This window comes from Pongo pygmaeus, chromosome 18 (genome assembly GCF_028885625.2).
Source record: "Pongo pygmaeus isolate AG05252 chromosome 18, NHGRI_mPonPyg2-v2.0_pri, whole genome shotgun sequence".
NCBI lineage: Eukaryota > Metazoa > Chordata > Mammalia > Primates > Hominidae > Pongo > Pongo pygmaeus.
The window spans coordinates 81960395-82090547 of NC_072391.2; the positions used below are offsets into that span (position 1 = coordinate 81960395).

General features: G+C 45.2%; 1 protein-coding gene and 3 long non-coding RNA genes across 6 annotated transcripts; 3 read left to right on the top strand and 1 right to left on the bottom strand.

Moving 5' to 3' along the window:
* The first annotated feature begins 10998 nt into the window (after positions 1-10998).
* On the top strand, positions 10999-89521 carry USP10 (ubiquitin specific peptidase 10). Of its 3 annotated transcripts, XM_063654154.1 has the most exons (15): positions 11062-11190; positions 15657-15777; positions 43701-43769; positions 50185-50245; positions 54428-55468; positions 68508-68599; positions 69155-69264; positions 69683-69738; positions 69964-70067; positions 72846-72945; positions 73892-74069; positions 77771-77936; positions 82087-82231; positions 84719-84784; positions 88494-89521. In XM_063654154.1, the coding sequence occupies exons 2-15, from the start codon at positions 15745-15747 to the stop codon at positions 88679-88681; spliced, it is 2409 nt and encodes an 802-aa protein (XP_063510224.1). In that variant the 5' UTR covers positions 11062-11190; positions 15657-15744; the 3' UTR covers positions 88682-89521. The 3 variants fall into 3 exon arrangements, with proteins under 3 accessions (XP_054308655.2, XP_063510225.1, XP_063510224.1); XM_054452680.2 differs by lacking the exon at positions 15657-15777 and having other exon boundaries at positions 10999-11190; XM_063654155.1 differs by lacking the exons at positions 15657-15777; positions 82087-82231 and having other exon boundaries at positions 11048-11190.
* On the bottom strand, positions 18432-40901 carry LOC134738521 (uncharacterized). Its single transcript, XR_010124257.1, has 3 exons — positions 40825-40901; positions 40571-40692; positions 18432-19911 (listed from the first exon to the last, which is right to left on the bottom strand). It is a non-coding gene; the product is annotated as an uncharacterized LOC134738521 (long non-coding RNA).
* LOC129015066 (uncharacterized) lies at positions 23073-33145 on the top strand. The gene is made up of 4 exons (XR_010124256.1): positions 23073-24038; positions 27063-27164; positions 27407-27734; positions 30659-33145. It is a non-coding gene; the product is annotated as an uncharacterized LOC129015066 (long non-coding RNA).
* A 2879-nt stretch (positions 89522-92400) lies between the features above and the next one.
* Positions 92401-98244, top strand: LOC129015067 (uncharacterized). The gene is made up of 4 exons (XR_008494501.2): positions 92401-92509; positions 95696-95831; positions 95928-96003; positions 97878-98244. It is a non-coding gene; the product is annotated as an uncharacterized LOC129015067 (long non-coding RNA).
* Positions 98245-130153: the final 31909 nt, after the last annotated feature.

Genomic DNA, 130153 nt, shown 5'->3' on the forward strand with positions numbered 1-130153 from the left:
CTGCTCCTGTCCCTCCTCGTTCCTTAGTTTATAGGCAGGGATCCATGTTCCCTCCATGTGCCGTCCCTCCTAGGGCAGGTTGCTGAGCTGAGTTTGATGTTGGTGTTTAATGATCAACAGGTTTCAGATAACACGTCTGCACAGAGGGAGCCATAATTCAAGGCTCAGATGGACCACCTGAAATCTGATTCAGCTCTGGAGGAAAAATTGTCTGTGCTGGTTTTATGGCATGACGTAGAGACAGAGCCAAACAGGAAAGAAGGCACGTGACAATGGAGACAGATTGAAGCAGTGACTCGACAACACAGGAATTTTGTTCAACTTACCCTCATATCTTTGGCATCTAATATTTCCATACAGTAGGAGCTCACCACACTTTTTAATTTTTATTTATTTATTTTTTTTTGAGATGGCATCTTGCCCTGTCACCCAGGCTGGAGTGTAGTGGCATGATCTCAGCTCACTGCAACCTCCGCCTCCTGGGTTCAAGTGATTCTCATGCCTCAGCCTCCTGAGTAGTTAGGATTATAGGCATGCACCACCATACCCAGCTAATTTTTTGTATTTTTAGTAAAGACAGGGTTTCACCATGTTGGTCAGGCTGGTCTTGAACTCCTGATCTCAAGTGATCTGCCCACTTCAGCCTCCCAAAGTGCTGCGATTACAGGCATGAGTCCCCACTCCTGGCCTGTTCACCACGCTTTTGTCAAATGAATAAATACACGCGAAAATGAATGAGTGATGCATATAAAGGGTTTAATCTGAGTGCTTGACACACGGTGCTCAGTAAATGGTTCACATTATTATATGACTGGACCACTGCCCAATTCTCCAGCGCCATCTCCGCCAAGACTCCCTCACTCTCCCAGGAAACTCAGCTGCGAATCCACCCTGGCACCTTGGAGGTGCTAGGTGAACTACCCCGGTTTTTCCTGGATCACCCTTGTCTCCATTCCTCCTGAATCACCCTTCTCTCCATTCCTCCTGGATCACCCTTCTCTCCATTCCTCCTGGATCACCCGTCTCTCCATTCCTCCTGGATCACCCTTCTCTCCATTCCTCCTGGATCACCCGTCTCTCCATTCCTCCTGGATCACCCTTCTCTCCATTCCTCCTGGATCACCGTTCTCTCCATTCCTCTATGCCACACCCTTTGAAGGGACCCTTGGTATCAGCTTCCTGGGGTAGCTTTGCTGATGCTTCTCCATGTACCTCAGTTTACCCTACCATAGCTGATGCACACCATCTCATTTAATCCTGACAATGACCTGTGTGAAAGGCATCATTACCCCCATATTACAAATGAAGTAAAAGGTTTCCAGGAGCAGCCTTGCCCACAGCTTCCTGCCGCTAAGCAGGAGAGCTGGGAACTGAGCTTGGACCCTCGGACTCCAGAGTCTACTTTGTAGATTCCCATCACATTCATGTTAACAACAAGCTTTAAAAAATCAAACAGTCAGTGTTTGTGCTAGAATGCTGGGGTCACAGATTATTTTTTCTTCAAAATTGTATAATTCTGTTAAAATAATCAATCTTCCCTTTAGAGTAGAAAAATATACTTTTTTTGTAGGCTAAAGAAGATTGAAAGAATGTTTTTGTTCTCTGGGTGGTCTGGCAAAGAAGAAAAAACCTACATCACATGAAAATTGATGAAAAATAAGAAATTTTTGGATGAGTGGGAAAAGGAAGGGTTTGTAAGGGTGACTGCATCAAGAAAAATGAAGGAGCATTAAATAATAATGTCACCACTTCAACTCATTGATAATATGAACACATTGCAGCTAATGTATCATTTCACATGACTGAAGTTGCCGCCACCTTCATCATCTCCGTTGATCTCAGGGTCTATTCAACGAAGCATGCAGGACAAACAGGGCTTTCTTCCTTATGTAGGAACCAAGTTACAGAAAATTAGTGATTTCTCCAAGGTCTTAGAGTGACTTGGGGGGGCTGAATTAAGAATGGAACCCAGGCCAGGCATAGTGACTCATGCCTGTAATCCCAGCACTTTGGGAGGCCTAGGTAGGTGGATCACTTGAGCCCAGGAGTTCAAGACCAGACAAGGCAACATAAAGAGACCCTGTCTCCACAAAAAGTAAACAAAATTAACTGGGTGTGGTTCTGTGTACTGTAGTCTCAGTTACTCTGGAGGTTGAGGCACGAGAATTGCTTGAGCCCAGGAGGTGGAGATTGCAGTGAGCTGAGATGGCGCCACTGCACTCCAGCCTGGGTGACAGTGAGACCCTATCCAAAAAAAAAAAAAGGAAGAATGGAACCTAGACCAATAACGTGTCTTTTATCTTTTTCTTATTACCTTTCTTTAGCAGTTTTTTCTCCTGGCCAAAGTCTTTGAAGATGGTGGTGCCTAAATTTGGCCCACTGTCTGGGGAGGGGCAGAGACAAAGGAAATGAGCATAACGTTTGGAGTGAGGAACTGCATTATATAGATCCTCACTTAAGAAGAGACGTCAGCTATGTGAGTTCTGCCACCAAAAATAAAAGAGTAAAAGAATTAGAAAAAAAAAAAGCGGGTGTTCTAGTCCATTCAACATGCTATCAACGAGCAAAGAGATCCGAGTGAGGCTCAGATGAGAGGCAGGGCTCTGTGCTCCCTCCACGGGTCCTCCCTCCCTCCTAGGGCAGATTGCTGAGCTGACTTTGATATTGGTGTTTAATGATAAACAGATTTCAGATAACACGGCCCACAGAGCAAGCTGTAATTCAGGGCTCCAATAGACCACCTGAAATTTGATCCAGCTTTGGAGGAAAAATTGTCTGTGTTGGTTTTATTACATGACAGAGACAGAGCCAAACAGAAAAGAAGGCAGGTGATGACTGAGGCAGAGACTGGAGCCATGACGCTACCAGCTGAGGATCACCGAGGGTGGCCGTCTGCACCAGAAGCTGGGAGACGGGCCTGCAGCGGCGTCCTCCTTGGAGCCTCCGGAGGGAGCATGGCCCTGCCAACACCTGGGTTTTGGACTCTGACCTCCAGAGCTGTGAGAATACATTTGTGTTGCTTTAAACCTTCCAGTTTGTGGTTGTTACAGCAGCCACAGGAAACAGCGACTAGGTTGGTTCTTTTCTGGGACATATGGGACTTCTCTTATGTGCAGTTGTGTCCCAAGGACTCCTGATGACCTTGCTGAAACTTTTAGAAAACTGCCCTACAGGCCGGGCGCGGTGGCTCACGCCTGTAATCCCAGCACTTTGGGAGGCTGAGGCAGGCGGATCACGAGGTCAAGAGATCAAGACCATCCTGGCTAACACGGTGAAACCTCGTCTCTACTAAAAATGCAAAAAATTAGCCGGGCGTGGTGGCGGGCACCTGTAGTCCCAGCTACTCAGGAGACTGAGGCAGAGAATGGCACAAACCTGGGAGGTGGAGCTTGCAGTGAGCAGCGACCGCGCCACTGCACTCCAGCCTGGCCGACAGAGAGAGACTCCGTCTCAAAAAAAAAAAAAAAAGAAAAAGAAAAAGAAAAAGAAAACTGCCCTACAGTGAAAGCCTCTTCCTCCCAGCCCTCTGCCTTCCTGCTCTCCTCTGCAGGGGCCAGCCCCACAGCCTGCCGGCCAATCTCCCATCTCTGCCCATCCCTCCTCTTTCCCTCCTGGGCCTTTTCCTTCTCCACCTCTTGGTCCCTGTTTCTCAGAGGACCAGGACTAACAAATACATCCATATATCAGGTTCAACAGCTACCAAGATTTTGCAACGTTTGCTTAGTCTCTTCCTTTTTCCTTCCTGTTTTGTCCTCAGATATTTTCAAGCAAATCCCATACCTCATGTCATTTCATTCTCTACATATTTCAGAGCACATCTCTTAAAACCAGGAGTATTTTCTTATATAAACCACAATGTCACGACCACACCTAACACATGTATTGGTAAATAGTTTCTTGGTATTTTCCAGGCCTCACCTACATTCTCTAAATTGTCTCAAAAATGTCTTTTCATAGTACTTGATTTGACTCGGTTTTGAACTCTGCATTTGGCAAATCTTTTTTTATCCCAATCTGCCCCACTTATAAGTGACAGGATGTTAGGCAAGTCACTTGACTTCTTTCCATTTCCCCCACCTTAAAACGGGGAAACCAATAGTATCTGCCTTACTGGGTTTTCCAAGAATTAAATGAGGTCATTCCTTCATTCATTCATTCAACAAATGTTTTGTAAGCAGCTGCCCAAAATGCCTGGAACTGTTCTAGGTCCTGCAAAAATATCAGAACACAAGACCAAGTACCTGGCTTCATGGAGCTTATATTTTTAATTTTATTATTATTATTATTATTATTATTATTATTATTATTTTGAGACAGTTGCTCTGTTACCCATACTGGAGTGGAGTGGTATGATCTCTGCTCACTGCAACCTCCACCCCCAAGGTTCAAGCAATCCTCCTGCCTCAGCCTCCTGAGTAGCTGGGATTACAGGCACCTGCCACCATGTCCAGTGGATTTTTGTATTTTTTAGTAGAGACGGACAGTGTTTTGCCATGTTAGCCAGGCTAGTCTCGAACTCCTGGGCTTAAGTGATCCACCTGCCTTAGCCTCCCAAAGTACTGGGATTACAGGCATGAGCCACCAAGCCAGGCCTGATTCCAGTGGAAGAAAAAGACAATAAACACAAAAAATAAATATGCCATAGAATGTCAGCTAGTTTCCCCAAATGTCAGCTACAAGTTTCCCCAAATTCTGATTTTTGTTTGAAAGAAAGTTTGTGAGTGCTGTGGGAAAATAACCTGGATAGCAGGAGGGCACAGGGTGGGGCACCCGTTATGGGCAAAGGAGTGAGGAGGGTCCTTTAGGAAGAGATGACCATTAACAGAAACCTGAGTGAATGAAGGGTTGAGCCTCCCTGGGGAAAGAAAGTTCCAGGCAGACAGAGGGCACATTTAAAGTGGGCGCTTGCTGGCACGGGAGAGCTGAAGTTCTCAAACTTCTTGGTCGCTGATCTCTTTACATTCTTAAAAATTATTGTTGGCTGACTTCCTGCTGGCAAAGCTAAAGAACTAAATGAGAAAAAAAAAAAAAAAAGAGCCAGTGCGGTGGCTCACGCCTGTAATTCCAGCACTTTGAGAGGCCGAGGTGGGAGGATCACGAGGTCAGGAGTTCGAGACTAGCCTGACCAACATGGTGAAACCCTATCTCTACTAAAAATACAAAAATTAGCCAGGCATGGTGGCTCACGCACCTGTAATCCCAGCTATTCAGGAGGCCGAGGCAAGAGAATCACTTGAACACAGGAGACAGAGGTTGTATCTGTTGTGGTTTACCATATTAGAAGTAAAAACTAAAACATTACAAAATAATATCAATTTATTTAAAATATAATACTTCCATTAAATGTTAACATAAATAACATCATTTTAATGAAAAACAACTATACTCCAAAACAAAACATTTTGGTGAGAGGAGTGGCATTATTTTGTATTTTTACAAATTTTTAAAAAGTCTGGGCCAGGAGCAGTGGCTCACACCTGTAATCCCAGCACTGTGGGAGACTGAGGAGAAAGGATTGCTTGAGCTCAGAAGTTTGAGACCAGCCTGGGATTATAAGCATTAGCCATTGTGCCTGGCCCCACTGTCCTATCTTGTACTTTGAATGGATCTTTTACTCGTGCAATTTATAACATCAGTCATTCGGAAAACATTGATTCACTGAGTTATGCAGATCTTCCAAATGTTGAAGCATTCTTTTCTATTTTTTTTTAAATTACAGACATAAAGATGGCAACAATAGACACTAGGGACTACTAGAGGGGGAAGGGAGGGAGGGGGGCAAGGGTTGAACAACTAACCGTTGGGTACTACGCTCAGTACCTGGGTGGCGAGATCATTCCTACCCCAAATCTCAGCATCATGCAATATACCCAGGTAACAAACCTGCACATGTACCTCCTGAATCTAAAAGTTGAAAAAAAGTTACATTCGTTACTATCACCACCAATCTTATCTGAAAAGTCTTTAAGAATTGGGTAGCTGTCCATCTCACAATGGTGGATACAAGTGTCTCCAAATTCTAATTTTTGTTTGAAAGAAAGCTTGAATTTTATAATTGGCAATAAATGCTGTCAAATGCACGGAGCCCTTCCTGTGCAAACCTCACCTTCCCTTCTAAGAACTCTGGGAATAATAATGACAATTTTCACCATTTATTAAGCCCTTGCTGTATGCCGGACATTTTGCTAAGCAATTTGCCTCTGTTATTATCCTTTTCACGATATCCCTGGGAGGTATTATTTCTCCCATTTTGCAGATGAGGAAACTGAGGTCCAGAGACACTAGTGACTTGCTTAAGGCCACACAGTTAGTGGCACTCCTATATACTTTCAGAGTTCCAGAAAAGAACTCTTGGGAAACACCTACTCATCAAGATCTAGCTCAAATGTTACCTCCTTGGGGAAGCCTTATGCCCAACCTGGACAATGAGAAAAACTCCCTTACCATTTGTTGAATGGTAGTTTAAAAGCACCAGGCACCGGGCATGGTGGCTTATGCCTGTAATCTCAGCATTTTGGGAGGCCGAGACGGGTGGATCACCTGAGGTCAGGAGTTTGAGACCAGCCTGGCCAACAGAGTGAAATGCTGTCTCTACTAAAAATACAAAAATTAGCTGGGCATGGTGGTGCATACCTGTAATCCCAGCTACTTGGGAGGCTGAGGCAGGAGAATCGTTTGAACCCTAGAGGCGGAGGTTGCAGCAAGCTGAGATCTCGCCATTGTACTCTAGCCTGGGCGACAGAGTGAAGCTCCATCTCAAAAAAATTAAAAAAAAAAATAAATAAATAAAAGCACCAGGCAGCACACTCCATGTGCTAGCTCCATTACTTCATCTCCTCCTAGCAACAGGCTTATAGAACAGGTGGTGTTGCTTCCCCTGTCATAGTTTCCTATTGTTGCTGGAACAAATCACAAAATTTACCGGCTTAAATCAACACAAGTTTTTTGTTTTAAAGTTCTGTAGCTCAGAAGACTCACGGGGCTAAATCAAGGTGTAAGCAAGGCTATATTCCTTCTGGCAGCACTAGCAGAAAATGTTTGCCCTTTTCCAGCTCCTAGAGGCCACCCACATTCCTTGGCTCGTGGCACCAGCAGTGCAGCATCTTCAAATCTCTCCCTCTCTCTTTCTGCTTCTATTTTCACATCTCCTTGTGACCTGACTCTCTTGTCCCTCCTTCTTTCCCTCATAAGGACCCTTGTGATTACATGGGACCCACTAGTCATGTCATAATTAGGTTATTTCCCAGGATAATCCATCTCAAAGCCCTTAACATTATCACATCTGCAATGTTCCTTTTGCCATGTAAAGTAATATATTCACAGGTTCTGAGGTTGGGGCATGGACATCTTTGAGGGGAGGGGCATTATTCTGCCCATCACACCACCTTCTACAAAAGATTCACAGAAAATGTAGGTAACTTGCCCAGGTTCACACAGCCAGTGAGTGGGGGATTCCAGATTTGAACTTGGGCCTGTCTTGACTCCAGGTCTAGGCCACTGTCCCCAGACTCATGGGAGATACCAGGTGTATTAGTCTGTTGTCACGCTGCTAATAAAGACACACCCAAGCTAGGTAATTTATAAAGCAAAGAGGTTTAACTGACTCACAGTTTCACATGGGAAGGGAGGCCTCACAATCATGGCAGAAGGCAAATGAGGAGCAAAGTCACGTCTAACGTGGCGGCAGGCAAGAGAGCTTGTGCAGGGGAACTCTCATCTGTAAAACCATTAGAGGCTGGGCGCGGTGGCTCACGCCTGTATTCCCAGCACTTTGGGAGGCTGACGTGGGCAGATCACTTGAGGTCAGGAGTTCAAGACCAGCCTGGCCATCATGGTGAAACCCCATCTCTACTAAAAATGCAAAAATTAGCCGGGTGTGGTGTCACATGCCTGTAGTCCCAGCTACTCCAGAGGCTGAGGCAGGAGAATCACTTGAACCCAGGAGGCAGAGGTTACAGTGAGCTGAGATCCCACCACTGCACTCCAGCCTGGGCGACAGAGCAAGACTGTCTCAAAAACAAAAACAAAAACAAAAATAAAAAAACAACCAAACAAACCAAAAAAACCACACACACACACAAGCATTAGATCTTGTGAGACTTATTCACTACCATGAGAACAGTATGGGGAAAACCACGCCAATGATTCAATTATCACCACCTGGCCCCACTCTTGACACGTGGGGATTATTACAATTCAAGATGAGATTTGGGTGGGGACACAGCCAAAGTATATCACCAGGGTCTGCTAAGCACTGCAGGTCATAGTGCTTGTTCATATCTTCCTTTTAACATCTATTTCCTTGTACTGAAGATACGTGTTAATATCTATGTGAATTATTTGAAAATGAAGACTGGGATCTTTTTTATTATTTATTTATTTATTTATTTATTTTTGAGACAAAGTCTCACTTTTGTCCCCCAGGCTGGAGTGAGATGGTGTGATTTCAGCTCACTGCAACCTCCGCCTCCTGGGTTCAAGCAATTCTCCTGCCTGGGCCCCCCGAGTAGCTGGGATTACAGTCGCCTGCCACCATGCCCAGCTAATTTTTGTATTTTTAGTAGAGACAGCATTTCACCATGTTGGCCAGGCTAGTCTTGAACTCTTGACCTCAGGTGATCCACCTGCCTCAGCCTCCCAAAGTGCTGGGATTACAGGCGTGAGCCACCGTGCCTGGCCTGGGATCTTTTGTTTATTATCACTTTTATTTGTTGTTCAAGCAACTGTATGATAAAAATCAGACAAACAACTATATATATATATATATATATTTTTTTTTTTTTTTTTTTTTTTTTTTGAGACAGAGTTTCACTCTTGTTGTCCAGGCTGGAGTGCAATGGTGCCATCTCGGCTCACTGCAACCTCTGCCTCTCGCGTTCAAGCGATTCTTATGCCTCAGCCTCCTGAGTAGCTGGGATTACAGGCGCCCGCCACCACGCCTGACTAATTTTTGTATTTTTAGTAGAGACGGGGTTTCACCATGTTGATCAGGCTGGTCTTGAACTCCTGACCTCAGGCGATCCACCTGCCTCAGCCTCCCAAAGTGCTGAGATGACAGGTGTGAGCCACCATGCCCAGCCAGAGAGACAACCATAAATCACTAGTGAGTTTTCACGTCCCCCAGTTTCTATCCAAGTGCAGATATCGCTTTTCCATGGTTAAAATCATAGCATAGACACTATATTGTATTGTTTTCCCCAATTTTTTTGTTATAAAAATTTTCAAACATAGAGAAAAGCTGAAATATATAGCACTACTTAGAGCCAACAATAGTAAACATTTTGCCATATTTGCTGCCTCTCCCTGAATGTTTATGTGTGTACACGATTTAATCTTTTGTTGAACCATTAAACAATAGTTTACAGGCATTATGGCCTTCACTTCTAAACTCTTCAGAACGCATCTCCTCACAATAAGGACATTCTCTCAATGAGTACAGTATAATTATCACACTATAAAATTACCAATAATTCACGAAGATCACCTATATCCAATCCATATTCAAATGTCTCCAATTGTCAACAAATAAATAGTAAAACCAGCTTAAAAGACATATCAGGATCCAAGCAAGATTGACACATTGTATTTGGTTATGTGTTTCTAGCTCTTCTATTTTGGAACAACCCGTCCCTACCACTTATATTTTTCTTTTCTTTTCTTTTCTTTCTTTCTTTTTTTTTTTTTTTTTTTTTTGAGGCAGACACTCGCTCTGTCGCCCAGGCTGGAGTGCAGTGGCGCGATCTCGGCTCACTGCAGCCTCCGTCTCCGGGGTTCAGGTGATCTTCCCACCTCAGCCTCCTGAGTAGCTGGGACGCCTGGCGTGCCACACTACATCCCACCAATTTTTGTATTTTTAGTAGAGACAGGGTTTCATCATATTGGCCAGGCTGGTCTCCAACTCCTGACTTCAAGTGATCCGCCCGCCTCGGCCTCCCAATGTGTGGGATTCCAGGCGTGAGCCGCCGCGCCTGGCCCACTTATATTTTTCATGGCATCCCATTTATGAAGAGACCAGGCTCCCTATTTTATGTAACGTGGGAATGGATCTTCCTGTTAATCTCCTCTGCTCAGCGTAGGGTCTAGCAAGAGCAGACTCTCTGTAGGTGTTTGTTGAACAAATGAAACCAATCGTAATGGTTATTAATAACAATCCCAGTAGCCGATTTTTATTGACTATTCTCTTGGCCAGGGTGCTCACGTTAATCCAATTTGAACCTCACAGAAATCTTACGCGTTATGACATATTTGTCTTATTCACAGGTGAGGAGACCAAGGCTTAGGGAAGGAAAGTCGCTTGTCTGAAATCACAGCTAGAAAAGGGGCCAGAACCCAAGGGTGGACCCACCGGCTGGAAAACAGTGCAGTCAGGCAGGGGCCTTTGTTCCTTAATAATGAATGAACCAACAACCCCCAAGGCTGGTTTGCCCATGTACACGCACGCACGTGTGCAACACGTAGCACTTGCTGAGTGCTTGCTACTTGCCAGGCCTCATGTCAAGCACTTTACGCGTGCTTTTATGCCCTACATTTTGTTTTTGTCTGTTTTGCTTTTTTCCCCTAATGCCTAGCCAAAGGCGTGGCCCAGGAGCCCAGGCAGGACTTGGGGAGTGAATGAACAGTGAACAAACGAATGAATGGGCGGCAACGGGATCTTCATAAACCAGACCCTCCTCGGGGATCTAATGCGAACACTCCCGAGGCCCGGGCCCAGGGACGCTGAGCACGGCTCGAGGGCCCCAGGCCGACCTCAGCCCGCGGTTCCCGGGCTCCCGGGGCCCAGGTGGCCCCCAGTAGGTGAGGAGCCGGGGCCCGCCGGCGCCTCGGCGTTGCCACCTCCACCTGCCTGCCCTCTCCCCTTCCGGATCCGCAGCCAGGACTCGGCGGGCTCCTAGTGTGCAGCCGCCCGGCCGCTTCCGCCCGAGGGTCGCGGGGCTGAGTCCGGCAGGCTCCAGGCGGGGCAGGGGAGGTCCCCGGCCCGGCAAGCGCACGCCCACCTGTCGGCCGCGCAGGCGCAGCAGCGCGCCGGCCTCCCCGCGCCCCGCGGCGCGCGGCCAGTGCGCAGGCGCGGCGGCCGATGCGAGTGTGTATGTGCGGGCGAGAAGATGGCGGCGGCGGGGGAAGCAGCGTGAGCAGCCGGAGGAGCGCCGAGTCCCATTGAAACGGGCAGCCATGGCCCTCCACAGCCCGCAGGTAGCCGCCGGTCCGCGCCTTCGGCCGGAAGGGGCCCGAGCCCGGGGCGGGCGGACGCGAGTCCCGAGCCCGGAGCGAGCGTGTGGGAGTGGGGGAGGGCGCCGGGACACGCTGCCCGGGCCTAGGCCGGAGCCACCCGCCGCCTCCGCGCCCGCCGCGCCTTCGTCCCCGTGAGCCACCTGGGCCCCCTAGTCCCGGGGTGGTCGAGGGGCGGGGGCTCCGGGCCCCGCTTGCGGAGGGCGTGGGGGGCGCCGAAGGGGTTAATCTCCCCGGGGCTGGACCGCGGGGCGAGCCCGGGATGTGGAGTGGGGCCCTCCCCGCCGCGCCGGCCGGGGGAGGCGGCCCGGGGGCTCCGGGAGTCCCCTGGAGCGGCAGGGGCCTCAGAGCAGCTCAGGTTGTTGTCTCTGCCTGGAGCGAGCCTCAGAGATTTGGGGGTGCCCTGTTGCCCCTTTGCCCCAAAAGCTTCCTTTCCCAGCTTGATTGATGACGCAGGATTGCCGATTTTCTGGTTTTTAGGTAGAAGTCGCTGAGTAGCGGCCTTAGGCTACTGTTGCAAAGAAAACTCGAAATAAGTCGCAAGGACCGTACTTTCACTTGCATTTGAGTGACATCCCTTGCACGAATCCATCCCAGCCAGGCTGACACTAACGCACCCTGCCTGAGCAGTACCTAAAGCTTAGGGGCCCTTTACAATAATCCCGTAGTGGAAAGAGCTCTTTTTGGGAGATGTGCGTGTAGAGTTAAGGTCTTATTTACCTCTCCCACCCCTTCTCTCACACCTTCTCCCCCATGCGCCATTATAATTATTCTGGACAAAAATTGGCATGATGTATTATTTGTCAGCCTTGCTTTAAGACTGCTAATTTGTTGACATCTGGTCCCTATAAATTGTTGCACACTTTTAAACCATCTCATTGTGTATTTGTATTAAATATGGGGAAATGAAACAAAGTAGCCATTCGGGAAACTGGTTGCGAGTAAAATCATAACCCTTCATAGGCAGTTGGGTTTTGTTGCCCTTCTGCAGATGAAGTCAATCTGACTAGACCTCTTTTGAAACATGGTTTTCGTAACTATTGTAATGAATGCGTGTTGTGGAATCTAAAATGCGAAAACTTTTTTAAAAATCAGAACTTACGACAAGCTTCAATTTTGTTAAATTAGCTGTAGTTTAGTTTGCATCAGAATTTCCCCCTTTAACGTTTTGTTCCCTTGTACATTTACTTTTTTAAGTAATGTAGGTCTTTGCGCCAAAAAAGGGATCAGTAGTTGAATAATTTTTACAAATGTGTAACACAAAGATTTTAAGAGATTTGGTGTATTTAGCTTTGTTTAGACCTTTATATTAAAAAAATAAATTTTATATTTGCTTTTTTCTCAACTTAAATACTAATTAGCCTATTGTTAAAATTGGTATGAACAAGTATAAGGCTCATTATGAATTAATGTGTAATATTCCTTGTGATTTTGACATGAAGAAAGCATCTTTAGGCATAGCTCACTTTATTTAATAAGCATCAATCACAATTCAAGGTTGATTGAAATGTTAATTAATGGGGATGGATAATATGTAAACTTAATTGTAATTTCGTTTGCATTCATTGTCCCAGTATTTACGTTTTATACAACAGTCTAAAGCGTTATACACATCTTTAGAAAATTGGAGTAGCAAAAGTTGGCGGAACGTAAATGTTAGCAGCACTTTGGGTTTATTCTTTTAAAGTATGATTTAAATGCTTTTAAGTTTTAGCATGGAGAAAGTAGCAAAGGAAATAGTTTGATTTCTCATAATTTCTTCTTCTTTTTTTTTTTTTTTTTTTTTTTTGAGTTGGAATTTCGCTCTTGTTGCCCAGGCTGGAGTGCGATGACGCCATCTTGGCCCACTGCAACCTCTGCCTCCCAGGTTCAAGCGATTCTCCTGCCTCAGCTCCCAAGTAGCTGGGATTACAGGCGCCCACCACCACGTCTGGCTAATTTTTTGTATTTTTATTAAAGACGGGTTTCACCATGTTGATCAGGGTGGTCTCAAACTCCTGACGTCAGGTGATCCACCCGCCTCGGCCTCTCAAAGTGCTGGGATTATAGGCGTGAGCCACTGAGCCTGGCCGATTTCTCATAATTTTCATTTTAAAAGAATAGTAATGGAAACAAGTAATGGAATCATGTATGATAGGATTTAGTTACTGGTTCCTGCTCGAGTCATTCTGAGCGTTTTAATAAATTTGTTTTATTTGGTTGCCTACTGTCCTAAGAGTCTTGCAGCCTTAATGGCCATTCATTCATTCAGCAAATACTGATTATCAGATGTTAAGCGCCATGATATGCATATTACTTGTTTACGTTGGGAATAACAACTGCAAATTGAAGGTCTTATTTTAAAATTGACTTGTTAAATTTGTCACTGAGAATAATGGGACGTGGAAAAAGTTACAATTTAAAAATTTGTTTACAGGCCAGCGCGGTGGCTCGTGCCTGTAATCCCAGCACTTTGGGAGGCGCAGGTGGGTGGATCACTTGAGGTCAGGAGTTTGAGATTAGCCTGACCAATATGGTGAAACCCCGTCTCTACTAAAAATACAAAAATTAGCCGAGTATGGTGAAGCTCGCCTGTAGTCCCAGCTACTTGGGAGGCTGAGGCAGGAGAATCGCTTGAACCCGGGAGGCGGAGGTTTCAGTGAGCCGAGATCATGCCACTGCACTCCAGCCTGGGCGACAGAGCGAGACTCCCGTCTCAAAAAAAAAAAGCGAAACTCCATCTCAAAATAAATAAAAAAGTTTATAGGTTAATAACCCTATTTCCAAATATTAGAAAGTGTTGGTTGATCCCTGTTACCTGTATTGAAGTGTAACAGTGAAGAATTTGGAAACATTTTGAGACCGGTAACTGTCAACATTTTAGCAAAGACAAATAAATGAACTTTAGCAGTTGAAGTGTAAGTCCAAGTGAATATCGTTGTCACTGAGGGGACCGGTTAAATTGTTTGGGGTAATTAATTTGAAGCTATTAGTTTTGCCTTACAACGAAAAAATATTTGTGATTATTGATGTCATTTATAGTGAAATCTCCACAATAATGCTTCCTACACCCCATTTGAATGTCATGCAGTTGGCTTCTGTCCTTGTCTCTGCATAGACTCACCCCAGTCTCTTTTTTACCTTGTGATAGCAGGACCCCCACATTTTACATGATGCAAAGTCTTGGGTTCCCCCTCTAGCATATGGCTGAATGTTACTGTATTGCTGAATATCTGTTTCTAGCCAACAGCTGGATTAGTGTTAATTCTTGAAAGAGATACATTTTTATTAGAAAATCAAGTAATGAGCAGCTGAAGTAAATACAATTATTGGAAATGTTGACAGGGCATTTGGAGATAACAGTTTTCCTTTGCATAGTGACAGCAGGCTATTTAAACATGTCCTAAGAGTAGATGTTTTAAGTTTGTGAGCCAGTGGTCGCCTTAGTGGTTTGTACAGATGGCCTGAGAAGTTTGTGAGCCAGTGGTCACCTTAGTGGTTTGTACAGATGGCCTGAGCAGCCGCTCCGTACCAGGACCTCACCTTCATGCTCTTGAGCCCATCTCATTGAGAGCGCAGCGCACTGAAATGCCAGTGAATACTAAGCGGGCCTACCACATTCTAAATTCCTCACTAAAGCAAAAGTTAGGACATGTATTCCAGTGTTCTGTTACGTGGAACTGATAGGATTTAAGCAGTGATTCACATAGGAAAACTTAAAGGAGAAAAGGATTACAAAGCTTAATGATTGCTGTTTAATACCAAGCCTAAGCGGCACGTTGCATTGTGCTGTGCTCAGAATATAACATTCAAGTAATTGAGAAAAGTGGTATCATCTCCAGTTGAATTAGTTACATCAGTGTTTTTGTTTCCGTTTTTTGTTTGTTTGTTTTTAAAGATATAATTTCAGACATGTAGGTACTTTCTGTTAATGGTTCCTGGTATTCAAGTGGCACATTAAACGTGGTTGCTGAGGACACTTCTTACTGATACTATACCAAAATATGAAACGTAGTGGGAAGAGGTTGCTTTTGAACTTGTAATTAGGCTGTTACTTTTCTATTTACTGTCACACATGCAAGAATCACCATCGCACAAAACAGATAAATCTGTTTGCAATGGAATTTGCTGGCCTTGGGCCATTGGATTACTGTCGTTTGTCACTTTAGTGCCACTTCAGCAGTGTAGATGTTCATTTCCAAAGACTTATATGTGCTTGGACTGCAGTTTTCCTGTTTATTGAAGTGTTCTCCCAAAAGGTCTTTCTGTGACCATTTCTGTCAATACAGGCCGGATGAAGAATTAGTGTAGGAAAATAAAGGTAGCCCATGGGGTATGTGTATAGTATTTGTTTCAAGGACCAGAAAATGTAGAATTTATCATAAACCTCGATGTAGAATCTTCAGATCCTAGATTTTTTCTGAACTGGCTATTTTCTGGATATTTGAAAGCTCCTGGGCCATGATCCCATTTTCATCAGATGACTTGAGAACCCAGAAGCTCTACCAGCACTGCCATTCTGCCCCGTCTTGAAACATCATGCCCTGGTTGCCCTCTCCTGGAATAGGGCAGGTAAGGTGTTGAGATAGAAATGTGGTTTGGGGCTGTTAAAGCCTGAATTCCTCAACTTTTCCCTTTTGGGCTCACATGAGAGTTGTTAGGAGAGTGTGCATGTGGAGTGCGGGCCCAGCACCTGCCACCATCTGCGCTGTAATGGTGGCTGCTCCTAAGAGTCCTCAGTCTCCTCCCCGTTGGGCTTGTGTCTACAGCCTTATCAGTTGTCATTCTTCAGATCCATTCTCAGTTTATTTTTCTGCTATTAGCTGGAGGGACATCTCCTTAAGCCTGTACTCTATGGCTCAGGAGTCTCAAAACCAGTCCATTTTGAAGTGAGAGTATCCCTAATAAAAAGGTGAGTGTCCCCACTCCTGTGCCTTTTTTTGTTTTTTGTTTTTTTTTGAGACAGAGTCTCGCTCTGTTGCCCAGGCTGGAGTGCGTTGGTGCTATCTTGTCTCACTGCAACTTCTGCCTCCCGGGTTCAAGCGATTCTCCTGCCTCAGCCTCCTGAGTAGCTGGGACTACAGGCGCCTGCCACCATGCCCAGCTAATTGTTTGTATTTTTAGTAGAGACTGGGTTTCACTGTGTTAGCCAGGATGGTCTCGATCTCCTGACCTCATGATCCACCTGCCTCGGCCTCCCAAAGTGCTGGGATTATAGGCGTGAGCCACCACACCCAGCCACTCCTGTGCCTTTTGAACCTGATTTTTACATCTAGCTGAATCCTCCCTCCATCCCTTTCTCTCTCTCTTTCTTCCTGATGTGATGGTGCTAGATTTTTGTTTTCCCGTTTGTCTTTGTTTTATGAAGATGTGCTCCTTTCCATTTGTGTATGTTGAGTACAGACATATGATGCCCTTGCTTGCTTTTTTTTTTTTTTTTTTTTTTTGAGACAGTCTTGCTCTGTTGCCCAGGCTGGAGTGCAGTGGTGCAATCTTGGTTCACTGCAGCCTCTATCTCCCAGATGCAAGCGATTCTCCTGCCTCAGCCTCCCAAGTAGCTGGGATTACAGGTGCCTGCCACCACACCCAGCTAATTTTTTTGTATTTTTAGTAGAAACGGGGTTTCACCATGTTAGTCAGCTGGTCTCGAACTCCTGACCTCAGGTGATCCAGCTGCCTCAGCCTCCTAAAGTGCTGGGATTACAGGCGTGAGCCACCGCAACTGGCCCAATTTTTGTATTTTTAGTAGACACGGGTTTCACCATGTTAGGCTGGTCTTGATCTCCTTACCTCAGGTGATCCGCCCGCCTTGGCCTCTCAAAGTGCTGGGATTACAGGTGTGAGCCACCACGCCTGGCTAATTTTTTTGTATTTTTAGTAGAGATGGGATTTCACCATGGTGGTCAGGCTGGTGTGGAACTCCTGACCTTAGATGATCCACCTACCTTGGCCTCCCAAAGTGCTGGGATTACAGGCATGAGCCACTGCCCCCAGCCTCCCCACTCATTCTTTGAAAAAAACAATTTGTTGTTGTTTTGTAGAGACAGGGATTTGCTGTGTTTCCCAGGCTGGTCTCGAACTCCTGGCCTCAAGGGATCCCTGCTGCCTCAGCTTCCTAAAGTACTGGGATTACAGGTGTGAGCCACCGCACCTAGCCTCCCTATTCATTCTGAAAGTATCAGTCTTTTTACTTTTGATAGGACATGTTGAAGTTTTGGTTAAAAATAGAAGAGAATTTGAAAATGAAGTTCAATTCTAGAGGTTTTCGAGATTCCTGCCCAATATAAAAAACTTCTGATACATTAAAACAATTTTTTTATACTTCATTTTTTAGAGCAGTTTTAGGTTCACAACAAAATTGAGAGAAAAGTACAGAGTTCCTATACACCCCTTCTCTTGATATTTTAAGTAATGATTTCCCTTACATGGGTGCAAAGACTATATGTATATGTGTATATATATATATTTATATATATAAATATATGTATATGTGTATATATATTATATATATACGTATATTTATATATGAATATGCGTATATTTATATATATACATATACGTATATTTATATATATATTTATATATATAAATATATATATTTTTTTGAGACAGAGTCTTGCTCTGTCACCCAGGCTGGAGTGCAGTGGCGGGATCTTGGCTCACTGCAAGCTCCGCCTCCCGGGTTCACGCCATTCTCCTGCCTCAGCCTCCCGAGTAGCTGGGACTACAGGCGCCCGCCGCCACTCCCGGCTAATTTTTTGTATTTTTAATAGAGACAGGGTTTCACCGTGTTAGCCAGGATGGTCTCGATCTCCTGACCTCGTGATCCGCCCACCTCAGCCTCCCAAAGTGCTGGGATTACAGGCGTGAGCCACCGTGCCGGGCCAAGACTATGTATATATTTATTCAAGACCTGAAGTAGGCTTTTTGGGTAGATCTGATCATTGGACAAGGAGGAACATATTTATTAAGAGATACTAAGCATTGTAGTAGTCTTCATTTGAAGCCTATGAACTCTATAAACTGCATAGTTTAGAAAGTGCCTTAGCTTGTTTGAGCCTTTACAGCAACTCTGTCCTGTATTATAACCATTTTACAGACGAGTAAGATAAGACCCAGAGAGGTTATGGCTTGAGGTCAGATGGCTGCTGGCCATCAGGACCTTTTAAAAGCAGGTGTTTTGACTTCTAAAACCTTTGCTTTTTCTACTTTGCCAAACTGGTTTTCTGGAAGAGACTGATGAAGGCATAATCTTTCACACTGTGACTTCCCCTTAGTAGTTCCTCCTTAAACATTTACAGAATGAATGAATGAAATGCGCGTTTAAAAACTTTAATGTTACTAATTACAAAATTTGTTACTATAATATATTACTATTCACTAAAGTTTGTGTGGGGTATGTTTTAATAAAGTCATTTATTTTATTTTCTAGTATAAAGACATGCTATTTTTAAGACACGAAAACAGCACAGACTTATTTAAAGTGAAAAGTAGAAGTCATTCCCTTCCTCTCTGATCCTTAATCGTCAGTTTGGTGTGTGTCTTCTATGGTTTTTTCCATTGGAGTATTTTGTTGTTGTTCCGTTGTTTCATAATATGGTCTGTTCTATCTAGTCACTGAACTGAACTTCATTGAGCAAACCTTGTTTTCAAAATTATTGAAAACATCTACTGAAGTCAGTTTTCTTAGGTGTACCTAATTTTGCCAGGGAATGAAGCAGATATTCTGGAGATTAAAGTGGCTTATCAGGATCCAGTGTGCGGGGGATTGTGGAAATGCTGTCACAACTTATAACATGTTGTCCAAACAATTGTTTTTTTCTTAAGAAATATTTTGGGCCAGGTGCAGTGACTCACGCCTGTAATCCCAGCACTTTGGGAGGCTGAGGCAGGCGAATCACTCAAGCTCAGGAGTTTGAGACCAGCCTGGACAACATAGCAAAACTCTTTCTCTACAAAAAATACAAAAATTCACTGGGCATGGTGGTACTCTCCTGTAGTCCCAGTTACTTTGGAGGTTGAGGTGGGAGGATCGCTTGAACCTGGGAGGTGGCGATTGTAGTGAGTCGAGATTGTGCCACTGCACTTCAGCTTGGGTGACAGAGCGAGACTGTTATGTCAAAAAAGAAAAGAAAAGAAATATTTTGAAGACTTCCACCCCCTTCATAGCAGTCATGCTGTCCGGTGTTCATATTGTAGAAGGAGGTCTGGGCTGGGCGTAGTGGCTCACGCCTGTAATCCCAGCACTTTGGGAGGCCGAGGTGGGTGGATCACCTGAGGTCAGGAGTTTGAGACTATCCTGGCCAACATGGTAAAACCCCATCTCTGCTAAAAGTACAAAAATTAGCCGGGTGTGGTGGCGGGCACCTTTAATCCCAGCTGCTCGGAAGGCTGAGGCAGGAGAATAGCTTGTACCCGTGGGGGCAGAGGTTGCTGTGAGCCGAGATCACGCCACTTCACTCCAGCCTGGACGAAAGAGTGAAACTCGGTCTCAGAAAACAGAAAAGGAGGTCTGATTCACATTCAGATTCTTGTTCATCCATTGCCTTTGCACTAGATTTATGAGAGGACAAACTTTTTATTAGTTGGGGATTGGTAAGTCACCTGCCCTAGGGAATAATGAGAAACTGGGTAATTAACGTGAATTTTTCTCCATCTTCTTCAAAATCATGTTTTTGTCTTCTGTCACTTTGTTTCATCAGAGTACTGCAATGGCAAAAAACAAAACACCAATTCAGGTCCCACTCGTGAGAGATAACCACATTTAACTACTTCTGACTTGTAATAAAATGCAAAATCAGGGCTTCCAAGTGTGGTTTACTATTTTGTTTAGAATTAATTTGCAGAATACTAGACACTTTTTTCAGAACCACATATGAAGGACTTTATATCTTTTGTGATTGTTCAGAGATTTTGGTGGCTGGACGTTAGGAGTATAGAGCTGAAGAGAGAATTCCTGTGCTTTAGAGGTTCGCTGGGTAGCGAGGGAGAGAAACAGGCTAATGGCTGGGTGCATCCAATTTTAGGGTGGTTATTCCTGTAACAGAAGTGTGAACAACATAGTCAAGAACATTCATTCATTCGTTTGTTCATTCATTCAGCAAATAGTTACAGAGTGGCTGCTGTGTACCAGGCACTGAGGAGGGAGTGATGCGCGAAAACAGGCATTGTTTCTCTCACGGAGTTTATGGGTCCTGAGGAAGACAGCTTGCTAATCAGATAATCACAGTTACGTACATGTCGCTCCAAACTGAGAGATGTTTCCCAAAGGAGGGGAACACAATCTGAAGTCAGAGAACGGTTCCCGTGGAAGTGACACGTTTATAGCATGAGACAGTGGGGACAGCATGTGCGGTGGACCTTTGGCTGGAGGGAATTTGGAGCACTTCGGAGAACTCAGCAAGGACCTGTGTGTCTTGGGCACAGAGCTGGAGGGGAGGGACAGACACACCATCCAACCTTGCAGCCTTTGTTAGATGTTACTGACTTTATTCTGAGAAAAGTGTGGAAGAGGGGGTGATAGAACATTTGACCATGGAACCTCATAATCACATTGCCGTTTGGGATCGTACTCTGCCCAGTGAAGAATAGACTCACGGGGTCGCATTGGCAGTAAGGAGATAATTTAGGGCAGGGTCCTTGGACTTTTGACTTGGAGGGTGCAGTGGAGGTGGAGAGAAGTTGCATGACTCAGGAGTTAGGTATAAGGTGTTTCAAAAAAGGAGGAGACTGGGAAAAGCTGGGAAGACGTCTCTTCTAGAATGGTGACATTTGAGCTGGAGTTTTCCAGGCAGAGAAGCACACGGACAAGGGCGTGTGGAGGAGAATGTGCAAAGGAACGGTCTCAAAGCCTGCAGCTTGTTTGGGAAACAGATAAATTCGTGGCTGAAATGGTGTGTAGGGTGAAGTGGTTAGCCGGGAGTCTGGAGAGGAGAGATAAATAACTTGATAATCCAAGCTCAGGACTGAGTTAAGTTGGTAGCAACACTCTGTTAAGATTGCTGGTTGAGGCTGGGTGCGAGGCTCATGCCTGTAATCCCAGCACTTTGGGAGACCGAAGTAGGCGGATCGCTTGAGGTAAGGAGTTTGAGACCTGGCCAACATGCTGAAACCCCATCTCTACTAAAAATACAAAAATTAGCCGGGCGTGGTGGCGCATGTCTGTAATCCCAGCTACTTGAGAGGCTTAGGCAGGAGAATCGCTTGAACCCGGGAGGCAGAGGTTGCAGTGAACCAGACTGTGCCACTGCACTCTAGCCTGGGCAACAGAGCAAGACTCCATCTCGGAAAAAAAAAAAAAAAAGATTGCTGGGTTGAGATGATTGTGCAGGGGTCTTACTTAGATGCTTCGAGAGTTGTCAGGGATTTGATTCTTTAGGCTCTCCTCCATAGCTGGGACTCTACTCTCTGCTCACTTTGGCATCTTAAGCCTCATAACTTTGAGGGGAAAGAAGTAGGGCATTTCTTTTGGGAACTTCTGAGACAGATTAATGTGAGGCAAGTAGCCCTTCAGTGTCCTCAGTGATAATTGGATAGAGTAGTTAGGGAAGGTCATTTAGGGACATATTCACTTTATTTTGAGGGGGAGGCACCTTTAAAAACAAGCATCTGTCCCTTGATTATATTCGTAGAAAATAAGGAAAATATTAAGAAAAACTTAGGTGACTTGTTACCTTATTTTAAATGTTTCCTGTAGTACTTTTGGTAGTAAACTTTAGAAATTTGGAATCATTGGATTTAACAGCGTTTTTAGGGTTGTGATCCTTGAGTGCCCTCTTCTAATACCAGAATCACCTGGCACCCTGGGTGCCACCCAGAGACACTGAGTAAGGATCCCTGTGAGCAGGTCCCCAGGCCGTCTCAGCCAGGCTCAGGTTGCAGATCGTCTGCATGGGTTTGTGTACAGCTTTTTTCATTTTAACTTGTTGAGCACTTTCCCATGAATAGCAATAACAAAATCGTATTTTGGACAGTGTTACATCTCCAGTCTAGGTTAGGTGTGAACAACAACAAAAATATGAATTGTGCCCCTCACTGTGAATGTGATACTCACTTATTTTAGCGCTGAGTGGAATTGTGGAACAGTTCTGAGCAGATGAGAAACCTGACATTTTGCCACTTTGAAGAGCTGTCATGTTGTGTCTTCAGAACGAGATTTCAGTTTGGTTTGGCATTCATTAAGTACGTGATTATACCTTTTAAACAAGCATTTACCCAGCACTTGCTCTGTGCCAGGGCCCGTGTTGGGATTTATAAGTTGCAAAAAACTTGTTTTTAAAAATATAAGTACACATGTGTTCCCCAAAGCCTTAAGATCTGCTCTGGCTGTTGCTGTGCACCCCACATCTTGAAATAGGACCCTTGTGGACAGCATGGGATCAGCACACTCCCCCACAGCTCAGTTTAACTGTGAGCATCTGATGTCCCAGAGAATTGGAACTTTATAATTCATCCTGAAGCCTGGTTGTCAACATCTCTGAGGATGTGTGCATAGCATTAAGCCAATTTACCATCAGGAGTTCCTGCTTCCTTTTGCTGTTGTTGCTCATGGATTCGTCAGGTGAGGAAATTCTAGTCTCTAGTTTTTCCCAAACTGGTGCTGAAATAATTACACTTGGTTCTCTCTTGCTTCTTACCTCTTTGCTCTTCTGTGCCACAACAATGTATTCTAAGGTGCCAGCAGCAGAAACTTTTCTTCCATCTATAACTACAGTTTTAGGCGTGAGAAAGGGCTAGCTTTTTTTTTTTTTTTTTTTTTTGTCTGAGATGGAGTCTTGTTCTGTCACCCAGGCAGTGGCAAGATCTCAGCTCACTGCAACCTCTGCCTCCTGGGCTCAAGCGATTCTCTGGCCTCAGCCTCCTGAGTAGCTGGGATTACAGGTGCGTGCCACCATGGCTGGCTAATTTTTGTATTTTTAGCAGAGATGGGGTTTCACCATGTTGGCCAGGCTGGTCTTGAACTCTTGACCTCAAGTGATCCGCCTGCCTGAGACTCTCAATGTGCTGGGATTACAGGCGTGAGCCACCGCGCCCAGTGGCTTTTGCTTTTTAAGGTGGACAGAAACACCTTGCAGCTGTGCTTCGTTGCCCTTGCTGCTTTTGGGTGGAAACATAGACTTAAGTTAGCATATTCATCAGTTGATCTCTTTTCTGTGAGAAGGGAAAGAAATCGCAGTATTTTGTGTGCACGGCAGGCTTTGAGGGCCCTTATACTTTGATTCTGTAGATGCCCTGTCCTTCCTCGGGAGGCACTCAGCTGTGTACAGAGGCCCGTGTGGTCCTGTCCTGAGAGTAGCGGAAGGAAGACATGGCTCTGCCTGGGGAGACTGTGCCTTATGCAGAGGCGAACACCACATGGATGAGCTGGAAGCAGCCGCCGGCCTGGCTGCTCTGTCAGGTCAGGAAGGCTTTCTTGAGTCTAGTGTGGTCTGGCTCCCCCACTGTCCCCACTGCCTAGCACAGTGGGCACTCAAGTGTTTGTCTGTTGGATCGGTTAATTGGCAGGGACCAGTTGAAGCAAACAGAGAACAGCTGGTTGTCATTCACTGTTTTCAGGACTGCTTATGGTTGTTTTTGGTGTTTCTATAATAGTTCTAGGCATGAAGTTCAGGACCACAGCACGCAAGACCACAAGGGACAGATTTGCCTTCTATAGAAATAGGAATGAGAGCTGATGAAGAAGAGGTGGCTGCTTCCCAAAGTATCACATTGATTGTCATTTCTGCATTTAGAATGCGTGAGTGACCCCTAAGCTGCTCTTCAGGTTCTTCAGTGCTCTCTTTATCTCTCTTGTGTAGTTTCTTGAATCCAGGCGACTGACCCGCACGTCACATGTAAGTTATTTTGTTTTATTCTTTGGTCTCTTTCGCAGCAAGTGTAGTCTGGAGATCATAGGACGCTTAGCAGTGCAGAGAGAATGCCTTCACCAGAGTTACCAGCAAGTGCTTGGCTGTGGGGGCTCCGTGTACTAAAGCTCTTCCAGGACTGTTAGTGGGCATGCCAGTGATCTTTGCAGGCCTGCTTAGAGCAAATGCAGCTGTCCCCCAAATCCAAGAACCATGGAGCAGCCAACCTTTCCAGTACGGGGCCCAATTATGTGTCACCAGTGAACATGGAAAGAGCTTTTCGGCTGGTTTGCCGCAGTTAGTTTATCTTTCCCCACCTTTGTAACCTTAGATATCTCAGCCAAAGCCACCATTCACCCACTAGTTATTTATTGAGCTCAGCTATGTGCCAGGCATTGTTGGTACCGAAATGGAGGAGAACGCATTGTCTCTCCCCGAGACCCTCTGTCTGTAGACAGGCTCGCCCCCTCTGTCCCTGTGGTTTGCTCCCCTACTTTCAGTGAGTCTCTGTGCCTGGCCCATTTTCTTAGTCCCACTTTACCCACCTTTAAAATTGCGCCCTCCTTCACACTTGTCACCCTGTCTCCTTGCTCCCTCTCCAGAGCACTTCACACCTAATACCCTACATACCCGGTATCCTGACATATGTGTCTGGTTCACTCTCTTGTCCTCCCCCAATATAAGCTCCGTGAGGGCAGGGGTTTTTGTTTGCTTTGTTCACTGCTAGGGCCCCTAGTGCTAGAATGTGGTGAGTGCTCTGTAAACATTTATTAACAAACACATTCGTGAAAGACATACCACAGTGAACATATTCAGAAGCCCACAGTCTAGTGTGGGAAAGAAGCTAGAGAATCAACGGTTAGGATCCAGAATTAGAGAAACCGTCACAGGAGAGTCCCCGGGGACACCTTGGCTCATGTTTGTGAGGAAAATAGCTCACAAAGATGAGCTTTTGGAACTGAGTTCTATAGTGTGCAGAGTCAGCCAGGCCAGCAGGGGCCCAAGAGAAGGGCGCCCAAAGCAGAAAGACCTGGCGTGTGCCATGTCGCCGAAGTGCATTCGGGATGTGGAGAGTTGTCGGGGCTGCAGTGCTGGGGGTTGTCTGGGAAGGTGGATGGGTGCGTCTTGTAGGCTCTGCTAGAGCCTGTTAGCCTGAAAAGTTCTGGGAGACTAGAAAGGCTTTTCCTGGGCACCAGAATAGTAAGGTTCAGTTGAGAGACAGCTCTGTGGTGGCCACATGCAGTTTGGAGGGTGAGGGGTGAGCACAGAGGCGGAGGTAGATTGTTGCAGAGACCCAGTTGAGAAGCTTGGAGGGCTTGAACAGTGCCTAGAGGAGGGGCAGGCCTTAGGGTGGCGGGAGGTGGGTGGCTGGCGGGAGCCAGCTCGTTGTGGTGTGTTCATGGTATATAGTATTTTCTTCCTTAAAATGTGGAATGATACTTGTTTAGTAAAATGTTTTTCCCACTTCTTCCTCTTTTTTAGAGATGGGGTCTGGCTCTGTCATCCAGGCTGGAGTGAGTGGCACAATCGTAGCTCACTCACCGCAGCATCTAACTCCTAGGCTCAGGCCGTCCTCCCTCCTTAGCCTCCCAAAATGCTGGGACTACAGATGTGCGCCACCATGCGTGGCTTTCCATTTCTTATATTGTTGAATGTTTTTCCATTAAATATTTTCCTTTGCGATTGTTGTTTTTTTTTTTTTAGATCTCAAGAGCTTTAACTTAATCTTCAGCATTGTTTTTTAAGGACTGCAGCGTATTCACAAGTTATAGTTTATGCATACTAAAAATGGTAATGTTTGGCAGGTTTTTTTGGTCCAATTTTTAGTTATTAGTTGTGAATTTATCTTATTTCCTAGAGCAAATTAAGCACATGATTGTAAACTGGAAGATGAGCGTCCTTAATTCATTGATTACTTTTGGGGCAAAGGGAGAGATATATTTTGCTAAGGGATATCAAGAAGATACTTAGTGGATATTTAAAACACAAATTTTTTAAAATTTTAAAAGTAATATCAAAAACAACTTCTACATATGAAATGTTTGAAAAATATTTAAAACGATCTGTTTATTATTATTATTATTATTTATTTTTTATTTTTTATTTTTTTTTTGAGATGGAGTCTTGCTCTGTTGCCCAGGCTGGAGTACAGTTCGCAATCTTGGTTCACTGCAACCTCTGCATCTCGTGCTAAAGCGATTCTCCTGCCTCAGCCTCCTGAGTAGCTGGAAATACAGGCATGCACTGCCACACCTAGCTACTTTTTATATTTTTTAGTAGAGATGGGGTTTCACCATATTGGCCAGTCTGGTCTCGATCTCCTGACCTCAAGTGATCTTCCCGCCTAGGCCTCCCAAAGTGCTTGGATTACAGGCGTGAGGCACCACTCCTGGCCCATTTATAAAATATTTATCAATAAGCTGGCTTATGTTTGGTGAAGGCCAACTATTTCAGCTACTGCTGTAGATATCCAGGAAGTTGACCAAAGCATCCTTACCTTTGTGTATAATGGATAGCTAAAGCATAAGAAACAACTGGGCACATTACAAGATGTGTAATTAAGTGCTGAATTATGTGGTGCATGTGGCAGGTTCTTTTGTAGTAATTCAGAGAATGAAGATGGATAATGAGCTAGTCTTGAGAAGGAATAGGGTCTCCGGCTCCCAAAGTGCTGGGATTACAGGCATGAGCCAGTGAGTCCAGCTGGGCGACCTTACTACTTTATATGAATTCTCTGGTCACTGTTGCCCAACTATCGTTTTATCTCCTTTTTTGCTTACCCCATTTATGTGTTAGGGTGCCCTCCCTTTTTTAAAAAAAACAAACAAGTAGAGCTCAGCTTTCTAACTGGCTTACACCATAAACTAGAGGTTTAGTGGCTCATGTAACTAGAAATTCCAGAGGTAGATCAGGCTTCAGAGTTGGTTTAATTCAGCCGTTTAGTTACAGTTTTGAGGACCTGGCTTCTTTTCATTTTTTCACATTTCTTCATCTTTTCATTCTGCATGTCAGTATTATCCCAGGGCTAGTTTCCCCCACGATGGCGGAGTGGCCACAGCAGTTGCAGGCTTCACATTTGGGCACAGCCTCCGTCACACCAACCTGACCAAGAGAGTGAGTGTGCATCCCAGAATTCTAGGCAGTGTCCTGAGCTTCTTGCCCTTTGGGTCGTCCCTGAACCAGAGCACTGTGGTGAGGAGGGTGGTATGCTAAGCAGGGCTCCCATCTGGCCTGGGGGTGGGGGTGTGTTGACATCTAAACTGGGTGACCACTATCCCACAGGGTAGGAAGGGGAGCTGGCCAGTTCGCTACTGTCCCACATGAGCGTAATGTCTCTCCCCCCTCTCCTTTTCCAGATATGCCAGTTCCTCCTGGACTCCTCAGACTGGAAGATTGTCCTTTCTCCTTGGCAAATCATCTGTACTATCTGATTGCATCTTACAGTCTTCTTTAAATATTATTGTTCCTTAACTGTTAATGTGTCTGTGCCTTGAGGTCAGCCTCAGGTTCCAATCCTGTTCCATTTTGTTTGTGGAATCTCAGGCAAGATTGGTTTCTCTGAACTTTTTAAAGTTTTTTCATCTTCATCATTCAGCAAATCTTTATTAGATTCTCAGTGTTGTGCTTCAGTGGACGAAATACAGACTGACACAAGGAGATAACAGTTCATTCACAGAGACATAGGTAAATGAGAATTACTATGAAATATGAACAGTGCTTTGGCAGAAATCGGGTTTAGAAACACTTCCTGAGGAGGTGATGCCTGCGTTGAGCCTTGAAGGACAAGCAGGACTTCTTCAGAGCATGGGGGAAGAGGGAGCTGCCTGCATGAAGGCTGATCAGCAGAATAATGAATAAATGCAGAGTTACTGGGATCTTAGGTGCGCAACCTTCGGCAAGGTTGGTAGGCAGAGACGTCCATTACACCAAGTTGAAGAGTGAAGATTCTACCTTTATATACACCTTACAATTAGAGGAGTGACCGCATGTCCTGGTCTAAACTTATCCCAGCATAATTCATCATAATGATCCTTTCACTCTGAAATATGCCTCTAATTTGGATGATAAATGGTTATGCAACTTAAAATAGAAGTCCAGAGCCATAGGGACAGTCACTGTGATAGCAGTGTGCTTGCTTCATAGTAGAGCCTTGGGATTACATGAGATAGAGCATAGCAGTGCTTCTCAAACTTAAAAGTCCGTTGAGAATCGGCTGCGGGTCTTGTGAATGTGCACATTTAGATTCAGTACACCTGGGGTGGGCCCTGCGCGCTGTCTGAGCTCCTAGGTAATTCCTAGGCTGCTGGCTTGGTGACCTCACTTTGAGTAGCAGGTAGTATTGGGCTTCGGGAGCTTCAGAGGGTCTGTGAAGTTCTGAAATCATAGACAGAAATGTGTGTACATGCATTCTTTAGGGGGTGGGCCTAATTCCCTTATATCAGTGTCTCAGGAGGTCTGCTGCCACCCAAAAAAGATTAGGAATCCTCCCTTTTAGAAATTTTGTGCAGATTAAATGAAATATGTTGATTAAATGCCTGTAACATTGTCTAGAGCATAATGGACATTCAGTACACACTAGCTGTATGTCCTCCTTCTGTGACCCCAGTTCTTTGAAGGCAGGACACATTGCTTAAACATTTTAAACTGCTTTTTAATATCCTTTTTATGTCATTGGTGCTCAATAAATGTCGATTTAGCTTGGTGACAAGCTGTTTGATGACTGTGAGCCATTCTGTCAGCATTTGCGAGTCTCTTAGGTGCCAAGCATTTTACTAGGTAGATAGGAGGAGGCTACTACCTAGGTTATTGCAGATACCCAGGCATAGGTGGAGTCATCAGGGCCTGTGCTGGATAGTAACTGTAGAATTGAAGAGGAGTTGCATCACTTCTTAGTCATCTTCCTGAGTTATGTGTGTTCAGGAAAGTGCTTCTACTGTCTTTGATTCATTGAGGTCCTAGTCTCTGGTTCTCAGGTGTATGTGATTTCAGTATGGATTAATTTACTGTAGTGCTTAATTCATTCAGTTGCTATTCTTGCCAAATGCAGTTTTTCTGAACATTTTGATATTTTGTTGAGATGGTCCCAGAAATTTGGGATTCGTGATCACCTTAGGGTATTTGTGATGGAAAGGGTATATAATTTATGGTATTTTCAAAGTTTCTTACCTAAGAGATTGGAAGAACAATGATGAGAGAGAGACTGGAAGATTAGTTGTCTTATAGAGTTGTGGATGCTTCAGAGGACTTGACTACATTGCGAAGGGAAAATCTTGGATTGGAAGGTTATTTTTGAGAAAGTGGAGTGTTGGTAGTGAAAGTTAGATTTCAGTGAATTAAAAGCAACTGAGAGATGAGTTTAATTACAAAAGAAACGTCTTTTGTTCAAAAGGCATTTCTGAAGAGTTGCTTGTGAGTTTGTTTATTTTATTGAGGCAGGATTGTACTCTGTGACCCAAAATAGAGTGCAGTGGTGCAATCATGGCTCACTGCAGCCTCAAAGTTATTAGCTCAAGGGATCCTCCCACCTCAGCCTCCTGAGGAGCTGGGATTGCAAGTGTGGGCCACTGTGTTTGGCAGGAGTTTAATTTTTCCGTCATATTACTTCTAATTTAGTTGCATTATAGTTTTTCTTCTGGCCGGGTGCGGTGGCTCACGCCTGTAATCCCAGCACTTTGGGAGGCCAAGGCGGGTGGATCACTTGTCAGGAGTTCAAGACCAGCCTGGCCAACATGGTGAAACCCTGTCTCTACTGAAAATACAAAAATTAGCCCAGGCATCATGGCACATGCTTGTAATACCAGCTACTTGGAGGCTGAGGCAGGAGAATTGCTTGAACCCAGGAGTCGGAGGTTGCAAAAACAACCTCTGACTCCTGGGAGTTTGCGCCCCTGCAACTGAGATTGCGCCACTGCACTCCAGCTTGGGCAACAGAGCGAGACTATCTCACAAAAAAAAAAAAAAAAAAGTTTTTCTTCTTTTAGTTTTGTCATTGTTGTTTTTGAGAAGGAGTCTTTCTCTGTCACCCAGGCTGGAGTGCAGTGGTGCAATCTCAGCTCACTGCAACCTCCACCTCCTGGGTTCAAGCGATTGTCCTGCCTCAGCCTCCCGAATAGCTGAGATTACAGGCGCCCGCCACCGCACCCAGCTAATTTTTGTATTTTAATAGAGACAGGGTTTCACTATGTAGGTCAAGCTGGTCTCGAACTCCTGACCTCAAATGATCCACCCGCCTTGGCCTCCCAAAGCGTTGGGATTACAGGCGTGAGCCACCACGCCCGGCCAGAAGAAAAACTACAATGCAACTAAATTAGAAGTAATATGACAGAAAAGTTAAACTCCCAAAGTGCTGGGATTACAGGGCATGAGCCACCGCGCCCGGCCAGTTTTGTTGTTGTTGTTGTTGTTGTTGTTTTTGCCTTTATTAAGTTGTTAATGATCAGTAAACCCTTAAAAGCACTAAAAGAGTTCCCATTTTAAAGACATCTGGATGTTGTTCATCAACTTTATATAGTGAATAATTATCTCAAATTAAAAATAATTTCTTTTTTAATTGGGAGGCATAACTGAATGGAGAAGTAGCTGCACTCATCCTCCTGTTTTCTGCTTAGTTTCTCCCACCTCCTCAGTTGCCTATAGTGATGGAGCTTTTTCTTGGATCCGAATGCCCCTACACAGTGATTCTAACTCCCAACTGTAAGTCAGAATCACACAGGAAGTGTTTAAAATGCTGAATGAGGCCTGGACTCCACCCTAGACCACTGAAGCCAGAATTATTGCAGGAATGGCCTGAGGATGCTCTGATTCTAAGGTGTGGCCAGGTTCGACGACTGTTGTCTTAGGCCTTTGTCCAATATGGTTTATGCTGCTCCCCTGCTAGGTGAGTACCACCGCGGATTGGTTACCTGCTTTTATGTGGAAAATAGAATATAGGAAGCCGATTGGGTGGAAAACATCTCTTCCAGTGTATGTAGATCCCATAAGGGGGACTTTGAAGTCTGGAGTTAACAGTTTTCTAATAAAAGATTTCAGACCATGTCCACGAACTTAAATACGTAATTAAAGAGTGGAATGCAAATTATTAAGATTTTGCTGGTAAAGCAAGCTCTGCTTGCGTAATTTAAATCTTCGGAGGGCATGTTTCCACAGATCATTAGGTGAAGGTTAAACTGAGACAACAAACAGCGGACGCCTTCCTTAGCTAGCATACCTCTTTTTGCATTCTTTTATTTTCAACAGATAGTAATTTTGCAGCTTTTTACTTCTTCAACCAAACCTTCTAAGTAACTTTGCTTTCCATTAACAACAAAGCAGCTCATTAAGGGGGAAGTTCTGTGCTTAATCTTAACACTGGAAGGAGAGGAGTCTATTTACCAGCTAATGTAAGTACTTCTCATTAGGCAGTCCTAGATTTTCTAGGATATTTGAAGAGTCTGCTGACAGCGACCAGCAAATCAGAGGAAAATCATTTCTGTAGCTAGGTTCTTTTTTCTTGGATGTCCTTTAAAAGGAAGCTCTGCTGTAGCGATGTGCTTTCCTTCCTGGCAGGTGGCCTTCAGTAGCTGGCCTTTTGTTGGTCCGGTTCCAGCATATTTTATTAAGTGAAAAATCCTGTAGAACAGATGGCACTTACAAGTTTCTGCCCATGTAGCACTCTGTTTAATGAAATACTATAGTTTTGCTTCATTGTTTTTGGCAGTAATTGTCTTTGTGTGGAGTTTGAGTACATGGTCCGAGAAGCTCGGCAATAATAAAGGTTGAGCCAGACAAGGATAATCTGAAGTGATTGAGTAATGATGGGACAGAGGCTTCGGAGTGGAGTGCAGTTACATTGAAAACAGATGCAGAATAAAAAGATGATGCACAATTTTTTTTTTTTTTTTTTTTGAGATGGAGCCTCGCTGTGTTGCCCAGGCTGGAGTGCAGTGGCGCGATCTTGGCTCACTGCAAGCTCCACCTCCTGGATTCACGCCATTCTCCTGCCTCAGCCTCCTGAGTAGTTAGGACTACAGGCGCCTGCCACCACACCCAGCTAATTTTTTGTATTTTTTAATAGAGACGGGGTTTCACCGTATTAGCGAGGACGGTCTCGATCTCCTGACCTCATGATCCTCCCACCTCGGCGTCCCAAAGTGCTGGGATTACAGGCCTGAGCCACCGCGCCCGGGCGATGATGCACAACTTTTTTTTTTTTTTTTTTTTTTTGAGAAGGAGTCTCGCTCTTTTGCCCAGGCTGGAGTGCAATGGCGTGATCTCAGCTCACTGCAACCTCCACCTGCCATATTGTCCAGGCAGCTAGTGGTCTGCTTCTGTCACTATAGGCTAAGAAAGTTTGCCTCTTCTAGAATTACATTGGCGCAGAATTACACAAACTGTACTCTTTTGTTTGGTTACCTTCACCTGACCCAGCTATTTGGATTTAGCCATGTTGAGTGTTGAGTTCCAGCCTTTTCAGTACTGGGTAGTATTCCTTTGGGGATGTCCCACAGTTTGCTTGTCTCTTCACCTCTTGATGGACATTTTTGTTGTTCCCACTGTTTGAATCTGCTGTTCACATTCATGTACAAGTGTCTGTGTGGACATAGGTTTTCATTTCTTGTGGGTAAAATGTGGTAAGCGTATATTCTACTCTAAGAAACTGCAAGGCTTTCTCAAAGCGGCCATGCCGTTTTCTATCTGCACCAGCAGTGTATGAGAATGCTTCTTCTGTGTCCTCACCAACATTTGATATTGTCAGTCTTCTTTTTTTGAGACAGTCTCACTCTGTCGGCCAGGCTGGAGTGCAGTGGTGTGATCTTGGCTCACTGAAACCTTCACCTCCCAGGTTTAAGCAGTTCTCTGGTCTTAGCCTCCCGAGTAGCTGGGATTACAGGCAGACTCCCCCACGCCCAGCTAATTTTTTTATTTTTAGTAGAGATGGAGTTTCACCATGTTGGCCAGTCTCGAACTCCCTATCTCAAGTGATTCGTCCGCCTTGGCCTCCCAAAGTGCTGGGATTACAGGTGTGAGCCACTGCGCCCAGCTCAGTCGTCTTAATTTTATAAGATAATTATAAATCTTATAAATTATCTTATTTTAAAATAAGATAAAAATTATCTTATTTTAAAATAAGATAAAAATTATCTTATTTTAAAAGATAATTTTTTGTCCCTAGGGACATGAGTTCCTGTCATTGACAGCAAAGTGAAACTGAGTACAAACAGGTGGTTCTTAGTGAAATGTGCCCAGAAAGACAGTTTGAGCAGAAAGAAGGGACCAAGAAATACAGGATGCATGCCCGCTTCACACTGGAAACCGGTGGTCTTATTTGAGGGTCAAAGATGGGGGGTGGGGAATAAAGTCGATTTTAAAAGGATTGACCAGCCCCGATACCTTCTGATCACATCCAAGGTTGTTTTTTTTTTGGCCTTTTTTCCCCCTTATAACTTAAGATTTTGAAAAGTGGTTTCTCTTTAGCTTGGGAAATGGATCACATGGTAATTGTTAATGATTTTTCTCTAGGTCAAAATAGGTGTTCCTTTAAAGTGTTCTGTGAAGCTTAATTCACTTATGTTGAATAAGTCTTATATTTTAAAATATAAGTTTAAGTATTATACTTTAAAAATAAGTGTTATTTCTTGATTATATTTATTTGAAGATTATATTTGAGAATGAAAGATGTACTCCTAGCTGGAACATCTCTGGTGATAATAAAAACATGAGAATAAAAACCATTCAGAGTGAGTGACAGTTAAGACTGTCAGCCCCCTGACACCTGTGAAGTCGCAATGATTGCTATGTAGTATGGAGAAGTTATTCCTTATCCTTAGAGCTTTTTATTTGTGTGGATTTTTTCATCTTCTTCCTGAATTCATTTGTTCAACAAAGCTATTTTGAGCACCTACTCTATGCCAAGTGTACTGCATTAACTTCTGGCTAGACAAAGATGGATCTAACTCGATTCTTGTACTTTAAAGAAATCAGCTTCATGGAGGTATAACGTATGTGCAGTGAATTTCACCCATTTAAAGTGTATATTTCCATGAATTTTAACAGATGTATACATTTGTGTAATCACCTCCACAATCAAGACACCAGTTCTGTCATTCCCCAGAATGATGTTGAGCCCCCTTGCAGCCTCTTCTTTTGTTCGTCCTTGGCCCCAGCAAAGACAGAACTGCTTCTGTTACAGTTTCTTTTTTATTGGTTTCGTCTTCCATTTCTTTTTTTCTTAAGGTCAGCACCAAGGTGATTGTAATGAATATGAAAGTAGGTGGAATCTTGAACTTCTACTAGGGCTATCCCAGGTAAAGTTGACTGAATTTACTCCCTAATTTATCTTCTCTGTTTCATACAATAGCAATTTTACACAGCAAGTTATTCAATAATGAGGGCTATCTATATTACCTTGCTATTTAGTACTAGTTAAGAGCAAAGCGAGTTAAAATTTAACGACCATTTTGTAATACAGTTCTAATATAGACACAGGACTGGAAAGTTGGTAAAAGTGGGTTTCTGTTAAGTGAATCATGTTTTCTAATTGGAGATTCAATCTGAATTCAATCTAAAATTTCTGAAGGAAATTTTAGCTCGAACCTCTATGAAAGCACTTAATATACAGCCAACCTGTTAAAAACCATACTTTGAAAGGCAAAATGATTGCTTTTTGACAGCACTTTAATAGCAGAAATAGAATATACAAACAGGGAAGTGGACACTCAATTGCAGTACTTTGACATTTGAGTTTCAAGGAGAGAGGCTGCCTGTGAGAGTGACTTTGTGTAGTTTGTCTATTTTGTTCCCTTCTCAGGACCTCTTTGCCCCAAGAAAGTAAAGCAAAATTTTGCTATAGCCCTATTAGTGAGGGAACAAAACTTCTCTTCCTCCCTCTTCCTTTGTCTGCTTCTGCCATTTGTAACACTCAGTGCAGCTTGCAGTTGGCTTGCGCTGTAATAAAACTGTAAATGTCACCATGCCCTGACCCCTGTGGGTGTTGTATTCAAAGTTTTACTCTCATAGTCTCGCATAGTTGAGTGTGGATAGTTGATGCTCAGTGCATATTGTTGAATTGGCGAACTTCGTGCTGTGCATTCACTATTTGATGACAGTGTCATCTCCAGATGTCCTCAGAACCACCCACACCACCTTCTGAAGTTGAAAGCACACAATGATTGTTCAGTAGATATCAGCTAGCACCCATGACTTACTGGGCTTTGATTCATAAAGCTTAGTAAAGAAATTAAAATTTTTATTTTGATACAAGTACTGACCTTTTTTAAAACTTTATTGAGATATGATTCACATGCTGTGGAATTTGTGTATTTAAATAAATATGCATTTCAGTGGTTTTTAGTATATTCACAGTTTTGCAGCTAACACCGTAGTCAATTTTAGAACATTTCATCATCCCCAAAAGAAAGCTCATGTTCATTAGCAGTCACCGCCTCCCGCTCCCCCATTCTCCTCTCCTCCCAGCCCTTGGCAACCATGATCTTTCTGTGTCTGGTAATTTGCCTATTCTTGGCATTTCATATGAATGGAAGAAACAATTTATGGCTCTTTGTGTGTGGTTTTAACTTGGTATAATGTTTTCAAAATCATCCTGTTGTAGCATGCATTAGTCTGATGACATTTTCTTTTTCTTTTTCTCTTTCTTTTCTTTTTTCTTTTTTGAGACGGAGTTTTGCTCTTGTTACCCCGGCTGGAGTGCAAATGGCACGATTTCCGTTCACTGCAACCTCTGCCTCCTGGGTTCAAGGAATTCTCCTGCCTCAGCCTCCTGAGTAGCTGAGTACAGGCACCTGCCACCATGCCCGGCTAATTTTTTTTGTATTTTTAGTAGAGCCAGGGTTTCACCATGTTGGCAGTCTGTTCTCTGACTCCTGACCTCAGGTGAGCCACCCGCCTCGGCCCCCCAAAGTGCTGGGATTACAGGTGTGAGCCACCATGCCTGGCCTGTCTGATGACATTTTCAAACCCGTGTTTCTTAATCCTTTCTAGATCCAAGAGATCCTTTTGGAGATGGGAAGAATTTTAGAAGTTGTCTGGTCCAACATACCTTCATTTTGTAGATGAGATTAAGGCTTTAATTAATCACTCAAAACAGTCTATTGCTCTTTTCATGTTTCCTCAAATTCGGCTTATTTGGATCAGGAGAAGAGGGAGAATACTTTATACTTCTCAGCTTCTTGTGTATTTGACTGTGACCTGGTTATACCATTTGCCCCTGTGAGGCTTAGCTGTGCATCTGTGAATGGGAGATTGTTCTTAGAGATTGATCATAGTTGTCCACCTGCCTCGGAAACTGCAGGGTACAAATGCAGCAGCAAAGTATTTACGTTCTTACTTCAGGGCTGATCTCCTATTTCTGTCAGTCCTTTTGAAGGCAGAGAATGTTAATTTGGATGAACCTACATATTTATTCCAATTTCCAGAGAGAGGAAACTTTCAGAATGCTGTGCTGCAGCGCCCCCTAGTGCCATGCTGTACTGATAGTCCCCAGTGTCTCCTGAAGCCGAAAGCGGTGTTTCCCGCAGTTCCCACCGGAGAGCTGTAGCCTGCAGGTTGTGCAAGTGAACATTAGACATCTTTCCTCCTTCTCACCTTGCTTGAGCTGAGATGGAGGAATGTGTCTTTATTTCTGAGGGCAAGGTCTTTGTTTTTCCTTTAGCAGGAACACTGGTTTTCCCACTTCGTCTAAACCTTTGCCCAGGGTTTCTAAACTCAGGCCCTCTGAGGGCCGTAGTGGCCTCCGCACACCTCCAGAAGGTAAACTGAGCCAGCTTAGCCAACAGGCTGTGCTTCAGGAAGGAAGGTGTCTTTTGTTCCCATCCCTGCTGTGGTGTGGGCTTGCCCCCCTTTTCTTGAAGTATTTCTTGTATATTTTTTTCCCACATCCTCGAGAAAGGATCAGAAAGGAAAGATGTGAACAGTGAGAGTTTTGAAAGCCTGGGATGGAGGCCGGATGGGATATGAGGGGAAGTGGTGGAGGGGAATAAATAGCTGCTCTAGTTCACAGTCTTACTTCCCCTAAAAAGGGGAAGAAATGCCTAAAGCCCTTGTAGTTTGCTCCCCCGAATCACAGGCATTTCTGTACCGTCTCGCCCCTGGGCATTTCCTGTGCAACCGCAGGACGCGGAAAAGGAGCGTTTGTTACTGCTTTCTGATACCTCCTTTTGACCCCAGTGTTCTGACTCTGGCAGGGTTGCTGAAACCTTAGGGGGCTTCCCAGTCTTTCCTGATGGTATTTGGTGTAGCTGTGGGAAGGGCAGAGTTAGCCACAGCAGTGTCACAATTTCTGTAGTGTGGCATGGCTGACAGGGCCTCCAGGTACCTGCTTTTATTTTAGTTTTATGACAGCCACCAATATGTCCTAGGTTCTGCACTTTCTTTGAAATTACAAGAAACAGTGAACTTACTCCTGCTTTTTAGTCTCCCATGTGAATTGAATTGTTCTGTATTTTATCTTGCTCTGTTAGGGGCAAAACTAATTCATGTCATCAGTGGCATTTCTTTCTCCACTAGGTTGTAAATCCTGTGAAGTCAGACAGAGTTATTTTCATCTTTATTTTACCCAAACACCTACAATTTTCCCCCCTCATGTAACAGCCTTTGAAATAAGTTAATCTTCCAGAGGAGAGAAAACACTAAACAGTGAAACATAAGGAGAGGGTAAAGGTTTTCCTCATAACCTCACAATTTTCAGTGTTAGCTTAAAAAAAAAAAAAACAAAAACTCTTTATTTGGAAATAGTTTCAAACTTGAAAAGTTGCAAAAAGAAAAATAGTACAAAGAACCCTCAGATAGTCCTTTACCCAGATCCACCTGTTGTTAAGATTAAACCCATCTGCTTAATCATTTGTGTGTGCTCGAGTTCTCTGTCTCTGCAAATACACACTCATACCGATACACAAACTCACAGACACACAGACATGGGCTAACAAATGCAAATATACAGACATACAATCTTTTTCCGAACCCTTTGAGATTTCAGGGAAGATTACATACACTCTAGCCACTTACTCCTAAATTCTTGAATGTGTATTTCCTAAGAATAGGCATATTCTCTTAAATAACCACAGTAAAACGTTACCACTTTCACAAATTTACATTGATGCAGTACTTTTTTCTAACCTGTCCATATTCTAATTTTGGGAGTTGACCATATAATGTCCTTTCTAGAATTTTCCCTTCCAGCACTGGATCCGGTCTACGGTCAGGAAATGCATTTAGTTGTCATGTCTCTAGCTTTTTGTAGTCAGGGAGTTTCCCACAGCCTTTCAGGATATTGACTTCTTTGAACAGCAGTTTCTCCTCCCCTCTTTTGATAACATTCCTCATTTTACCAAACACCTAAAATAACTTTTGATTGGAAATTAGGAAGGCTTTTGGAGAAGGAGATGGTGAAACCAGAACATTTTAATAGCAGTTGGCTGTCCTGAATTTCTGTGATAAACTTTTTGGTGTCACAAACATGCCTTGCTTCAACATTTAGTCAGATATCATTTTAGTTAAATAATTGTCACTCACTGGTATTTGCTATAAATATATTGAATAAATTGAATAAATAATTAAATAATTGAAATATATTGAATAAATATTTGGCCTTTTTTCCTTTTTTTTTTTCTCGCTGTTACCCAGGTTGGAGTGCAGTGGAGCGATCTCGGCTCACTGCAACGTCTGCCTCCCGGGGTCAAGCGATTCCCCTGCCTCAGCCTCCCGAGTAGCTGGGACTACAAGCATGTGCCACCACGCCCAGCTAATTTTTGTATTTTTAATAGAGACGGGGTTTCACTGTGTTAGCCAGGGTGGTCTCAATCTCCTGACCTCGTGATCCGCCTGCCTCGGCCTCCCAAAGTGCTGGGATTACAGGCGTGAGCCACCACGCCTGGCCTCCTTTTGTAGTTTTATCAAAATTATAATTTATGTCCACTCACTGGTATTTGCTATTGAATAAATATTTGGCCATTTTCCCTTTTGTAGTTTTATCAGCATATCAAAAAATTACCTTTTTTCCTCCCAATAAAGTTGTCATATTCTGTTTTATAAGCAACACCTCTTTTTTTTTTTTTTTTTTGAGACAGAGTCTTCCTCTGTCATTCAGGCTGGAGTATAGTGGCACGATCTTGGCTCACTGCAGCCTCCGCCTTCCAGGTTCACGTAATTCTTCTGCATCAGCTTTCCAAGTAGCTGGGATTACAGGCACCCACCACCATGCCCGGCTAATTTTTGTATTTTTAGTAGAGGTGGGTTTCACCATTTTGGCTAGGCTGGTCTTGAACTCCTGAAGTCAAGTGATCTGCTCGCCTCGGCTTCCGGAAGTGACGAGATTACAAGCGTGAGCCACCGTGTCTGGCCAAGCAACACTTTGTCTTTTGGAATAGTGTTGATAATAAATGCTTCTTCATTGTACTGCTTTGAATGATGCATATGATTTTGTTAAATACGAAAATGATGTCTTAACCTTCACATTTATATGGATTATTTTATTACATCATTCATAATCCATGTTTGAATGGTTACCATGCCAACTTACTTTGCCAAGAAAGAAATATTTATCATTTTTCAAAATGTGCATTGCAATTCTAAGAAATTCCATTTTATTCTTAGGATTTCCCTAGCTTGTGATATCAATGGCTTGTCTTTTACTGACATTTGATAGTTAACTCCCCAAATAGGGAATTCCTTTATATGTGGTTATTGGGTTGTATCAGAATTCCTGCTTGAGTATGAGTTATATATGTATTGACACATAGGAAAAAGATACATGTAGTTTATCTGTCATGAGCATATGGGGAATACTCATTGTACAGGAGATGGAAATTGTAATCAAGGTTCCCTGGGAGGCTGAACGCCTTGCAGAGTTGCTCTTAAACCCTTGGCACTGACTTCTTAGCCGGTTCCTTTGTTATTTCAGTTATAAAATTGAAAGGACAGGTTTTAAATATTCGTGAAGTGTAACTGCTCACTTTTAAAAGCTCATGCATTTAAGGATTAAATTGTGATTCACGTGTATTTTGATGGAGTTATTGAGCTATGTGGGCCAGTATTAAGGAAATTAAGTTGGAGTTCAAAACAGCTGTGGCTAGCCATTTGTCAAGTGTTAAATGATAGTTCAGTGTTGCATAGTTGGTAATCAGCAGTTACTTATGGTGTATTTTTTGCGTGACATGTTTTCATCAAGTCCTAAGCTGTTGTCAGTGCGATCTTGAAACATGCTTATGAAATTATGTCTGTGCAAAATGGGTGTATTTGAAGAGTTGTAAGGTGATTTCTGTTGTGTTTACTTTTTATGATTAATGTTTTGAATAAAGTATGTAGTTCCCCCAAAAAAAAACCCTCCAAAAGACGTGCTAGGAAATCCCCTCCACTCCTGTCTGCATCCTGTCTGCATCCACTCAGTGCTACTGCCCCGAAGGTGAAGGGCCACATTTTTTCTTGTTGATCTTTCCAGTGTCTCTTTATGCAGACACAAATATCTATATTATTAACAAACACAAATATGTCATTATATAGCAACACAGATAAATACTCTATTTTCCTACCTTTTTTACACCGAGAGTGCTTTCTTCTTTTAATAGTATTTTGAAGATCTCTCGCTGTCAGTTCCTAAAGTTCTTCCTCATTTTCCCTCAGTTAATTTTGTAATTTGATTGAAGGTACATATCTGTGGAGAAATTATTGACATGAAGTTATAATAACACACTTAAAATCTATAACAAATTTTCTCAGATACTTTAAAAATAATTAAGTAAACTAATAAATTTGAAAATAATAGGAGAAAAAAAATTCACTGAACCGTTTCTGAGCATTCCAGCTCATGACTTGAGGGCGTTTGCCGCTGACTCATGCTGAAGCCACTTGGTGTCTGCGTTTGAAACAGGAAGTGTGTGTTAGTGGCTTGGAATCTTGTTTTCTCCTCCTCTCCTCTGCTGCCAAGATTTTTATCAAATCATTGGGATTTGTAGTTTTCTTACTGGATTGACCAGCTCTAAAAACTTTAGGCTGTATATGAACTCAAATAAGAAAGTGTGCTTAGAAGTATGATTTAAATAAACATAAAATGTTTATTTTCCGTTGTCTAGGAAGAAAACCGTCCTAAAGAAAATACCTGATAATCCTGCAGAACATTCTGATTTCTTATCCTTAGGTATCTTCCCCACATTCTGAAGTAAAAGGCCTTTCTTGTTAGTCGTAAGATAAAATGGATAACTTTTAATATATAGCATTTCTACCTTTTTTTTTTTTTTTTTTGAGACGGAGTCTGTCTCTGTCCCCAGGCTGGAGTGCAGTGGCTCAGTCTCGGCTTGCTGCAACCTCCACCTCCCAGGTTCAAGCGATTCTCCTGCATCAGCCTCCTGAGTAGCTGGGACTACAGGTGCACGCCACCACGCCTGGCTAATTTGTTGTATTTTTAGTAGAGACGGGGTTTCACCATGTTAGCCAGGATGGTCTCGATCTCCTGACCTCACGATCCGCCCACCTCAGCCTCCCAAAGTGCTGGGATTACAGGTGTGAGCCACGGCTCCCGGCCTCTAATTTTTTTTTTTTTTTCTTTAACTGCTTGTTGCAGAGCAGGGCTACCCCATAGGCAGTGTGCACAGAGTAGCCACGTTTCTACTATTGATATTAAACAAAACAGCATGATTTTAGTTTATTTATTCTTAATATTTGCATTCAACTTCACAGCTGCTGTATGTTTCTTGTATTTTACTTCTTTATCATTCTTGTATTTCTCGAATTCATTTTCTGGAATTCTTAAGCAGTTTCCTTCCCTCCCAAGAAAAAGGTGTATGTGACAGAAAGAGTGTTCTTTCTCTTTTGCACTTGAAAAGTAATTTATAGAATTCTATGAAAAAATACTCAGGCATTCTAGGAACAAAATCCTTTTTTCTCGAAACTTTCAAAAATGTTGCCCCATTGCCTTCCATAGCCTTGTTGATTTTGCTATTAAGACGTTCTGTCGAGTTTTTTAATTTAGTGATTTAAAATTAGTAATTAATTTCCACGAACACTTTCATGATCTCTGATAGCTCTTTTTTTTGTGATAGTCTGTGCTAATTTTTTCTGCTTCCTTTTAGCCTATAGAATTTTCCCTTCCATTGCTTTGAGGGTTTCTTAGTGAAATTCATATCATCTTTTCCCAATGTTGGTGATGAGAAGAAGGTGTAACCTTTCAGTGACAGCATTTCAGAAGATCATTTCTGAACCATTTTGAGGCTCTGTTTATTTTCACTGTTACCGTCAATACATAATTTCTTTGTTGACTTTTGCAAGTATGTGTAAATATTATATGAAAACTTTTTTGTTCTTAATGTATATTTATAGTTTTGGTAGATGTTGTCAAAGAGCTCTCCGGAAATGTTTTCTCTGCGTTCTTACCAGTAGGGTATTACATTTAGTGGCCATTTATTCACATTTACAATAATAATGAGTATTATTCATTTATGTAATATTTAGTTACTGGTTATTTTTGAATCACTTGGCTTGTAAATTTCCCTGCAAGCTACTAGACTGTTCAGTTCCATTAGAACAGAGGAACTACACTCTGCTTACCATTTTTATACCCAGTGCTGATCATACGTGGGCATTTAGTAGGTTCTAAATAATTATTGATTAAATGAATGAATCATTGCTTCTCCATTGTGGAAATTGCTGATTCTTCTCAATGACTTCTTTTTTTTTTTTTTTTTTTTTGAGATGGAGTCTGGCTCTGTTGCCCAGGCTGAGGTGTGGTGGCTCGATCTCAGCTCACTGCAAGCTCCGCCTCCCGGGTTTAAGCGATTCTCCTGGCTCAGCCTCCCGAGCAGCTGGGACTACAGTTACATGCCACCACGCCTGGCTGATTTTTGTATTTTTAGTAAAGATGGGGGTTTCACCATGTTGGCCAGGCTGGTCTCAGATTCCTGACCTTAAGTGATTCGCCCATGTCAGCCTCCCAGAGTGCTGGGATTATAGGTGTGAGCTACTGCGCAAGGCCTCAATGACTTGTTTCTTGAAGCTCCATGGAGAATATGAACTGGTAGGCACTTGCCAGACTCACATCCATGCAGTTTAACCACTTCGTTTTCCAGAAAGTCACATTCTGAATTCCGTGAAATCAGGGCTTGCGACAAGGGCTGTGTCTGTCTGATAATATGTGTATCTGTGTATATGTGTATCCTGTGGAAATGCATTTTTAAACTAAAAAGTTATATAGATATTTTTAAAGATCATTAATCAGGATCATTAACATTTTCCTTTTTTGGATTTCCTTGTATTCCCATTTGAACCACGTTTTCTGCTTTTCTTTAGTATGTTTGGCAGAGAAAACGGAAATGGAGGTAGTGGCATGAGTCAGCAGAAAGGTAAATGGAACAACTGGCAGTATTTGTGAACCAATAAAAGTCTCCTGCAAGCAGGACTCGACAAGTTTGGCATAGAAAATTGACTTGTTTCAAAATAAGCTTTATCAGTTTCATAGTGTTCTTTGACAATTTGTAGGAAAGGTTCAGTAGTATTTCTTTTATATAAACAGCCTAGAACTCTGAGTTGCAGATCCTCTGTTTAATTGAGAAAGGATCTTGGGGGTTATGGCCCAAATGTGGCATAGGATTGTTAAAATATGTAGCATTTTTTCTGAAAGTACGTAATTTGTATATTTTATGTGATCAGTGACTCTCTTATTTTTTTCAGTATATTTTTGGAGATTTTAGCCCTGATGAATTCAATCAGTTCTTTGTGACTCCTCGATCTTCAGTTGAGGTAAGACAAAACTGTGTTTTAGTGAGTACGTGGGTAGATACAATTAATAGTTATGTTTCTATTTTAATTTGTTTTTTTAAATAAAGAATTCCAGAGTAGAGAAAAGTATGGAGAATAATATGAGAAATGCCTCAACCCACCAGCTAGATTAGACTGACATTTGATTTGACATTTTGCTGTATTTACTTTATTAGGCTTTGAAAAGCAAATAAAGCATTACAGATGCAATTGAATCCTCCTTTGGACCTCTCTCCCATCTCTCCCCAGAAGCAACTACTCTGCTGAAATTGGGAAATATTGGTCCTGACTGTTTTTCACCTTTTATCATATACTACGTCAATCGCCGTGTTTTATGTACTTTAAAGTGTCACGTAAATGGTATACTATATTCATTTTGTCATTTATTTTAAACTAACGTTGTATTCTTTATGCTGAGAAATTTGTCCTTGTTCTTTGATTTCCAGGGCTCAGTACCACTGATTGAACACACTGCAATTTACTTACATATTTTCCTGTTGAGGGCCATTTCGGTCTCTAGTTCAGCCGTTAAAAATATTGCACTCAACGTATTTTATCGTGTCTCCTCGTGCCCCTCTGTGGGCTCCTCCAGGATACAGACCTGGGAATGGAATTACTGGGTTCTGTGGACTGAGCCTCTTCAGTTTCACTAGAGACTGCTCGTTTGCTATCTAGGATTTTAACAGTCTTCATTCCCATCAGCAGTGCATGGGAGTTTTCTTGCTCGTATTAAAAAAAAATTCTTGCTAACTCTTGGTGTTGGCGTATTTAAAATTTTTGTGAATCTGATATGTAGTAAATGGACTCTCATTGTTTTAATTTACATCTCCCAGATTACAAACAGCTGGGTACTATTTCATTCTCTTCACATGTCTGCTGGCAATACGGATATCCTCTGCTGTGAATTAGTTGATTTATATCCCTTGTCCATAGTTTTAAATCAAGTAGCTTGTCTTTTTCTTACTGATTTTAGGATTAGTCTTTGGTTTTACAAGCATCTGTTCGTAGCATGAGGGCTTTAAGCTTCACATGTTAGGCACCTTTTTGGGGTTAGGTTTTTTGTTGTTGTTGTTGGATAAGAGGAGTACACTTTTAACTTTAATGTCAACTGAATTGATTTTTTTTTCCTTATAGTTTGTGGATTTTTAGTTTTAAAAATATCTTTAGGAAATTCTTCCCATCCTTGAGATAACGAAGACATTTGTCTGTTTTCTTCTAAAAGTTTTCGGATTTTGTTTTCACGCTTCAGCGTGTAATAAGCTGAAATTGAGGCACTGAATTTTGTATATGTGTGAGGTGGCATCGAACTCCCCTCCCCTGTGGCCCTGGCAGGTGCCTCCTCACTGTTCATTGGGAACTCAGCCCTTAGCCGTCCTGTCAGCCCTGTTGGGCAGCACATCTCCCCTGGTTCCGAATGTGCTATTCTGTGGGCCTATTGCTTATCTCTATATAAACACCACACGTTTTATTTTATTTTTTTTTTTTCTATTTTTTTTTTTTTATTTTTTTCGAGACAGGGTCTCACTCTGCCCAGGCTGGAGTGCAGAGTGCAATCACAATTCACTGCAGCTTTGACCCCCCGCCCCGCCTCAGGGGGGTTCTCATGCTTCAGCCCCTGAATAGCTGGGATTACAGGTGTGTGCTGCCAGGCCCACGTAATTTGTGTGTGTGTGTGTGTATTTTTTTTTTTTTTTTTTTTTTAAGTAAGGGGATTTTGCATTTTTCCCCACATCACACCAATGTAACCATACGTTTTAGTTGCTACAGGTTTTCTCACTTGTGTACACATGTGGATGGGTGTGTGCCTGTTTGCAAGTGAGTAGACAAAAACTTGAGTTTTCATGTGATAGGAAAGTGAAAAGTGCACCGTATTTCAAGTCTGAAGGCCTGGGGTCGCTTCAGTTCTGCCACTTCCACAGGCTCGGAGGGCTTGGGCACGTTCTTTCCTTTTGGGCCTCCCATTTCTTTTCTCTCTCTTCTGTTTTTTAAATTGAAAAAATGCAGAATGCTTATTGACGTCATGGAAATGTTGGGAAATCAGCTAATGTATGGTCCGATAACTAGTGAGTAACAGATGTTAGTAGAAATGGATGAAAAGGGTACAGATGGTAAGTTATGCCAAACCTTTTATTCACAGAAGACGTGACTGTGTCTCATGAAAATGAGCCCGAGCATCAGAACTCGAAGTGTGTCGGGGCTTATTTGGGCTTTTCTGTTTTTCTTATTTTTGAGCATATGGTGAAGTTTGGAGGGGTCTAAAAAGAGTTTATCAAAATCACAGTAACCTGCAAAAGGAAAATGCAGGCTAATTAACATAATTGGATGGAGTTGTTTTCCCCAGTCTTCAGGAGTCTGAATTATAATAGCACATCATTACACAGGAACTCACTTTCACGGGGCGGCATGTGGTTGGGCCTGTGGGTGTGTGAGTGGCGAGGGGAAGGCGTGTCACTTCCACAGCACAGTTTGGCCTGTTATCTCTCAGGTAACATAATTGCCTCTCAAACATGCAGTGTTACTACCATGTGGCCGTGGCATAAGTTACAATCTAGCCGAATTTTTCATACGCTTTTTCTCGGCTATTAGGAGCTTGATAAAACATTGTTTTCTCTACTTGGGGCCATGAATTGAAAAATCAAAATTAAGAAACGTGGGATGTTAAGCTGAAAGAGCGTTCTGCCTTCCTGCAGAAGCCCCTCCTGCCAGCGGAGGGCTGCTTTGTCTTTTAGTTTGCTTGGCAGCTTGCCACTGGCAAGATAAGGTGGCTAGTAATTCAGTGGCATCAGGAGAAACGAATTCAGGTGAAAGGTAGCTGGCGTCTTTTCTAGAGTTGTGCTTCAGTGATTTAAAAATGATTTTCTCCAGTGGAAAAAATGCAGTCAACTTATTTAATAAGCATGTTTAAACCTCAGTCGTAATCCTTTTATTTATGTTCAGAAAGAAAGAGGAAATGCTCACCATTCTTTAAAGTTTCCAGAATCTCGGCTTTGGAAGTAGCACACATCCCAACCATGACTGAGTAAATAAGCCCCCGATGACATAGTGTTGGCAGTGGGCAGTGTGTGTGGTGTGGGTGTGTGTGGGTACTCATGGAGAGTAGAGAGTAGAGACAGTTCTCAATTTGATGTGGTTTTTTTTTTTTTTTTTTTTTTGAGACGGAATCTTGCTCTGTCGCCCAGGCTGGAGTGCAATGGCGCCATCTCGGCTCACCGCAAGCTCTGCCTCCCAGGTTCATGCCATTCTCCTGCCTCAGCCTCCCGAGTAGCTGGGACTACAGGCGTCTGCCACCTCACCCGCTAATTTTTTGTAGTTTGAGTAGAGACGGGGTTTCACCGTGTTAGCCAGGGTGGTCTTGATCTCCTGACCTTGTGATCTGCCCACCTCGGCCTCCCAAAGTGCTGGGATTACAGGCGTGAGCCATCGCGCCCGGCCTAATTTGGTGTCTTAATGGGATTTTAAAGGAGGGCTTTGTGGTTCAGGAGAGTCTTTGAGATGGAAAGCAGAACACACAGGTAGCCCCAGAGGGAGACTTCAGAACATGACCTTCCTAGCCACGGGCCCAAGTATCCTTTTCACAAGGCTGCAGCACTGTTTTCAGACTGTGTGTTTAGCATAACTATTAATAGATGATGGTTTTTTCCATTGCTCACTTTGCATTTGTGTAAGGAATTTTATGTCTTTGCTTTGATTTTTGAACTTTGTATTCTTACAAATAGTTATATGGTTAATGAGTGAACTTCGAACCATCCTTGCACTTTTATTCTGTTGTGTATTTAGATGTCCACTTACCACAGACTAAGTGCATCTGATGTGTGAGGGAGGTTTGTCGAATGAAAGGTGCTGTGTGCCTGTGGAGTAAAACACACACATTTCCACAGTGCCACAACCCATCCGGCATTCCTGCAGGTGCACTCTTTTATCAGCTTAGCAAATCAAATTAAGTGTGTTGAGCACACTTACCGAAGGTGGCAGTGTCATCTGGGAGTTTGATGGTGGTCGTCTCACCGGATCCCTGCTGTGCCTCTTACTAGCAGTGTCACCTGGCATCCTCATCTGTCAGAGGGCCGCAGTAACAGGACCTCCTCCCCAGAGTTGTTGAGGAGGAGCAGGATGTGTGCCTGGCACACCCTGAGTGCCCAGTCAGTGCCTCCTGGTGTCACTGGTCCAGCCTCTCCAGCCTCTCCACCCTCAGTCAGCGCCACCTGGCATTACTGGCCCCGCCTCTCCACTTGTCTTGTCCTCAGCGTCATCTGTGTATTTTTCCTGATTGCTGGGGTTTTCTTCTGCATGTTGTGGGAGTGGCTGGGAGTTGAGTGAGTGTTCACACCCCGTGGTTGAATGTTGAGGAAGGGGACAGCCGGAAGATGGTGATCAGGGTTCTAACAGCTCTCTGCCTTGCACTGGCTTTTGAAGTGGATGGGTGAAGAGGTCCCTTCTCCGAATTGTGCGTCTTCCCGGCCTGCTGCACTCTCTCGGGTCTGGAGGTTTTCTTTAGCATTCTCTCTTCCCCGAGCAGAACAGAATACCGGGAGTATGAAGAGAACATTGATACAATAGTGATGAAACTGTTTTGACTCAGAAAAAGATTTCTTGATGTTACAATGATTTTGTGTAAAAATAGTGATTCAAAACACTTTTCATGCCTCAAAATAATACAGCGTTCTGTCACCAGGGGGCATCCTAGTGTCATTAACAGAAAAAGAGAGGGCATTCTATGTATCAGTTTCTAAACTGTCTTTTGTGACCACAGAGGGTTTTGAATGAGATTGGAGGCTTCCTGAGACACACATGGCCGCTTTGTCCACTGCCCTTATAGACCCACCTCTCTGCTCCAGGTGCCTGCCAGCGTCAATGCTGGTGTGTGGAATGGTCTTTGCCTTGGGGGTGCCAAGGCTAGTGTAGCCCATCTCGGCATACAGAATGCTTTCTTCTGGGTGTCAACGTGATGAGTACTAGGTTGCCCCCTGGTGGTGGAGATAAGTGCAGCTGTCAACTCCTGAAGGTGTTGGCTTATTTTGAATTGCCCTGTGTTTTCCTGTTTGTCTTAATTCTCTGGGAAGAGAACTTACTGGGTTACTTGCAGAAAGAAGCTTTTATTGCTGTGATTATTGAAATGGTGTGCTGAGATCTCATTGGAGAAATCAGCTGAGGAAGCCAATCAAGCAGCAGCTCTCATACAGTGTTGGGCATGAGACTCACCCGGGAGCCTCTGAACTTTGTGGCCCTAGGCCCATTCCTGCACTGGCCATTGTACTGCAGTGAACAGACTTTGGGAAGTGCTGCACCAGAATGTCTTTTTGTTCTTTTGTTCTGCCCTCAGGTAGCAGTTTGTCTCTCTGCTTACCTTACCCCTTTTCTTCCTAAACTTTTTTTTTTTTGAGACAGAGTCTCGTGCTGTTGCCCAGGCTGGAGTGCAGTGGCGCGATCTCGGCTCACTGCAACCTCCACCCCCCAGGTTCAAACGATTCTCCTGCCTTAGCCTCACAAGTAGCTGGGATTACAGGTGCCTGCCACCACGCTCAGCTGATTTTTTGTATTTTTAGTAGAGATGGGGTTTCACCATGTTGGCCAGACTGGTCTAGAACTCCTGACCTCAAGTGATTGACCCACCTCAGCCTCCCTAATTGCTGGGATTACAGGCATGAGCCACCATGCCCGGCCCCTTCCTAAACTTTCTTACACCCAATGTGTCCATTGGAAGCATTTCCAACTCTTAAATAAATGTTATGGAATAGCTAGGAAGAAGAAGAATTTAAGTTATTTTTGAGATAACCTTTCAGCTTTTTACAAAGAGGTCAGACAGTTCCCATTCTGCTTTCTGTCTACCAAACAAGGAATGTGACTTCTAGCTGTTAATTTAGTTAATTAAGGCACTGTGTTAAAAAGGGAGCCGCACTCACCAGGCTTTTTGTTTATAGTGCGCTTTCCTCTGCTGTCCGACCATGGACCTGGTCCCAGCCTCTACTGGCTGTGTTGCAATGTAGTGATCGTGAATAAGAGGTGCACTTAGGAAGAGCCATCTTCACTAGTGCACAAACAAAAGTGTCTGTGGTCTGGATGGTCAGTGACTGACATCCTGTGGAAAGAAGGATGTATCATAAGCATTTTATTGTAGCTGATTTACATGTCCATTGGAGTTCATTTTTATTCTTTTTGGCTTCATTTTCGGATCTGTTTAATAGTGATAAATATTTGAAAGCATTTCTATTGTGTTTTTTTCCTTAAATGAAGATGATTTAGATTGCACTGACTCTTCATGTATGTTATTCTGCTAAAAGTAATGGCATGCAAAGTTGTATGGATTAAGAGTTTTAATGAATTGTTGCCTTAATTAAATGGTAAGTGTTGGTTTTAACATTTTGTTGAATTAAAATTTGTTTTCTGATTCTTTGTGCAGCTTCCTCCATACAGTGGAACAGTTCTGTGTGGCACACAGGCTGTGGATAAACTACCTGATGGTAAGCTAGTTCTCTCCTTATTTCCCTGAAGGGAATTTGGCCATACGTGCTGGGTGGGCAGGCTACCTGTAAACATTGTTTCCCATTTGAATAAACATTTCTTTGCAGCTTGAAGTTTTTGCTGTAAACTGTAATGTATTTAATTGCTGAATCACTTTGACTAGTGAATTGGTTTTAAAGTTTTTGTAACAGTTCTGAGTGCAACAGGTATGTTACTCTTCATCAGCACACGCTGGAGTTGAAGCGAACTTTGGGTCTTGTTGCTAAGCAGCCTGCTGGCTCCAGCGACAGCTAGCTTCTGAGCCTGTGTTCTTTGTAAACTAAGGGGCAGCTGGCATCTATTGTTCTTGCAGTTCACATTCATGTCCTGGTCTGTCGCTGACTCTTGGGAACTCAGGTCACCTTTTCACCTCCTGGTCTGTTACTTTTTTGGGTCTCCATCACAGGCACTAAGCTGATTGCCAGAGATGGTGCTTATGGAGATGCAATGATTTTGTATTGCTTAAGTACCCAGTGTTGGAATACCAACAAGGTCGTTTAATTATTGATTGCAGGCTGCCCTTGCACAGTTCAAATTTGTCTAGATCATTTTTCAATCTGAATCACTTTAAAGGCCCTTACTGGCCTCCAGGAAACGGATGCCAAACTTTTTCTTTGAGAGTTAGGGGTTTGGATTCCCTGTTCAGTTAGCATGGTCAGACTTATGAAAGGGGTTTTAATTACAATTTAGGCTTCAATAGAAACCTTGAAAAGACTAACCAAACGTTTTATCTCCAGTAACATCAGGGAGTGATTATATCTAAAATTTTAGATTTATAAGAAATGTGGGAGACCGTAAGGGAAAGAGCAGATCTAACAATAGCTTAGGACAAGTAATAAAATAAATGAAGCTTGAGGGACCCGAAAGCCGGGCTGCTCAGCCTCCTGAGCCACCTTTTAATCGGCTGATGTCAGCCTCTCAGGCGTCTGAGTCAGTGGGACTTCCTCTGTCACTGTGTGCTTTGCACGTAGTGAGCATGCTGCTCATGTTGAACCAGTGCTTACAAATGCACCATGATTTTCCCATGCACATCACTTCTTTGAGTTCACCCTCCTGCCTGTGCAGTGGGCACCACCAGCTCCCCCAGCCTCTGGAGTTCTGCTTCCCCCTCCCTCCTTCCAGCCTGCCTGCCCTTTTCAATGACTGCTTCTTGGCCCTTTTTCTCCATTCTTTACTCTCTTCCCTCTAAGTCCTGCCTTTTTTCTGCCAAAAACACTACTGGAATCTTGCCACTAGTTTGCACAGTTAGTGACAGGCCTGCTTTTCTCTGCAGCCTTTCTGGGTATCTTGTGTTTCCATGACATTAGTTTCTCTTCCAGTGCCTGTTCGACTGTACAGAGCCTGTGGGCACTGTCATGGGCCTGCCTCCCTTTCCAGCCTGCTCAGCTGCTGATGGCAGGGTCCATTGCTCTATGTCTGTCACTGCGCCTGTAGTATCTGGAATGTTGTAAGCTCTCAGTACATTTGTTGGATGAATGGTTTAGGATGCTTTATTCTGCTCCCTCCTACCACCTCCAGCTGCAGCAAGCCCTTTGCAGAGGCACCTCATCGTGGCCTCCCTTTTACATCTCGGCCTTTTCTATTTTTGTGTTTTTTAAATTTTTTTATATTTTAATTTTTGTAGGTACATAGTAGGTGTGTATATATATATGGGGTACATGGGATATTTTCATACAGGCATACAACAAGTAATAATCAAATCAAAGTGAATGGTTGTCCTTCACCTCAAGCACTGCCTGTTTTAGATGTTCCTAAAGCTTGAGATACCGCTTGAGATACCACTCCTTCACCCCGCCCTTAGCAATTCAGTGATCCATCAAGTTCCACTGACCTCTAGTTTCTTATAGAAGTGGATCACTGTTACCTGCATCCAGAAGAATCCTTTTTCTAAAGCTATTCACAGCCTTCTCTCCCCTCCCTCCATGTTTTCATTCTCAGTTGTTGATATTTGTCTCCCTAATAAATGTGAACTCTCTGAGCAGGGCCCTTGTGTTACTAATCTCTGTGTATTTCCGTCCCTCGCCCCCTGCCTCGCAGTGCAGGCCACTCTACTGCATGTACTGCAGTGAGCAACCTTGGAGAAATGCTGTGTTAGGATTCATGGTTTTATGAGCCTCTGCCTGCATTACCTGAGTGTTGAGTTTCCATTTTCCTAATGTATTGATTGGGTTGTTGAAGCCAAGCGTGCAGGCCGTCCTGCACTTCGTCTGCCTGGCAGATTGGGCTCTGAGCTCTCTGCCATGCGGTGCAAGTCATGTGCGTCCATTGTGAGTGTTCCTCGATAAGAAGAGGAACTGTGCTGGCTAGGAATCTGCCTTCTAGTGAGATGATCAAACATGGTATTGAGTAAATGTTTGATACTAACTATAACATACTGAAATGGTTCTGTTCACGTTACATCACATTCTAGAATGTTTTATTTTCTGATAAGATTGAGAATTGAGATGTGGACAGCACATCTGCGTCTTAGAAATAATCAGTCTTGCATAAGCAGAATGACACAACATGTTCTAGTTTCAAATGTGATTTCACAGCCTTCAAAGGGCAGGCTCCACGTGGAGCCTTCTTCCCCAGGCACACCCGTTTCAATCCGGGGAGCCTTGACAGCCCCAGAACATCAGGGAATAGGGGATGTCTGGAACCAAAATGAACAGTCATCCCCTACATCTGATAATAAATTCATTTCCCCTTGATAATTCTTTTTAAAGTAAGGAAACAAAAAATAAATAGTAGCCAAAGGAATTAGATGGTCGTGACTTTATACATAAACTTGCTGTTAGGTGTGATTGTCATCAGTGTTCTTTTCCAGGAACTTTCTGTTGTTGGAGCAGGATTGTGCTGCCACCACCCCTCACCCCCCACAGTGGGGGGCTGTGATTCCAAAGCATACAAAGATTCAGGAGGCTGTGTAGCTCCAGCCTCCTGCCCACTCACTTGCACGTAACTGGCCCCTCTCAGCGTCTGTATTTTTTCTTCTACAAAAAGACTTCTAGGGGTCCTTCCAAGGTAAAATATATTCAACTCTCCGCAGTAGAACACCGTTCTTTGGGTATTAGTTTCTTTTCTTGAGATAGATGCCTTGAAAAAAAAATTGGCCCCTTAATGCTAGCCTGGAAGAAATCTTTATGCATTAAAGATGAAATATAAGGCATGTGTCCTTTCCTTAACTTCAAAATGTGTAACTTTTTATCAAATATAAGGTGACATTGATGCTTGATGTCTGTTGAAAGACACAATTGATTCTAAAACTTAACCTGATTTCAGTGATGTAAACTATAAAAATACGTCTGTCTTAGCATGAATGAAATATGTGGATTGTGGTTAACTGGGAAGTATTGAAGGCTTCCCAAGAGATATTTAAAAGTTCACAATTCTAACTTTTTCTTTTGGTATTTTTGGAAGGCTTTACCACCCATGGAGTTAATCCAGTGTGAATTTATTTAGAGGACATTTGCATGTGTTCATGTCAGGGCCATTTTTCAGACTTAATTGAAGGTTACCAGTGGAGGAGACCAAGAGATACAGAATTCAGAAGAGTGCTCTGAAGTGCGCTTTTATATATAGGATTCTTTGTTTTTGTTGTTGAATCTTTTTTTGACATCTTTTTTTTTTGTTTTTAAATTTATACTTTCTAATTTCTCCTATCCAGTATGTATAGGATTCTTTGCATAGTTCATGTTTTTGGAATTAATCAAATCATGTTAACTAGAGAAGCTGATTTAACCATGTTTTAAGTCCCTAAGTTAGTTGTCATGATCTTTTAAAATTTAAGTTGTCCAAAATACATATTCCTTTATCTCAGGCATAAGGCAGCTATAAGAAAGTCAGATTCCATTGAGAGGTATTTTTAAACTGGCAAAATATTACTTGCTTTTTATTACAAATTTATTTTAATTTCTACCTTCTGAAAGCCTTAGCTAGAAAGATAAGTACAGGCTTCTGCTTTTCATATCCCCAAATTAAATAATAATTTTATAGTTGTTTCATTTTCAGCAAATTGTTCAGCGTAAGTAAAGGACGTAATAGATTTGTTGATTAGGAAGAGAATTTAAGGTTTTCATTTTCAAAGAGAAAGTGAGTAATTACTGGTACTTAGAGTTTGTAGAACTGTGTTCTTAACTAATAGTTTTCTTTCTAAACAGGACAAGAATATCAGAGAATTGAGTTTGGTGTCGATGAAGTCATTGAACCCAGTGACACTTTGCCGAGAACCCCCAGCTACAGTATTTCAAGCACACTGAACCCTCAGGCCCCTGAATTTATTCTCGGTTGTACAACTTCCAAAACAACCCCTGATGGTATCACTAAAGAAGCAAGCTATGGCTCCATCGACTGCCAGTACCCAGGCTCTGCCCTCGCTTTGGATGGAAGTTCTAATGTGGAGGCGGAAGTTTTGGAAAACGATGGTGTCTCAGGTGGTCTTGGACAAAGGGAGCGTAAAAAGAAGAAAAAGCGGCCACCTGGATATTACAGCTATTTGAAAGATGGTGGCGATGATAGTATTTCCACAGAAGCCCTGGTCAATGGCCATGCCAATTCAGCAGTCCCGAACAGTGTCAGTGCAGAGGATGCAGAATTTATGGGTGACGTGCCCCCGTCAGTTACGCCCAGGACTTGTAACAGCCCGCAGAACTCCACGGACTCTGTCAGTGACACTGTGCCTGACAGTCCTTTCCCTGGAGCACTTGGCAGTGACACCAGGACTGCAGGGCAGCCGGAGGGGGGCCCCGGGGCTGATTTTGGTCAGTCCTGCTTCCCTGCAGAGGCTGGCAGAGACACCCTGTCAAGGACAGCTGGGGCGCAGCCCTGCGTTGGTACCGATACTACTGAAAACCTTGGAGTTGCTAATGGACAAATACTTGAATCATCGGGTGAGGGCACAGCTACCAACGGGGTGGAGTTGCACACCACGGAAAGCGTAGACTTGGACCCAACCAAACCCGAGAGTGCATCACCTCCTGCTGACGGCACGGGCTCTGCATCAGGCACCCTCCCTGTCAGCCAGCCCAAGTCCTGGGCCAGTCTCTTTCACGATTCTAAGCCCTCTTCCTCCTCGCCAGTGGCCTATGTGGAAACTAAGTATTCCCCTCCCGCCATATCTCCCCTGGTTTCTGAAAAGCAGAGTGAAGTCAAAGAAGGGCTTGTTCCAGTTTCAGAGGATCCTGTAGCCATAAAGATTGCAGGTATAGTTGAAAAGATACAAATCTAGAGTGAAGATGGGAGCAGACCTCATCAACTGGGCTTATAGACTGTGGTGATAGAGTGTTACCCATAACAATGGCAGATGACCTGTGTATTAATAGCACTGTCTGAAGAATGCCTATGTCTTAAATGTTCTCTAAAAGTAAGACAATATAGAAACAAATGGGAGGAGAGGGTTGTCCTAACTTCATGTTAAGTGAAAGATCCATGTCTGTTAGTTCTTTTCTGTTGACAAGTTACATTTCCATTTCTTGCCTTTTGTTCAAGTAATTCTGCTCCACGGTGTGAATGTATAATGGACTTTTTCTGTGATATACCTTTGGTATGATAATCCTGATTTGTACTCACTGTGTGCTCCTTCTTTTTTATATTTCTTAAGATACAAGAAAGCATTTTGTGAAATAACATGTTTTTTTTGGATTTGAGTAAATGGATTTTATTCAGAATTTTGATACACCAAGGTCAGCTCTTGAAAGGAAGACAAAAATGTTAAGAGTTCAGCCCAAAGTTAATATTTTATTTTAGAGTGCTAAGGCTCCAAAGTAGAAACAATTCACAATAAAAATAGAAACAATTCACAGATTGTTTTTAAAAAGTTACAGTAGGAAGTCAGAAATACAGCAGGGTATGAAAGAGGTATGTGTGCTCACATAGCCACATGTTGCTTAATGATGGATATGTGTTCCGAGATGTGGGTGTTAACATCAGAGAGTACTACACAAATACAGATGGTAGAGCCTTAGGCTAGTGGTGCAGCCTGTTGCTCCCGGGCTGCAAACCTGTCCAGCGTGTTACTACTGAATACTGTAGGCAGTTGTAACACAGTGCTAAGTATTTGTGTGCCTGAACACATTTAGACATAGAAAAAATATAGTACAGATACGGTATAAAAGATGAAAAGTGCTTCACCTGTTTAGAGCACTCACCGTGAATGGAGCTTGCAAGACTGGCGTGGCTCTGGATGGGTCAGTGATGAGTGCTGAGTAAATGTGAAGGCCCAGGACGGTACTGAGCAAAGCCGAGTTTTATAAACACTCAACACTTAGGCTATACTACGTTGATTTACAAATTTTTCCTCAATAAGAAATTAACCTTAACTTACTGTAACTTTTTTACTTTTTATTTTACTTTTAAATTAAAAATTCTAAACTTTTTGACTCATAAGAATGCTTAGCTTAAAACACACACTACAGCTATACAAAAATATTTTCTTCCTTTTTATTCTTACTTTCCTGTAAGCTTTTTTCTATTAAAAATTGTTTTTAACTTTTTAAACTTAAAAACTAAGACACAAACATTAGCCTGGGGCCTGCACAGGATCAGGAGCATCGAGACGCCACTAGGCAGCAGGACGCTTCAGCTCCACTAGAATCTTGTGGGACCATCGTATGTGCGGCTCATTGTTGACCGAAATGTTGTTACGCTGCGCGTGACTGTACGTACCTAAGAAGCAGAAGCTGTGTCGTCAGGTTGGATTCTACCAAGCCTGGTAACCAGATCTTCAGATTCTCAACCTAGTAGCCAAGTTAAAATAAGCTGTTTCGTTTAGGCTTTCCATAATACTTTCTGATGTGACCTTTTGGAACACCTGACAACCTTCATTACCAAGATGTAGCAGCAAGCTGCCAAATGCACACCCTTCTATGGATGGTCAGAATTGTGTAAAAAATAAAACACATTCTTTGGGTGGCAGTAGGATGATAGCAAGCAATGTATATATATTTTTAAGAGTATTTTATTCCTTATACAAAATACAGTATCTCAGGTACTCTTGTTGTTCTGAAGTTCTCTTAAATGAGGAAATGATAGGCCAAACATCGTTATTTTGGGCTTTATATATATTTTTTAAAGCCAGGTGATTTTTTTTTTTCTTTTTTTTGAGATGCAGTCTCACTCTGTTGCTCAGTCTGTAGTGCAAGAGGCACGATCTTGGCTCACTACAACCTCCGCCTCCTGGGTTCAAGTGATTCTCCTGCCTCGGCCTCTCAAGTAGCTGGGATTACAGGCACATGCCACAACGTCTGACTATGTTTTTTTGTATTTTTAGTAGAAACGGGGTTTCACCATGCTGGCCAGGCTGGCCTCAAACTCCTGACCTCAAGTGATCTGCTCGCTTCAGCCTCCCAAAGTGTTGGGATTCCAGGCGTGGGCCACCGCACTGAGGCCAGGTGATTTCTTGAACACAGCTTTCAGAATGTATTTATTGCAAGGACTGTTACTGTAGGCGGATGACAAGGTCAGGAGATCGAGACCATCCTGGCTAACGCGGTTAAACCCCGTCTCTACTAAAAAAATACAAAAAATTAGCCGGGCATGGTGGCAGGTGCCTATAGTCCTAGCTACTCAGGAGGCTGAGGCAGGAGAATGGCGTGAACCTGGGAGGCAGAGCTTGCAGTGAGCCGAGATGGCACCAGTGCACTTCAGCCTGGGCGACAGAGCGAGACTCCATCTCAAAAAAAAAAAAAAAAAAAAAAATAGATTGTGTAAGCCTTTATATAGATTACTAAGTTAAAAGTTTATTTTTAACCTATAATGAGAAATGCATGGTGGGGTTCTCTTAAAAATGTGCATTCTAAGTTCGAAGTCATGAGAATTTTATTTTCTTTTTTTTTTGAGAGGGGGTCTCACTCTGTCGCCCAGGCTGGAATGCAGTGGCGCAATCTCGGCTCACTGCAACCTTCTCCTCCTGGGTTCAGGTAATTCTCCTGCCTCAGCCTCCCTAGTAGCTGGGACTACAGGTGCCCGCCACCACGCCCAGATAATTTCTGTATTTTTAGTAGAGACCGGGTTTCACCATGTTGGCCGGGCTGGTCTTGAACTCCTGACCTCAAGTGATCCTCCTGCCTCAGCCTCTCAAAGTGCTGAGATTACAGGCATGAGCCACTGCGCCCAGCTGAGAATATTACAGTTTTGTTTCTAAAATTGCTCCACAAAGGAAAACCTCCCATCCTAGGGAGATTTTCTCTCTTTATTTAAAATAAGAAAGAAAAGCTTCATTTAAAATGTTTTAAAACATTCTACTTAGTCATATGACTTTAAATATAGTTTGATAAATAGTTTGTTATGTTCTTTTTATGTTAAAGTCTAATTGAAGTAGCTTCGTGAAACACTGAAAGTAAGGGCCTCTTAATGACTGGTAGTAGAGGAAAGCCTTGCCACACACAGTCCACGTAATTATTTTTGTATGGACGTAGTGTAAACACCTCCCCAACAGATTATTTTTTTAATCCTATTTTGGTTAGGTCAGTTATGAAGATGTTTTAATTTTCTGAGCAAAAGTGTAGTTTCTTTAAAAATATGTAATTCTTTTCAGCCTGTTTGTTGAGCCTTCGATAGACAGAACGCAGTTGCTGACAGTTTCAGGAGTCTCGTGAGATAGTAGAACAATAGAGTCACAGTAAATAACCCTTGGGATCATATAGGGCTTAGGGAGAATGGCGTTGTTTGAAATTTTTTTTGTTGTTTTATTCTCCTACTTTTAGGGGTTTACTTTGTAAAAGTGGTAAAATATACTCAGTTTGTTAGAAGTCAGATCCACTACCACAAATTCCCTTTAGTGGGCACACTTTTAAGTGTAGGCCCACTTATTTTAAGCAGCATTTAACTGAGTGAAAGTCTAGTTTCGTTAAAAGATCTCTTGATGTGGGTTATAATAGAGTTTGACTTGCATTAGTATCTGTTTCTACTGAGACAGTGGTATTTGTGTTATTAACTTTTGGGAAAGAGGGAGTAGGGAATGATTTAGACATTAAATGTATTCCTTTCTGCCAGGCATGATAGTGTGAAATTGAGGCTTGAGGATCGATCGCTTGAGCCCGGGAGTTTGAGGCCAGCCTGGGCAACATACCGAGACCCCATCTCTTTAAAAAAAAAAAAAAAAAAAAAAAGTTATACACGAAATGCTTAGAATAATTTGTGTATTTTTGGTCTCAAGTTTGTTTCAAATACCCACATTTCTGGACTATTTCCCCTATTGTTAAGTCTGCTTAATAAATGCCAACTAGTTTTTATGCCATCAGAAGTGAAATTAAGAAGGCAGATCGACTAAAAGAAAAAGAATCACGTATAAAGGATTTTGAAGTGAAATACATTAAACTCTTGATTACTGTTAAACTATCCACTTTAACGGGTTCTACTTGGACCTTCTTGGTGGCAAGGCCATCTCCTCGGTGTAGGTTATGTGTGAACATTTTGTTCCATTGGCTGTTTTTCAAGTGTAAACTGTTATTTGAGAGGAGAAGAACATGCCAGGGGAGAGCGTGTGAACTGAACACTCAGTGACTTCCTTTAGCCCCAAGGGAAGGATGAATCTAAACACAAAAGGCCTGTCCTCCCGAGGGTTGGAGAGGGATCTGTGTTTCAGTGACTGGTCTGAGAGGAGATGGTTGCCATTTTTCAGTAGGAGTCAACAAAAGGAAACCTTAAAGTCTTAATACAGCCCAGCACAGTGGCTCACGCCTGTAATCCCAGCACTTTGGGAGGTTGAGGTGGGTGGATCACTTGAGGCCAGGAGTTCAAGACCAGCCTGGCCAACATAGCGAAATCCCATCTTTACTAAAAATAAAAAAATTAGATGGGCATGGTGGCTCATGGCTGTAATCCCAGCTACTGAGGAGGCTGAGTCAGGAGAATAGTTTGAACCCAGGAGGTGGAGGTTGCAGTGAGCTGAGATTGTGCCACTGCACTCCAGCCTGGGCAACAGAGTGAGACTGTCTCAAAAACCCAAAACTTAATAGCTTGTGTTTGAAAGTAGTTGCAAAACACGACACCCTTGTTAAGAGTGAGTATGGCAGACACGTGGGGAGCGCCTTTGCTGCTGCTTCCCTCATTAGCACAGATACTTTGGAGTTGACGAACATGTGATGTTTGAAATTGAACATGCTTTTAGTGAACGTTGTACTTTTCCTGGGTCTTTACTAAGGAACATTCCTCATATACTAGACGAAATTGTATCAGATGCTTTCACATCACAAATAGAGCCATTTTGTATTTGATGTTTTGCTTTCAAAATTATGCAACAGTATATTTTGTTTTAACAGAATATAAATAATGCTGGGTAAGGAGAGCGGCCAACTGCCCAATAAAATAAGTTAAAGTTCCAGTGAGAGAGAACTAGGAAAACTGAGCTCTTGAACAGCTCTGAAAACGTTGCATTGAAGTATCTAGCAATGTCATTTATTATGAATTGTTAGTCAAAACCTGTTCATGTGATTGTGCACAGTGGTTTTATACCTAAAAGGCATTGGATCGAGAAACAAAGTTACTACAATTTGGGTCTTCTCTAATGAATTATCCTGTCCGTGTTTATTTAAGTGTAAATGAAAATACAGTTATGTGCTGCTTTAATGATGTTTCAGTCAACTACAGACCACATGTACGACGGTTGTCCCATAAGATTATAATGGAGCTAAACAATTTCTAGTGACCAGTGAGTTGTGTTACAGTTGCCTACGGTATTGAGTACACAACATGCTGTACGGGTTTGTAGCTTAGGAGCAATAGGCTCTAGCATATGGCCTAGGTGTGTAGTTGGGTATACCATCTAGGCATGTGAGCCCACAGTGACAAAATTGCCTAATGCCACATTTCTCAGAACATATCCCCATCATTTAAGCATGGCTGTGTATCCTAAAATTGATCTTTATTTTGGCAGTTTATGAATCATGCATATATTTCTCCCCCTCCTTGGGGGAAATGATTTCTCAGATATTTTGCACTTCCTCTTCAAACTCTGAAGTACACGGGCAGTGGTCATGCGGCGTGATCTAAGTTAAAAAGGCATGGCACCCGTTTACAGGGATCCACCCTTGTGGATTGAGAGTTTAGTCCACATCTGATTTGATGTTTGTAGCCTCACATTTATTATACATCTTTCTACTTCAGAAACATAAGTTGATCTATAGTCAATGGGTAGTGGTACATTTTGGTCACTTTGCTGTACTCCACCTGGTTAGATAACCAAGATAATAGTGTGTGTTCTTCCCAATTGATGGTAATGAGGAAAAGAAAAGCACTTGGAGAATGTTCTGGACAGTTAGAAAGATGACAGAAAAGCAGATCAACAACACCAGAATGTCGATTACGGGCCAGTTATTGAGCCCTAAGAATCAGAGTTCTGCACCTTGCATTTTCAGGGATTTTTAATGGTAATATGACCCCTAAGTCCTAATTTTAGGAAAACAGAATTTGATGTGTAAAACGTGTAAGAATAATCACAGCTGATAATGACATAAAAGTTTACGATGCTGGTATTGCCTTTGAGTTGATAAACAATTTCAGTAGGCTGATTTGTGGCAGCCCTTGTGAGCTACCATCTACCATGTATGTCTTAAAATGTGAAAAAAGGCTATTAAGCGACTCCATTTTTCTGTATGTCAGCAGATTTCATAAGAGTGAAATTTCAGTTCAGCCTTTTAATGTGAGTTATTACAAAAGTGAACTACAGGTTTCAGTTTTGTGTCTTTTGAGTCATTCTGGCATTTTGTGCCTTTTCACACACATTGTTCTAGGCAGCCCCACCAACTCCTGTGACAAAGATGGACTGGGGGAGGCCATCTTCCTAAAGTTGCTGTCTGAACAGTTAAGTAGTAAATTATACCAACCATGATGAATTGAAAAGAAGGCTTCTGGGGAAAGTTTGTTATTACAGCCAACTTCTATTATATACCCTCAAAGAAGGTAAAATAGATACACCAATGGCAATGACTTTGGAATGCAGGTCAGACTTAAAGTTTCAACTTAGAAATTCTCTGCCCTCTATCCTTGGTGGGCCGCCTCCCTCATTTTGATTCTTTTAGCCTCCATAATTGAGTGCGTATTGGACTTTAGGCTAGGAATAAAATCGTAAATGAAAATGTTGATGTTGAAAGAGGAATTTAATTAAGTAGAGTGAAGAGTGATATTAGAAATTTGGAAGTGGTATTAATTCTGGCTTGTCCATAAGACCTGACTTTTGAATGATAACAATAGGATTCATTCACTTGAACATAATTTGGTCTGGTCTTAGGAGGAATTAGAACTGCTTTTGCACCCCTGTTTTCTCACTGCCTGGGAGAAGAGGAGCTCACGAACTTCATAAAGCGTTAGTGTCTCCTCCAGTTGATGGTTATCGAAATGAGTCAGGATGGGAAGGCTTAATGTACGTGTGATATGTTACAAAACTGGACGTTAAATGTTTCTTGAGTGTTTGGATCTTAAGAGACAATCTTTGACGATAAGTATTTAATCTTCATTTCTTACAATCATTGCTCTTAAAATGGAGCTTTATTTTTTTAAAATGTATTTTTTTTGTTTTTTCTTAAGAGACGGGGTCTTGCTCTTTCACTCAGGCTGGAGTGTTGTGGCATGATCATAGCTCACTGCAGCCTTGATCTCTTGGGCGCAGGTGGTCTTGCTGCCCCAGCTTCCTGAGTAGCTGGGACTACAGGCAGGCACCACCATGTACAGCTAATTTTTTTATTTTTATTTTTTATAGCAACAGAGTCTCACTGTGTTGCCCAGGCTGGTCTTGGAACTCCTGGACTCAAGTGATCTTCCTGCCACAGCCTCCCAAAGTGTTGCCTGAAACAGAACTTTATTAATACATCTTTAATATGTCAAGATGTTTAAAACTTGTCAAGATTTTAAGGAAGCTGGGCTAACATTTCCTCTTGGGATGCTGAAAGTTGTTGGTTTTCTCAAACTCTCACATAAGTTCATTTGCTTTTCCCTTCTTCCACCTCTGTTAGCTCTTTATTTTCTGGGGGGGGGGGATTCTGATGTCTGTATTGAGCTGGCCATCATACCGGGAGTGGTCTGCTTATGTATTTACATGCGTGGTCATGTTTGCTATAGCTGAGCGTGGTGCAGCTCCTTATCTGTTCCAGGTGAGGAGTGATCTGCTGCAAAATGAATGAAGTGGCAGAGCCAGAGTGCGAACCCCCGTCTTCCTGGTTTGTGTGCCTGGGCCCTTGCCTTTTACTGTGCATCTTCTCAGGAGCTGTCATTTAGACTTTCTGGACCAGGAGCTAAATGACCTTTAAAGTCTGTTGAGTCATTTCTAACAAATATGAATGGAGTCATTTGCCGTAACCAACAACTTTAATCTCCAGATGTTTAATTCATCCTGTATTACTGTCTAATGAGAACTTACCGTATGCCACGCACTGTCTAGTTGGAGTGATGATTGGCCTTGCCTTCAGGGTAGTCTAAGGCATAAGATGAGAAAGGAACAGATGGCAGCTGTTTGTAGAGAGAAGTGATCATTGGCAGAGGGCTGTTGAGGGGAGAAAGCAAGGAGGGGAGGCCTCATGCAGCTAGTAGGGATGGCAGTAACAGGCTGAGGACACAGAAGGCCACCAAGTCCTGTTACCTTAGATGGGGCGGACTTTGTTGAGCAGTTGAAAGTGTGAGTCTTGTCTTTAAGGAGCCTCCTGTCCAGAGAAGGAGGCACACACCACTAGTATCAGGTAGGCAGTGATGAGGTCAGCTACTGTGGAGACAGTGTGGAGAATCTTGAGTGCCTTCTGTCAGTCTTATTCTGAGATTAGGATTTAGGATCGTTATAAGAGACTAATAACAGAATGATACGGTATTTTAGTTTATGAAAGACTTGGCACTAGATAAAATTTTTCTAGAGTAACAGAATAATCATTAAGAAAAATCTAGGTTGTTCAGTGTCTCTTCTTTATTTTCCAAGTCTGTAAAGGTTTATTCTGCGTTTAACAACGTCGTACCAGAATGGCCTTTTAAAGACTGTCAAAGGCTTGAAGGAAAGCTGGTGGAGTACATTTCCTAGTACATGTCCCAAGGGCCCATTTGTTCTGCTGTTGCAGAGGTTGTGCTCATTCGCTTTTGTAGGTGTGTGTCTGTGAAATGTTGTTCCTTGCAGTTATTGAACAAACCACTGGGTGATGCTAAAAGACTTGATTTTAATACTGTGGAAGAAAAACAGTGAAACTGCTTTTTAACCTGCCTGCGCCTCAAAATAAGCAAACTGGAAGCTGGTATCGATTTAAGGGAATGGCTGATGTAGAAACTAAAGGTTTCTGTCTGACCAGTTCACTCTGTCTCACAAATAAATGCTGGAAAAAAGGTCGGTTTATAGTTGATTTATGTATCCTCTGATTGCGTAGAGATTGAATGGTCGAGCCTCCAGGCCATGCAGATTATTCTGGGCACGTAACTCAGTTAAGAACATGAAAGGAGGCCAGGCACAGTGGCTCACACCTGTAATCCCAGCACTTTGGGAGTCCAAGGCAGGCGGATCGCTTGAGGCCAGGAGTTCGAGACCAGCCTGGCCAATCTGGCAAAACCTTGTCTCTAGACTTTGTCTCAAAGAAAAAAAAAAAAAGCTGTGTTTTCAGACAGAGCTTAGTGCAGCCAGTTCTTGATTGCTGTGCACCTGCTTTCCTTTTAAGAGTGGAGTTAGCCTTGTCATAAAGCATGTTTTTGAGTCTGTTCGAACGGGTCAACAGCGAAGGGAAGTTTCAGGCAGATCTTGTATGCCTGGCCCTGGTGGCTTCTTTCATTTCCTTCCAGTATCAGTGCTAAACAGGAATGAACATCTTCAAGCCCTGTCTCACCCACCTCTGGCATCTTCACCCTAACTCTGCCCTAGAAGACCTTTCCTTCCATATCGTCAAGAAAACTGAAGTTGCTGTTTCACTCCTTCTCCCACCCAGAAACTTTGCTGCATCTTCCTGGATCTCTAGCTCCTTGCACCCATGATCCTGTCTACTTCCTCGGCCCGGCTTCTGGCTGAGCAGCCTGCACTTGCTGTCTTCACTCCTACACGCTGCTTCTGCGTGCTTCTCACTTCTCTACCCTTCCAGCCCTGAACTCTGGGGATCTGTGTGTATGTTTGTGTGATTATCAATCTGTTCAACCCAGGAGGTTGAGGCTTCAGTGAGCCGTGATCACGCCACTGCACTCCAGCCTGGGTAACAGAGCAAGATCCTGTCTCTAAAATAATAATTATGATTGGGTATGGTGGCACACATCTGTAGTCCCAGCTACTCGGGAGGCTGAGGCACAAGAATTGCTTGAGACCTAGAGGCAGAGGTTGGAGTGAGCTAGGATGGTGCCACTGCATTCCAGCCTGGGTGACAGAGTGAGACTGTCTCAAAAAAAAAAAAAAAAAAAAAAATCAGTCACTTGCTGGTCTTTTAATACAAATATACTATTTACTGGTCTCATCTGGGTATCTTTTACTAACATCTCTAAAACTGAACTCATTACCATACTGAACAAAAAATAACCTGCTCATCCTGTTGTATTCCTCCTCTAGTTGGATAGCACCGCTGCCCCAGTCAGTGAGAACCTTCTAGTATCTCTGTTCTTCCTCAGCTTCCATTTGGTGGCTTCAACCCCTGACCTTCCCAGAGTTTCTGCAGCCCTTGGACTGGGCTAAGCATCCTTCCCCCACCCCCCACCCCCCACCCCCCATCCCCCAACACCCCTTCAGCTTAGCCTGTACAGTGTGTGTTTGGAGCCAGGGACATCACAGTTCGTCCCTTCACTGGTCTGCGAGCTTGCCTAGGGCAGGACCACCTCGCATTCATCTCTGTGCCTTCCTTACCCGGTGCCTAGGCAGGGCTCAGCAGGGGTTTACTCGCCTTCAGCGAAAGGCAGCATGTTATTTAACAAAGGTTTCAGCCACACGCCATGGCTCACGCCTGTAATCCAAGCACTTTGGGAGGCCAAGGCAGGTGGATCACTTGAGCTCAGGAGTTCAAGACCAGCCTGGCCAACATGGTGAAATCCTGTCTCTCCTAAAAATACAAAAATTAGCCGGGCGTGGTGGTGCACGTCTGTAATCCCATCTACACAGGAGGCTGAGGCAGGAGAATCACTTGAACCCAGGACACAGAGGTTGCAGTGAGCCAAGATCGCACCACTGCACTCCAGCCTGGGTGACAGAGCAAGACTCGTCTCAAAAAAACAAACGTTTCTATGTTAGAAAGATAGCAGGTTTTGAGTCTTATGGTTAGGTAAAAAAAAAAAAAAAAAAAAAAAAGTCATTTGATTTAAAAATACTATGGCAAAGACTTGTTGGAATCATGCTGGAGTTTTATTTGAGACACTATGCCTTTACGTCATTGATGGTTATTTGAAAATGCACCTTTTTAACACTGCAATTATATTAGTTGCTGTTCTGTGGCACACACTAGAAATGATAGACTGTTGTGATGATATAGTTTAAAGACAAGTGTAAAAATCCACTGTCAATAGACTTTAAGCCTGTGGGGAAAAGTAAGTAGCCGAAACCTTGGAATAAAAGGGATTTTTAAGCGAAGCCCCTTACATATTGAGGAAAGGGCTCAGCCTCTTGAGTCAGGTAGACCCATGTTCACAGGTCATTTCAGCTGTTATGTGACCTCAGTTTTCTCATCTGTAAAATGGGGTTGGTAACTATCTCTGATAGTAGGATTATGATAATTATGAATAATATACACAAAGCTTCTAGCACAGTGTCCCCCACATGACAGATGCTGTCTCTGCTGGGTGTCATCACATGCAGGCTTGGGGTTCAGTTCGTAACTGATCCATTATTCATTTATTTCAAGGCCCAGTTCTGTATTCCATATTAAGAGAGAGAGGAGCTTTGCAAACTTAGTCTAATTGAACAGATTCCACAGAATCTGTAATGTTTTACTTTCTACAGAAGAAGAGCTATGCAGAAATTATTCCCTACGCTTCTTCAGTTAGAAGGAAGAGGACATTTACTCTCATAGGAAGGAGGGAATGAGAGGGTGTGTGTGTGTGTGTTTGTGTGTGTGTGTGTGTGTTGAATTTTGTAAATTAATTTCTTCATTTGATTAGTGCCGAAGTCTGGGATCTGCCAGTACAGTGTAGTTTAGAAAAGAAAAGCTTATTTTTGAGCGATGCGTTAGATGAATGCTAGTATCAAATGTATGCCATTTTGGTTTTTCTTTCCTATATACAATTTGTTTATTTATTATACTTTATTTTTAAATGAATTTTTGATTTTTGTTGGTACATAGTAGGTGTATCTATTTGTGGGTTATATGATTAGTATACAATTTAAAAGTAAAGGAGACAGTGTGGATTGGCTACAGATTATGGAGTTGAGGCCCTGGCTATGCTGCCTGCCTCCTGTGTGATCACAGGTAAGTTAGTTAGTCTTTGGGAGCCTCAGTTTCCTTATTGGTGAAAGGGTCAAAGTGGTGGTACTCCTAGATTACTAAGGATTAAGTCCAGCCAATTAACGTTTGTAAATTGTAAAGAACGTGCTAAGTGTAGAAGGGCTTATAGATTGTAGCCATCACCATTAGAAGATTCATAGTGGGACAGGGGGAGACCTTGTCTTGTTTTAAAGCACTTCTGATGGTTAATTCTATAAAGATGGCATTCACAGCTGTTTTAATACAGAAAAAGAGTGATGTCCACTCAGGGTGAACCTGAGGCTGAGCAGCGTGTTTGTAAATGGAATAAGGGAATTACAGTGTATAAAACAGTTGCTAAATTGGATTTCTAGTGGACAGTTTAATTCGTAGGAGACCTCTGTCTCTGAAAGGAGTATCTTTACTCACTGAACAGCCATTGAACACACACAGTGATGTGTAGGGTCAGCATTAGATGCTGGGGATGCAGAGAGGAATGAGACGTGGGTTCTGCCCAGATAACTTTCTATGTAGTGTCTGAGGCGCCTTGCTGCTAATGAGACACACCTGGCTAATGGTGTTTAAGGAAGAAAGGCTGTATCTCTCAAATCTATTCTCTAATAATGATACTGTGTTAACATTTTTTTGTTGCTCATTAAAATAGGTAGTTCTTGTGTTCCCCCCCAGGAAGATTAAATGTTGCTATTTGAGGGAAAAGATTAGTTTCAAAAAAGTTCTAATTAAATAATGTACTTGATGTTGAACTGAATGAAGCCTTAACAGTATGCATTTTCTTTGGCTATGTGTTTTACTGAAGGGATTTTAAATGCTGTCCCAGAGTAGAGCATATGAAATGATTTGAATGTTCTTCACTAGATATCATGAATTTCTGAAATATGCTTCTTCACTCTTTCAGAGTTGCTGGAGAATGTAACCCTAATCCATAAACCAGTGTCGTTGCAACCCCGTGGGCTGATCAATAAAGGGAACTGGTGCTACATTAATGCTGTATCCTTCCTGGACGCCGTCCGCAAGGCCGGCGTGTTGCAGCTGTCCCTCCTTCGGGTGCATGTGACTTAGTTCAGCTTCCGTGGGCCATCTAGCCCTCCATTTGAATCCCTAAGCCTGGTTTATTACTTGGTCTGCCTACCTTGCTTATAAACAGGGTTATTCCTGACTGCAGTCCATCTCCCTCTAAAAGAGAGGATATGTTGGTGTGTGAATGAGGGCTGCAGACAAGCTGACTCTCATTAGAATGGTCACAAACAATAGGGCAGAGCAACCACTTACAACTGGAAATTTGGTTTTAACTGATTGAACTGTCTTAGTTAGGTCAAGTTCTTGAATACAAACGACTGACTGCTTCGTAGATCCTTATATGGACATCACAGGACACTTACCCTAGTAATTATTTGGTTTATTCCTTTTTGTGGTGACATATCTAAGTAGTTCAACGTCCTTAGCTTACTTGTGTTTTTACAAACGTTCTTGTGCTTCATGTGCCTTTAGGAAATGTGGTGTGTCTGTTCATTTCCTTTACGCTTCCTTACTGCCACTATGTAGACACTGCAGGCATTGGTTGCTTGCCCGCCGATGTATCACCTGATGAAGTTCATTCCTCTGTATTCCAAAGTGCAAAGGCCTTGTACGTCAACACCCATGATAGACAGCTTGTAAGTAAGGTGGTGAAAGATGTGTTACGTGGTGGGGGTTTTTTCCTCTCCGATAATTAGAATTGAAATAGTTTAGTAAAGCTCTTGATTTCCTGCAAATGAGTCCTATAATTGTCTTTTTAAAAAAATAGACTGTTGATGGTTTTATATGGAAGTTAACCAGAAATGGAATTGGAGCATTGTTGATCTGTGCTCTTTAGATTCAGTAGAAAGTATTTTAGCGTTTACCAGCATATATCACTTAAAATAGACCAAAAATGCATATAGAAAAGACTTGAGTTCACTAGCTGTTACAGCATTGGTTACCTAAAATCTACTATACTCGTATAGCTGATATTCTACTTAGCCATCAAAGCTCTTTAGTAAAAGTATATATTGTTTAAAACTGCACTATTTAACATTTTTTCCCCATGTTTAGTGTTCGGCTAATGAATGAGTTTACTAATATGCCAGTACCTCCAAAACCCCGACAAGGTTAGTAAAAATGGGTTTTGTTGATGCTATTACATATTGGGAGTTATGGAGACAGATGACTTAAAGTTGGTGACTTCAGTCTTGTTGAGAAGATAATGTTGTTACACCTGTGCCATTCTCAACACTCAGCCAGGTGGGAGGTGGGGGAGTTTTGATGATGTTGCCTTTTTCGTCATTTATGACTTCATTGTAGTTAGGAAAACCTGTGTCCTGTTTCCATTGCAGCTCTTGGAGATAAAATCGTGAGGGATATTCGCCCTGGAGCTGCCTTTGAGCCCACGTATATTTACAGACTCCTGACAGTTAACAAGTCAAGCCTGTCTGAAAAGGTTTGAGACTTCTCTGTTGTCACTAGTATCAAGTGTTGCCTTTTGTTCCAGTGTTTGTGTGGTAACTGTTGCTTATTGATATTTGCCCTCTATTTCCAGCGCTATAAGTAGATGTAGGTTTATAATAGAGTCCATTGCTTGGATGAATTGAAGAGTGTGTGGCAGCTCTCATCATCTGACCTTGCTCAGATAACTTTTATGGTGCACCAAGCACTGCTGTCAGTACTTTACATATATTAACTTAGTTGACTCTGAATAAAGTATGATTATGGTCTCCTTGTTACAGTTAAGAGAAGTGAAGCCACTGTCTGAGGTCATGTAGCTAATGTACGTGGCAGAACCCAGCTTTCAAGACAGCTCTTTAACCACTGCACCATATGCCGCTGGCATAGAATGGAGTGCACTGGGCCGGGAATGATGGCAGTATTCAGAAGAGCTTATGTCTTCATCATACTTACAGGCTTTAGTAGCTATTTGATGTACTTGATTCCTTTACCTAAATTTTTTTTTAATCACCTATTTTGTTACTAAAGGCATGAGACCAAGGGGCCAGGGAGCCCTTATAAAAGGCCCTGGGGCTGTTGAGAGTGAATTGGGCCGCTCTTAGCACCGTTAACTGGAGCATTTCTTTCCTCCCAGATTGAGTTTGTGATGAATCAGTACAAGCAGTTGAAATGATGCTTAGGGAAATGTATTCAGAGAGAAAAATAGTTGAGAAAATACCATTTAAGTCAGGTTTACATGAAGCTTCATTGCTTTGAAGAAGAGTGAATGTCGAGGGCATCGTAGCAGGGTACCACCAGGGGTAGCATAGAGTCTTAAGCTTTTTAAATGCTTATAATGCAGCTTTTGGTATTGGCTTGGAATTTGCATTTCCCAAGTAATGGGAACATGGTGTTAGGGATGCAGAAATGGAATGAAGTGCACCCTCTGCCCTCAGTGAGGGAATGAGATAAATGAATAGTCAACAAGAGAAGTACAAAGATATAGAGATGCCTTAGAATCCAGAGGGACCCACCTAGCACAGGTGGAGGCAAAATAAAATGGGTGCTCAGGAACCCCTCTTGGATCGTGCACAGAGATAATACTATGAACAAAAGCATCTTTTAAAGGTTAAATTAATAGGGGATGTGTTGGGCTCCCCAAGACCACCCTGAGGTAGGGTGATTCACTGGAAGAACTCAGAAAATGCAGACGCTGGTATACCCGTGGCTATGGTTGATGACAGCAAAAGCACGCGGAGCAGAGTCAGGAAGGGAAAGGACAGGTGAGGCAGGGCCTAAAGGAAACCTCCAGACTCCTCTCCCAGTGGGGCCACAAGGCTATGCGTAACTACTCCAGCACCAGACTGACCACACGTGAAATGCCGCCGACCAGGGAAGCTCATTACAGACTCCTTGTCCAGGGTTTTTACTGAGGGCTGGTCCCATAGGTACCATCTGCCTGGCTTGAACCAAAAGTCCAAACTCCCGAAACAAAAGCAAAGTGTTCAGCAGAAAGCACATTGCTTGTGCAAACGGTTTAGGCAGAATCCCGTATCAGTTCTTGGACTGATAGGAACCTTTCTGAAATCCACGTTCCCAGACAGCAGCCAAGGGGCAACCTTGCAAGCAGGCCTTTCCAAGGAGAGCCACCCAGGCCTGCTGTGAAAAGTCTTCAGCACACTTTGGCTGTGCCAGTTTTTGCCCTTTTCTGCACACCCACAGAGCATGCACTCACGTGAACAGCTGCTGTCCACGTCTACTATTTGGAGAGCGCAAGTAAACTTGAATGCAGTTTACCTAGATGCTTCAAACAGAACAATTTGCAGGGCCTTGGAATAGGCAGTTGTGCTATGAAGAATGAAATATGAACTGATGATAAGTAACAGAATCAAACACTCCTGATGTGGGATTATTAAACTCTTGGGTGACTCCTCTGAATGATTTTGCTGATGTATGTGTAAAACAGCTAACGCTTTAAATCAGTGGAGTTTTTCCACATGTAGTTTGAGTTCTTTCCCATGTAGTTGTCCATCATCAAAGACAGACAGAAGCAGACATAGGGCTGCTTATCTCACTGCTCGAGTGGTAACCCTTGCAGTTGAACAGTGAACTGGCCCTAGACATCTAGTTCCTCGTCTTCTATTTCGCTTACCCAAGACAGAAACTTTTTTTTTAAATAACTTTTGTGATAAAGGTAGTGTGGCCAGGTGTGGTGGCTCATGCCTGTAATCCCAGCACTTTGGGAAGCCAAGGCAGGCAGGTCACCTGAGGTCAGGAGTTTGAGACCAGCCTGGCCGACATGGTGAAACCCTGTCTCTACTAAAAATACAAAGATTAGCCAGGCATGGTGGCACATGCCTGTAGTCCCAGCTACTCGGGAGGCTGAGGCAGGAGAATTGCTTGAACCCGGGAGCTGGAGGTTGCACTGAGCCGAGATTGCACCACTGCACTCCAGCCTGGGTGACGGAGTGAGACTTTGTCTCAAAAAAAAAAAAAAAAAAAAAGGTAATGTATATTTATTGAAGAAAATTTCAAAAATACAGAAAGTATAAGTAATAAAAATCCCCATTAGTCCACCCATTTAGAGATATGTGCTTAATGTGTTTCTCCTTTTCCTCCTACTCTTGGGATTTCAGCTATGCAAGGGAAGCCCATGTCATCATGTCATTGTTTGGAAATACTTTACATCTTCCATTTCAGAGGAGGCATGGTTGGACTTTGCAAGTACTGTATGTCCTGCAGGCCTTTGACAGTGATCAGTTCACAATAACGTGATTATATTTGACCTTTTCAGGGTCGACAAGAAGATGCTGAGGAATACTTAGGCTTCATTCTAAATGGACTTCATGAGGAAATGTTGAACCTAAAGAAGCTTCTCTCACCAAATAATGAAAGTAGGTTATGGTCCACTTGCCGCAGAGTTGTGCAAGAGTTGCTATAAACAGGTGTTGCGTACTCATATGTTACATTGCTTCCCTGCCCCTCAGTCGTTTTCCCTTCAAATAGCATTTATTCCTTACGATAACTTACACCATCGAGAAGGTTATATTTAGGTAAAATTACAGTTCATCCCGAACCTCTGCCGTTTTCTTTCAACTTTTAATTAGGAAAATGATGAAGCATATTAAAAAGCTGAAAGAATCGTTTGATGAATACTTTTATAATTGCTGAGTGTACAGTTTTAAACATATTTTCTGATGCTATACACACACTGTATATATATATATATATATATATATATATATATGTCTTATCTATCCGTCCATATATATGCATACATTTTCCCTGAATGATTCAAAGTTAAGTTGCAGCTGACAGTTTAGTTCATCCCAGGTGCTAAAGCATCCCCTGTGGATCCACTCCTGCATAACCACAGTCCCTTATCCAACTGAGAAAACCAAGTGTAATGACATGGTAATACCGACTTTGCAGAGCATCTTCAAATTTCGCCAGTTGTCCCAGGGATGTCATTTCTAGGAGTTTATGTAAACAAGGATCCAGTGGTGGTGCACCTGTTGAGATTGGTTACCATGGATACAGTGGTGTTGTGCCTGTTGTGATTGGTTGCCATGGATCCAGTGGCGTTGCGATTGGTTGCAGTGGATCCAGTGGTATTGCGCCTGTTGCGATTGGTTGCCATGGATCCAGTGACGTTGCACCTGTTGCGATTGGTTGCCGTGGATCCAGTGACGTTGCGCCTGTTGCGATTGGTTGCCGTGGCTCTTAATGTAGACCACACCCTGATTTCATTTTTAAAACTGCAATCGACAGATCTGTGCCTTTTTATTTTTTGCTTTTCTTGTCGTAAATAGTAGTCTAAGCAGATGCTCTCCTTTTCAGAACTTACGATTTCCAATGGCCCCAAAAACCCCTCGGTCAATGAAGAAGAGCAGGAAGAACAAGGTGAAGGAAGCGAGGATGAATGGGAACAAGTGGGCCCCCGGAACAAGACTTCCGTCACCCGCCAGGCAGATTTTGTTCAGACTCCAATCACCGGCATTTTTGGTGGACACATCAGGTTTGTGCTTTTCTAGAATAACTTAATATTTGCCTTTTCTAGGGTTTTGCCATGTTGGTGAAGGGGGAAGGTGTGAGGCTTGTTTTGAGACTTCTTGGACGTAATGGTTTGCATCTTGCTCCCCCGCCTGCTCTTCTCTTGCACTTCCTGATGCCGCACTTGTCAGCCCCCGTGGCTATTCTCTCCCTGCCGGCGCATGTCTGCAGCGGACAGGGAGCTCCTCACTTCTACTCTGTCAAGTTCAGCTGCTCACTGTTAGGGAGTAAGAGAAAAGCCAGCTAATTGGCCGTATGCGGTGGCTCATGCCTGTAATCCCAGGACTTTGGGAGGCCAAGGCGGGTGGATCACCTGAGGTCAGAAGTTCGAGACGAGCTTGACCAACATGGTGAAACCCCGTCTCTACTAAAAATACAAAAATCAACCGGGTGTGGTGACGGGCATCTGTAATCCCAGCTATTCGGGAGGCTGAGGCAGGAGAATCGCTTGAACCCAGGAGGCAGAGGTTGCAGTGAGCCCAGATAGCGCCATTGCACTCCAGCATGGGTGACAGAGTGAGACTCCGTCTCAAGAAAAAAAAAGAAAAAGATACAGGAGAATGTCTTCATGACTTACGGGTAGGCAAAGGTTTCATAAGATAGGTCATAAACAATAACCATCAAAGAGAGAAAAAAATATATATATGTATATATATTAGACTTCATCTGCATTTAAAACTTGCAACATAAAACCGCCTCCGGGAGGCAGAGGTTGCAGTGAGCCAAGATTACACCACTGCACTCCAGCCTGGGTGACAGAGCGAGACTGTCTTCAAAAAAAACCCAGCTAATCAAACCATGTGTTTTGGTAAGAGAAGAAATTAATGTATCTGGAGGAATTTTATTTATGTTAATAAATTATGTATATTTAAAGTATACACACAAGATGTTATGAAATAGAGATAGTAAAACAGTTGCTAGAGTGAAGCAGATAAACATATTCCCCATCACAGTTACCCTTGTGTGTGTGTGTGTGTGTGTGCGCACATGGCAAGAGCAGCTGCAGTTTTACTCATTTTGTAATAGTCCCGAATACAGTGCACTATGAGTAGCTCTTGTCCGACGTTCCACATCAGATCTCTAGACCTGTTCGCCTGTGTGGCTGCCCTTGGTGTCCTTCGACTGACATCTCCCATTCCCACTCCCCACCCCTAGGAACCACTCTTCCTTATCTCTGTAGTTTCGTCTTTTTTTTTTTTTTTTTAATAAAGATTCCATGTATAAGTGAGACCATGCAATATTTTTCTTTCTGTGTCTGGCTTATTTAACTTAGTATAATGTTCCCCAGGTTCATTCATGTTGTGGCAAATGGCAGGGTCTTTTTTACAGCTGAATAGTGTTCCCTTGTCTGTATATACACACCACAGTTTCTTTATCCATTGGCCCATCCACAGATAGTTGTTTCCCTGTCTTGGCTGTTGTGAACTGATTGGAACCAGGTGAGCTGGAAAGTGAAGCGAGTGTGAAGGGAGTCTGAGGGGAGGTCTTTTTTACACAGACGGACACGTGACTGGGCTGGAGTCCCTGGGCACCTGGCTGTGTGCCAGTTCCCTTAACCAGCTTTTTGCTCATTCACAAAGTCCTTCGGAAAGGTTTTTCTTTATTTACCTGAGAGCTTTTCAGTACCACTGTGATGTGGAATTCAGCAAAACTTGTACCATCTCCACGAAGTTTTACCCGTCGAAAGTACTGAAGGGGCCTCATTGGAGCCTAATTTCCTTTCTGAGGCCTTGCGGCATAACCCCCAGGCTGGTATTTCAGTGACACTCTTAGTCTGTTGATGTCCCAAATGCTGCGTACCTGAAAGAAACAGTACCCCTTTTGAGGCATCAAGACTTGATTCAGTCTCTCAGTTCTGAGATTGAATCAACAACTTTCAACAGGTGAATAATAAGAATCTCAGAAACCTGCACTGACTCCCTCAGAAGCTGGTTTCTGGTCCTCTGTGGAAGTGGATTTAGAAGCCAGTTGAGCAGCCATGTGACCTTGAACAAGTCACTTCTGTGTTCGGCACTGTGAGCTCTATTCCACTGGCCCCTTTCTATTCTGGTGCTCTGTGGAGTGTCCACGGCAGCTGTGTGGTCAGTTGTCGCCTGGGAAACACCCAGCCCCGACCACTGCCTGTGGTTCCTTGAGACGCGTCGTGTTGGGAGGGAGACGCTGAGGTCCGGTGCAGCGGTGAGTGGTGCGCAGCAGTGAGGGAGGGCTGTGCCCTTTGCTCCTTCAGCCCAGCAGCCTGGTTTAGGATTGTGAGAATACCCCCTCGGGATGGGAGAGAAAGATGAAGGGACAGCTCAAATGGAGGCATCGGGAACATGGTTTTTGTGCAGAGGTCGGGTATCAGAATTTCAAGGCCACAGAGGGTCAGCATACTCAAAGATCCCAAATTTGTCTAAGAGTAACCAGTGGAAGATACCAGCGTCCATTTGGAGGACTTGCTGGCTCAGATTGAATGGCTCTGTCACGGCTGCTAGCCACATCCTCTGAGGGGTCTCTGTGTTGAAATTGGTTGTTGATGTTTCTTTTTGAAAAACGGTAAAGCAAAGATAAGGAATTCTTAACAACGTAGAACTTCTTTTCAGCCATTGTTAAGCATGATTCTTTATTCACACCAATTGAAAGATTTACTTCTAAAACTCAGCCTCTTCAGATGTTTTTCAGTTTCCCCAGGAAGACTTTTCCCCGCCTTTCTTCCCCGGTGCCACCTTTGCTAAAACACAGGACCACTGAGTCAAGAGGGCTTCTTGATTTCTCCACCAGCTCTCATGAGCGGTTTCCCCACTACTGTATCCCTCTCTGGAACCAGGGGAACTGTTGTCACCGAAGTCTTCAAACTGTAAAGGAGCATGGAGATGCGTAATTGAACCCAGGACAGAAAAGCTTTTAGCGAGCTCTTCACCACATCTGTTCTGGAAAGCCTGAGTACCTGTCCACACCCATTTTATTCCGTTTCGAAACTAGGTCACTGAGACTGCAGAAATAGAAGCCCTTGTTGAACCCCTGGAATGTTCCCTTGCTGAGGCTAAATAAGAGATGGGCCGAACACACAATTTTTACTCAGAAAAACTTAGAAAAAGAAAAAAAAAAACGAAATGAAAAACCAGCTAAGAAAACAAGGTCAAATTGGCGCCCTTCTTGGAAGGGTGGCAGCCTTTTTTCCTGGAATGTTAACTTGTTTTTTATTCTACACACCCTATTCCCCTTCTTCTTTTTGTAAGACATTTTTATAGGAGGAAAATGCCATTAAAAATCCTCTATTTACCTTGGGATTTCCTCTATTTTATTAGAACAGGCTATGATACTTGGAGAAAATGGAAAGCATTAGCGTTTTGAGGCCATGGCAGGGTAGCTGCCTTTATGAACTGGTGCAGTAAATAACAGTGTGGAGAGGAGGTGAAAGAATTTGGAAAATGAAATATGTTTTCTTCCAGAGCACTGGCGCTGGGAACATTTATCAACTGGTAGATTTCGTTGTTAGAAATACTAAGGAGGTGCTATTCAGCAGAATTATTTTTAAATTCAGTATATTTTTGGCTTTTCTCTGTGGTCTTTTGAAAGTGATATTGAATAATCTTATTTTCAGTGTTTATTCCTCTTGGTTAATCTTAAGGGAAAGTGGCAAGGAGTGGTCTCTTAATTTTTTTTGTTTTTGCTTTCAATTCTTAGGTCTGTGGTTTACCAGCAGAGTTCAAAAGAATCTGCCACTTTGCAGCCATTTTTCACATTGCAGTTGGATATCCAGTCAGACAAGATACGCACAGTCCAGGATGCACTGGAGAGCTTGGTGGCAAGAGAATCTGTCCAAGGTTATACCACAAAAACCAAACAAGAGGTATGTTCACACTTGATTTTGAACCTTTCTACTGAGATGCTCTGGTTTGGTGGAAAGAACACGGAATTAGGAATGAGGGGAAATGGATTTGAGTTATGCCTCTTAAATCAGTTGCTTAACCATTTTGTACTGAAAGTTTTTATGCTTTTACAATGAAATGGTTGAAACGTGATCCCAAGGGCCTCTTTTAGCTCTAAATCATATTACACAAGGTAATGATCTCCTTTTGGATTGTTTATCTTGAGCTACGTTTAATTTTCTGGCAATCTAATGATGATATCACAACATCAATACTACCTCTGACAGAGGCCAAATAGCTTATTTATGTTCATGATACCGTAGGGTACAACTGTCATTAGATTAGTTAGGATGTCAGAGAGATTCCAGACACATCTGTTTTGCATTTGATTGTAGATCTTCCAGGTCATTGTAAATATAATATAGTCATTGTTCTGATGCTTGTTACTCTTTGATTTGATCTGGAAAAGATAAGATCCTTGAGTCTTTCAGTCTTCATGAATTTAAGAGTATCAGATTATAGCTTGGTGGAGTCCTTGTCAACTCAGTCGGGCAAGACAAATAGCATTCTGCCCTGTGAGAGCTTATTAGTTCCTGGCTGTCCAGATGTGCCAGCTTATGGCTATTTTGTACTCCGCAGCAGAGAGTGTCTTCTCTGTTATATATCTTAGGTTGTGGCAGTGAATTCATAAAAATGCACTGGGGAGATGAATGCAGGCTGATAATTATGGACAGTCCATAGCATTCCTGCAAAGCGATATTTGATTAATGGGCAGTGGATGGCAGCTACCAGGTAAAATATGGTGCCCCAGCGTAGAAGACCTGTCATCACATTGCATGACTGGAATGGATCTATCCTTGGCTTATCTCGTGTGCTCTGAGTCAAAAAGAGCAAAGTAGGACATAGGGACCCTTAGCACCTTGGGGGTGTCCTGCTGTGGACTGGTCCACCCAGGCTCTGGGGGGATCTGTAGAAGTTATGCCTAATCTTCTACCGTATTTGCAGACTTGCATCTCATGGGTGATTTTGTTTGAAAAATAGAAGCAGTAGGAGCCAGAGGCAGAAACTTGGTAGTTGACTTCAGTGAATGAGCTAAGAAGAGTCTGGCAGTGGACCTCGTGGAAGAGAGAGAGGGAAAAAGTGGTATTTGTGTTGGGGAGGTTGGTTGGGTGGTTCAGTTGTGCATTGACTGTCGGCTTGGCTCACTTCTGTGGCAGCTGCAACTCCAGAGATGGCTCCCTGGCCCTGGCTGCCATTGGACTCTGCTTATGCTGTTTCTTGAGCCAGCTATGGGAGTCATTGGCCACCCATGCTGTTGGGGAGGTGGTCAGCCTCTCCATGGGCTGCCTAGGGAAGATCCTTTTATGATGTGTCTGTTTTTCTCTTTTGCTTCTGCTGCAATTACAGTTTGACTTTGCTGGGGTGGGCTGGTGGGGTGGCGGTGTGGGGGCAGGGATTGAGGCACAGGCAGTTGTCAGCCTGTTGTTAGACAGTAGTGAAGAAAGAATGGTTTATCCTAAATAGCAGGTTTGGATGGAGGCTTCCAGAAAGAAGGTGGGCCAGGTGTGGTGGCTCACACCCATAGTCCCAGCACTTTGCGAGGCTGAGGCAGGAGGATTGCCTGAGCCCAACAGTTGGAGGCTGCAGTGAGCTATGATTGCGCCACTGCACTCCAGCCTGTGCGATAGTGAAACCCTGTCTCTAAAACATAAAAAGAAATAAAAATAAAGGAAAGCTGGCATTTTGGTGGACTCCTGAAGATAAAAAAGAGTGCTGCTAGCTCTTCTGGCTGCACGGTTGTTGTAGTGTGTTATCAGATGAGATCAGGACCACTTTGAACAGCAGATGTTTGAGGAAGGTTTTGGACAACCTGTATGGAAGTATCTATAAGGAGCAAATTACATATTTTCTTGAATGTGATTTTTTTTTTAAGTTTTTAAAATGCCACCTTTAACTTTATTATGTTTTAGATCAGAAGTGTTTTTCTGTGGGAACATGTGAAGGTTTTGGGGAAAATAGGATTATATGAAATATTTACTGTATAGAAAATGTCTGCCTTTGTTGACTGATTAGAAATTAAGCCTCAGTTAGCTGGGCGCGGTGGCTCACCCCTGTAATCCCAGCACTTTGGGAGGCCAAGGCGGGTGGATCACGAGGTCAGGAGATCGAGACCATCCTGGCTAACACGGTGAAACCCCGTCTCTACTAAAAATACAAAAAGTTAGCCGGGCATGGTGGCAGGCACCTGTAATCCCAGCTACTCAGGAGGCTGAGGCAGGAGAATGGCATGAACCTGGGAGGCGGAGCTTGCAGTGAGCCGAGACAGCGCCACTGCAGTCCGGCCTGGGCGACAGAGTGAGACTCCGTCTCAAAAAAAAAAAAAAAAAAAATTCTCCAGTGGCTCGTGCCTGTAATCCCAGCATTTTGGGAGGCTGAGGCAGGCGGATCACGAAGTCAAGAGATCGAGACCATCCTGGCCAACATGTTGAAACTCCATCTCTACTAAAAATACAAAAATTAACTGGGCATGGTGGTGTCCACGTGTAGTCCCAGCCTCTCAGGAGGCTGAATCACTTGAACCCGGGAGCTGGAGGTTGCAGTGAGCTGAGATCGCACCACTGCACTCCAGCCTGGGTGACAGAGCGAGACTGTCTCAAAAAAAAAAAAAAAAAAAAAGTATTATCTAAATGAATATGGGAAGCATCAAAGAGTTTATAAGTACAGAGAATGATAAAGGGATTAAGTGTTATTTGTAAAGATGCATCTTAGTAACAAAACACCTGGCTTTATTTAAAAGCAGCATTCATTAGACCTATGACAGTACTTCAAGAACAGATTAAATTGATAAAACTCATGATTAGAATAAATAGCTTTAAAGGTTATTTAAAACATTTAATTGGCCTGGAATCCCAGCACTGTGGGAGACTGAGGCGAGCAGGTTGCTTAAGTCTAGGAGTTCAAGACCAGCTGGGCTCATGGCTGTAGTTCCAGCTACTTGGGAGGCTGAGGTGGGAGAATCACCTGAGCCCAGGAAGTCAAGGCTGAAGTGAGTCCTTATCATGCCACTGCACTGCAGCATGGGCAACCAGAGTGAGATCCTGTCTTAAAAAAACCCATCTAATCATACTGGTATCAGTTTTATCAATACTATCAGAGTTATTTTTAAATGGGTCAATACTAGGCCTAGCGTGGTGGCTCACGCCTGTAATCTCAGCACTTTGGGAGGCTGAGGCAGGTGGATCACCTGAGGTCAGGAGTTCAAGACCAGCCTGGCCAACATGGTGAAACCCCTTCTTTACTAAAAATACAAAATTAGCCAGATGTGGTGGTGGGAGTGTATAATCCCAGCTACTCAGGAGGCTGAGGCAGGAGAATCGCTTGAACCCGGGAGACGGATGTTGCAGTGAGCCGAGATGGTACCACTGTACTCCAGCCTGGGCGGTAGAGTGAGGACTCCCTCCCCCGAAAAAAGGCGGGGGAGTCAGTACATAAATAAGGTGGTACTAAGTTAGCTTTTTAATTTTTATGCTAATTCGTCAGTAAGCCACAGAGTAAAGTTCTTAACTTACAGTTTACGACCGGACTTCAGGGACCCAAGAGGCTCTCTGCAGTTGTGCTTATAGGAATGTATGCATTTTTCTTCTTTTTTCTTTTTTTCTGAGACAAGGTCTCGCTGTGTTGCCCAGGCTGGAGTACAGTGGCACGAACTTAGCCCACAGCAACCTCTACCTCCTGGGTTCAAGCGATTCTCTTGCCTCTGCCACTCAAGTAGCTGGGGTTACAGGCGCCCACCACCACGCCTGGCTAATTTTGTATTTTTAGTAGAGACGGGGTTTCACCATGTTGGCTAGGCTGGTCTCAAACTCCTGACCTCAGGTGATCCGCCTGTCTCAGCCTCCCAAAGTGCTGGGATTAATGGGCGTGAGCCACTGCACCCTGGGTATGTGCATTTTCTCAAGAGGAGCATTGGTAGATCTCAGAGCTTCTGTGGGGCAGGAAAAGCCATGAAGTCCTGCCACAGGACTCTTGGGCCTCACCTCTCAGAGGACGTCTTTGAGCGGAAGGTGGATGTGGTGTCAGCTGTTGCAAGTAAGACAGGGACGGTGTGTCCTGGTGTGCTTTGTGTCTTAGGTTGAGATAAGTCGAAGAGTGACTCTGGAAAAACTCCCTCCTGTCCTCGTGCTGCACCTGAAACGATTCGTTTATGAGAAGACTGGTGGGTGCCAGAAGCTTATCAAAAATATTGAATATCCTGTGGACTTGGAAATTAGTAAAGGTAATGCATACAGAAGGTCGGGAGTGTTCGTGGTGACGCACTCCTGCAAATCAGACGCTCAACCCTGTAGCATTTCTTTGTGATGTCAAGAGTGAGGACATTCTCTTGCTGGACTTGGACTTGTTTTAAGTTTTTTGACTTGTAATAGACCTTAATACTAAAATTCTCATGAAAATGGCCTGTTGAAAATAGAGGCAAAAAGAACTAAACTCTATAATCTTGCTAGATTAGAAAAATAGCAGCTTTTGTCTATCAAAAAGAACATCACTTTTCTGTGAATATTTCGGGGATGAATGGTGCACAGTTTGCCTTCCACCGAGTATTAACAGCTGTATTGACTAGCCCAGTTAAGTGGTTTTTAGTGAAGTAAGAATGATTTCTCTTAGGCAGTGAGAGTCCCTTCTAACCTCTAGTTGTGGTGGCGCACAAGTAAGACGTGTGGCACTTACCAGCCTCAAGTCTCTGTCAGGTCACGGGCTCGGCACTTTTTGGAAGCAATTTTAAAGAGCCCCAGGTTAAAGGCATCTTGCTAAAAGCACAGCTTCAAGAAGACTTTTCCTGAAAGCTTTAGAATTTGTGAAAACGTATAGTACAACACTGAGGCTTGATTGGGACTGTGATTAGCTAGAGAGGATTCTCAGAATATCGAGGTGTCTGGGAAGCAGAAAAGAGGACACTGGGCCTCACTCCTGGGTCTGGTAGAGGAACAAACCTGAACCGAGAGTCCTCTTCTCTCCATCCCCTGGCACAGCAACCCCACCTCACACCTCCTTCCATATAGATGACCCAGGACCTGTGGGCATGGCTGGCTTTTAGCCGGCTCCCTGTCTACCCTAGGGGCGCCCTATACCTTCCCTTGAAGACTCAGACACTGTCTGTCCCAGGCCGGCACACAAGAGCTATGCTTTCTGCTGACAGGCTTGGCTGCTGTGCCGGGTTTAGCGTCCGTCGCTCCTCTCACACTTCTAGCTGCTTTATCCCTCATCAGCAGATTGCTTTTTAATCCCATTTGAGGACCAGCTAGAGGAAGAAAGATGCCAGTGAGAATCATGTAACAGATCCTCCTCCCCATTTTATTCTATCCATCGGGAAACCTAGAATGCCAGCTAAGTCAAAGAAGGCATCCTCGGCCTCTGCTCCTGCATCTTCACTCGCCTCCAGATCAGCTGTCTGAGCTGACTTGGATGTTTTTCTACAGTGATTTTATTTTTATATCTTTTCTTGCTTGCTGTATTTTTATACCAGCTGCCACCTTCAATACATTGTCAAAATATGACATAAGTGGGGGCTGGGCGCAGTGGCTCATGCCTGTAATCCCAGCACTTTGGCAGGCCGAGGCAGGCAGATCACCTGAGGTCAGGAGTTCGAGACCAGCCTGACCAACATGGTGAAACCCCGACTCTTCTAAAAACACAAAAATTAGCCTAGCATGGTGGCGGGTGCCTGTAATCCTAGCTACTTGGGAGGCTGAGGCAGGAGAATCGCTTGAACCTGGGAAGCAGAGGTTGCTGAGATCATGCCACTGCACTCCAGCCTGGGCAACAGAGCAAGACTCCATCTCAAAAAAAAAAAAAAATGACATAAATGGGGGACAAGAGGACCTCACTTGGGTCATTGGGGAAGAAGTACAGATGGCTGCCTCGAACAGCACACCTTCGATGGACTCTTGTGTCGATGTAAGTGGTACTTCTGCACGAAGCAAGAGCGGGGAGTTCCCGCTTCGTAGCAGCTGGTAGACTGGTTCCTATTTGGAGAAATCGTGTTACTGTTCTGTAACTGAAGTTTTGTTTTGTTTTTTTTGTTTGTTTGTTTTCTCTTCGAGACGGAGTCTTGCTCTGTCACCCAGGCTGGAGTGCAGTGGCGCGATCTCAGCTCGCTGCAACCTCCGCCTGCCGGGTTCAAGTTATTCTCCTGCCTCAGCCTCCCGAGTAGCTGAGACTACAGCGGTGTGCCACCACGCCCGGGTAATTTTTTGTATTTTTAATAGAGACGGGGTTTCACTGTATTAGCCAGGATGGTCTCGATCTCCTGACCTCGTGATCGCCCGTTTCCGCCTCCCAAAGTGCTGGGATTACAGGCCTGAGCCACCGTACCTGGCCTGTAATTGAAGTTTTATGATCTGACGCATATGTAAAATATTTTAATTCTTGGATTTTTCGCAACTGTTTTTGTTTTTAAGTCAGTAGCTTTTTTCCTTTCCATTTTATAGAGCACCTGTTTTTAAGGGGCCTCCCACAGGAGCATCACAGCCTCGGCCGTTGCTCCTGTTTCTTTAGCAAGCTGGCTGCGCATTTTGTGTCCTGTTACGTCACATGGCGCATTTTCTTCATGAGTCAATTTTTATGCAACTAAAGGGATAGAGTGTTGTTTTGTTCCTGGTCTGACAGGCAGTTTACTTGCTGGGAAGAATGTCGTTAGCCATTTTTTGCTGCTGTTACCCTGAGCCTTTCTGAAAGTGCTTCAAGCTATTGATATTTTGTTTTCCAGAACTGCTTTCTCCAGGGGTTAAAAATAAGAATTTTAAATGCCACAGAACCTATCGGCTCTTTGCAGGTGAGTAAATTTGTACGACATTACTTCTTCATTAAAACACTGATGAAAGGGATTACAGCTGGGCACAGTTTTGCTGAAACACAACTTAGCGTAGCAACCAGATGCTGTACTTAGGTATCCCTGTGGCCTTGTGAGTCAGGGAGTCATGTGAGAGTTTTACCTGAAACTCTGCGTAGATGATGGATTATCATCTTGGCCCTGAGGACAGATAACAGAAGACCTTGCTCAAAGTGAACATTTCTGTCTTTGAGTCAGAGGAGGGAGTTTCAGGTTCCCAGGCTGGCTGTTTGAGAATGTGACCTCTCCCGGCTGTGCTTGTGGCATCTGTGGGTGACAGTGCTGTGGAGTTTCCACCACACCTGGTCACCCAGCCAGGTTGGGTAAGCGCGCCCCCAGCCGGTGATCCCTGCGTCCTCCTCCGTAGGTATTGTTAGGGCTGCTTGAGAGGGTGGGCCCGATTACACAAGCTCCTCGGCTGCCAGGCCCCCAGTCAGTCATGAGAAATCTCCCAAGAGGGTGAATGGCACCGCCTGTTCCCTCATGGGTGGGCCTTGAGACCTCTTCTGTCTCCTGGCTTAGGCTCCCTGCAGTGTCATTTTTTCTTCCACACCATCTTCCCTTTCGATTCTACCTTCCCTTTTATCCTTCTCTCTCTTTTATAGCATCATCTTTTATGCCTCTGAGTCTTTACCTCTTTGGATTGTTGCTGTTTGCAGCACTTTTGTTTGCTTCCCAGGCTGTTTTTATTAGATATTTCTAGCTTCTGTGTCTTCCCTCCTCTGGTGTGGCCTTTGGTAAGCCTGTTTGTATCGTAACATAACACTGCCATTTATTGACCTTCACACATGTATTGAACCTCTTCCCGAGATATTCTTTCATTTCCTTACATGTGTCCTAGGAGATGGGAGGTGGGATCCCTATTTTATAAAAGAATAAACCAGAACTCAAGGAAGAAAACTCACCACTCTGGCCTTCAGTGGCAGAGCAGGGCTTCAAGCTCCTGTCCACCTCAGCTCAAACCCGATGTTTTAGGAAGTTTGGCCAGTGGGTGAGGGCCCAGGGATGGGGGCCTTGGGGTGGGGGCCCAGGGGTGGGGACCCAGGGGTGAGGGCCCAGGGGTGGTGGCCCGGGGGTGAGGGCCCAGTGGGTGAGGCCCAGGGCCACACTGCAAGGTGCCAGGCTTCCCTCTCTTCCTCTCACTATTCATTTTTCCTTTTGACTCTCTTCTTTTCTCCCCCCGATCACAATTCCTCCTCAACTTGCTGGGCCTCAGATGGGACGGCCATGGGCACCATGCGCTTGTGGGTGTCTCCAGGCCTGTCGCCCCCTGCCTGGAATGGAAGGTCTGAGTCCTCAGACTCTGCAGCCAGCCAGTATCCTGCCTGGCTCCTTGGAGTGTGGCACCCAGGTCCCAGTGGGTGGCCAGCAGTTTCTCTGCCTTCTCCCTGCGCCTCTTCCCCTGGGGGCTCTTGCAGGGGACATCACTGGGCAGGGGCAGGGGCTAGGGATTGCTCATCTCCTGGTCAGGGCCCCAGTGTGAGCACACACCCCCCTCCCCAACACTGCAACCTGCCTCGCCCCAGGAGCTGGGCCTGGGTTGCTCTCCCCTGCCCTCCTGAATCCTCATCCCCTAACCCATTCTTTTTTTGAGATAGAGTTTCGCTCTGTTGCCCAGGCTGGAGTGCAGTGGCACAATCTCCATTCACTGCAACCTCTGCCTCCCGGGTTCAAGTGATTCTTGTGCCTCAGCCTCTCAGGTAGCTGGGATTACAGGTGTGCACCACCACATCCAGCTAATTTTTGTATTTTGAATAGAGACAAGGTTTCGCCCTTTCAGCCAGGCTGGAAGCCTATTCTGATCTTGGAAATGAGGTCGCTGGACTGGTTAGAATTACCTGTAGAATGAGCAAAGGAACACTTTTTAAGAACTGCTGTGATTGTGGGGCCTGGGAGAAGCAATCTCGCGCACGAGCTTTTCAGCTGGTTCTCAGTGCTCCTGTCAGGCGGGCTTGCAGGTGTGAGTGACACACGGCTCAGCCCGGGGTAGTTAACTGGGCTGCTGCTTATGAAACTAGAATGGTGACATGCAGTCCCCCTTGAAATTTTAGAATGGAGATGTCTTGTGGGAAAGACAAATTGGTAAAACTCCCAGGTCCTGCATATTCTACTGATGGTCGCTTTGAAGCAAAACTCTTAGCCCAGTCAGTTAGGTCTGTGAGGTGAAGATCTAGGACAGAAGTCTCAGAGTAAACTTGGGATCCAAGGGACGTGCTGCTGTCATGGGTGCTTCCTGCCCTTTCACAGGATGGCTGTGACTTGTGCAGTACGGGATGAAGCTGTGCCCTTGGATTGGCTGTGTCCCTGGCTCTCCGACGTACGGGCCTCACAGTCTTGCTGTCCCTATGCTGTTCAGTCTCGTCCGGGGTCCCTGCACAGAGGATTTCTTTGTGCAGAGCCCAGGAGTCTGACTGGTGGCCTCAGTCATAAGCACTGTCCTCTAGCCAGCCAAGGTCCCTGGCCCAGAGAGGACTGAAGCCTCCTGCTGTCATTTAGCCCCTCCACGTGACAACTGCGACTAGAACCTGGTGATGTTTGGTCTTGTTTTAGTGCTGAAATTCCCTACCAGCCAAGTCTTGCACCTCTCCTGGTTCCTGTTCTTTTGTGCCATTGATGGTGGACACAGCTTAGCAGGCTGCCCTGTCATTCCTCCTGGAACGCTGCCGGACTGCCGCCTTCCTGAGGCTGGTGTCTGCTGCTGGCCAGGCAGACTTCTGCCCCTCTGCTCCATAGAAGTGGAGGATGTGTTCTGTGGCTGTCTTAATGTTTTTATGACATCTTCTACAGATTTTTTTTTTAGGCCTTTGACTAGGGCTTCTTGGTTATAGGATTTTTTTTTAAGTAAATAACGTGTGTGTGTGTGTGTGTGTGTGTGTGTGTGTTTTGTTCTGTTAAAACATAGAAAAATGGGTAACTTTTTTAAAGGCAAATGTGTAACTACCAGCACCATCTCCACAGTGCCCCACCACAGCTCCACGCTCGAGCGACCGTGGTTAGCAGTCCCAGTGTCCTTCCTGCCGTGTGGGCCGGCACCGGGAGATTGTGTCCCGTGTCGTTAGGGTAGATGGGCCACAGAAGGCCTAAGGACCTTGTTTTCTCATTTAATATACCATAAGCATATTCCTGCATCACCATTCTTAATCTATTCCATGAAAAAATAAATTGTGTTATTTTAATATAATTTACTCATCAGTCATTTCTTCTAGTGGCCGTTAAGGTTTTCCATTTTTTCACTGTCCATAGTGAATCTCTGTCCAAGATGCAGATAATCTCTTCAGGACAGTCTAGAAGTAGAGTCAGCCACAACCAAGGGCATGAGCCAGGTCTCCAGGTCTGTATAGCTGATGGCTGTGTAGGAGTGTCTTTGTGAGGTGTGGGACATTTTAAATATGTCGTTAATATGCGTACATGCACACATGTGTATCTATCTGACTTACCCTTACCTTGCAGTTATATAAAAGTTTTTATTATGGATTGCTTGCATGTTTGAGTTGAAATAGCATTGGTTTGTGTAATGACATCTCTCTGTCCCACCTACTTTGGAGAGGGGTTTTATGCATAAGATGCATCCCTGGAGGGAAGTCGGCGGAGACCTGTAATGATTGGTGTGCAGTGCTGTTCTCACTCTGCTGCCTGCTGGGCTCTCTTCCAGTGGTCTACCATCACGGCAACAGTGCGACAGGTGGCCATTACACTACAGATGTCTTCCAGATCGGTCTGAATGGCTGGCTGCGCATCGATGACCAGACAGTCAAGGTGATCAACCAGTACCAGGTGGTGAAACCAACTGCTGAACGCACAGCCTACCTCCTGTATTACCGCCGAGTGGACCTGCTGTAAACCCTGTGTGCGCTGTGTGTGCGCCCAGTGCCCGCTTCGTAGGACACCACCTCACACTCACTTCCCGCCTCTCTTTAGTGGCTCTTTAGAGAGAAACTCTTTCTCCCTTTGCAAAAATGGGCTAGAATGAAAAGGAGATGCCTTGGGGTTCGTGCACAACATAGCGTCTGTTGACTCTAACTTCCAAATCAAAATCATTTGGTTGAAACAGACTGTTGCTTGATTTTAGAAAATACACAAAAACCCATATTTCTGAAATAATGCTGATTCCTGAGATAAGAAAGTGGATTTGATCCCCAGTCTCATTGCTTAGTAGAATAAATCCTGCACCAGCAACAACACTTGTAAATTTGTGAAAATGAATTTTATCTTTCCTTAAAAAAGAAATTTTTTAATCCATCACACTTTTCTTCCCTACCCTTTAGTTTTTGATAAATGATAAAAATGAGCCAGTTATCAAAGAAGAACTAGTTCTTACTTCAAAAGAAAAATAAACATAAAAAATAAGTTGCTGGTTCCTAACAGGAAAAATTTTAATAATTGTACTGAGAGAAACTGCTTACGTACACATTGCAGATCAAATATTTGGAGTTAAAATGTTAGTCTACATAGATGGGTGATTGTAACTTTATTGCCATTAAAAGATTTCAAATTGCATTCATGCTTCTGTGTACACATAATGAAAAATGGGCAAATAATGAAGATCTCTCCTTCAGTCTGCTCTGTTTAATTCTGCTGTCTGCTCTTCTCTAATGCTGCGTCCCTAATTGTACACAGTTTAGTGATATCTAGGAGTATAAAGTTGTCGCCCATCAATAAAAATCACAACGTTGGTTTAAAGGTGTGCATGTTTCTTTGAATGCGAATGCCTTTTCGGGTAACTGAAATTCATGGGGGCACGAGTTTGCCTCCAGAATTAAAATGCGCCCTTCGATCAGCTCGACGTGTTTGTGGAAGCTGAACCACCGCTCAGGTTATGCTTGTTTAGTATTTTCAAATGGATTAACTAGTGATTTGGGTAAATGAAATTTTTGACTCTTCGATTGGCAGAAAGGACGAGGTTTTCTCCCCTTCCCTTCCTCATCCCTTGTTTCTATAGCCCAGCATTTTCAATATCACCAAAATAGTTGCTGTAGATCAAGGCTAAACGCTCTCCAATTGAGTGCCACTGGGGTCGCTTGGCAGTGCCTCTAGACGCCACCCTCAGTAGTGGGAAGGAAGCCTTCTGAGACGGAAGACATGGAGAGAGGGATGTCACGTGCAGGGGTGCCTGTGCCCCGGCTTCTGGCCCTGTGTGGATGATTGCAGTGTCCTGAGATCTACAGAGAAGGGGTTTTAACGTGGTCCGAGCCTTTCTCTCAAGTTCTTCCTCTTACCATCTGGTATTTCTGATTGTCGCCTGGTGCCATCTGGGGTTCAGAGCTTCCTAAACTTAAAAAGTCTTGTCCGTCTAACCTACTTACCCTTTGTAATTCTATTCTGATTTGCTTGGCTGCATTATAAGTCATATTGAGAGGAGAAGCCAGCTGGACTTCCTGGGTCGAGTGGGGACTTGGAGAACTTTTCTGTCTTCCAAGAGGATTGTAAAATGCACCAATCAGCACTCTGTAGCTAGGATTGTAAAACGCACCAATCAGCACTCTGTAGCTAGCAAGAGGTTTGTAAAATGCACCAATCAGCACTCTGTAAAAATGTACCAGTCAGTGCTCTAGCTAGCAAGGGGTTTGTAAAATGCACCAATCAGCGCTCTGTAAAAATGTACCAGTCAGTGCTCTAGCTAGCAAGGGGTTTGTAAAATGCACCAATTGGTGCTCTGTAAAACGCACCAATCAGCAGGAGTCTAAAAGTAGCCAGTCGCAGGGAGGACTGAAAAAAGAGCACTCTGATAGGACAAAAACAGAACATGGGAGGGGACAAATAAGGGAATAAAAGCTGGCCACCCCAGCCAGCAGTGGCAACCCGTTTGGGTCCCCTTCCACACTGGAAGCTTTGTTCTTTTGCTCTTCACAATAAATCTTGCTGCTGCTCACTCTTTGGGTCCGTGCCTTTTTTAAGAGCTGTAACACTCACCGTGAAGGTCCAGGGCTCCATTCTTGAAGTCAGTGAGACCATGAACCCACTGGAAGGAACCAACTCTGGACACAATATTATAATTAGCTTCTCATTAAAATAATGTGCAGTTCCTATGGAAGCCAGATTAACTTTGGGGCAACCACCCACACCAGCAGCAATAAGCCAGCGAAAAGATAAAACCCCATCCTGAAGCACTTGGTTGAATGTGTACGTTGTGATGCTTGACCCAGCCTCTACGATTGGTGTTGATCATTCACCCTATGCAGTATAAAGTGACTTTGTCACTGCCGTGTCCCATGTGTGTGAGTGTCCTCTCTGGAAAGGGGCCCTCCGAGCTGGGGAAACCTTTTCACAGGAAGCTGGAACGAGAGGCCAGACAAAAGCATGCAGTTACTAGGTCCGCCAAACCTGCTTCTGAATCTTAAAACCTGTCCTGTATATTCAGATAGAAGGTTTCTCTCAGATATCGTTCAGTGGTCTCTCCATCATTTCATTTGCTAAGATACATATTTTGTCAACCTCAAAATATGTTGGAAATGATTGCGCTCTAAAATTGCCTTTGAAAGTTCCCCAGTCCCTTTGAAGAGTGGCTAGAGATTCTCTCCATTGGGACATTGCCGTATCTTGGTCTGCCGGTGACAGCTGGCAATAACACATCTGCTCTGAGGGGTGCTGCCCTGTCTGGTGTACCTGGCCTTTTAAATTCAACTGCCTGGTAAGCAGCAAAGGGCCCCTCTGTTAACCCATCTATGCTGATAGAAAGATGCAAGCTGGTGCTAGCGAGACAGCCTGCAAAACGCCTGTGTTGTTTTGGGCTGTTAGAACAAAAATACCATAGTCTGAGTGGCTTAGACAACAAACATTTATTTCTCACAGTTCTAGAGGCTAGAAGTCCAAGAGCAGATGCCAGCAGACCTGTCTGGGGAAGGCCTGCTTCTTGGCCTGGAGACAGCCACTTTCTCACTGTGTCTTCACAGGGCAGAGTGAGCCCTGGTCTGTTTCTCTTACAAGGACACTCATCCCACTGTGGGCCTCCACCTTTGTGATTTCATCTACACCTAAAAGGCCCCGCTTCCTAGTATTCCACTGGGGGTTCAGGCTTCAAAGATGAATACTGGGGGGGGGGACACAAACGGAGCCCATAACCTCATGCCACCTGACTCCTGAGGTGGTATTTGTGATGAACGTGTGGCTGTCCAAGTTTTGTTTTGCTCAGGCAGGATCAGCACACACCCAGCCACAGACAGGGTAGACCAGATGAGGGCAGAATATGGTCCCTCAAATGAATAATTGGCCCAGGGATACAGAATTAGGTAATTCTAGCAAATCCAGACATTTTCTAGGGTCCCAGTGAATTTTGGGTCTGTCCCTGTTAGCTGTTCTTGAGATTTTGCACTCAACTTGTGACGGTTAATACGGAGTGTCAACTTGATTGGATTGAAGGATGCAAAGTATTGTTTCTGGGTGTGTCTGTGAGGATGTTGCCAAAGGAGATTAACGTTTGCATCAGTGGGCTGAGAAAGGCAGACCCGCCCCCAGTCTGGGTGGGCACCATCTAATCAGCTGCCGGCGTGGCCGGAATAAAAGCAGGCAGGAGAATGTGGAAAGACTAGACCAGTCTTGTGGCCTCCGTCTTTCTGCTGTGCTGGATGCTTCCTGCCCTTGAACATAGGACTCCAAGTTCTTCAGCTTTGGGACTTGGATTGGCTTCCTTGCTCCTCAGCCTGCAGACGGCCTACTGTGGGACCCCTTCTTGTAAGTCAATACTCCTTAATAAACTCCCCTTTATATATACGTCTACCTATAAGTTCTGTCCCTCTAGAGAACCCTAACACATAACGTTTCTATTTTATGTTGCAACATTTAATGTTTTTGTAAGTTTCATAGTACTGTTGCCTAACTTTAGGTTATTTACTTTGGGAACTTTGCTCATTAACCGTGGTGCTGAGGCTACAAACTTAGTGATTTTCCTTCATTATCATTTAACATGTCTTTGTAGGTGACATTTAAATCAAAGTGAATGGTTACATTTTTAGTATGTTATAGGGAGATTTTCCTTGCATTTGTCAGTTGTTGACAACAAGCCTTGGAAGTTCTCTTACAGGGAAGATGTCATGAAGTTTACCTGGTTGGTATGTTATTTGTCCACTAGCCAAGAAAGTGCAAGCCACTGTGTGTTTGGGGCAGGATGAAGAATGCAGGTCATTCTGGTCTCCATTGGTGTAACTATGGTTCAGCCACCCGAGTGGCTCACAGTGGCATTCTGCTTTCATTTCTCTCTCTCTTTCTTTTCCTTTTTTTTTTTTTTTTTTTTTTGAGATAGAGTTTTGCCCTTGTTGCCCAAGCTGGAGTGCAGCGGCGCAATCTCAGCTCACCGCACCCTCCACCACCCAGGTTCAAGCGATTGTTCTGCATGTGCCACCATGCACCGAGATTTTACCATGTTGGTCAAGCTTGTCTCGAACTCCTGACCTCAGGTGATCCACCTCCCTCGGCCTCCCAACGTGCTGGGATTACAGGCGTGAGCCACTGCGCCCGGCCCCTGCTTTCATTGCTTGATGTCGTTGGTCATACCATCCTAGTCTAATGTGTGGGCAATGTGAGCAGGAACTTTGCAGTCAGCAAAGGCATCATCTTAGAATGTCTTTTATTTGGTGACGTTTCTGATTATCGCTGTCATAGACTGCTTATACTTGACCAGGCCAACTGGTTACAAAGTGACAAGCATAGTCCAAGTCAGTGGCTTTTGAACTATGGGAAATAACCCAATAAACCAGTGAGCTAGTATTGTACAGCCAACTCACGTTCATGAGTCAACGAGAATGAGCAAGTTGTGGCAGTGTGGACGCAGCAGTCTCTTGGCTTCATTTCTCTTGGGAAGTGCTGAGTGCCTCACAAGAACTAAAAACAACAAGAGAGACAGAAGACGCACAGTTTTTCTGGTACTTCTCTGGCTTGAGAAGGAAAAATATCTTGACTGAACCTACTGAAGGCAGTACCTCTATACCAATTTCCTGAGGGTCAGTGGACTTAGATTAGACAAAAATGTTAGTGTTTTAAAAATCCATGTCTAGCAAGGCCAAGTGGTAATAGCCAACTCTACACGAAGTGTTTTGTTTTTCCTTTATTTTATTGTATTGTTTTTTTGTTTTTTTCTGAGACAGAGTCTTGCTCTTGTTGTCCAGGCTGGAGTGCAATGGCATAATCTCAACTCACTGCAACCTTCACCTCCCGGGTTCAAGTGATTCTCCTGTCTCAGCCTCTTGAGTAGCTGGGATTACAGGCACCTGCCACCACACCCAGATAATTTTTGTATTTTTGGTAGAGACGGGGTTTTGCCGTGTTGCCCAGGCTGGTCTTGAACTCCTGACCTCGTGATCCATGTGCCTCGGCCTCCCAAAGTGCTGGGATTACAGGCATGAGCCAACACGCCCGGCATGTTTTTCCTTTAAAATCAGTCATAGCAAAAGTCACCGAGCAGACACTATTCTGCCTTCTTCAGACATTTTCTCTGGCTTCCTAGGAATTGAGGTTTTTTTGTTGTTTTTGTTTGTTTGTTTGTTTTAGTGTTATTCATCTTTTAGACTGGCCGTTCCCATCTTATTTACACCTTTTGGAGAAAAATTAACTTGCTCGAAAATGAAATGCACCCGATAGCATCTGCTGGCTTTAGCTCGTGGTGATGTTCCTTTATTAACAAGTGACCAAATGCTTCATTCTCTTTTCTGATTGTTTCCCTCCCTTTCCTCATCCCCCACCTCAACAAGACATGTTACCTCATTTTAATTAGCAAGTGTACATTTTTTTCCAGTGGGATTTAAATTGTACGTTTGCTTCTTGGTCGTACATGCATTTTGTTTCACAGATTTAGTCGTGTCTCCTGTTGTTCTGTGGTCAGGATAAGGGATCATTTGCTAGGCACTGATTTGCTGAGCACAGTAGTATTTTGTCGAGTGGCCCTTCCTTGGAAACAACTGGCAAGTAAGCAAACCTGTAAATCACTGTACTGTACTGTATTTGCAGTAAAGGGAATTTACACAGTGCTTGCTGCTGTGGTATTTGCAAACTATTTTGACTCTAGGATTTCACACAGTGATATGCTTAAGATATTTTTATGTAATTTTTTTTTTTTTTTTTTTTTTTTGACAGAGTCTCACTCTGTAGCCCAGGCTGGAGTGCGGTGGTGTGGTCTTGGCTCACTGCAACCTCCGCCCACCGGGTTCAAGCGATTCTCCCTCCTCAACCTCCCTCATAGCTGGGATTAGAGGTGCACGCCACCACACCTAGGTAATTTTTGTATTGTTAGTAGAGATAGAGTTTCACCATGTTGGCCAGGATGGTCTTGAACACCTGGCCCCAAGGGATCCGCCCACCTCGAATTCCCAAAGTGCTGGGATCACAGGTGTGAACCACCGCGGACGGCCTATAAAAACTCTTTATCACTTTCATTTTCTTGTAGACTCCCATTTAAGTTCTTGCTCTGTTTTGGGGGAAAGTGTTTATTGTTTGATTTTCTAATAATGAAAACATTAGAGTAGCTTCATTTATGCTGCCTGTTTCAAGCCAATACACTGCTCAGCTGTGTTTGTGTATTTGGAAAGTCCCCTGATAGGAAATTTCTGAGGGGTGCCTGTGTTGTTGCCACATTTGAGAACTAGACAAAATCTAACTCTGTGTCTTTTTTTTTTCTTTTTCCCCTATTATTTGGTTTTTTTTTTTTTTAACATCTTCACCCCTCTGGAGCGTGTTTTGGTTCATGGGATCAGGCCATGGGCCCTGGTTTTCGAGGTATAGCCTTGGGTTTCTTGGGTTGGGTCTGATAAACCTGAGCTTGGACCTCCCACGTGTCCTTCAAAGAAAGCAATTATTTTCGCCTATTTTCTGAGTATGATGGTATTTTCCATTTGATTTAACAAAAAAATTCTTCCTCTGCTTTAAAAGACTGAAAGCCTCCCTGTAAGGTGCTGATTGACTTCCAGATCTGAGGACCCCGTCTCCGCCTCATTCCTCCTGTTTCCATCAGAAGGCACAGGTCTGGTTCTCAGCGCCACCGACCTGTCTGTCCCTCTCTGCACAGGTAACCACTTATTTATTGCTGCTTAAAGTAGAGCTTCTGATACCCATGGGGTGGGCAAGAGACCCTGACATTCTTGTCTTATTTTATCTCACACAGTTTACTCCTGGGCTCTGCAGAGAGAAGTCAGTGCCTCAATTTTCCACTGAAATATGCACCCTTGACATCCTGGCAGGTGAGCGGTGCCCCCTCAGGGCTAATACAGTGACATAAAATGTGTCATATTTTTGGCTGTGCGGTGGCTCATGCCTGTAATCCCCGCACTTTGGGTGGCCGAGGCGGGCCGACTGCCTGAACTCAGGAGTTGGAGACCAGCCTGGCCAACATGGTGAAACCCCATCTCTACTAAAAATACAAAAATTAGCCAGGCATGGTGGCATGCACCTGTAGTCCCAGCTACTTGGGAGACTGAGGCAGGAAAATCACTTGAACCCGGGAGGCGGGGGTTGCAGTGATCTGAGATTGCGCCACTGCACTCCAGCCTGGGCGACCGAGTGACACTTGGTCTCAAAAAAAAATTAATTGTCATAATTTTGAAAAAGTATATTAGCTTTGCAATGAGTAAAGTTCACTCTCTAGGAAGATATCCCTGTTTCCTGTGGCATCAAACGCTCCCTGCCACGCTGGGAGGCCACACCTCACGGCGCCGGAGTGCACCCTTCAGTGGGGTCTTCTGCTGTGACCGAAAGAAGGATGCAGCCGGGCCTGCTGCCAAGGCTAGGGTCTGAGACCTGCAGTGTGTCCATGGATATCAGATGTTGAGCCACAGGGGACCAGCAGCCCACAGCAGCACCCTCGGTGGCCACCTTAGGGTGTTCCTGTGGGTCTCCCCCACCAGCACCTCCCTCCAGCTTTCCTGCCTCCATCCCCTCTCCAGGACACTTCCTCCTCTGGCTAAAGGTTTGGCACCTTTCATTTGAGAGAGATTAACAGCGAACACACGGGGCTTTCTGCAGGCCAGGGCTGCTGCTGAGCTTTTGCCAGGGATTTGGTCCTCTGCCAAGCCCATGCATAGTTTCTGTCTGCATTGTGCAGTTGGGGACTTGGCACCTGCCCAGCACCTATGCTTGGGGCCCCTCCTCTGTGCTGCAGGCAGGTGTTCACACCCTTTCATACCCGGTTTCCGCTCCCTGCAGCCCACCCTGCTTGACGAGGTCATCACTGGTGCTTAGGAGTAAACTGGAATGGCAGACAGAGCCCAGTGGATGTTGCAGAGAAACAGAAGGAAAAAGATGTGCATGACGCCTCAGTGCTTGCAGCATTAAAGCAGAAAGAAAAAAAAAAAAGTGAAGTAGCACAATGATTAAATAGTTGGGTGCCTGCACAGGTGGCCCGGTGCCTCCTCTGGGTAGTGGCTGGGAGTGGCACTGTCCCCCAGGCCCAGAGGCAGGAGCAAGCAAGGTAGCAGGTGTGATCCATTAGCACAGCTGATGCTCAGTCACGGTGGCCCTGGCAGTCCTCAGAGGGCCCCCGCCATGCCTGGGAGAGGAGGGGCTGCAGTCCATGCCCAGTGAATGCACCACCTGCCTGACATCGCAGCGTCCACTCCAGCAGATGCGACATCACGCCCAGTGAGGTCTGAACAGGGACCCTCAGCGGTGGGCCCACAGGTGCACATGAGTGATGACCATAGCTGCCCCCTGGTTGTGCCCTCCTGGGCAGGAAGCACACCAGGGAGCCCTGGCAGAGCAGGCCCTTAGGGAACACCCAGGAGGGCCTGGGGCTGGGGCCTCAATTCTGGGCAGCCAGCCTTCGGGAGCTTGGTCACGCGCCTACCTGGACCTGTGCCCCTGCCTGCCCCATCCCTCGTTAGAATCCCAGCCCTCCTGGCTGTTCTGGGTACTCTGATCAAGCCGGACAGTGCTAGTTCAGCATTGAGATAGTGTGTCCTGTCTGGTCAGGGACCACCAGGGTAGAGAGACGTTCACTCCTAAGTTCCCACTGAAAAACAGCACGAGGGTATTGGGCAACCAGGTGAAGACTGTTCCAGAGCCAGTTATCCCAGAGGAGCTAGGAAGCCTTTCCCTCTGCTGTCTTCCTTTTACTCAGACGCGTCCTCCAGAGCTGGCTGCATACGCATTCCCTCTGCTTTCCTGGAAGTCCCCTCCTTTCCATCTACAATGGGACTTTTAAAAAAACTCCCAGTCACTAGTGCACAAGAAGAACCATTCAAAGCCGGCATCCAACCTCAGATTTGGAGCAACCTAAGATTTGTTCGCAAAGGAACAGAACGATAAAGCTTCAACCCACCCACGTTTATAACTGAGAAGAAAGCACACACTTCATTTGGTAAATAAAGCAAACAACTGAAAGTATGCTTTGCTTTGACTCTGTTTTGAGGCCAGTTAGGGGATGGAAAGGGTGAGGCTAAGCAGGTAAAGGAAATGGAAGAGGTCAGGAGAAGGAAAATGTGAGCTAGGCCGGTGGCTCACGCCTGTAATCCCAACACTCTGGGAGCCCAGGCAGGAGGATCATTTGAGTCCAGGAGTTTGACACCAGCCTGGGTGACATAATGAGACTTTGTCTCTACTAAAAAAAAAAAAAAAAAAAAAAAAAAATTAAAAGCAGTAATAAAAGGAAAATGTAGATGGGAGAAGCAACTGAGAAGAGAGGGGAGAGTGAGAAGGAATGAGCAGGGAGTTGGAGGGCGTGGGGATGGCTTTGTTCTGGCCTCATCTTCCCAGGGAGACAGGCCTGGGGCGATGGCCAGGCCAAAATGCTAGGCTGCTCTTGGTCATTACCAACCCCTGAAATCAGCATCCTCAACCCTAGCCCTCTCATCTCTGCTGGGAATGGGTCTCTATTTCTTGTCTGCAATTTACATTTAAAGCAAAGTTTACCCTGGAATTCTGAAGGTTTCAGTGTTGAGATATGGTTTGCATTTTAGAAATTCATTTTGGAAACGTAAGGTGTCTTCTATGCAGCTTGAAAGCCCGTTTGACGTTCACAAGCTGTATGGCTCAAGTCTTCAGTGCCTGAAGGTTACACAGAAAACCCACCTTGACTTTGACTTCGGAGTCTTTTCCTCCTGAAGCCAAATCTGTTTCAGCATTCTAGTCTCATTAATTCTCATGGTGACAGTATATAATATGAGCCAAAGAGAAAATAAAATTCACTGAAAGAAAATGAGAATAAGGCTGAGCCTCATTACGCCTGTAATCCCAGCACTTTGGGAGGCCGAGGCAGGTGGATCACCTGAGGTCAGGAGTTCCAGACCAGCCTGGCCAACATGGTGAAACCCCATCTCTACGAAAAATACAAAAATTAGCCAGGAGTGGTGGCACGCACCTGTAATCCCAGCTACTCTGGAGGCTGAGGCAGGAAAATCTCTTGAACCTGGGAGGCTGAGGTTGCATTGAGCTGAGATTGCGCCATTTACTCCAGCCTTGGCAACAGAGTGAGACTCCATCTCAAAAAAAAAAAAAGAGAAAATGAGAATAAATAAGCAGCCATTCCACCTCTTGGGTCAAAGCTTCCAAATTTGCTTTTTCTCCAAGGAATGGCAGCCACAGCAAAACATCTTCTGCAGCGTCTGGCCAGGGCGTTACTCCAGCCCAGTTTTGCCCTGGACTAGATTGAGTCAGGTGGTGCTCGGAACACAAGCACAAACCGCTGTCAGCTCCTCGAGACTGACCCACTGGCCCACTGAGCAGATGAGCCCCTGGGTCTCTGGACACTGCCCAGTTGTTGACATCCTGAGGCAGGTTTGCGGCTGATGGAGCAACGGGGACGGGCTGGGCCCGGCACCTTTTTCACGGAAATGATGAGCTCTCGACGGCAGTGATGCCAGAGCTCATAAAGCCTCGGGCGCCCATCATTGCTGCTGCCTGCGTGTGCTCGCTCACCGCGACGGCGGCGGGCTGGAGGAAGTTGTGAAAGAGCCAAGTGTCTACCATGAGTCTGCATGTTCATATGGTTCAGATTTGCCTTGGAATCCCCGTAAGCCAAACCCTTTCATTTCACTTAGTAAAAGGGATGCATTGACTCAGATGTTCTGTTCTATTTAAATGAGAGGGGCGCGGGAGGTGATGGAACACAAAACCATGAGCCATGGCTTTGCTGGGGAATGCTCTGGATCTGGGGTGTGAGAGAGAGAGTGTGTGTGTGTATGGCAAAGTGCACAAATCGCACGTGTACACCTCAGTGGCTTTTTACACATTTAGATGTGTGTAAGTGTGTAGAGCATTTCCACACCCCAGAGGCCCCGAGCTCACTCCCTCCCACTCTCCCCATCCCTGACGCTAACCTGATGCCTGTTGTCGTACGTCAGCTTCTCAACCTTGGCACTATTGATTGCCATTTGGGGCCAATAGTTCTATGGGGTGGTGGCTGTCCTGGGCACTGTAGGATGTTTCCTGTGTCCCTGGCCCTGACCTACTAGATACTAGACACACCCACCCCCTCCATCGTGACAACCAAACATGTCTCCAGACATTGCCAAATACACCCTGGGGACAGAGTCACCCTGGCTGAGAACCACGGCGTGGATCACTGTGACTTCTGCACTTCCTCTCCGTGGCATCGCATGGTGTCATGTATCCTGCCCTCTGTGTTCTTCTCTCTACACTGCTTCTCTGAAATCCCTCCAGTGGTGGCAGGTGCCAGGAGTTAGTTTTGCTTTCTCACTTCGGAGTAATGTTGCATTTTATGGACGTGCCACGATGTGCTTGTCTATTCCACTGCGGATGGCATCTCTTGTTGCAGTTGGGGCTGTTAAGAGCATTCTCGGTATGCCTTGTGGAGGGCTTGTGTCCTCTTACTCTTGGGTGCATCCTCCTGAGTAGGGCTGCGGGGTCCCAGGCAGGCGCCTGTTAGCAGGAGTGGCCACCATTGCACAGTGGTCCCAATTCCGCTCCCACAGGCCCCCTGAGAGTCAGGGAGCTTCTGTCACAGTTTTAAATGCTGCAGGATTAATGCAAACTTTCTGATGTGCTTCAAGTTGCTTTGTGTTGAAATGGACTAGAGGGGATTTAAGCTCACGGACATATATCCAGAGCATGCCCACTTTGATAATGCTATCTTCACTAATAAATTATTCTCAAAACAGCAGGTACTTGCAGTTCTAAACTAGATAAAGCCCTTTCCTTTCCGGCTACTCACTGAGTCATCAGGTGCCTGGCTGACAGCTGACGCCAAGTCTTCACACTTAACCAAGTCTCTGGGCGCCCCTCAGGCTTTAACATGAGGATCCATGGCAGATTAATCACGAAGCCCCACCTCTCATTTCAGCTGCCCTGAACGGCAATTCCCAAAATGCAGGGGAAAAAAAAAGACTGGAAGGAAATGTCCTGGTATAAAATATCACCAAAAGTTGTCTTTGTTTTATTTATTTATTTATTTTATTATTTATTTATTTTGTTTGAGACAGAGTCTCACTCTCCCAGGCTGGAGTGCAATGGCCCGATATCGGCTCGCTGCAACCTCCGCCTCTCAGGTTCAAGAGATTCTCCTGCCTCAGCCCCCCAAGTAGCTGGGATTGCAGGCATCCGCCACCACACCCGGCTAATTTTTGTAATTTTAGTAGAGACGGGGTTTCACCATGTTGGCCAGGCTGGTCTCGAACTCGTGACCTCAAGTGATCTGCCTGCTTCGGCCTTCCAAAGTGCTGGGATTACAGGCGTGAGCTTGGCCTCCGAGGGTTGTCTTTGTGGGACTCTTTGCCCTCCATCTATTTGTCTGTGTATTCCCAGTTTTCTGCAATGGACAGTTTTTACGTTTTAAATGGGAAACTCTTTTCTCCTTCCATGTCTCCATGCAAGCCCAGAGACGCCGGCGTCATGTCTGTCTCCCATCCTCCACTTCTCTGCCAACCAAAAGTCCTGGGTTCTCTGAGGCCTGCGCCTGGGCCTTGTTACAACCCAGCAGGCTTATCTTGATTCCAGTAATTGAGAGGCAGATTTGCCAAGTTTATATGCCCTCTTGAAACTCAAGTACTGGTTTGCGGATTAATGTGAGATTCAGTTGCATGCATTTGAAATGCAAGCGTCTAATTCTGCGTGTAAAATATAGGGCCACAGACCTCTTGGGCATCGCACACCATTCCATTCAGATGAGCGCAGCAAAAGCAAACTCTAACCCCTAGGATTAAATTCTCCTTTAAATACTCACGGGTTTCCAGCTTCGGGGGAAAATATGTCTGGGAAAAATATCTTGGGGTTTCATCAAACACTTGGAAAATAATCTGAAAACATTTTTCCAAACCCTCCACGGCTCCAGCCTGAATCCTAATTGATAGTTAATAACTACATCTACAGAAGCCTTCTCACTCTATCACGATTACTGTAAGGCTAAAGAGACATCTGTCTGGAGTACTGAGAGTGAAGCAAGGATCTCGGGATCACCAAGGATTTTGTCTGGCCAAGGTCTTTACCACACAAACAAGCTTTATTTCACCCCCAGAAATACTTGCCCCAAGTCTACTGTCAACCATTACCAGAATCAGATCTTGGACCAATTGCAAGTGCATTTATGTATTCATTCATCAAACACTTATAGAGCCCCAACTCTGTGCCAGTTGTTGCCTGTAGTTGCAGGGAGATCAAAAATGAAAGGAGGTGAGAATTTTGACAGCTCTTGTCTTAAAGAGTTTGCAGCCAGTGGGTAACTGGGAAAAGGCAGGGGTGCTCCGAGTCACAGAACAGAGCCCGTGGCTGGCAGAGCCCAGAGGAGGGTCTGGCTGGGCAGTAGATGTTGAATTCTATTTTTTTCAAAATGATTTTTTTCTATTCTAGATCCTTTGCTTTTCCACATCAATTTTTACTATCTACAAAAAGTCATGCTGGAATTTTGACTAGAATTGTGTTAAACCTCCACATCAATTTGGGGATAATTTACAGCACAGTTATATTTGAGCCCTCCAATCCATAAACACAGTATATCTCTGTTTTTAGGTCTTTGATTTCTTTTGTCAGCATTTTGATAAAGCATACAGATCATCCTTGAGTTTCGTCAGATTTATACCTGAGTATTTCATTTTTGGAGAGCTGTTGTAAATGGGTTTAACAGTTTTATCATTTATCTATTTTTCATTGCTAGGATATAGAAATATGATTGATTTTTTTTGTCTGTTGGCCTTATGTCCTGAGATCTTGTTAAACTCATTATTTCAATAAGCTTTTTTGTTTGTTCATTTGGAGAGCGTCTTGCTTGAGCCTCGGAGTTTGAGGCCACAGTGAGTGGTGCCATTGCACTCCAGCCTGGGCAAGAGAGTGAGACTCTGTCTCTAAAAAAACAAGTAAAACATAAAATAAGTTTATAAAAATAAAAAAAAAATCAATCAATGTAATCCATCATATCAACAGTCTGTCACCCAGGCTGGAGTGCAGTGGTGCAATCACAGCTGGCTGCAGCCTCGACTTCCTGGGTTCAAGCAGTCCTCCCACCTCAGCCTCCTGAGTAGGTGAGACCACAGGCACGCACCACCATGCTCAGCTAACTTTTTTTGGAGAGATGGGGGTCTCACCATGTTGCCCAGGCTGGTCTCGAACTCCTGAGCTCAAGTGATCTGCCACCTCGGCCTCCCAAAGTGCTGGGATTACAGGTGTGAGCCACCACACTTGGCCCAGCCTAAGGTTTTTTAATAGTTTCCTTAAGATTTTCTACATAGAGAATTATGTTATATGCAAATATGGACAGTTTTATTCTTTCCTTTCAGGTCCATGTGCCTTGGATTTCTTTTTTCTTGTTGTAGTTCATTGGCTGGGCCTCCAGATAAGATGTGGACTGGGAATGGTTAAGAGTTTATAAATTGTCTTTTCATGACTTCAAGGGAAGCATTCTCTTTGCCCATGAAGTCAGTCCGATGCTAGCCGTGGAGTTTTTATGGATACCCTTTATAAGATTATGGAAGCCGGGCATGGTGATTCAGGCCTGTAATCCCAGCACTTTGGGAGGCCAAAGCAGGTGGATCACCTGAGGTCAGGAGTTCAAGACCAGCCTGGCCAACATGGTGAAACTCTGTCTCTACTAAATTACAAAAAATTAGCCGGGTGTGGTGGCAGGCGCCTGTAATCCCAGCTACTGAGGAGGCTGAGGCAGGAGAATTGCTTGAACCTGGGAGGCAGAGGTTGCAGTGAGCTGAGATCACACCATTGCACTCCAGCCTGGGCAACAAGAATGAAACTCTGTCTAAAAAAAAAAAAGATTAAGGAAGTGGCCTTCTGCTCTTGTTCTACCCTGGTTTTCTGAGAGTTTTTTTTTTAATCATGAATGGATGTTGAACTTTGTCAGGTGTTTTTTCTGCATCAATTGGTATGATCATGTGGTTTTTCTTATTTAGTCTGTTAACACGATGGATTACATTGATTTTTTTTATTTTTATAAATTTATTTTTAAATTTTTGTTTAGAGACAGTCTCATTCTGTTGCTCAGACTGGAGTGCAGTGGAACCACTCACTGCATCCTCAAGCACCTGGGCTCAAGGCATCCTCCAGCCTCAGCCCCCCAAGTACCTGGGACTACAGGTGCATGCCAAGCTCACTTTTAAAATTGTTTTGTAGAGATGGGGTCTTGCTGTGTTGCCCAGGCTGGTCTCAAACTCCTGGCCACAAGTGATCCTCCCACATCGGCTTCCCAAAATGCTGGGATTATAGGTGTGAGCTACTGCACCCAACTTTGATTGATTTTTTAAAAATGTTCCACCAGCCTTGCCTTCCCCAAATAAAACCCACTTGGTCATGGGGTTGTATGACCTATGACTAAAATATTAGCAAATATATATATTATTGAATACAACTTGCTAGTAGATTGGTGAAGATTTTCATGTCTATGTTCCTGATGGCCATTGGTCTGCAAGCATTTCTTTTCTTGGACTGTCTTTGTGTGGTTTTGGTATCGGGGTAATGCTGTCCTCATAAGATGAATGGGGAAGTATCCTCTTCTCTTTTATTATCTGGGAGACATTGTGTAGATTTGGTTGTTTCTTCTTTAGATGTTTGGTGGAATTTGCCAGGGAAAGCATCTGGGCCTGAAGATGCTCTTTGGGAAGGTTTCCAGCTGTGTTGGGGTTTAAGCTGGGAGGGAAGAGCCTGGGAGCTCCGAAGGCTGGGAGGTACCCGAGTTCTGGTGCCTTCCCCAATCTGTCTGCTCCGTGTACTCTCCAGAGGCCCTCGATGGCAGCTCCCGCACTCTCTCCAGGGTTTCAGTTGCATTCAGTGGCAGATGCAGGGTGACCAGGACGGGACAGGCTTATCCATTCTGTGGAGCCAGACCTCCATAGTTTTTATTTTCATAACACCAACCTGTGTGGGAGCCAGTGGCTGAGAGCGTTGCAGGGCTCAGCACATCCTGACATCACAGGGACCCGGGAAGGCAGCGGACCTCCATGCAGGAACTTCCTCCTTTACAGCATCATAGGAGTCCCCTCCAAGGCCTCAGCTCTCCAGGACACATGTGTGCTCCTCACCTTCCATTTCCATTTTGCGTGTTTTGCTGGCGTCAGTGCTGCTCTCCGTTGGAAATGCGGGAGCCTCCCCCAGCCGTGTTACACATGGAGACGCTGCGGTGCCGGGAGGAAGAGGGCGGCGTTAAGGGGGCAGAGCTGAGAGTCACTCCTGGACTCCTGCGCTTGGGGCACCACGCACTGATCTGAGTGGAACCCCAGCCAGCCCGAACAATGCTGGGAGGGCACTGGGGCTCTCAGTCAGCAGGGCGCCACTCATCCAGGGAGTCAAAGTGCTCGGGTGAAGCGTGCACAGCCAAGAATCTATATTCTAAATATTAATATTTAATATTAATAATAACAATAACAAGAGCTCCTATGGATTAAACGCTTGCACACTGACCATTAAGCACTTAGCATTTATGAGGCACTTCTAGGACCTCTCCTTCATCTCCCTGCGGCCCTGCGAGGCCCACAGTGTTTATTATTCTCATTTACAGAGGAGGGAGGTGAGTCCTGGAGGAGGGAGCAGACTCCCGGGGACACACAGCAAGGATTCCACCCTGGGCCCATTTTGATAGCACTTCCTCACGGTGACAGATCCAGCCACTGTGCCAGCAGACGCCCTTCACGGAAACCTCATATAAAGGCTGAGTTACTGCTGTCTCAGACGACTGCGACGTCGTGGTGGGAAACGTCAGTAAAGAACGGTTTCCTTGAAAAGTCTGCACATTTATAATGTGTTGTTTTGATTAGGAATTCTGGGAAGGCAGAGACGTCTTTCTGCATGGACAGCTGCCATCTCTCCCGCTCCGCAACGCTGGTTCCTTCTGAAGATGGAGCAGGATTGCGTCACTCATGGGAACTTTCTAACCTTCTCTTCAGCTGAACTCCTCTGTGCCTTGGGAAGCCAGACTGACTCAGAGAGTTCCAAGTCCCCACCCCTTCCTTAGTGCTGGAAAGGAGGTGGAAACTCCTTAACTTCCTGTCATTAGGATTCATCTCAGAAACCTGCCACACAGGGCTACCCCAGGACCCTATCCAGGCAGGGGGGGTGCCTCAGAAGCACTTCACCCCTGCAGGTACAGGGACGCTTACTCTTTTGTTGGAGACATTGCCTTGCCTTGTCACCCAGGCTGGAGTGCAGTGGCACTATCAGGGCTCATTGCATCCTCGATCTCCCAGGCTCAAGTGATCCTCCCACTTCAGCCTCCCGAGGAGCTGGGATTACAGGCGTGCACCACCACACCCAGCTAATTTTTGTCTTTTTGGTAGAGATGGGGTTTCACCATGTTGGCCAGGCTGGTCTCGAACTCCTGACCTCAAGTGATCTGCCCGCCTTGGCCTACCCGAAGTGCTGGGATTACAGGTATGAGCCACCACACCTGGCCAGTTTCTGTACCCATTAAAAACTCAAGAAATCTTTGCCTAACCCAAGCTCACAAATGTTCTTCTGTGTTTTCTACTAGAAGTTTTATAGTGTTAGCCTTTACATTTAGGTATCTGATTTGACTGAGTTAACTTTTGTGTGGGAAGAGGTAGAGATCAAAGGTAATTTTTTGCATATGAATGATATCCGGTTCTTCCACGTGTTGAAAATACTCTCCTGTCCCCACTGAATTTGCCTCTGCCCCTTGTGAAAAAATTGACCGTGTGGGTCTATTTCTAGACTCTGTATTCTTTTTGTTTTGTTTTGTTTTTGAGACAGTCTTGCTCCATCACCCAGGCTGGAGTGCAATGGTGCGATCTCAGCTCACTGCAACATCTGCTTCCTGAGTTCAAGAAATTCTCCTGCCTCAGCCTCCCAAATAGCTGGGATTACAGGCACTCGCCACCACGCCCCGCTAATTTTTTTTTTTTTTTTTTTTTTTTCTGTATTTTTAGTAGAGACGACATTTTGCCATGTTGGCTGGCCTGGTCTTGAACTCCTGACCTCAGGTGATCCACTCACCTCAGCCTCCCAAAGTGCTGAGATTATAGTCATGAGCCACCGTGCCCAGCCTCTTTTTTTTTTTTTTCTGAGATAGAGCCTCGCTCTGTCGCCCCAGCTGGAGTGCAGTTGTGTGATCTCAGCTCACTGCAACCTCCACCTCCCGGGTTCGAGCTATTCTTCTGCCTCAGCCTCTGGAGTAGCTGGTACTACAGGTTTGTGCCACCACACCCAGATAATTTTTGTATTTTTAGTAGAGACAGGGTTTCACCATGTTGTCCAGGCTGGTCTCAATCTCCTGACCTCAGGTGATCCACCTGCCTTGGCCTCCCAAAGTGCTGGGATTACAGGTGTGAGCCACCGTGCCTGGCCAGCATTCTATATTATTGATCTATTTATCGACCTCAATACAAATACCATACTGTGTTGCTAAGTTTTATAACAATTTTGAAGAGGACTGTAAATCTTCTAACTTCGGGCATTCTTTAAAGTTGTTTCGACTGTTTTTTATTTTTTCATATTTCCATATGTATTTTAGAATCCACTTAATTTCTACCAAAAAAAAAAAAAAGGTGCTGGGATTTTGATTGGGATTGCACTGACTCTATAGATCACTTTGGGGAGACCTCAAATTCTGGCTTGTTGAATACAGTGTATTTATCCATCTATTTGGGTCTTTCCTTTCATTCAGGTATGTTTGTAGTTTTCAATGTACAGGTCTTATACTGATTCGTCAGATTTGAGCCCAAGGATTTCATATTTTTATACTATTGTAAATGGTATTGTTAAAATCCTATTTTACAATTGTTCTTTTTTGGCATATGCAAACACAATTGATTATTGTGTATTGATCTTGTATCTGGCAAGCTTAGTACACTCACTTTTTAAAACATTTTTAAATTTAAAAAAATAGAGATAGGGTCTTGCTATGTTGGCCAGTGTAGTCTCGAACTCCTGGCCTCAAGCAGTCCTCCCACCACAGCCTCCCAAAGTGCTGGGATTACAGATGTGAGCCTCCATGCCCAGCCCACACTCACTTCTTAGTTCAGCTTTTTTGTAGATTCCACAAGATTTTCTACCTAGGTTTTCATGTTGCCTGCAAATAAGGAGAGTCCTACTTCTGTCTTTCCCATCTGAATGCCTTTTCTTTTTCTTGCCTATTAGACTAGCTGGAGGCTCCATTACAGCATTGAGTAGTAGTGGTGGAGTGGACGTCCTTACCTTGCTCCAGACGTGGGTGGGAGCGTGCAGTCTCTCACCATCAATTATGATGTTAGCTATGGATTTTTTTTTTATAAATGTCCTTTGTTAGGTTGAAGCAGTTTCCTTCCCTCTGTAGTTTGTGGCGAGCTTATCTCATGAATGGATGCTGAATTTTGTCAAAAGCTGAATCTATTGAAATGATTACATGGCTCTTCTTTAGTCTGTTTATATCATGAATTATGTTGACTGATTTTGGTAAACTTTGAAACTTGGAATAATTTTAGGTTTTACAGAAAAGTTACCAAGCCAGCTAAGAGAGTTCCTGAATCCTCCTAGGGTTAGAATCTAATTATTTTGTTTTGTTTTTTTTTGTTTTGTTTTGTTTTGTTTTGTTTGAGACAGAGTCTTGCTCTGTTGCCCAGGCTGGAGTGCAGTGGCATGATCTCGGCTCATTGCAACCTCTGTCTTCTGGGTTCAAGAGATTCTCCTGCCTTAACCTCCCAAGTATGTGGGACTACAGGTGCCTGCCACCATGCTCTGCTAATTTTTGTATTTTTAGTAGAGATGGGGTTTCACCATGTTGGCTAGGCTGGTCTCAAACACCCACCCTCAGGTGATCCTCCCTCCCTGGCCTCCCAAAGTACTGGGATTCCAGGCATGAGCAATTCTCCTGCCTCAGCCTCCCTAGCAGGTGGTACTACAGGTTTGTGCCGCCACGCCTGGATAATTTTTGTATTTTTAGTAGAGATAGGGTTTCACCACGTTGGCCAGGCTGGTCTCAAACTCCTGACCTCAGGTGATCCACCAGCCTCAGCCTCCCAAAGTACTGGGATTAAGGCATGAGCCACTGCACCTGGCCAAGAAAATATTTTGTAATATTTTGATCTCTTAAAATTTGTTGAGATACAGTTTTTGGTTCAGATTATGGTCCAAGTGAATATCTTATGCATTTGAAAAGAATGTATATTCTAGAATACTGGGTGGAGTATTCTATAAATGTTAATTAGGTCAGTTAGTTGGTAAGTTTGTTTAAGCGTTCTATAATCTTACTGGTTTTCTGTCTTATTTCATCAATTAGTGAGAAAGGAGTGTTGAAATATCCAACTGTCATTTAGATTTGTCTATTTCTCCTTTCAGTTCTATCAGTTTTTTCTTTACATACTGTAAAGCTGTTAGGCCGGGCGCAGTGGCTCAAGCCTGTAATCCCAGCACTTTGGGAGGCCGAAGCGGGTGGATCACAAGGTCAGGAGATCGAGACCATCCTGGCTAACATGGTGAAACCCTGTCTCTACTAAAAATATAAAAAATTAGCCGGGCGTGGTGGCGAGTGCCTGTAGTCCCGGCTACTTGGGAGGCTGAGGCAGGAGAATGACGTGAACCCGGGAGGTGGAGCTTGCAGTGAGCTGAGATTGCGCCACTGCACTCCAGCCTGGGCGACAGAGCAAGACTCCATCTCAAAAACAAACAAACAAACAAACAAAAAAAGCTGTGTTATTTGGCATATATACATTTAGGAATTTTCTATATCCTTGATGAGTTGGCCTTTTTGTAATTATGACAAACCCATCTTTATCCCTGGAAATATTCCTTTGTCTAATATTAATATCACCACTCCAGCTTTCATTTGGTGAGTATAAGCATGTTGCATGGTATACATTTTTCCATCTCTTTACTTTTAACATATTTGTATCTTTGTAGTTAAAGTTGGTTTCTTGTAGACAGCATACAGTTGGGCCTTGCTTTTTCATACAATCTGACAACCCTACATTATATTGGAATGTTTAGAACATTTAATATAAATCAATATAGTTGGGTTAAAACCTGCCATCATGCTATTCGTTTTTCAATTTGTCTTATCTCTTCTTTGTTACTTTCTCCCCATTTTCTTGTCTTCTTTTAGATTAGTTGCATTGCCTGTCTGATTCCAATTTATCTATATTATTTGCTTGCAGATATGTAAAAAGTTGAAGTTTCATTAGGGATATACATAAAATAGATGATTTTTCTAAAATAATGAGGCCAATCATGAGATGACTCATTAAGGAAAAGATCAATTAAAAATTGCATGTTTGGATTTACCTTCAGTTATCATTAGGAAACAGAATAAAACCTAGACCAGAAGTTAAGTATTTTTTTTTTCCTAAGCTCACAGTTGTAGTTTCTATGATTTGAATCATCAGAAGAGCAAACTTGATAATCCTGGAAATTTAGGAGACATGAGGTCATGGAAGGTCATGGAAGGACCTGAAGGTGAGTGTTCCGTCAGGAATGGTGTGTTCACCTTCCTTATCCTCCTGCTAAGCCCTCTCTCTAAAGTGGTGTATTCTGCTCCAGAACCTCCCTTGCCAGTGGATACTTTTCATTAATAAATGCCCTCCAGTTCTTGTCATTGCTAAGGACAGTTCTTGGGTTACTTTGCATGTGTCTCCAGTATCAATTTTATGGAGTATCTTCGAGGAACTGACAATGTGCCAAACACTATATGCAGGGATTTGCCTCCAACAACACTGTGAGATTGACAAGACTCTTAGCTCCCCTCCATGGCTGATAAAGTGGCATCTCAGTGAACTGAAGGAAGTTGCTGGAATTCCAACCTGTGCTGTCCAATTACCAGGCCTATGATCTTGGCCCCTAAGCTATCTTTGGGAGGGCCTGCCAGTGCTTGGATTTCCTGTTTCTGTTTCTTTCCCTGCCGGCTGAAGTTAACAATCAGTATTTCACAGGGCCCTCTGAAATTTCCTTCCCCTTCAAGTATCAGCCTTGTGCTGGCACTGGGGATACCCAGGGAGTGGGACGTGGTCTCCAGTTTATAGATGCTCGAAGTAAAAGAGGAGATGGAACAATTGTCACAGTTAGCTATTGCCACGGTGATGCTGAGTAACAAACCACCCCTAACTTGGTAGCTTTATTCTTGCTCTCCATGTGCAAATCATCTGGGAAATGGGGGTCAGGTGGGGTCACCTGATCTATGCTGGGCTCAAGCCACAGGATGGATCCAATTCTACTGGACACTTTGTTCTGTGACCGGTGGATCGCCTGGGGCATTTTCTCCTTAAGGCCATGGCGGAAGCCCATCAGTCAAAGCAAGTCACATGGCTAAGCTCAAAGTCAAGAGGTGGAAAGTACTCTCTGCCCCCCACGAGGCCCTGGTAGACCCCAAGGCCATGGGGCTGTAGAACAGACAGCAGAGTGGAGAACCAGGACCGATAATTCAATTCACCTCATTTATTTTAACAGGTGAGCAAAGCAATTTGCATGACAGCAAGATGTTGCCAAGGAAGACAGAAGATAGAAGCAACTGCCTACCTTGCCAACCACATGCCTTCACAGAGGAGGTGACATCGGTGCTGGGTCTTGAAAGGTGGGGTTTCCCAGGTGGAGAGAGAGCATGTGCAAAGGTCCAGTGGCACAAAAGGCCCCTGTGGGCTGAGAGAGAAGGAAAAAGCTTAGTGCTGCTGATGTGTACAGGGGTGCAGGTGGGTGGGGAGGGTATGGGGCAGGGAGTTGGGTGCAGTAGAGAGAGATGAACCCAGAAAGTTGCCAATAATGAAGATAACCAAGGTCATTAATGGGCAGGGAAGTGTCTGGTCAGGCTTGGGTTTTCAGATAATGATTCTGGCTGCAAAGTGGAGACCAGAGAAGAGGAACAATTAAAATAATGAACATGTGTAGGTTTTTCTTTAAAAAAAAAAAAGAAAAAGAAAAAGCCAGGCATTTTACATGCCTAATTTGAACCTCACAGCAACCTAGTAAAATAGGCGTTATTGGCCGGGCGCGGAGGCTCACGCCTGTAATCCCAGCACTTTGGGAGGCCAAGGCGGGCGGATCACGAGGTCGGGAGATCCAGACCATCCTGGCTAACACAGTGAAACCCCGTCTCTACTAAAAAAATACAAAAAAATTAGCCGGGCATGGTGGTGTGCGCCTGTAGTCCCAGCTACTCGGGAGGCTGGCGTGAACCCGGAGAATGGCGTGAGCCCGGGAGATGGAGCTTGCAGTGAGCCGAGATCGAGCCACTGCACTCCAGCCTGGGTGACAGAGCGAGACTCCATCTCAAAAAAAAAAAAAAAAAGAAATAGGCATTATTAATTTTAGCATAAAAAGAAATATATTTGCATTCATTTAAAAATCTTTCCTCATTGGCCAGGCTTGACCAGCTGGGAGCTCACCCTCAGGGAATGCTGACTTTTTTTTTTTTTTTTTTTTTGAGACAGAGTCTCGTTCTGTCACCCAGGCTGGAGTGCAGCAGTGCGATCTCAGCTCACTGTAACCTCCGCCTTCCGGGCTCAAGCAATTCTCCTGCCTCAGCCTCTCCAGTAGCTGAGATTACAGGCATGCGCCACCACGCCCGGCTAATTTTTGTATTTTTAGTAGAGACGGGGTTTCACCATGTTGGTCAGGCTGGTCTTGAACTCCCGACCTCAGATGATCTGCCCGCCTCGGACTCCCAAAGTGCTGGGATTATAGGTGTGAGCCACTGCGCCCAGCCAGAACAGCTGACCTTTAGTGTTGTTGTTTGCTCCTGAAGCACAGAAGTTGATGTTCTCATCCCCATTCCCCAGATGAGGAAAACAGCCCTGGAGAGCCTGAGCAACATGCCCAGCGTCTCAAGTGAGGACATGGTGGGCTAGGATCCAAACCCGGGAGGTGGGCAGCTGGCCACTGGGCCACAGCACCTCCCCACAGGGTGAGTCCAGAGCCCCCAACCAAAATGGCGGATGGGCTGCAGGAGAAAGGAGGGACTGATGTGACTTCTACCTGTGTCAAGTGGACAGGGTGTGGGACCAGTTTCAGGCAAGCAGGAAGGAAAGAGAGGAGTCAAGAGTCCTCGACCGGCTGGGCGCAGTGGCTCATGCCTATAATCCCAGCACTTTGGGAGGCCGAGGTGGGTGGATCACGAGGTCAGGAGTTCGAGACCAGGCTGACCAACATGGTGAAACCCCATCTCTACTAAAAATACAAAAATTAGCTGGGCGTGGTGGTGTGTGCCTGTAATCCCAGCTACTCGGGAGGCTGGGGCAGGAGAATCGCTTGAATCCAGGAGGCAGAGGTTGCAGTGAGCTGAGATCACGCCACTGCACTCCAGCCTGGGTGACAGGGCGAGACTCTATCTCAAAAAAAAAAAAAAAAGGAGTCCTCAACCATGCCATATGCTTCCAGTTACAGAACATTGTAGAACAGGCAAGCAAGTCTACAGCAAAGCAACAGAAAGCAGATCCATGGTTGCTAGGGGAGGTGGGACGCAGATGGAAGACGCGGACTAACTGGGGTGGGGTGTGGGCATGATGGGAACATTATGTATCATGGTGGTAGTTGGATGGGTATAGATATCTGTTCCTCATCCAGCTGTCCACTTAAATGGGTACACGTTCTTGTGTATAAACCCCACCCCCTGTAAGGTTGATGTTAAAAATGCTTCTGAGGCCTCCTGCTGGTGACATTGCTCACGTCGGTGGACGTCAGGGGATCCTATTTCTTAGAACACAGGGATGTCTTTCCGTCGTTTGAATTTCCGGCTAGCTGACCTTCTTCCTCCTCAGCTGGAGCCCCTACCTGCCTCAGGGGGACTAGGAAAGCTTAGCAGGACCTCAGCAAGAAAGCAACTTGTTTAGCTTTGAAAGTTCTCAGTGAGACCAGAGCTCTGGGAAGTAATGGAGAGGGGCACGGGGTTGCCCACATCCTTCGCACCCCTTTTGCATCGAAAGTCAGGCCCGTGGTCCTTGGCAAACTAATGCAGGAACCGAAAACCAAATACCGCATGTTCTCACTGATAAGTGGGAGCTAAATGATGAGAAGACATGGACGCATAGAAGGGAACACCACCCACTGGGGCCTGTCGGAGGGTGGAGGGTGGGAGCGGGGAGGGGATCAGGAAAAAGAACTCATGGATCCTGGGCTTAATACCTGAGTGATGAAATAGTCTGTACAACAAACCCTCGTGACACACGTTTACCTAAGTAACAAACCTGCGCATCCTGCACATGTACCCTGGAAATTAAAAGTTGTTTTAAAAAACCATTGTTTTACAAAGTCAGTGAAAAAAGGGCCGGGCGCGGTGGCTCACGCCTGTAATCCCAGCACTTTGGGAGGCCGAGGCAGGCAGATCATGAGGTCAGGAGATCGAGACCATCCTGGCGAACACGGTGAAACCCTGTCTCTACTAAAAATACAAAAAAATTAGCCGGGCGTGGTGGCGGGCACCTGTAGTTCCAGCTACTCGGGAGGCTGAGGCAGGAGAATGGCGTGAACCCGGGAGGCGGAGCTTGCAGTGAGCCAAGATTGCACCACTGCACTGCAGCCTGGGTGACAGAGCAAGACTCCATCTCAAAAAAAAAAAAACAAAAACAAAAACAAAAAAACAACAAAGTCAGTGAAAAATTTAAAAGAAAAAAAAAAAGTCAGGCCTATTGAACTTCAAACTTATTATCAGCCAGAGGGGATGGAAAACCCAGTGCCTCATGGAAGGAACACCCCAAACATAATAAGGTGGAAAATCCTCCCTCCCAGCTCCAGCAAGGTGAGCGGACGGTGAAAAAGAGCTTCTGCCCCTTTTCGGGACTCTGGAGTCAAGGCAGGAGGCAGATTAAGGAGGAGGCTGAGAGCGAACGTGTTAAGAGGCAGCTCCCTCCAGTGCAAGGTGGAGGACAGCCCATGTGCACAGTGGAGCAGCCCAGCCTGGGCGGCGCCCCAAGCCCTGTAGGCCGGTGTGGCCTGTATGTGCAAGCTTGCTGGAGTGGGTTAAATGGTGGCCCCCAGAATGATATATCCAAGTCCTGATGCCCAGAACCCATGAATGTGACCTTATTTGGAAAAAGAATCTGGCCAGGCGCGGTGGTTCATGCCTGTAATCCCAGCACTTTGAGAGGCTGAGACAGGTGAATCACTTGAGGTCAGGAGTTCGAGATCAGCCTGGCCAACATGGTGAAACCCCATCTCTACTAAAAATACAAAAGTTAGCTGGACTTGGTGGTGCACACTTGTAATCCCAGCTACTCGGGAGGCTGAGGCACGAGAATCATTTGAACCCAGGAGGCGGAGGTTGCAGTAAGCCGAGATCACACCACTGCATTCCAACCTGGGTGATGGAGCGAGACTCCATCTCAAATAAATAAATAAATAGGCTGGCTGAGATGGCTCACGCCTGTAATCCCAACACTTTGGGAGGCCGAGGCGAGCAGACCACAAAGTCAAGAGATCGAGATCATCCTGGCCAACATGGTGAAACCCCGTCTCTACTAAAAATACAAAAATTAGCTGGGTGTGGTGGCACACGCCTGTAGTCCCAGCTATTCAGGAGGCTGAGGCAGGAGAATCACTTGAACCTGGGAGGCAGAGGTTGCAGTGAGCTGAGATCGCACCACCACACTCCAGCCTGGTGAGAGAGCAAGACTCTGTCTCAAAAAAAAAAAAAAAAAGAAAAAGAAAAAGTATCTTTGCTGTAATCAATAGAAGGTCTTGAGATGAGGCCATCCTGGATGACCATGTGTGCCCTAAGTGCAACCATGAACGTCTGTATAAGAAGAGAAGAAGGCTATGCGAGGACAGAGGCAGCGATGGGAGTGATGTGGCCACAAGCCAAGGAACACCTGGGGCCCCCAGAAGCTGGAAGAGGCAGGAAGGATCTTTCCTATCTCAGCTCTGCAGATGCTTTGATTTCAGACCTCTGGCCTCCAGAACTGGGAAAGAACACATCTCTATTGTTAGCCACCCAGTTTGCAGCAGTTTGTTAGGGCAGCCCTGGGAAATTAATCACGGCTCCTGTCATGTAAAAAGATTGGTGGGTGGGCTCCCCCTTTGCCTCCCTGCAAAACCATGAAGTCCCTAAACTTCCTTCCCACTTATCTGGGGGAGAGGAGAGGAAGGAGGGAAAGGGCGAGGGCCCTGAGTGGCTCTGAGTGCACATGGGTGGACTAGTTGCTGCAGAGACCACTGCAAATTAACAGAGATGATATAGAGAGACTGAGGCTGGGCGTGGTGGCTCACGCCTGTAATCAGCACTTTGGGAGGCAGAGGTAGGCGGATCACTTGAGGTCAAGAGTTTGAAACCAGCCTGGCCAACATGGTGAAACCCCATCTCTACTAAAAATACAAAAATTAGCCAGGCATGGTGGTGCAAGCCTGTAATCCCAGTACTTTGGGAGTCTGAAGCAGGCAGATCGCTTGACATCAGGGGTTTGAAACCAGCCTGGCCAACATGATGAAACCCCATCTCTACTAAAAATACAAAAATTAGCTGGGCATGGTGGCGCATGCCTGTAATCCCAACTACTGGAGAGGCTGAGGCAGGAGAATCACTTGAGCCCCGAAGGCGGAGGTTGCAGTGAGCTGAGATTGCACCATTGCACTCCAGTCTGGGCGACAGAGAGAGAGGCTCTGACTCAGAAAAAAAAAAAAAAAAAAAAAAACCGAGAGATGTCCTGTTGTCAAGGTTAAGTACTACCCCACCCCTCAACTGCCCTTTTAGGGAAAATAAGGAAGTTGCATTTTCAGACACCCGAGTGGGCCTGCCGAGATTAAAAATGTAAGAAGAAGCGATTCAGGGGATGCTGAGGATGACTGGGCTTCCTGTCCACCACCTGGGCCTGGCCAGAGCTTCTGCAGGAACTTTAGGCTCCCCTGATGGTGGCGGTGATGCCGTGGGCGCTCGGGGACAGCGGGAATGCAGTGACACCACTCGGGCTAGAGAACCCCCCGGAGGCTCTTGCATGGGTCGTCCCAGGCCATGCACAGCCTGGAACTGGCCACTGTCCAATTTTGCATCTGGGAAGTGTTCATTGATTGCTAGAAAAATAATCAGGTCGAACGTAGGCCATTTCCGGTAAAGAGGCTCTAGGGAAGCACCTTCAGGCCAGATGACTCAGGACTGTGCGGAGCGTGTGTGGTCTGGGAGCCGGCTGCCTGCTGGGCCCGGGTGCTCTGCAGGGAAACAGTTGGCTGCCTGAGGGCTCATTCATGGCTGTTTCCCCTGGAAGGGCGGCGCAGGAGCCCAGTTCTGCAGCCCTGCCGACTCCGTGTCACAGACACAGCTCTTCATGGATCCGTCTGGTTCCCTATGGCTGCAGTAACAAGTGACCACAAGGTTGGCAGCTGGAAACAGCATAAGTATCCCATCTTACGGTTCTGGAGGTCAGAAGTCTGAGATCAGCATCACTGGGCTAAAGTCAAGGTGTGGGCGGGGCTGGTTCCTCCTGGAACCTCCAGGGGAGAATCGTCTCCTTGACTTTTCCAGCTTCTAGAGGCTGCCTGTACTCCTGGGCTCATGGCCCCTTCGTCCATCCTCAGAGTGCATCACTCCAACCTCAGCTTCCATCATCACAGCACCTTCTCTTCTGATGCTGACCCTCTGGCCTCTCTCTTACAAGGGAGGCTTGTGATTCCATGGGGCCCACAGGAGAATTCAGGCCGCTCTTCCCATGTCACCACCCTTAGCAGAATCACAACTGCAGAGGCCCTGTTACAATGAGTGCTGGGTCGAATAGCATTTCCCAAAAATCCATGTCCACCTGAGACCTCAGAATGGGACCTTATTTGGAACTAGGGTCTCTGCAGATGTAATCACATTAAGATGATGTCACACTCAACTAGGATGGGCCCTAACCTAGTGCCTGATGTCTTCATAAGAAGAGGAAAGTTTGGACACAGATGCACCGGGAAGGTGGCCATGCAAAGAGGAAGTTGGAGATTGGAATGGCCACAGACGGGACATCAGGCATTGCCGGCCACCAGAAGCTGAGACATATGCAGATGGATCCTCCCTAGGGCCTTCGGGAAGAGCATGGCCCCTTCGACACCTTGATCTTGGACTCCTGGCCTCCAGGACTGTGGGAAAATGCATTTGCGTTGTTTGAAGCCCCCTGTTTCTGGTACTTAGTTACAGCAGCCCTAGGAGCCAAATACATAGTGTAAGGGTACATTTGCAAGCTCCAGGAGTCAGGAACAGGCCCAGATGGGGTGCCATTATTCAGCCCTCCACAGACCCTTAGCAGGGCAGAGAAATGGGCCAAGCCCCCTGTCAAGGAAGAGCTGGAGAGTGGAGAGGGCACCTGGAAGGGTGTCAGAGTGGCATGGCTCTGCAGAACGGGGCCTGTCACAGGGCAGGCGCTCAAGCCCTTGTGGATAAGTGGATGCACAAGTGCAGGTGCGTGAATTGAGACTGTCACATGCCAAGGTGGCCTCTGTTGCCAGGCGGGCCATGAGACTTTTTTTTTTTTTTTTTTAATAGACAGAGTCTTGCTCTGTTACCCAGGCTGGAGTGCAGTGGTGTGATCTCAGCTCACTGCAATCTCTGCCTCCTGGGCTCAAGTGATTCTCCCCCCTCACCTCAGCCTCCCAAGTAGCTGGGACTACAGGCGTCCACCACCATGCCCAGCTAATTTTTTATTTTTTGTAGAGATGAGCGTCTTGCTATGTCACTCAGGCTGGTCTTGAACTCCTGGCCTCAAGTGATCCTCTTGCCTTGGCCTCCCAAAGTGCTGGGATTATAGGCGTGCGCCACTGCACCCAGCCTGAGACCTTTTCTTTCTTTCTTTTCTTTTATTTTTATTTTTTATTTTTATTGAGGTGGAGGTTCTCTCTTGTTGCCCAGGCTGGAGTGCAATTGTGCAATCTCGGGTCACTGCAACCTCCACCTCCCAGATTCTCCTGCCTCAGCCTCCGAAGTAGCTGGGATAACAATCATGCGCCACCACGCCCAGCTAATTTTTTTTTATTTTTAGTAGAGACGGGTTTTCACCATGTTGGCCAGGTGGGTCTTGAACTCCTGACCTCAAGTGATCTGCCCGCTTCGGCCTCCCAAAGTGCTGGGATTACAGGCGTGAACCACTGCACCCAGCCTGAGACCATTTTTTAAAAGTGTACATAGACCCCAACTGGGTGAGCTAATGGAACCTCCTCAGTATTCCACAGCAAGACACAGAAGGACGCTGAGGGAGGGACTGGCCCTGGGACACTGGGATCCCAAATCCCTGGTCCTCTTGGTGCCTGCCTTCAACACACCTGCCTCTCCTCATGTGGGCCAACCTGGCATCTGACTCTGTTTCAGACACTTACTTCTTCCGTGTTCCTAGAGCACTGGAGGGCCACAACCTCCTGCAGAGACAAACCTTTCTACTGCTCCATCCCCGCCCCAGGCTCCAACCCTGCGCTCCACCCAGAGGGGATGCTGGGAGGGATAGCCCCTCCTCCGTGGGTCAGCCCTTAGCTCTGGGGGGGGCAGGTGCTCTGTATCCTCCCTTCCCTAAGTGGACACATCCCTGGGGTTTTCATCTGTCCCAATTCCTGCGCCACCCCAAGTACCAAGTGCCAGCTCACGGTGGAGGTCAGCGTAGGGCGGAGGCTGGGTGCCATGCCCCGTTATTGTCTATCCTGGCAATAAAAATCCAATTGTTGTTAATATCAGTGATAATTAATCTTTAGTTAAACCTTAATAATAATATTTACTATGTGTGCAAGCATTTACCTATTTTATTTTAACTCATTGTACTGGGTTGGATGTTGGCCACCCAAAATTCACGTCCACTTGGATCCTCAGAAGGTGGTTTTGGAAATAGGGTCCTTGCAGATATATTTAGTTAAGGTGAAGTCACACTGGAATTGGGTGGGCCCTAATGATTTGTGTGTCTATAAGAGAAGACACAGGCCAGGCACGGTGGCTCACGCCTGTAATCCCAGCACTTTGGGAGGCCAAGGTGGGCGGATCACCTGAGGTCAGGATTTCGAGACCAGCCTGACTAACATGGAGAAACCCCGTCTCTACTAAAAATACAAAATTAGCTGGGTGTGGTGGTGCATGCCTGTAATCCCAGCTACTCGGGAGGCTGAGGCAGGAGACTTGCTTGAACCCAGAAGGTGGAGGTTGCTGTGAGCGGAGATTGTACCATTGCACTCTAGCCTGGGCAACAAGAGCAAGACTCCATCTCAAAAAAAAAAAAAAAAAAAAGAAGACACAGACACACACGGGGGAGAGAGATGCAGTCACCATGGGGGCAGAGACTGGAGTGGTGCAGCCAGAAGCCCTGGAACTCCAGGGATCTCCAGGGACCTCCAGGGGTCTCCAGGGATCTCCAGGGAACTCCAGGGAACTCCAGGGATCTCCAGGGACCTCCAGGGGTCTCCAGGGATCTCCAGGGACCTCTAGGGGTCTCCAGGGATCTCCAGGGACCTCCAGGGACCTCTAGGGGTCTCCAGGGATCTCCAGGGACCTCCAGGGACCTCTAGGGGTCTCCAGGGATCTCCAAGGACCTCCAGGGACCTCCAGGGGTCTCCAGGGATCTCCAGGGAACTCCAGGGGTCTCCAGGGATCTCCAGGGATCTCCAGGGGTCTCCAGGGACCTCCAGGGATCTCCAGGGGTCTGCAGTCACCACCAGAAGCTGGCAGAGGCAGGGAGGACCCTCCTCTAGAGCCTTCAGAGGGAGCACAGCCCTGCCAGCATCTTGACGTCACTTCTGGCCTTCGGAACTAGGAGTGAATACATTTCTGCTGGTTTAATTCACCCAGTTGGGGATAATTCGTATGGCAGTCCTGAGAAAGGAATGCTATCATTTACCTGCTTATCAAGCTTTGACCAGAAACTCTACTTATTTGAATTTTTTTTCTGGGGTGGGGGTGATTGGGGCAACCCATGGCAGGGTGATAGCAGTCATAATGTTTATAAAGACCACAGTGTTGACGACTTGGAAAGCAAAGATGGAGGGGAGATTACTAATGACGAGAACTTCCAATAGTGAGCTCACCTGGCACACTGTGTTAGGAAGGGGTCTTATTATCCCTTCCTAAGGGGATAGTGTTAGGAAGGGGTCTTATTACCCACTTTACAGATGCAACACTGAGGTGCAGAGATGCCAAGGCACATCTCCAGGGTCTCAAGCCAGGAGGTGTTGGAGCTGGGGTTCACGCCCAACAGGGGACCTGGGGACCCAGCGTGGGTACTGCTGAGTCCTTGCCAGGGGCTTGGCGGGATAAGTTTCCATTCTGTTCCTGCCTGGTGTGGAGGGATCTGGGCTCACACAGGATCCAGCACACACCCTGAAGCCGGGGACACCATCTGCAGGACCTGCAGCATCCAGAGGCCTGCCTTCCTCCTGGCCTGACAGGTTTAGAATCTTCCAGAAGCCGCACCCTGGATGTGAAGCCCAGGGCGCCGTCTCCTCTGGAGAAGCCTCCTGACTGTCCTCCAGGGGAGAAAGTGGTCACAGCCTCAGCATTTGCCAAAGGAGCCGCCCAGGGGATATTTTTCTGAGGAATTCCCGCTCCCAGTTCATCACCCTGGTTCTCTGACTCCTAAGCTTGGATGATGAAGAAATGAAAGGGGCAGGAACTCGGGGGATGGTGGGAACCCAGGTATGCTTTGGGCATGAGCTTGGGCTGTCCAGGGGTGGTGGTTACAAAGCGGCCTGGGCAAAAAGTCTCTTACGACATCGCGCAGTAGATCCCCCAGCTTCTCGTAGAGATGCAATCATCTTTCCGTTCTGTGGTTTTCCCCCAAGGTTGAAGAGGTGCCAGATGGAGGATTCAAAGGAAAGAAAGCCAAGACGCAATAACAAAAAAGAAACTCCCTTGTTCTAACATTAGGTCTATTTTCACTTTTCTTTTCCACTCTGTTGCCCGGGCAAGAGTGCAGTGGATCATGGCTCACTGCAGCCTCGACCTCCTAGGCTCAAGCAATCCTCCCACCTCAGCCTTCCAAGTAGCTGGGAAGTCCGAAAGGAATGCTGTCGTTTACCTGGAAACAGGTGCATGTCACCACGTCCAGCTACTTTCTTTTGTGTAGAGATGGGGTCTCGCTGTATTGCCCAGGCTGTTCTTGAACTCCTGGCCTCAAGTGATCTTCCTGCTTCAGCCTCCCAAAGTGCTGGGATTCCAGGTGTGAGCCACCGTGCCTGGCCTATTTTCACTTTTAAACTAAAGGCGTATCAGGTTTAGCCACTGTGGGTAACAAACACCATTCCCCTTCTCCCTCACCTAAATGGGGATGTAAATGTATCTCTCCTTTATGTAGAAGAAGTCTGACCTAGGCAGTGGGACTGGTATAGAGACCTATAGTGTCAGGGATTCAAGACCCACCATTTGTGCCTTCTGTTCCGAAGGCACCTCATGGTCCAATGTGGCTGCTTTGCTCCAGCCATCATACCCTCATTCCAGGCAGGAAGGAGGAAGGAGAACATGGGGACACACCTCCTCCTCCCTTTAAAGAGATGTCCTAGAAGTCATACACAACTGTCCTACCCACTTCTCTTTGGCAACACTTATTTCTATGGACAGGAGAAGCTGCAAGGCAGGCAGGGCAGTATCATCTTTAGTTGAGTGACAGTGCTCACATTTCGAAGTCAGGAATCTTCCTGTTATTAAGGAAGAAAGCAGATAAGATATTGGGAGGCAACTTGAGCCATCTGTGCCACTGCTGGGGACTTTTGTGGTAGAAGGGACCTGGCACTGAGATGGAGACTTGGGAAGCTGGTGTTAGAGTCCCAGGGCAGCCATCAACTGCCACCCTGGGTGTTGATGACTTGGCAGCCTCATCACTTTTTACAGATCTTTCCTTGGCTCGGGAGGAAGGATTTACGAGCATTCCAGGATAATTTTTTATACTATTGAAACCATAAAAGCTTTTCCATCCTAACCCTTGTGGCTAAAGCCTCCATGAATATTCCAGTACTTTCTAACCAAAGAATTCAAGAGGACACCTCCCTTCTGACCACCTCATTGCCTGAGCAGGTGTCCATCTCTAGCAGAAAGCTCACAGTTGGAACTCAGGACACGAATAGATTCAGGGGGTGCTTGGAGAGAAAGGCCTGCACCTGACCTGCAAGTGATGAATGACCACATGACAGATTGTGAAAAGGTCAGGTTTTGGAGCCTGCTGGGTTCACTCCCTCGGTGACTCTTGCTGTGCCATCCTTGGCACTTGTTTGATGTGTTGGAACCCCGGTTTTCTCCTTGACTAAATGGGGATCCTGCAGACCCCACCTCATCATGTTGACATGAGGATGGGATGTAGGATTCCTGTAAAGCTTCCATAGGTGATGAACTTGGCATTCCCAGTTCCCTCCCGTGTGTTACTCAGGCAGTGAGTGGCACACAGAGGGTGTAGGCTGTCCTGGTGTCCCCAAGACAGCCTCAGCAGGCCAGAGTCTCTGCTGCTCCCTGAGCTGCACACTAAATGAAGCCTCTCTGGGTGAAGCTATTCTCTGGGCAGCCTGGGGCTCGCCAGGTGCCCACAGAGGAAGCATGCTGTTCTGGGGGATGGGGATGTCATGCTCTTTTATGCCAGGAGCTCTTCCTCCAAGTCACCCTCACCACAGATCCCCCAGGATCTGTCCAAAATGGAAGTCTCGCCTTTCTGGGGCTCCTCATTCTCTGTTCCCTGTGGGTTGGAGTCTAAATTCCTTTGCAGGCTTCACTCTAGTGAAGGTTCAAGTCTAAAATGCTTTGCAGGCATCCACCTCTCCAGCCTTGCCTCCATCCTGGGATTCTCACACACGCGCTTTCCTGCCTCCAACCTGCACACACCATCCTCTGCTCAGAGAGCCCTGAGCCTGTCTCCTGTGCGTCCTCCTAGATCCATCTGTCTTGCCCGTCTCTCTGCTGAGCCCCCCTTCCTTGGGGCAGCTACTCCTCCCTCACTTGGATTATGTGACCCTGGCAGGGAGCATGTCACACAGGCCAGCCAGTCACAAGGTCCCATCCCCTGGCTACAGCCACGGGCTTGTTCCAATGGCCGGATGTCTCAAGTTGGATTCCCTCCCAAACAGATTCTGAGACAGGATGTGGGTGCAAGTAGTTTACTTGAGAGATGATCCCAGGAAATACCAGGGGAGACTGGGGATGTGAGCTAGGAAAGGCAGCCAATCAAGGGTGGGCTATGGAGTCAGCCGCCAGTGGGGGCCCCTGGAGCTCAATCCCACGGGGGACTCTGGGAGCCACCGTGGAGCACACCTCAGGGTCCCCCAGAGAGGTGAGAGAGCCAGGACGTAAGTGCCCCCATGCCTGTGAAATCATTGGTTGAGGCTGCTGCTGAGTGGCATGACCCACGTTGATTCTAGCGTGCCACAGGTTCCCGTGCACAGGAACGCATGTACTGGCAGTAGGAAGTCAGGGCGCCAGGACCAGGATGGGGCATGATGTCATCTGCCAGATAAGGCATGTGACCCGAGCCAGCCAATCAGTGCCTTTCCCTGGGATTTTTGTTTCTCGATTTGCAGCAAAGTTGGGTGGTGCCAGTCCTGGTCGCAGAGCTGGAGAGGTTGAGTTGCTAGCTGCCAGGGACCATTGTCTCTGCCTCCCAGAGTAACAGGAGGGAATATGGCCATGGCTAGGTAGAACCAGGAGGAGACGGGAGCTGAGGAGAGGGCGGGAGACAATGGCTGTCATGATTGAGGTCCTGGGCTGAGGCATGCCTGGAGCCCATCCCTCCCCCTGGATCCTTCTGTGATTGCATTTAGCCCGGAGGACAGTGTCTGCCAGTCACCCAGGGTCCCTCCATCAAAATCTGTGTCTCACATCTGCCTTACTTATCTCTTTTCCCTCGTAATGCCCAGTCCAAAGAAAGTCCTCCATGAAGGTCATCAAAAAGAAGAAAAAAATGAACTCGCATTTCACAGCCCTCATCATTAATTTATTTTTAAAAATCTATTTACATTTTCTGCCTGTATTACTTCTTGTGGGGTAACCCGAGTTGGATAAATTTGTTGTCGGCTGTTGGATGAATAATTTCCTTTAATTTGCCCTAAATTATCTAAACAGTAAGGGGGTGCCCATCATATTCTGGAATTTGGCGTTCACTTTTCCTACGTGACTCATAGTTTTTTTATAGTTAACTAATACTGACCTGGTGTGGTGGCTCATGCCTATAATCCCAGCACTTTGGGAGGCCGAGGTGGGAAGATTGCTTGAGCCCAGGAGGTCGAGGCTGCAGTGAGCCATGATCGTGCCACTGTACTCCGCTTGGGTGACGGAGGGAGACCCTGTCTCAAATAGTAACAAATAATAATAATAATACCACAGTTCAGCCTTTGGCTTCCCAGGCTCTCCTTGTAAAAAGTCCTCTCCTCTATTGCTGCATAGACTTCCCTGGTTCCTTCCTATTTCTCTCCCACATTTGTCAGTGAGTTACCGAGCATGCAGCAGATGCTCAACATATATTCACTGGCTAAATGGATGAATGCACGACAGCCTGTGAGAACAGCAGTAACTCCTGAGTCCCTCTTTGCGAACTTTGGGGTTGTTAACTTAGTTTGGGTTCCCAGAAGCAAACCTTGAGCTGAGGCTTTGAGGGCAGGTGGTCTATTTGAGAGGCGCAAGAAACATAGGAAAGAGATGGGTAAATGATCCAGGGAAGGGAAGAGAGCTGATACAGTGTAGGTTATTAAGCCAGCTACTACATGGCCAATTGGAAAATCCCTCTGGGAAACTCCGGGAAACAGCTCTGAATCATCCCAGCCAAAGACGAGAAATCTGGGGTATTTATATCCCCAGCCCCATTTGCTGTTATTAGCCATTGTCCCAGGGGATATTAAATCCTAGGCACTCATGGGCCACCATGCTCATGTGCTATGTGGGCTCTCATAGCTCAGGGACAGCCCTCCGGCAAAGACACAGGTTTGGCTGTTGGAAGTCAGGTTGGCCTTCACAGAGATGGCTGGGATCTGTGAGGACATGGGTGGAACGGGGACAGTCGGCTTCAGTCCTAGATGTAGATTATTTACCCTAAAGCTGTTGTCCCACTAAATGTGGGGCTTTTTTCTAGATGTCTCTACAGACACTGCACAGACTCTTTGCTGTGATCAACCCCACCAGCTCACAGCACTATTCCATCATGCTTGTGCAGCCTGATAACATCCCTTGGTGTCACTCGGTTGAGCTGCAGGTGGACGTCTGCTCCCAACAGATAATTCGATTCTTCCTCTAGGAAGTTGAAGTGGGAGATGATGAGGCACAGCCTGAGCTGGGCTCTGGGACAGAGGAGATGCGACCCCCCAAGCTGATGGGATGGCCACGTCCACAGGGAATAGGTGAGGCCTGGCTGCAGAGGGAGAAGGGAGTCATGTCGAGAGAAGGAGGAAATAGATGGAAAGTACTGCCAGAGGGCCTGATGCCTTTCCAGGACTCACTCTAGTTGTCTAAGAGTCTTACTTGCCTTGGGTTCCCAAATAACTCAGTAGCCTCCCAAGCAGTCCCCTTCAGCTAACTTGAGTGGATTTCTGTTACTTGCAACTCCAATTGATTAAGACCTCGCCCCCAGAGCTCCCCACTGGTAGGGTCTCCACTGCCCCCAAAGAGTGGCCTGCCAATGTAAGATGTACAAGGTGTCACCCTTGGCCCCTCCTCTCCAACAGGGCAGACAAGTGGGTCCCATGGAGAGCCTTGGAAGATCATGATTGGCACCTGTTAATACAGAGGTGGCACCATTTTTCCAAGTCTTCTGGAAAAGACTTGGAAAAATGGCACCACATCACACATCACACATCACAAAATGGCACCCCTATGTCTCCTTGCCTCAAATTGTTAGTGGGTTTTTGTTTGTTTGTTTGTTTTGTTTTTCCTTTGAGACAGGGTCTGGCTTTGTTGCCCAGGCTGGAGGGCAGAGTGCAGTGGTGCAATCACAGCTCACTGCAGCCTTGACCTCCTGAGCTCAAGCTGTCCTCCCACCTCAGCCTGCCGAGTAGCTGGGACTACAGGAGTGCGCCACCATGCCTGGCTAATTTTTGTATTTTTTGTAGAGACGGGATTTCGCCATGTTGCCCAGGCTTGTTAGTGGTCTTTGATGCCACTAACAAGCGGCTGGTGACATTCTGCAGCCGCTGAATGGGTGTGGCAGGAACAAATGAAAAGCTGGGACTCCCCGGCCTTTGCTCTTGATGTCCAGTTTATAGAGCTTCCAATAAAAATAAATGATGAATAAGAAATTGGTGTGAGGACAGGAGCCCTACAGCAATCACATCGAGAGGAAAGAAAGACCTTGATATTTACATCACGTAATTAAACATTTACGACCGCCGGCCCCACCCACCGTTCTGCAGACATGCATGCCGTCCTTCTGTCGGCCCATCTTGGTCCCAAGAGAGAGTGGGCAGAGGGCTGGGCTCTCCAGGGTGGCCCCACCAGGCTTTCCTGTTCATTTTTCCAGGTTGGGCTTCATTGTGACCAGAAGGATGACTTTTTTCCTTTGTCTCAAACTGTCCATGACTTAACTCCCTGCCTGGGTAGCAAATAGGAGCCTTTGCTGGGATGTCCAAGGGTATCAGTGACCAGTCCCTTCCCAGGGGGCACTTGGGACAGGACTGGCCATCTTGCTCCTTTCCTTGGTACAACTTGGTGCTCTCCCACCTGGGACTTCCCAGGGGTCCCCCTTGCCCATGAAACACCATTTTTTTTTTCGAATTCAAATGTTATTTTTTGGAAATTAGATTCTGAGATTGCAACATGATGGAAAAGTTGATCACCACTAAACTCCTCTCTCTCTCTTTGCTTTACTGGCTCTAATAATAACGGTATTAACTAACACTTTCTGTGTGTCAGGCCATGTATTACTTCCCATCTATTAACCATTTGTGCCCACAGAGAGAGACAGAGATGCCATTATTACCACATTCATTTCACAGATGGGGCGTGGAACGCAGCGACATTAAGTGACTTGCTCAAGGCCAACAACTTGGAAGTGGAGGAGCTGGGATTTGAACTGAGCCTGATGCCGGCTGATGGCACAAACCAGCAAGCTAAGGACTCAGTCTGCCCTGTGGGTGAGACTGCCTGGACGGTAATCGTAGCTTGCAGAGCAGTGGTCTCTGGTTGCAGCTCTGCCAATGGTGTCCTTGGAGCGTCTGGGCTGGTCTGGGTCTCCCCAAAGCCAACCTGGGCCGGTAGGAGCCTACAGGGTTGCCATACAAAGGATCTGTAAGGAGATGAGGGTTGGATTAGCAAAGTGGCAAACATTTCACTATTGACAACTACCAACCACCCATCCACATGCTGGGCCTATGAAAAGGCTGATTCTGTGTAGCTTTCCTTCCCTTTGCTGGAGTGGGGATGGAGTGAGGACCCAGTTTATTCCATTCGCCTGCACCCAAGGTTTCATGGTCACAGGCAATGGCAGCCGCGTGGGTGAGAGTGTGAATTCAAATCCCGGCTCTTCTATTCAGAAGCTGTGTGGCCTCAGGGCAGTGACTTACACTCTCTGTGCTCAGTTCCCTCATTGAAAAAATGAGGCTAATAACAGTACCAGCCTGGAGGGTTGTTGGGGGTGGCAGGATTTGGCAGTATAATGCTTTGGGGTCAGGTACCTAGAGGCATCTGTTTTGTTGTTGTTGTTTGTTTTGTTTTGTTTTGAGATAGGGTCTTGCTCTATCACCGAGGCTGGGATGCAGTGGCTCGATTTCAGCTCACTGCAACCTCCGCCTCCCAGGCTCAGGCAATCCTCCCACCTCAGCCTCCTGAGTGGCTGGAACCACAGGCACATGCCACCACGCTGGCTAATTTTTGTAGTGACTGGATTTCATCATGTTGCCCAGGCTGGTCCTGAACTCAAGCCACCTGCCTGGGCCTCCCAAAGTGCTGGGATTACAGGCCTGAGCCATCGTGCCAGGCCTCCAAAGGCATCTGCTAACACAGATCTCTTCTCCCCTTAGGTTTGTCCTTTGTCAATCCAAGGACTGTTGTTCTGGAACAGTCTTATTCACTACTGAGACCTCCAGTGCTTGAAACAGAGCCCAGCACATAGTAGGTGCTTAATTATTGGATGACTGCATGCTAATTGAGTGCATCTGAAGAATGATGCTTCAAAGACTGAGAAAAGTAAAACAAAAAGAGGAAAAAAGATAACAGAGAACATCTGCATTATTATTATCTTTTTGAGATGGAGTTTTGTTCTTGTCTCCCAGGCTAGAGTGCAGTGGTGCCATCTCAGCTCACTGCAACCTCTGCCTCTCAGGTTCGAGCAATTCTCCTGCTTCAGCCTCCCCAGTAGCTGGGACTACAGGCATGCACCACCATGCCCGGCTAATTTTTGTATTTTTAGTAGAGACAGTTTCACCATGTTGGCCAGGCTGGTTTCGAACTCCTGACCTCAGGTGATCCTCCCGCCTCAGACTCCCAAAGTGCTGGGATTACAGGTGTGAGCCACCGCGCCCGGCCAATCTACATTATTCTGTATCTGCATTTGAGCCGCACCAAAATCTTAGGCAAGGCTTCCCCGTTTGAGTCCACGTCACGCCGGCAGCCTTCCATAGTCCTTGTTCCACCCATTCCCCATCCTTGTTTCTCCCACGTGCCCTGGCTCGTGGGGGCCCCAGACTCTGAGATCCCAGAGGTGTCTTGTTTGTGCCTGCTGTATAGCACAGGGCCCGGCACAGAGCGACTCGATGGATATTTGGGGAATGAGTTAATGCTGAAGGAGCTAATTCCGGTGTTTTGGTGCGGAGATGAACAGTGCGGACAGGCCCCCTCCTGCCCTTGGGCCCCAGCACCTTACCGCACAGTGCCTGCATACCCGTCCACATTCTGTGACTGAGGGGGGAGCACGGGGAAGTCCCTTAGCTCTTAAGGAACGTGGATTTACCTGTTTCAAAGGTGATTTCGTCTGGCTCTAAATTGATTTCCGTATATACCTGCACAGGTTAAGCATGCTAAATGCCTCCGGGCAAAAGACATATGAACATGCTGCACTGCTCCTAGCTACGGGACTTGGGGCACGCTCTTCTCCAAGCCTCAGCTACTGGATCTGTGAAATGGGGTGATTTCCACCTCCCTGGATTCCTGGGAACGCGTCCTAGGGTCATTGAAGGTAAAGCGCGGAGCCTGGATCCCCGCGCTAGCGCCCC

Coding starts and splice junctions, on each gene's coding strand:
- USP10 (XM_063654154.1), top strand. CDS start 15,745: ATGCCCTGGTTGCCCTCTCCTGGAATAGGGCAG. Junction 68,600..69,154: donor ACTGGTGCTACATTAATGCT/GTATCCTTCCTG, acceptor GCCACTATGTAG/ACACTGCAGGCATTGGTTGC. Junction 84,785..88,493: donor AACCTATCGGCTCTTTGCAG/GTGAGTAAATTT, acceptor GCTCTCTTCCAG/TGGTCTACCATCACGGCAAC.